The sequence below is a fragment of the Oncorhynchus mykiss genome, chromosome 23 (genome assembly GCF_057628025.1).
Source record: "Oncorhynchus mykiss isolate SJ-2025 chromosome 23, ASM5762802v1, whole genome shotgun sequence".
Taxonomy (NCBI): Eukaryota; Metazoa; Chordata; class Actinopteri; order Salmoniformes; family Salmonidae; genus Oncorhynchus; species Oncorhynchus mykiss.
The window spans coordinates 6541368-6685546 of NC_143044.1; the positions used below are offsets into that span (position 1 = coordinate 6541368).

At 44.5% G+C, this 144179-nt stretch overlaps 2 protein-coding genes and 1 pseudogene across 3 annotated transcripts; all 3 read left to right on the forward strand.

Moving 5' to 3' along the window:
* Window positions 1-3796: 3796 nt before the first annotated feature.
* LOC149972479 (tRNA (32-2'-O)-methyltransferase regulator THADA-like) lies at window positions 3797-113655 on the forward strand. The gene is made up of 13 exons (XM_090218045.1): window positions 3797-4798; window positions 18347-18475; window positions 18759-18913; window positions 19024-19054; window positions 19194-19230; window positions 19433-19623; window positions 19882-19951; window positions 20112-21084; window positions 35324-35422; window positions 38682-38780; window positions 71808-71986; window positions 94275-94607; window positions 113522-113655. Exons 2-8 carry the CDS (start codon window positions 18390-18392, stop codon window positions 20280-20282), a joined length of 741 nt encoding a protein of 246 aa, XP_090074171.1. The 5' UTR covers window positions 3797-4798; window positions 18347-18389; the 3' UTR covers window positions 20283-21084; window positions 35324-35422; window positions 38682-38780; window positions 71808-71986; window positions 94275-94607; window positions 113522-113655.
* Window positions 113535-115097, forward strand: LOC149972480 (tRNA (32-2'-O)-methyltransferase regulator THADA-like; annotated as a pseudogene). Its single transcript, XR_016490924.1, has 2 exons — window positions 113535-113662; window positions 114340-115097. The product of XR_016490924.1 is annotated as a tRNA (32-2'-O)-methyltransferase regulator THADA-like (transcript).
* Window positions 115098-115821: 724 nt separating this feature from the next.
* On the forward strand, window positions 115822-119976 carry LOC110502337 (mRNA decay activator protein ZFP36L2-A). The gene is made up of 2 exons (XM_021580280.3): window positions 115822-116945; window positions 117196-119976. The coding sequence occupies exons 1-2, from the start codon at window positions 116859-116861 to the stop codon at window positions 118369-118371; spliced, it is 1263 nt and encodes a 420-aa protein (XP_021435955.2). The 5' UTR covers window positions 115822-116858; the 3' UTR covers window positions 118372-119976.
* Window positions 119977-144179: the final 24203 nt, after the last annotated feature.

A 144179-nucleotide genomic window follows, 5' to 3' on the forward strand; every position in this document is an offset into this window, starting at 1 on the left:
GTTTGCATCCTATATAGGACAGCCTGGGATGTAAGGCTACTTGGGATCATTCAACAACATACTAGTTCAATTTGTTATAATTCGGTACAACTTGTTACTTAAGACCAACCTTCTCTGCTATTAGCTCTCTGATTTTGATTATCTGTACCCGGAACTTCATGAGCAGGGCTTCCAGGACGAAACACTTCTCCTTCCAGTCCTCCTGCCCTAGGGCCTCCTCTGCCATCACCATGCCCCCTGGCCCTTTCTCTGTGGAACACAGAGAAAGACACATGAAAGACAACGGTAAATAACCAATACACCTCCATTTAGTATTGTAATTCTGATAAAAATGGCAGAATCGTCCTTCTGTTAAAATACTTCCCCCTGTAACTTAAGACTGTAAAAGAGAGGGTGGATGGGATGTCTGTAACAGGTAAGAGATATTCAGTAAGAGATTCAGTCTGGGACAAGGGTGAGAAACATACAGTTGAGACAGACGGATGGACAGACACAGAGTAGCTGTTGTTTTCAAACTAACTATGTTTCCCCTCTGGCACACCTCAAATGTTTCAAGGCTGGGCTGAACTAGTTTGGTAGTAGCCAAACAGTGCAAGCTCTCACAAACATTGATTCAGATGAGATGGACTCCATACATTTTTCTATTATGAAAAACACATGTTAGTGGGATAAACAAGAGAGAGGGAGAGAGAGCGAGAAAAAGAGAGTAAGAGATAGATGGGGAGATACTGGGAGTGGGACAAAGAGAGGGAGAAAGAGGAAGTAACTTTTATACTATAATAATCTCTCATTATAGCATTGGCCTCCACACAAAGGGAGCACAAACATGTGTGGAAGACAATTAAATAGTTTCCACTGGCTGTTTTTGTTGGGTGTATGTTGTGGTCAACAATGACTAAGACCAGAACTTCAGTTCTGTATCAGTCTGATAGAAAAAAACGTAATGTGACAGTGAAAGAAAATGGAAAGATAACATAACAGTTGTTATTTTGTATCAAAGAAGAAAAACAATTGTGTATTACCAACATCTAAACCCTCATGAAAGCCCTTACTGAAAATGTGAAATCCTATTACCTCATAGGCTCTTAAAATAATGCCAAACTATCCTTGGCCTTCACCTGATTCTCGCATGGTAATACTTTCTGATGAGCCTGATAAGCCCATTTCCCAAAATACAGAGCATTCGGAAAGTATTCAGACCCCTTGATTTTTTCCCACATTCTGTTACGTTACAGCCTAAAATGTATTAAATACATTTTTCCCTCATCAATCTATACACAATACCCCATAATGAAGAAGCAAAAACAGGTTTTTAGACATTTTTGCAAATGTATTAAAAATAAAAAACAGAAATACCTTATTTACATAAGTATTCAGACCCTTTCAAAATTGAGCTCGGGGTGAATCCTGTTTCCATTGATCATCCTTGAGATGCTTCGACAACTTGATTGGACTTCACCTGTGGTAAATTCATTTGATTGGACATGATTTGGAAAGGCACACACCTGTCTATATAAGGTCCCACAGCTATGAGGTCAAAGGAATTGTCCGTAAAGCTCAGAGACAGGATTGTGTTGAGGCACAGATCTGGGGAAAGGTACCAAAATAATTCTGCAGCATTGAAGGTCCCCAAGAACACAATGGCCTCCATCATTCTTAAGTTGAAGAAGTTTGGAAGACTCTTCCTAGAGCTGGTTGCTTGGCCAGACTGAACAATCGGGGGAGAAGGGCCTTGGTCAGGGAGGTGACCAAGAACCCGATGGTCACTCTGACAGAGCTCCAGAGTTCCTCTGTGGAGATGGGAGAACCTACCAGAAGGACAACAATCAGGCCTTTATGTTAGAGTGGCCAAACAGAAGCCACTCCGCAGTAAAAGGCACATGACAGCCCGCTTGTCATGTAAAGGATTCTCAGACCATGATAAACAAGATTATCTGGTCTGATGATCTTTGGCCGGACTGCCAAGCGTCATGTATGGAGGAAACCTGGCACCATCCCTACGGTGAAGCATGGTGGTGGCAGTATCATGCTATTGGGGATATTTTTCAGCGGCAGGGACTGAGAGACTAGTCAGGATCAAGGGAAAGATGAAAGGAGCAAAGTACAGAGAGATCCTTGAAAACCTGCTCCAGAGCGCCTAAGACATCAGACTGGGGCGAAGGATCACCTTCAAACAGGAGAATGACCCTAAGCACACAGCCAACACAACGCAGGAGTGGCTTCGGTACAAGTCTCTGAATGTCCTTGAGTGGCACAGCCAGAGCCCGTACTTGAACCCGATCAAACATCTCTGGAGAGACGTGAAAATAGCTGTGCAGCTACACTCCCCATCCAACCTGACAGAGCTAGAGGATCTGCAGAGAAGAATGGGGAAAAACTCACCAAATACAGGTGTGCCAACCCTGTAGCGTCATACCTAAGAAGCCCTGAGGCTGTAATCTCTGTCAAAGGTGCTTCAACAAAGTACTGAGTAAAGGGTCTGAATACCTATGTAAATGTAATATTTCATTGTCTTCATATCTGAATGTGTCTTTACCTATTCTTAAACCATGTGAAGGGATGGCATGATTAATGGTGAACCAATTACTGGTTTCCACAATGTCTGTGCGCCAGTCACTCCCTCCTTTGGCCTTGGGGGATGTGTGTGGTAGTGTCTGGAGTTGACAATTGATTTATGCCATTGGTCGAGTTGGTGTTTTTGTGCTATGAGTACCAGGAACGAGATCGGAATCTCGTCTTAGGGAACAAACTGAACGCTAATTTATAGCGAATGCTATCTGGCTACCGCATACTCCTTTCTCATTTAAAAAGTCTCACCTTTTGACCCATTCTATATATTTATCTGTTGTTCGTGAAGTAGGTTGAAAGGGGTTTATCTTGGCTATAAAAGACCTTTGTACTTTTTTCTTGGGGATTTTTCGACCGATCATCAGAAACGGTGATTCGTCGAAATGCCATTGCTATTGCAAAGCGCTCATTATTAAAGATGTAGTTTAAGTATAACTGACTTGTGCGATAAGTTTGTCTCTCCAAATTTGATAGTAAAGAAATGAACCACCACAGTAGTACACCATTAGTGATGTCACTGCACATACTGAGGTCTTGTGCATAGTTTTCAGTTGGAGACCTAGTGATTACATTGATCAAAAACAGCACTTGAAGAACAACAACATATTTTACTTCAAGTATCATGCAATAAACGTTTGTTGACGTATTAGTATTTTAAAGTTCTCTATGGCAATGTGTTGACTGTGATGACTTTTTACTGATTGTGTACAATCATTGTGCATTGGATTGTCTATTTTATGTGGATTGTAAATTATTGTATTGGATCTATGAAATGGGTCTCCTACAGTAAGTCAAACAACACTAGCAATACCCATTTACAAACGTCAAAAGTGTAAGAATGTTTAAGCGTTTAGACACTCTCATACATTCACAGGTCATGTCAAGTAGCAGCAGCCAGAGGGTGCCCCCTCTGCTGTTTCCTGAAGTCCACGATCATCTCCTTTGTTTTGTTGACGTTGAGCGAGAGGTTGTTTTTCTAACACCACACTCCGAGTGCCCTCACCTCCTCCCTGTAGGCTGTCTCGTCGTTGTTGGTAATCAAGCCCACTACTGTTGTGTCGTCTGCAAACTTGATGATTGAGTTCATGGCGTGCATGGCCACGTAGTCATGGGTGAACAGGGAGTACAGGAGGCTGAGCACGCAATCTTGTGGGGCCACAGTGTTGAGGGTCAATGAAGTAGAAATGTTGTTTCCTAACTTCACCACCTGGGGGTGGCCCGTCAGAAAGTCCAGGACCCAATTGCACAGGGCGGGGTTGAGACCCAGGGCCTCCAGCTGAATGATGAGCTTGGGTACTGTTGAATTCTGAGCTGTAGTCAATGAACAGCATTCTTACATAGGTATTCCTCTTGTCCAGATGGGATAGGGCAGTGTGATGCCGATAGCATCATCTGTGGACCTGTTGGGGCAGGATGAAAACTGAAGTGGTCTAGGGTGGCAGGTAAGGTGGAGGTGATGTGATCCTTGACTAGTCTCTCTGATGACAGAAGTGAGTTCAGTTATTTTTTGACTTCTTGGGTACAGGAACAATGGTGGCCATCTTGAAGCATTTGGGGACAGCAGACTGGGATAGGGAGCGATTGAATATATCCGTAAACACACCAGCCAGCTGGTCTAAGGACGCAGTTAGGGATGCCGTTTGGGCCAGCAGCCTTGCTAGGGTTAAACGTCTTACTCACGTCAGCCACGGAGAAGAGGAGGGGGGGTCGCAATCCTTGTTACCGGGCTGCATCCGTGGCACTGTGTTATCCTCAAAAAGGGAAAAGAATGTGTTTAGTTTGTCTGGAACATACTGAATTGTAATTTGATGCATTTTACCGCCGTATCATACTGCGCTATGATTGGTTAAGACCACCCAGGTGGTGAGGTCATGGTCAGGGGATCATGGTATGAGACACGTGAACATGCCAATTATAGCTAGCTAATAAAGAACTACGTTAATAAATATCCTGTCCTACTGCATTTTATACAAAGCAAGACATGGTGTCAGAGTAAATGGACTAAAAGATGGATTTGGCTGGAGTTCCATCACCTCGAATGGACTGGGAGTCTACAAACTAAACACATTCTTTGCCCTTTTTGAGGATAACACAGTGCCACGGATGCAGCCCGGTACGTTCAAACAGCATGTGGACCTAATGTTCGCGGGTCCTCTGCAGGAAAGGTGCAGCTACCTGCTCCTCTGGAGACATGTACAACCCATGGACACTTACCGAGGCGGAATCAAAGGTACTTAAAACATGCTTCAAAACGATCGTAGAATATGTTGTGCCGAATACCAATACGATTTTCGTAGCTCAGTCACAAACGATTCGCTAGCTCCCTGTACTTTCTCACTGAATTTGTAGGTACAAAAAAAGAAAAAAAAGCTGCGTCTGTTTGTGAAATATTGTGATTATGCAAACAACGATGAGATGGTCAGGGACCGTATTGTATTTGGAATACACTCACTGCGAGTGAGAGAAACTTTTGATGTTGGTTCTGAGCTAACGCTGGACAAAGATATTGACATAGCCAGATCTCATGCGCTAGAACTGGTTCAGATGAAAACCATTTCGTGCGGCATCACATGAACAAGCACTGCACGCAGACATCAAAAGCACACCGTCGGTGCCCAGAGATCGCGCTTCAGAACCGAGAGACTCCAAAATAGAGCGACGCAGATTCAAAACATGTGGATATGAGTGTATGGGAAACAGGGAAATTGCCCAGCTGTCTAAATGTGGAAAATGGAATCACTTTGCAAAAGTGTGCAGAGCTTAACATGGAACAACAGTACACGCAGTGAGGGAAGATGAAATGTCAGAGTCAAATGCTCATGAACTGTTTATTGATTCAGTGACACAGAAAAATCAAATATCAGAGACGGAGCAAGCCATTGCTGACATTGAGATAGCTCTGTGCCTTGTGTTCCTAAAGTTCAAACTAGACCCTGGTGCACTAAAACAGTAAACATTATTCCTCCGAATAAGTACCGCAGCTTAACATCTGAGTGCGAGCTACAAGCCCGCCACTCGCAGACTGACTGGTTATGGTGGTGAACAGCTCCCAGTAAACGGCACATTCAAATACAAGGAAAGTGACATGTTGTTAGATTTTAACGTTGTTGACACTAGAGCACCTGCAGTGCTAGGTCTTAAACCATGTTTAGACATGGGACCTCATCAAGCTAGTGTTATCAGTGACAGCACCAGTAGAGACAGAACATGTAACGGAGGAGTTTGCTTTTACAGGAATAGGACTATTCCCAGGAGAATGTACCACATTCACCTTGGCCCAGACTCAACCCCTGTGGTCTACCCGCTGAGAAAGATTTCCCTTGCTCTCCGCGCCCGTCTAAAGAAAGACTTGGAGAGCATGGAGCAATCTGACATAGTCACCAAGGTTACAGAACAGACAGATTGGGTAAACGCGTTAGCGGTGGTGGAGAAACCACGCACAGGCAAGCTCCGAGTATGTCTCGACCCAAGAGACTTGAACAAGGCTATCAGTCTAAACTAACAAATGTAAAATAATATTTTTCGCTGAGATGGCCAGTCAATTTGAGTAACGAAATTGTGTATTCTACGTAATGATGCAGTTTTACAGTGTTGCCAACTAATTTTCAGGGGAAGTTGCTAGAGGCAGATCGATTTGTTGCTAAATAACGTTGTGATGTCATTGCGGGACGACGTCATTACGTAAACGTAAAACTGCATCATTACGTAGAATACACAATTTCGTTACTCAAATTGACTGGCCATCTCAGCGAAAAATATTATTTTACATTTGTTAGTTTAGATTTGTTTGTTTATCACATTTTTATTTGTAAAAGTAATATAAACACAACATATTTTATATGATCAGATATTTTATTTTTTAAACACAACACATTGAATTATTGAACAATTACACATTATTGAACAATTACATTTGATTTATTTTGTTTTTAACCTACACATTCTGAACAATTATAGTTTTAAGCAGTGTATTGGTAGTTAGTTAACATGCTACCTAACTGATCAGCAATTTATGGGTACAATATATATGCTATCTTATTGAACAAGCAACTTAACTCAAATAATGATGTGTGCTAGGCATCTCTCTCCAGCTTGTTGTGCTGCTTGGCTAGCAAGCTGCTCAATGGTTTCCTCCAGATATTGCCACTGTTCTCGCTCGCACTGCAGTGCACACAGCTACCATCAGCTGTGTCTCTCTGACAGTTCCAGAAAGTCCACTCCTTGCATACGTACTGTAAATATGGTGAATCATAGATTGGCAAGGAAATCCTCATCATCTTCACTGTCCAACTGCATTGTCATGGAGCTGGAACCAGCAGTAGAGGATGGAGTGGCCTTAAAGCTGTACGCTTCTGCGGTGCCAAACTGCTGCAGAACTTCACTTGATAGTTTATGCTGGTAACAGGTATCACCAGTCAGCTTCAGGAGTATGGAGTTGAGTGTGCAGTGACATTCTATTTCCTAACTTTGACTTGACCATACTCATTTGGCTGAACAGCCTTTCAACCTCATTTGAGTGTGGCAAGGAGAGTGCAGCTTTGCACAGTTCTTCAAATTGACTTGACCCGGAAGAATCCGTGTAGTTATTTACTTCACTCCAAAACTCGACTGTATTTTCAGTTGCTTTTACAGGAATAGGACTATTCCCAGGAGAATGTACCACATTCACCTTGGCCCAGACTCAACCCCTGTGGTCTATCAATTGTTTGGGACTGGTACCCCAGTAGCTCAGTTACTTTAATAATTTAAGTGGTGCCTTTATTGTGCTTTAGCATTTCCTTAACACTAACAGGGCCATGTTTCGCAAGGCGTCTAGGTTGTTTGGTAGCCTTGCTTGCAGCTCCTTTCTTAAAGCAACAATGTAGTTGATGCACTGTCTCCAAATTACCTTTTCGTCCTCTGGGGCAAAACTGAGTTGGTACACCGTGCTCTCAAAAAGGTACCCAAGGTATGGTGATGGACTGAGATGTCCATCAATGGCATCCTTCAGGACATCAATTTTTGCCATAGGGTTGACTACTCTGCTGCAAATTGAAGTAAACTTCTTGGGGCTCTGCCCCTTTGTTCTCCATTTCCGCCTGAATGACATGCCCAAAGTAAACTGCCAGTAGCTCAGGCCCTGAAGCTAGGATATGCATATAATTGGTACCATTTGAAAGGAAACACTTTGAAGTTTGTAGAAATTGTAAAATAATGTAGGAGAATATAACATAATAGATATGGTAGGAGAAGATCCAAAGAAAAATCAACCATAATTTTTATTTTTATGAGAGACCATCCTGTTAGAAATGCAAGTGAAAGCTCATATTGTAAAATATGGCTTCCTATGGCTTCCACAGGGTGTCAGCAGTTTATGTTCAAGGTTTCAGGCTTGCAACTTCAAAAATGAATAAGAAATACGTTTTTGTACAAGGACACAGTCTTGGAAATCTGTGTCTTTGCGCACCATGATGAAGTTGCACACCTGCTAAAAGCCTTCTTCTTTTGTACATACTTCTTTCCCAAAATAAATATTATAGTTTGATTACATTTTAGGCTGTCTGAGGCGTAAATAAAAATGTATTTTGACTTGTTGAAACACAGTTTTTAGGGGTAGATTTTCAGATTCCTTTCTCTGTAAGTTGAATGAAAGGATTTCTCAAATCGATGGCGCCAACTAAACTGACTTTTTGGGATATAAAGAAGGATTTTATCTAACCAAACCACACTACATATTATAGCTGAGACCCTTTGGATGACAAATCAGAGGAAGATTTTCAAAAAGTAAGTGAATATTTAGTCTTTATGTGAATGTATGAAACCTGTGCCGGTGGAAAAATATTTTGATGTGGGGCGCCGTCCTTAAACATTCGCAAGGCATGTTTTTGCTGTAATAGCTACTGTAAATCGGGCAGTGCAGTTAGATTAACAATAATTTAAGTTTTCAGCCGATATAAGACACTTATAAGTACCTAAATGTTTAAAATCTTAATAACTATTTGAATTGATTTGAATTACACGCCCTCCAGTTTCACCGGAAGTTTTCGCGCTAGCCGGGACATGATATGTACCAGATTGTCCAAAATGTTGACAGGATCTGTTTGTCAGTTAGACATAGTTGGTCTTGTCCATGCACATGGTGAGGAGCACATCCGCCATGTAGCAATGTTCACTGGCATTGGTCAACTCAAAGTGGAGTTTCGGTTCTTCCCATTGGCTCAATATACGAGTTACCACAGGCTCAATCGATAGCCAACGTGTGACACACGTTGGTGACCTGCAGGGGTTTCTGGCCACAATTTTATTTATTTTTTTCTGATGAATTTAATTTTATTTTAATGGACAAAAAAAATGCTTTTCTTTAAAAAAAAAGACATTTGTTTAAGTGACCTGAAACTTTTGAACTGTAGTGTATGTACACTTAAAAAAAATAAAAAATTCTATGTTTATTTTCCAATTAAAAAATAAAAAAGACAGCAATACAAACAATGACATTCATTGTACTATTGAATGGGATGGCCAATTTAGAGGACAACTTAACTCACACACACACACACACACACAAAATAAAACAAAATCCTATTAGGTGGTACATGTATAAGAAGACAGCATATAGTCATTACAAGCAGTGTAGTTAAGCCAGAAATAAATATTGAGTGGAGTACAGCACAGCACAGAGTAGAAGCAGATCATCAACCCAGTTATGAAGCGGGACTAGACCATTTATCCAGTATCGGCTGCCATATTTTGTAAAACACTGGACTTCTACTGGCGGTATTGTATCGAATCTTTTCCATATGTATTACATTTCCTAAATCCCGTAACCACATTTCAAAGGTAGGTACAGTCTCCAGTTTCCAAAATTGCAATATGAGCCTTTTGGCTAATAGAGTACAAAGAGAGACAGCTTTCCCTTCGTGGTTATTCCCATCAACTGTACCAAACAGAGCGATCAATGGGTCTAGGGCTAGAACTCTATCAAAGGCTTTAGATAAGTAATCAAAAATGAGAGCCCAGTAAGCATGTAACTTAGGACATGTCCAGAATGTGGGTCAACGTCCCCTCATCCTGCTTGCACCTCTCACACAGTGGTGAGGTGTCTGGGAATATTTTATGCAGTTTTACTTTTGAGTAATGTAACCTGTGTATCACCTTAAACTGTACAATGTTGTGTCTGGCATTCACTGAACTGTGGTTTGTATTCCTGAGAGCTTCTACCCAGTCCTCATCTGAGATTTCTGAACCAATTTCTTGTTCCCAAGCCCTTTTAATGGTGTCTGTGGATACCTCTATGTGGGCCTGTAGCACATCATACGGTCTAGAGACCGACCCTTTTGAATGAGCTTGATCCTTGTCAAATCCATCTAATGTAGGACTATTTGGCTTCATGCCATACTGTGGCATATGTGTCTAAGAAATTCCTGATTTGGAGGTATCTGAAAAAATGTGTTGTTGGCATGTTGAACTTTCCCTGTAATTGTTGAAATGAAGCTAACTGACCATCTGTATAGATTACCAATTTGTGAGCCCCTTCTCCCTCCACTGTGAAAACACCATATCATCCAATGCAGGGTGGAAAGCATGATTCAGGCAAATTGGTCTGTCTATGTAAACAGTGGGTATGTTAAGAAAATACCTAATCTGCTTCCAGATCCTAAACGTATGACAAATGACTGGATTAGAGTCATAAGTGTCTTTTTTCACATATAATGGACTATTAACAAGTGCAGGGAGTGAGGACCGTTGACAGGAGGCCTGCTCAATCAAAAGCCATGCAGGCATATCCTTCTGTCTCATCGCAGGTAAGCTTTCCCTCCAGAAAGACACAATGTTCAGATTAGCAGCCCAATAATATAGTTTGAAGTGAGGAAGGCCAAAGCCCCCCTCTATATTGTACTTGCATAAATGCTTCTTTGAAATTCTGGCTGCCTTGTTATCCCATAAAAATGGAGTTACTATTGAATCCAGTTTCTTAAAATAGCTTTGTGGTATGAAATTGGGTAGACATTGGAAGAGGTAAAGAAACCTGGGTAGGACAACCATTTTAATAGCGTTTATACGACCAACCAAGGAGATAGGCAGAGTTTTCCAAAAATCTATATTTTGTTTAAGCTGATATATTTTCATGTCCCAATTCGCTTTCAATAGCTGATCAAGGTCTCTTGTCACTACAATGCCAAGGCTTGTGAACTTGTCCTTCACTGTTCTAAACGGGGTAGATTACAGAAATTGCATATCCACAAGCCGTGATATTGGCATCAACTCACTTTTTTGCCAGTTTATCTTGTAGCCAGAGAAGGAGCCGAATGTGTTTATCAAGTTAAGTAAGGGTGGAATAGACGTTTTAGGCTTGGACAAAAACAAAAGAACATCGTCTGTATATAGGGAAATGTTGTGCTGTGCGTCTTTTATTTTAACAGAAGCTATATCGGCACATGCCCGGGGTCCCATGGCTATAGCGAAGAGAGCAGGCGAAATGGGCACCCCTTGAACAGGTGGAATGACTGCGACATTCCCTGATTGGTTACCACGGACGCCATTGGGTGTGCATAAATAATTCTTATCCAATTAATAAATTCCTTTCCAAACCCGAAATGCTCCAGAACCGACATATACTTCCACTCAATCTGATCAAACGCCTTCACTGCATCAAGAGCTACTACCACTGCCTCAACCTTATGATCATGCATGATACATTACGCTGAAAAGGCGTCTCAAATTTTAGTATATATGTCGGCCCAGGATAAAACCTGTCTGGTCAGGGTGTATGATGTCGGGAATATATTTTTTCAATCGGTTTGCCAATATCTTTGTCAACACCTTGTTTTCTATGGGGAGTAACGACACGGGGCGATAAGACGACATCTCCATGGAATCCCTATCTTTTTTCAAGATCAGTGCTATTGTAGCCTCATACAGTGTTTGCGGGAGTTTGGCATTTTCTTTGGATTGTTTAAACATTCGCAACATAAGTGGAGCTAGACTGGCGCAGTACTTCTTATAGAATTCTATTACATATCCATCGGGCCCAAGGGCCTTGCTGTTTGGAAATTGTGCTATCGCTGTGTTAATTTCCTCCAAAGTTATCCCTGCATCAAGTGCAGCAGCTGCCCCCCTGTCTAGTTTAGGAAGTTCACATTCAGCGAGAAAGCGTTCCATAGTTTGTGAATCAGTAGCATCGCATTTTGATTGGTATAGCTCTGAGTAAAACTGCGCAAAGCATTTATTAATATCCTGCGGATCTGTTACTATTTTCCCCTTGTCTTTTATGAATAGCTCTAGATGCCTGTACATGCCTTAGCTGTCTTGCTAATATTTTGTGGTTTGTCCCCCAGTTCAAAATAACTGTTGCGTTCTAGCAAGTAAAGAGCCCACCCGTTTCGAAAGGATGGTATTGTATTCATATTTTAACTTTGATCTTCTCAAGGACTGTATACGAGGAGTTCGTCCTAAAAACGTTCTCCTGTTCCCCTAACTCTCTTTCAATTTCTCTCAGCCTAGTATTGGCGCGTTACTTCCTCTCTGATGTATAAGAAATAATGTAACCTCTAATCACAGCCTTTAGAGATTCCCAAAGGGTGGAGTCGTCAACATCCCATGTGTCGTTAGTTCTGAGGAAAAAGGCAATCTGCTCCTTCAAATACTGACAAAAAAGCCTCATCTTTCAACAGGTATGCGTCTAAGCACCACGGTCACCTGTCGACATATTGTCGAGTTTCAGCACCATGGACACAGGAGAGTGGTCCGCAATTAGAATAGGGTGATAGGTAACCGACTCAGCCGATGAAATTAGTTTGGAGTCCAACAAAAAATAGTCAATTCTGGAATATGATTTATGAACTGATGAAAATAAAGAATAATCCCTGTCTGCTGGGTGCGTCAGTCTCCAAATATCAACAATGTTAAGATTTGTCATCAATGGATTTAGACAGACACTGGCATTTGATTGTTGAAGTGACCTTGATAGCTGTTTATCTAAAAGAGGATCTAACGTACAGTTAAAGTCCCCTCCCACAATAACACTTGTATCTGAGATATTTGGTATGTCCTTAAATACCCTTTGAAAAAATAATGGATCATCGAAGTTGGGTCCATATAAATTGACCAAGGTTATTGGTTTCGAATTCAGTGTACCAGCCACAATAATATACGGACCATTAGGATCTGAAATCGAGGATGAGTAATCAAAAGGAATGTTTTTCCTTATCAGGATTGCTACCCCTCTTGCTTTTGCATCAAAGTTAGACTGGTATATCTGACCGATCCAACCGACTCGTAGCTTGGCCTGAGCGGAACGTTTAATGTGAGTTTCTTGAAGAAGCACTATGTCAGCACCCTGTGATTTAAGATGAGAGAGAACCTTAGCTCGTTTCACCACATGCCACATTCCACCTGATCTACTCTGTGCTCTGTCACTATGTGGCATTTCTTATTTTTTAGAGCAAATTGTTGCTGTCATACAAAACTCAGAAGAAAAACGTCCCGCCGTGCGGGAGCTTGTCATGCCACCTGTATTAATAAACGTTAACATAAAACACAGACCCCATCGCCCCTCCTCCCGTTCCTTTACTGAGTGACTTCCCCAAACGAAGCACTCCTTAGCTAACACACAAACCTTAGTTCAAGCTGTATGTCTAGACACCCTAACTCGTCGTCTATAGATGCTCTGCATATAAACTAATATTAAATAAAATGTAACTCTCACGTTAGGGGGTGAGTGGCGCTAATACATGATATGCTAAACAATGCTATATTAGCCACAACATCTCACATCATGTAAGTCCCAATTTCTGATCTTCTGATCGAAAAGACAGGCCGGAAATTCGAACACATTCCTGGCCTGTATTTGGCCATTTAGCCGGCTGACACAGCCGTTCTGTATCCTCAGCCAGGGAGCTTGCTTGTCAAGAACAGATCGGCCTCTTTTGGGTTGTCAAACGTACGTGTTGATCCCTCGTCTGTCACCTTAAACCGGGCTGGGAAGAGGAATCCATATCGGATGTTGGCCGCCCTGCATTTGTTGCGTACCTCATCATACTCTTTCCGTTGGTTCCTCACCTCCAAGGTAAGATCTGGGTAGAAAGACACCCTGGCTCCGTTGAAGTTAAGGGGGAACTTTTGACTAGCCAGCTTGAGGATAAGATCCCTGGTCTGGGGATAGTGCAGCCGTACAATGAATGGCCTTGGTGGCCCGCCCTTGGCCGGCTTTGTTACCTGAGATCTGTGTGTGCGGTCGATCAGGATGGCCGTTTTGAAGTGTTCGCTCCCCAGCAATGCCAGTATCAGCTCCGAGACAAATTCAGTGGGTTTCCCTTTCTCAGTGTCCTCCTGGATCCCACATATTCGGATGTTCTGGCATCTTGAATGCGACTCGAGCATTTCCAGTCGGGCTTTCAGGGTTTTGTTGTCATTTTTGAACGTTGTGCACTGTTTCTCTATGTCCTGTAGCCTGGCCTCGTGATCGACTGTCATCTGCTCAACCTCATGCACCCTTCCCTCAGTTGCCTTCCCAGTTTCGGCCAAAGTCCCAATAATCTTGTGAGATATCAGCCAACCTTGTGTCCACCTTCTTGCTTAGTGAGTTTATGGCAGCCAGTATGTCACTTTGAGTAGGATCTGTGGGAAACTCCTGGAAGCTAGCCTCTTCAGCTAACTCCTTGTGGGTCAGCGACGTTGAAATTGGTTCGTTGTCTATCTCATTCAAATTATCTTGTTTAGCGCCCCCATTTTTGGTGCCTTTTCCCTTTGTCATATTTGTTTGAAGATATAGGTTGTGAGAGGTTAAGATAAATACTAATTTCTTTCAAAATAGAGCAGAGCTCTAGCAAAGCACGTCTACTCCATAGCACGCTCTCTAGCGCCCCCGTCTGGCCACAATTAATGGTGGCATACACTGCTTTGTACGCCTCGCACTGTTTTGTGGAAATCGAAAACCAGTTGTAGGTTTCCCTGATTAAATACTCAGCACTCCTAGGGATGGTTTCTTTGTATGCTGCACTGACAGCCAATTGTAAAGAATGGCACACACAGTGGACGAGTACCAAATGGGGCAATGCACATTCCTCCTTTAAAATCTTGTGCACGCACCACAGTCATCACGGATGCATTATTTATTTATTTATTTATTTAACCTTTATTTAACCAGGTAGGCAAGTTGAGAACAAGTTCTCATTTACAATTGCGACCTGGCCAAGATAAAGCAATGCAGTTCGACAGATACAACAACACAGAGTTACACATGGAGTAAAACAAACATACAGTAGAAAAATACGTCTATATACAATGTGAGCAAGTGAGGTCAGATAAGGGAGGTAAAGGCAAAAGGCCATGGTGGCAAAGTAAATACAATATAGCAAGTAAAACACTGGAATGGTTGATTTGCAGTGGAAGGATGTGCAAAGTAGAGATGCAAAAGAGCTAAATAAATAAAATACAGTAGGGAAAGAGGTAGTTGTTTGGCCTAAATTATAGATGGGCTATGTACAGGTGCAGTAATCTGTGAGCTGCTCTGACAGCTGTTGCTTAAAGCTAGTGAGGGAGATAAGTGTTTCCAGTTTCAGAGATTTTTGTAGTTAGTTCCAGTCATTGGCAGCAGAGAACTGGAAGTAAAGGCGGCCAAAGTAGGAATTGTGACCAGTGAGCTGAGATAAGGCGGGGCTTTACCTAGCAAAGACTCCCCAAATACAGGTGTGCCAAGCATGTAGCGTCATACCCAAGAAGACTCAAAGCTGTAATCGCTGCCAAAGGTGCTTCAACAAAGTACTAAGGGTCTGAATACTTATGTATATGTATTTTTTATAAATTTGCTAAAACTTCTGAAATCCTGTTTTTGTTTTGTCATTATGGGATATTGTAAACTATTTAATACATTTTAAAATTAGGTTGTAATGTAAGAAAATGTGCGAAGTCAAGGGGTCTGAATACTTTCCAAATGCACTTTCCAAATGTTTTGTTTTGTTAATACATTTGTTAATACGTTGGAAGATTGCATGATAGTACTCCTAATGATGATTTTTCGCTTGAAAGGCGTTAGCTCTGCTTAGTTTTTTTTCTCCTTCAGGCTGTACACACTTCATCGGTCTCTCATTCACAATTTGACAAGCACTTGATAATGCCTCAAATTTCCCAGCGGCATCCCCTTTGCGTGGCTGCGTTGCACCGTAACAAAATCCAGGCCTTTTGCGGCCAGTGGCCGTTGTGCTAAATATAATAATTATAATTCCCTGAGTGCTGCGTGCGCCAAAGCACCTCTCACTCACATGGCTCTCCATCATGTGATTTGGATATTTCTCACAGGCTACGAGTGAAGACATACACATCGGGGACGCAACTGTGCGCGTCCTTATACAATTCCGAAGTGCATATTGAAGATATGGGAGGAATTGTCCACATTTACTTCTCGTCAGCCAACAAGATGAGAAAGGCTTGTGTTTAGGCTATGCCCATCTACTATCCCCATAGTACAAAAGTTGACCAATTCTGTGCGAGAAATAAATGTTCCAAACATAGTCTGGGACAGTTGTCGGATGCGATAGATCCCAAATGAATACATTAAAAAAGCTGATCAGAAAGTTTAGCGTAAAATGTTGATAATCAATTAGGCTATTTCTTCACATTATAAGCACAGCAATGCGCACATGGCAGTAGGCTATAAGCGCGACTCTTAGGTAATATTGTCATCCATCAGTCTATTCTTGATTTAATCTTGTCTTTACATATACTAAATAATGAGTGAAATTTGTTTTGATTTGGAATGGATCATTATCATGTACCTGTCTCGAAAGAGGAGGGGAAAAAACTACATGTCGTCTATGCACTTAAATTGTCAAAGCTCAAAAACAGAACGGCAGGCAGGGTCAGGGCAGGCAGAATGGTCAAAAACTGGAGAACATGAACTAGAGCAACACAGGAGCACGGGAAAACCGCTGTTAAGCTCAACAAAACAAAACAAACTTGCAACAGACAAACCGAGAACACGGGTATAAATACACTGGGGAACATGGGGGTGGAGACGAGCACAAAGACATGTGAAACAGATCAGGGTGTGACATAAATAGAGAATGGAGGACGTTTTTCCTGTGGTTCATTTTCATGCCAGCCAGGTAGGCTATACTCCTGTTGTAAAGAGAAGCAATGTGCTTAATATTAGGAAAGTTGAGAAGTAAATATAGTAGGCCTAGCCTATAGAAAGCTGATGGGATCTTCCTCTTAAGAGGCATCACACTGATTTCTCAGGCAATTGCATAGCCTATAGAAATGTTGCACAACATGAGCTCATGGGTTGTCATTAAGTGTTTCATTAGATTTTTGTTTACATTTGCATAGTCAGTCATTAGAGGGACAATAGAGTGCTGAGTACCAGGCAGTTAGCAAGTTTGGCAGGCTACTAATAACCATCAGCAGCATCAGAGTTTGGAGAAGCCTAATTACAGTGTCTAAACGGTCACGTGGAATTTGACTGCCTTCATGACTCGAGACCGCCGGTGTGGCGGTAATATGGTCACCACGACACCCCCTAGTCACAAATCCTGTTCCAGGAGAGCTACAGCCAGGGTGTGCAGGCTTTTGTTCCAGCCCAACACCACCACACCTGACTCAACTACTCAACTGTGCTCCCAACAGTATACCTTCTGTAGCTTGATATCTCACGCTAAACCCTGGTTGTTGCGTCACCGGTTTAAATCATGGTGACAAACAGGAAAACTGTAAAAGTGGAGGCTTGTGGTCTTGAGAGGTAAGCAGATGGTCTTGGTGTTAGCGCCTGATTTATTTTTGCCTAAACATCAGACTGTTACCATGGTTACTCCGTGGCTATCAGTCTGAAAGAAGTCACTGTAAAAAAAAGACGCAATAGTCTCTACAAGCCAGAATGTTGAATAAATATATTAGAGTTTACTCTACCGGTTGTACATGCTGTTGGTCCTTTTGGCAGTAGGAGGTGGATATAGGCTCTACACAGGAAAGTGTTGTTTACCCAACTTTTTGCGGCGCCGGTAGGTTCTGTCACTTGTATTTTCAATCTCTTGACTCATTGCATGTGATGCACAATATGTAAACAATAAGAAGCCCGTTTCCTCTCAATCAGCTGGACGATTTTGCCGTTTGGGTCTGTGATTCGGTACAGACCAGCGGAGGTAAAGTCGGGTTAATAACACTACTGGATAGTTTTGCGACATTTTAGGGGAGGGTTGAGCTCGACTGCAGGATTGCGTGCTACGCCACTGCTTATAACTAACTATAAGTTAACTAGTGATTGCCGCTGCGGTCTAAGGCACTGCATCAGTGCTAGAGGCATCACTACAGACCCTGGTTAGCACAATTGGCCCAGCATCGTCAATTTTTAATTTACCTTTTATTTAACTAGGCAAGTCAGTTAAGAACACATTCTTAGTTACAATGACTGCCTACCCTGGCCAAACCCTAACTCAGACAACGCTGGGCCAGTTCTGCGCCACCCTATGGGACTCATCAGATCAAGGTTCATGGTTACAGCAGAGACAATGAATCCCCTCCTGAATCAAGATCCCTGCTGCCTAAATTTGTTTTGTCTGTTTTAACGTTTTGGAAATACCGTATACCCCGGTATGGTACTGGAACGATGGTATGAAAATCTGGTTAACGCCCAACCCTAGCAAACGTGTGAGGTTGATTATAAATGAAAATGTGTGTGGAGGAGGTAATTGGATGACAGTATTGTTGTTTTTTTTGTCCCGTCGTAGAGATATTGTAATCCTTATGTTGCAGTGCAGGTACATCTTATGTTCTCCTGGCTGGTCTAATTGCGTCTGTCTCTCTCCAGGCAGGGTCTCGGGTGGAGGGGCTGAGTGAGGCGGAAACTTCCCATGGGTCTCTCCTCCCAGGACTGTCTGCACACACTGTCCCTCATCTACACCTCCCTGCAGGCCAATAACCTCCTCCGTAGGGCCAGGTACATCTCACCACCTCCTCCTCTCCCTCAGTCTCAAGCCCTGGCACATAAGGTGTGCAGGCTTTTGTTCCAGCCCAGCACAACCACACCTGATTCAACTACTCAACTGCTGATCAACACCTTGATGAGTTGAACAGGTGTTACGGCTGGGTTGGAAGTGGAACCAAAACCTGCACATCCAGGACCAGGGATTGTGACCACAGCTCTGTCTTTCCAGTAGATTAGCAAACATGTTATAGAATTGCTACTCTCTTAATCTACATGTTATCTCTGCAATCTGCAGTGCCCTGAGCTCTGTACCAGACTGGCTGCAGGAGCAGACTCTTGGTTGGCTGTCCGGGTGCCTGTCTGACTGTCTGTCCAATCTCGGCTCAGACCACACCGCATACCCAAATCTGATAGACTCCATCACATCTTGCCTAGGCGGCTTCCCTCTCGGTACATATGGAATCTCCTCACTTAGGCTGTCTCTTGTGTTTGGTATAATTTTCAGAAGATACACTTCATCCACAGTTCATTTATATACCGAATGCTCTATTGCTTTTCAGGTGAAAGGTGTATACAGTCTGCTAACAGAAGGTGAGTGCTTTGTTTTCCTTCAGGTTATTATCAAACCAGCTCAGGATGATGAGCTCAAACACAGAACCGTTTTTCCCGGAGTTCATTGATGCCTTTAGATAATATGCCTCTCCCTCTGTTCTTCTCTCCAGTGTTACAGTTCCCTCCAGAAGGCCTTAAGTGAATATCTCCAACAGGTAAGGCATCCTGTGCTCCTAACTCTTGGTCCTCTGGACCCAAAGGACGGCATGCCTTTGTTCCAGCTCGGTAGTAACATGCATGATTCAACTAATCCAGGACTTAATGAGTTGGGTAAGGGCTAAAACAAAAGTTTTACTTTTGTTTACCGACTGACTGGTGTGTGTATGTCGCCCCCTGCTGTCTTAGTGGTCTAGCTAGCAGATCGCCATGTGGTACAGGCCTAGCTTGTGTCTAGCTGCGGCCAAGGCCTCCATGCTGGTAGTGCAGAGGTCCCAGGAGTCCATCAGCGCCACCCTACAGGCTACCCATCTTTACTGCTCCCTGCAGCTGACCCTTAGTGACCTACTGGACTGCTACACACACACATCCTCACAGATGGTGAGGACTGTGTATGCTACACCAGGGGTGTGTTCACTAGGAAAACAACAGAAACGGGCAGGGACCTACCTGAATTTGTCCAATAGAAACTCTCGTTTTCATTGTAAAATGATTTCCGTTGCAAAACTTTTGCAACTGTTTGCCACGGTTTGCTATGGTCTTAGTCTGAATGAAGACACTCCAGGTTACTCAACATTAGCTCATAAAGTATGAGCACTCAGCTTTTAAGTAATGAGTAGGCTCCCCCCTCACTCTCTTTTTCTCTACAGAATTTGTGCAGTCGGTCCAGAGCATGGTTGGCCAGGTGTGTCATGGGGAGTGGAGATAGTGGCCTCAGGAGTGAGTGACTACACCCCATACACTCAAGTACACTGAATGACTCATTTTGATTGGATTAATTTTCGTTGTTCATTGATAGTAATGGCCATGATGTTGATTTCTGGAACTTTTTTGTCTCTCTCTTTCTGTATGTTTTTTGTCTGTCCATCTGCCTATCCAGGTGGCAGGTCTCCTGCAAGGTTCAGAACAGGTTGGTGAGTGCGCCCCCGTGTGGCTGAGACAAAGCTGTACCGGGCTATATGACAGTGGCCGTCCCGCGGGTTTGTCTCGTTACCTGTGTTACGGGGCCCTGGCTTTGCTGAACTGGAGAATCTTGTTTCTCATGGTCTGAGAGCCCTTTAGGTGCCTTTTGGCAAACTCCAAGTGGGCTGTCATGTGCCTTTTACTGAGGAGTGGTGTGTATTATCGAGCACATAGCCTTGAATCTCCATAGACAAACATTGTCAGTAGACTGGCCTTACTGAAGATCTCAGTGGCACCCTCATAGGATGTCACTTTTCTAACAAGTCAGTTCGTCAAATGTCTGCCCTGCTAGAGCTACCCCGGTCAACTGTAAGTGCTGCTATTGTGAATTGGAAACGTCTAGGAGCAACAATGGCTCCGATGCGAAGTGGTAGGCCACACAAGCTCCGAGAACGGGACTACCAAGCGCAATGCCAATTGTCGACTGGAGGGGTGTAAAGCTCGCTGCCATTGGATTCTGGAGCAGTGGAAACACTTTCTCTGGAGTTATGAATCTCGCTTCACCATCTGGAAGTCCGACAGACAAATCTGGGTTTGGCGGATGCCAGGAGAACGCTCCCTGCCCGACGGCATAGTTCCAACTGTAAAATTCGTTGGAGGAGGAATAATAGTCTGGGGATGTTTTTCATGGTTCGGGCTAGGCGCCTTGGTTCCAGTGAAGGGAAATCTTAACGCTGCAATATGCAATGACATTCTAGATGATTCTGTGCTTCCCACTTTGGGGAAGGCCCTTTTCCCGTTTCAGCATGATAATGCCCCCGTGCACAAAGCGAGGTCCAGATGTGTAGTTGTTGTGTCTGAAGGCAGTGGTCTCCCCTGCTGGTGGCAGCCTCCTCACCTATCTACGGCCGAGCCGACTGTATCACCGCTGCCTTACAGCTCAACACCAGGTGAGTTGGACATGCACATTCACACACACTCACACACGCACACACTCGTGCACACACACACACACACACGTCATAGCCAGTCTTTGGTGTGTATTGTTCATTCTGTGTGTCCAGGTGTTTCACTCTGAAAGGCCAGTGGAGTAGTGTGCTGTCAGAGCTCATCACTGTGTCCTATAGGATGTCTGACTTAGTGTCATTTGTTGTCCAGACCTCCTCCACTGAAGGCCTCATCCCCATGGATACTGACTTAGGTCAGCACGTCTGATTGGTCTAGACTAGAGTGAGGATGCCTCATAACTAGTGCCCAGAGTTGTTCTTAGTAAGGAGAAACTCCTGGCCCTACTTAAGGGTGTGTGTGTGCACGTGCGTCTCCTCAGAGACATCCGCTGGTCTGCAGAGGATCCTGCAGGAGATCCAGCCTCACGACACCAACAACTTTTTAACCAGCACCAGTGAGCTCGTCACACAGCCGTCTGGATAGGAGAACGGACCTGCAGCTCCCACAGACCAACCAGGGCATGACAGCACAGGTCAACACATCTCCCCTCACTGACTCACTGAACTAGTATATATGATATCATAATCTTGTGCTTCTGCTGTGTCTTTGTGTTAGGAGCGGCAGATAGCCTAGAGGTTGCGAGAGTTGGGCCAGGGGTTCGAATCTCTGTGCCGGCAACGTGGAAAAATCTACCCTTCTGCCCTTGAGCAAGGCAGTTAACCCCTAACAACAACTGCTCCCTGGGTGCCGATGACATGGCGTCGATTAAGGCCTTCCCCTGCACCTCTCTGATTCAGAGGGTTTGGGATAAATGCGGAAGATACATTTCGGTTGAATGCATTCAGTTGTACAACTGACCCAGGTATCCACTTTCCCTAAACCTGACACCTCAGAAACAGCAGATGAGTGGTGAAACACTGCCCCCATCAGGACAGAACCAGTATTGTAGCCACTTTTTTATAGCTGCAGTACCAGTTATGTCCTGATGCGGTCAGTGTTTCACCACCGCCTACTGATACTGAAGTGCTATGCACTAGAGTGGATACTACACGACACAGTCCATATAGATGGTTTATCAGTACGGATGCAGAAAGACAGCCATCCAGTCTGCCCCCATTTTACGTATTTATTACTTCTAAACAAAAACACCTTTTGGGGTTCTTATACGCTTCCAATATTGTTTTTGGTTATCGCTTGACCAGTTACTAAGATTGTATTTGTTTGTCAGCTTTGCGAAATACCTATTTTGGACGCAACAATTGTCAACTAGAATGGTACCAGTCATTTACAAAGGCTGTAGCAAAAGCTAGCCAAAGAGCAATTTTACTAGTTGAAGACATTTTTAAGTATAATGTAGTTGATTTGCGATGATGACACAAGCATTTTGTCAAGCAGGACATTCATATGAGCCTTACATTTGAATTCTAATTCAAAAGTAGTGTGAAATGCACTCAAATATGCATTGTATTTGTATTTGGACCATATTTGGTGATCAACAAACTTATTTTGACATAACTCCCATTCACCAGCTCTGTAAGCGTTTTCTGGACGATGGAGAGGTTTAACGTAGGGATACTGGTTCACCACCAACGTGGCGCGCATCGCTCTCGTGCGGCAATGTTTACAAGCACAGTGAAAAAAACGATTTGTTTGGCATGACACATTCTAGAAGGCTTTTTGTAAATAGTGAGTTGTATGCCTATAGATTTGATCATGAGATGGTGTTTAGTGTGAGTTGTAGGTGGTAGTTGCGAGGGCTACAAGGTGACAGCTCAGATGGTGTTGGTGTGCTGCTGGAGCAGAATGAAGGAGGTATCCATGGTGTGTCAGAGCCGCCCTGACACACACTGACCAGGAGCTCATCACAGAGGAGTAGGTGACACACACACACACACACACACACTTAAACATGAACTCAGTGCCCTCACCTTTACCCTTGAATGTAAAAAAAAAAAATTTAAAAAAGATTTAACCAGGTAGGCCAGTTGAGAACAAGTTCTCATTTACAACTGCGACCTGGCCAAGATAGAGCAAAGCAGTACGACACACACAGAGTTACACATGAGACAAACAAACGTACAATCAATAAGTGTATATATACAGTGTGTGCAAATGTAGTAAGATTAGGGAGATAAGGCAATAAATAGGCCATGGTGGCGAAATAATTACAATTTAGCAATTAAACACGAGTGATAGATGTGCAGAAGATGAATGTGAGAGTAGAGATACTGGGGTGCAAAGGAGCAATTTACAGATGGGCTATGTACAGGTGTGATGATCAGTGTGCTGCTATGACAGCTGATGCTTAACTCCAGCTTCAGTGATTTTTGCAATTCGTTCCAGTCATTGGCAGCAGAGAACTGGAAGGAAAGGCGGCCAAATGAGGAGTTGGCTTTGGGGGTGACCAGTGAAATATATCTACGAGTGGGTGCTGCTATGGTGACCAGTGAGCTGAGATAAGGCGGGGCTTTACCTAGCAGAGACTTATAGATGACCTGGAGTCAGTGGGTTTGGTGACGAATATGAAGCAAGGGCCAGCCAATGAGAGCTAGTATATGGGGCTTTGGTGACAAAACGGATGGCACTGTGATAGACAACATCCACTTTTCTGAGTAGAGTGTTGGAGGCTATTTTGTAAATTAAATGGCCGAAGTCTAGGATCGGTAGGATAGTCAGTTTTATGAGGGTATGTTTGGCAGCATGAGTGAAGGATGCTTTGTTGTGAAATAGGAAGCCGATTCTAGATTTAATTTTGGATTAGAGATGCTTAATGTGAGTCTGGAAGGAGAGTTTACAGTCTAACCAGACACCTAGGTATTTTTAGTTGTCCACATATTCTAAGTCAGAACTGTCCAGAGTAGTGATGCTGGACGGGCGGGCGGGTGCAGGCAGTGATTGGTTGAAGAGCATGCATTTCGTTTTGCTTGCGTTTAAGAGCTGGTGGAAGCCACGGAAGGAGAGTTGTATGGCATTGAAGCTCGTCTGGAGGTTTGTTAATACAGTGTCCAAAGAAGGGCCAGAAGTATACAGAATAGTGTCATCTGCATAGAGGTGGATCAGAGACTCACCAGCAGCAAGAGCAACATCATTGATGTATACAGAGAAAAGAGTCGGCCCGAGAATTGAATCCTGTGGCACCCCCATAGAGACTGCCAGAGGTCCGGACAACAGGATCTCCGATTTGACACACTGAACTCTATCAGAGAAGTAGTTGGTGAACCAGGTGAGGCAGTCATTTGAGAAACCAAGGCTGTTAAGTCTGCCAATAAGAATGTGGTGATTTACAGAGTCGAAAGCCTTGGCCAAGTCGATGAATATATGTGCCTACATTTACCATTTGAGTCTTATGTACCATTTCCAAGATTGGCATTTTCGTACATTTTAGAAATATACAGACTCAGCGCTTCAAAATGGTATGTCATACACTAAAGTTTGGGGAAACATGGTTAAGTTGTACATATTTTAAATGTGATAAACTTGTTATTCCACCTTGTAGACGAGCTCATTCAGCATCGTTCACTCCCTCTTAAGCCTTAGTCCCCCCATCTCTTGAAATCTTCTCTTGAAATCTGAGTGATACAGTGCCTTGCGAAAGTATTCGGCCCCCTTGAACTTTGCGACCTTTTGCCACATTTCAGGCTTCAAACATAAAGATATAAAACTGTATTTTTTGTGAAGAATCAACAACAAGTGGGACACAATCATGAAGTGGAACGACATTTATTGGATATTTCAAACTCTTTTAACAAATCAAAAACTGAAAAATTGGGCGTACAAAATTATTCAGCCCCTTTACTTTCAGTGCAGCAAACTCTCCAGAAGTTCAGTGAGGATCTCTGAATGATCCAATGTTGACCTAAATGACTAATGATGATAAATACAGTCCACCTGTGTGTAATCAAGTCTCCGTATAAATGCACCTGCACTGTGATAGTCTCAGAGGTCCTGAGCAAGGCCCTTCTCCCCTGATATCTAACTTTTTTTTCTGGGTGGCCAGCTCTAGGAAGAGTCTTGGCGGTTCCAAACCTCCTTCATTTAAGAATGATAGAGGCCACTGTGTTATTGGGGACCTTCAGTGCTGCATAAATGTTTTGGTACCCCAGATCTGTGCCTCGACACAATCCTGTCTCTGAGCTCTACAGACAATTCCTTCGACCTCATGACTTGGTTTTTGCTCTGACATGTACTGTCAACATTTGGACCTTTTTATATAGACGTGTGCCTTTCCAAATCATGTCCAATCAATTGGACTCCCCTCAAGTTGTAGAAACATCTCAATGGAAACAGAGCTCAATTTCGAATCTCATTGCAAAGGTTCTGAATACTTATGTAAATAAGGTATTTCTGTTTTATTTTTAATACATTTTCAAAAAGTCTAAACCTGTTTACGCTTTGTCATGGGGTATTGTGTGTGTGTGTGTGTAATCGCTTTTAGAATAAGGCTGTAACGTAACAAAATGTGGGAAATTCAAGGGGTCTGAATACTTTCCGAAGGCACTGTAGCTAGCTAAACAAGTTCATGAACCATAATCCCAACCGATATAGTTAAGCAATAATCTTTCTCATACACTCAGCTAGGCAGCCACCATGCATGAAATTATGTAGTTTTAATATGCATGTAAAGCTAGCTAACAGTAGGCTGTAACTAGCAATTCAAACAGATTTTTTGACAAAATAAGATACGATTTTTAACGTTAGCTGGCGTTGGATACCAAGCAACTGATTTTAGCTAGCTAGCTAGGTTAAATGTTGGCTAGCTAACGTTAGCTACCCATTCAGCTAGCTAACAGTAGGCTTTAACTAGCAATGCAAATGACTTTATAACAAAATGAGATATGAATAATGTCTTTACATGAAGCTGACGTTAGACTCTTACCCATATACATGGTTGAATGCTTCACGGCAGACTGGAACTACTTTGGCTAAGTAAAAGGTCCTCTGTCGTGTGCGTTTTTGTCTGCTCAGCTTTTTCGGGACGTTGTGTCATGTCTAGGGTTGTTGTGGTGACCGTATTACCTTCACACCGGCAGTTTTGCGTCGTGGCCGCAGTAAAGTTCTACGTGACCGTTGAGTCGCGGTAATCTCCTCTTATGTACTCTGCGCATGCGTTTGTAGTACTCAACTCGCTAATGTTCATGAGATCACTAATGGTCTGGTGCTCAGAGCTCTATTGTCCCTCTAACCACTCTGACATCAATGTAAATGCATTAAAATTACATTAAAAACAATTAAATGAATGATTATGACGTTTATAAAATCCAAAGCCTACTGCATATTACACGTTTCAGAAAAACATTAACAAAATACTGATTTAAGGTATCTTTGGTACAAAATTGGTCTAACCTAAATTTAACATTCATATTTGGTCTACAATTATAGTGAATTTGTATTTGATTTCGAATATCCTACTAATAGGCCTTTAAAAAAAATTCTATAATAATTAATAGACTGCCACATTACCGTTTAGCTACAGAATCTCACCACAGTGAGTTTCCATCTCTCTGTCATTCCTTTCTCCAGAGCGCAGAGAGGGGGGGCTTTCAACAGTTTAATTCAATATGTTTCATTGTGGAAAGGTTACCATCGATGTTCCCGAACAGATTTCACTTGGTTTCCCAAATTAAATATGGGGTAGCTGCAGGAACAGGGTTGGAGAACCCATGGCATACAGAGTTTGGGCAGAATATTACCTGTTGGGCAGTGAAATTATCGGAGTAGTCTAACCGACATGAGTGGAAGACATTAGTGAAAAACGTACCGAGGGAAAGTGGCCTGTCTGTATTTTTTGTCTTGCCCATTGGATAATGGGCCATTCTAAGTCTAAACTAATTTTACATATTAGTAAAGACAAGATTAAATTGAGAATAGTGTAAAAATATGATCACTTGACGAGAGAACAGCATGTGCAGAGAACAGCAAGGAACAGAGCACAAGTTTTTCTCAAATCGTCAATAGTCGCATCATGGCTCGGGAGAGACGAAGGTCGAAAGTGCCTTTCCAGAACCATGTGTCCTCCGAAACCCCTTCTTAACACAGCGCGCATCCAACCCGGAAGCCAGCCGCACCAATGTGTCGGAGGAAGCACCTGGCGACCTGGTTAGCGCGCACTGCGCCCGGCCCGCCACAGGAGTCGCTAGTGCGTGATGAGACAAGGATATCCCTACCGGCCAAACCCTCCCTAACCCAGATGACGCTGGGCCAATTGTGCGTCGCCCCACGGACCTCCCGGTCGCGGCCGGCTGCGACAGAGCCTGGGCTGGAACCCAGAGTCTGGTGGCACAGCTAGCACTGCAATGCAGTGCCCTAGACCACTGCACTGCGGGAGGCCCATGTTTTAATTTCTAAGACATTCGAAGGCTTGTATCATTCACAACTAAAGTTGCCAAATAACTCAATCTAGCGTAGCCACTTCATATTCGCACACTCGCTCCAGAATGGAAAAAATGTCCTTTCTATTTTATTCAGCTAAATTAAATTATATTATTATTATTATTATTACTATAAAGTTATATGATATAGTGGCATGGAATTTGAGGATATGCTATCTGCTAAATGAACACGCCTACCACATGGTGCATAGCCAGATAACATACAGTAGGCCAACTCATATTCTGTTCTTCTGAAATACATTTTCTCCATATATCATAATGTTTCTTTAGACCTTTAGACCTGAGTAAAATAATAGATTTATTGTGATGGTATATATTAAATTGATTTATTAGACTTTATTAAATTTAGATTTTCCAAAGGCGTGCATCAGCGGCTTGTATGCATGGAGGTCTGGAGATGCTAAATGTGTTTGTTTTATTAACGGTCAATTACCGTGAGACCGGCAGTCTTTTGCATGACAATAGCCGGCTGACAACATTTCATGACAGCCACAGCTCTAGTCATATCGCTCCAGTTCACATTGACTGTGTTCAATATTCCAAGAATCTTCGCACCTGTCGTAAACTGATCAGGGAAACCCCCATTATGTTACAGACAGTAACTTGTGGCATGGCCGACCAATCAGGACTCATCTCTCAGCATGCAGCCCCTCCATAATCTCAGCCAATTAAGGCTAGCCAGAAAGAATCAATTGTTTCTCTGTGAGATTTTACAGATCACCTGCTATCAATCAAATGTATTTATATAGCCCTTCTTACACCAGTTGATGTCACAAAGTGCTGTACAGAAACTCAGCCTAAAACCGCAAGCAATGCCGGTGTAGAAGAAACCTAGAGAGGAACCAGGCTATGAGGGGTGGCCAGTTATTAAGGTACATGAAAGTTCATATGTTCAAAAAAGAAAAGCGTTTCAAATGTCTCTCCTGGGAATTAGGAATGTCCGTCTTACACCTCACTTGAGAGATCCAGAATCATATGTAAACACAACCTCACACTCACTGAATACATGCTTGAACGTAATACCAGTAAAACACACTCCCAGTTAATTGTACGCTGTTGTTAACATCCAGCTACACACATGCCAACCCACTCTGTCCCTCAGTGCTCCCAGCATGCATGTGGGCCTGGAGGTAGTGTTTAGGGATGGCATGTTTACTGTGTGTCTACTGTAGTGAAAAACAACGTGAATATGTGTCACCACGCTGCAACTGTCTTCAATTAGCATCCGCCCTCGCTTAGCGGAAAGCTTTCCTTTTAGGCCGACCCACTGTTTAACGCCCACAATTGCCTTGGTTCCCAACTTGCCTCGCATTCTTTCCAAATCACTTCCATCACCACCGCTCTCTCCCTGAAGAGGTAAACACAAAAAAGTCCCTAGACCCCCCCCCCCCTACCTTCCGCCTGTCCACATAGCAAACACACAGCCTGTTTGGTCTTTAGACACACCCTACCTTACCCTCAGGCCAGCGACTTGTCGTCGCTTCTTGAGCATCTAAACTGCATCTGGTCAATTTAAGCATATAAAAATGACTTCCATAATCAGCTGTTCTGGGTCTGCTCGTCATTTTTTTGTTTTATTAGGATCCATTAGCCGACGCCAGTGGCGACAGTCTTATATGGGTCCGACACATAACGAAAAAAACATTACAGACAAAAGACTATACAATTTAAATAAAGGTAAAACATGAACATGTAGTGTGTTTGCATCTCCGTTACAGAGGCATGTCAGTACATCAAAGGTTGTTGGTCAATTGGCGAGGACTGGCTTGTGGTAATGGCTGGAACGAAATCAGTGAAATTGTATCAAATAGATCAAACACATGGTTTCCGTGTGTTCGATGCCATTCCATTTGCTCTGTTCCAGCCATTATTATGAGCTGTCCTCCCCTCAGCAGCCACCACGGGAGAAGCCTACAAAGTAGGTCACGGGGAGAAGCCTTGTGCCGTGAGGTGTTGCTTTATTTGTTTTGTTTTTTAAACCAGGTTTGCTGTTCAGTTGTGCTATATGATGGCTCTGTATAATACTGTATGTTTCCTTGAATTTGTTCTTTACCTGGGGACTGTGAAAAGACCCCTGTAGGTATGTCTGGTGGGATAATTGTGTGTGCCAGTGCTGTGTGTAAGTTTACTATGCAAACAATTTGGAATTGTTGTTTCAATAATCCAGTCATTCTTTGCCTCAACTCTTAGCCAAGAGGCGACTACGTGATGCTGGCCTTCTAGGCATAGTTGTAAAGAAATGGCCATATCTCAGACTGGCCAATAAAAATAAAAGATTAAGATGGTAAAAAAAAAACACAGACACCGGACAGAGGAACTCTGCCTAGAAGGCCAGCATCCCAGAGACGCCTCCTCACTGTTGTCGTTGATACTGGTGTTTTGCGGGTACTATTTAATGAAGCTGCCAGTTGAGGACTTGAGGCATCTGTTTCTCAAACTAGACACTCTAATGTACTTGTCCTCTTGCTCAGTTGTGCACCGGGGCCTCCCACTCCTCTTTCTATTATTTTTAGAGCCAGCTTGCGCTGTTCTGTGAAGGGAGTAGTACAGTATACATAAAAAAAACTGGTACCAGGAATCTTCAGATGAGTCTTGTGAGGCTTGTAGCCATCCTAGAGCAAAATGGAGATGACCATCGTGTGCATGAGAGTCTCATCTTACCGCAGAGGGTAGTTTGTTGGCCAAATCGTTTGGACGCTACATACGATTTTTGTGAGATGTCTGACAAACACCGCTCTAGCTCTGCCTCCTTTCACCGCAGAGGGTGATATCGCCCTCTGCTGATTTTTTTATTATTTTTTATTATGTTAATACAGTGGGTGTAGAAAGTCACCACCCCCTTTCAAAATGTTCACCTTTTTGTTAACTTACAGCCTTTACTGCTTTATTTACACACAGTAAACCCCAATATCCAAGCAATTGTTTTTTCAAAAAAACTAAACCGATCAATTGTAGTGACTTTGATTAGTTCAGAATAAAAGCCGATGTTCATAGAGGACCTCACTGCTTAGTAGTGCAATTCAAGCAAAGAATCCACTACGGGCGGAAAGGTACTTTCAAAAGATATGATACAAAGTTTTGGAAAGGCACAAGTCAGTGGATGGATATTAAAAGATTTCAAAGGCTTTGTCTATCCATTGGAGCGCAGTTAAGACCATTATTGAGAAGTGAAGGCGTATGGCACCACCCAGACCCTGCACAGATCAGGCCGTCCCTCCAAACTGAATGACTGGGCAAGGAGGAGACTGATCAGAGACTTGTTGGGTTATTGTCCTGTTTACAAAAAAAATAATTGAAAAACCTCTTCTCTTTTTCATTATGGGGTATTGTGTGTAGATTGAGAATGAAAAAAATATTTATTTTAGAATACGGCTGTAACTTAACAAAATGTGGAAAAAGTAAATGGGTCTGAATACTCTATGAAGGCACTGTATGCAGCAACAGCTCCCCCATAGGTATTCCTGTGTCTTCTGTCGATGTTATATCCTTGTATTGCTAATGCTGTATCATAAAATGCATTTTTTTAAGTGAGTCTCAGAAATAGCTAATACACAGTGTGAATATTAGCAAGTCATTGATTTCGTCAACATTTCTAAGGCTACATATATTAATATTTGCTATTTTTAGCCCTGTCCTTAGCTTATCAGAGATGGACAAAATATGGAAAAGAACAAACAAAGTAAGAATTTTTAAAATAATTATTCAGCATTCCAGTTGGTGTGTGTAAGTGGATGTGTGTGCTGTGGAGTTGAAGCTACGAACCCACAGGCTCTCTCATCCCTTCCAGGCTTTTGGGAGGGAGGATGGACAATGAACCTGTCATAGCGGATGTAAGCAATGTCCCCACGCATTCTGTCAGCTTTCATGGCTGGGATAAGTTCTTTCCTCTTCTGGCTCACAGCTTCCGGATAGTCCTTGTTGAAGAAGATGCACGTTCCTCTCAAGTTCTTGGCTCTATCTAGAACAGCTACCTTGTCCTTGAACCTCAGGAACTTGACCACTATTGACCTGGGCCTGTCACCTGGCCCGGTAGTGGGTTGTCTAGTCCTGTGTGTGCGCTCAACGTCAATTTTCGTGTTGTCCATCTTCAGTTTCTCAGTGATCATTTTCCTCACTTTGTCCTCAGACGCCGTCCAGGTCTCATGTGGAGATTCGGCAATTCCAACCACGACAATGTTGCCCTGCCTTGATTGTTCCTGTAGATCATCCAAATTTTTTTCCCTTCATTGTTATCATGGGCTCACATACTAATGTCCTTCCTCTCTCAGTGCCTTAGAGATTGTCGTCATCTTGCTGTTTTTCCTGTTTAAAGTCATTGAGCTGAACCTGGGAGAACAGCAAACTGTGCTTAAGGTCCTAGACCTCTCTGGTCAGATCATAATTGTATTAGTTGACTCCACCAGTGTTTGGACACTACACTTGAAGCAATTTTATTGTTGTAACGGCTGCTTGTACAATTATTTATGTTTGTTTAAAAGATCCTTCACCTGTGATGGAGAGACACCACTGTCCTCAACAGTACTCCTACCAGCTTTAGTCTTTTTGTCACGGTAGCTCTTTCTCTCTACGTCTTTTCTTTTCTCTTGCTCTCGCTCTCTTTCCCTCTTCCTCTTCTCTATGTGGTAATGTTTAAATGTCAGTGCGACGGGTCCAGTTTTGTGTTTGTGGAGTGGTTCTGGTCTTTTCTGCACAGACCAACACTTTCTAACCTACCACAGAGATGGCACGCTCAGTCAATGCTACTACGCGTGTGAGTTTGTTTATTTATGACGGCGCGAGACATCTTTCCAACACGCGTGCCGTCAACCTCCCGTGGCCTTTGCCAGCGCACTCCTTTGCCATGGCGACGTGGCAGATGTTTCTGCTCCTCGTCTGCACCGTAGCAATGTTAATCATTAGTCACGGCGGCTGGCCGATGGTATTTAGTCCTTCGTATTCACGGCACTGCCTGGGCTTCAGATGGTAGACAGATACGGTAAACGGAGCCAGGAGATAAAGCATTTTTATCCTGGGCGGCATTCTGGGATATGTCTCTATCTTAAGAGGGGTTTTGTGTGTGTGTGTGTGATAGACCACTAGTGAGCTGGTGTGAATCCAAGGTCCTCCATGTTTTCACAGCTGTAGTGTTTGTTTGGCCTGGCCTGGAATAGATGGACAGTTTGGTCTACAGTGGAGACAGAGTCTTCAGTCTTGCCTCTGGACATTTGGAGAGGCCTAAGTCTAAGCTAGACTAGAGAAATTAGCTTTAAGATAGGGGGCAGTGTCTTACTGCAGCTCAACTAGGTGCTGTGACTCTCCCTCTCTTTCTCACGCGTTCTCGCTCTCTCTCAGCTTTTTAGGATGGCTGATAGTATCTGTTAATGTGTGGGTCATATTTCCCAAACACATTTATAAAAGGAACAGGAACTAAGGTGAGGAGGAAGCAGTGGTTCTCAACTGGTTTTGCCTCAGGACCCAAATTTTAACCAGGTTGTCTGTCGTGACCCAATATTCACATCGCCAAAATGCAATCTGGAAAAGTATTTTTAATGCTATAGTAAATGTAACAATTATGTACAGAGGCAAAAACATTCCCACCTTTTTTTCATTGTCAATAATTTTGCCCATATTCTTGATGAAGAATGTTAATAAGCTTACTGTTTTGAGCCCACAAAATAAACCACTTAATACTGTAGCTCTGCTAATAGCTCTATGTTGAAGAAATGTAGTTCAGAGATTTAAAATGATTGAATCACTTTCTACCTGGTTTAGTCATATTAAATTCATACTGGGGTATTTTTCATCAAAACGTTCATTTTTTTTCACACGCAACCACGCAGCTGGTCGAGAGCCACCAGTTGAGAATCGTTTGTGTAAACTGTCAAACTCATGCGTCACTTCCTCTTAAAGGACAACTCCGCCACTTTTCAACCTCATATTCATTATCTCGAGTACCAAACCAGTGTCTACGTATGTGGAAATGGCACGTTTCTATGATCTAAAGTTATAAAGATAAGAAGGTTCTAATAAATGCTTCTATGTAACATCACAGGGTAGGATTAAAAGGGAGGCAATTGTTTTGCTCCCCACATCACCGCATATCTCAATAGTGTTTGAAAATGTATTTTTAATGCTATATTTTTTTAGACAAAACATAAATACGTTCATTTCACATGGTTTGGTGCTCGAGATAATGAATATGAGGTGGAAAAGTGTCGGAGTTGTCCTTTACATACATACTCCATGAACTTTAGACCCAACCCTGGGGTGACAAACTCAACAAGTTCATGCCCCATCAACCCATCTGACACTATTGCCCCAACCTTTGTTGCACCCTACTGTATTGCAGTGCATTACCAATTTAACCACTGCAGTACCAACCCGATGACTGTTTCATCGGACCCACTCAGTAACAACCCTGAGTCTAGAGTGCAGCCTGAGGACAGAGCTGACCTCACTGCAGTAAAACCCTAGTGAAAGTTACTCCGGGAGGGCAGTGACCGCTGAGCTGGGCTGTGGCATGTGGAAGAGGAGGAGGGGGGGGGCAGTTATTTAAGGTGTAAGGCGTTTGTGTAATCGTTAAAGTTTCACTCGGGATCCTGGTTGGTGGGGGAACTTAATTTAGACTGGACACTTCCTGTTTGCAATGCTCCCATTTCCCAGAAAAGCGTCTGCAAGCGGAGAGGCTGTTTCCCAAAGTCCTAATTACATAGGGCTGTGTCAGTGACCCACATAGCAGCTTTTCCTCCTGAAAACTGGGTTGGCTGCCGGGCCTTGCGGCCTGGCGTTGTGGCGGGTGTAAGAGCCTTAAGGAGGGAAAGCTGCTGCTGATGCTACTACTGCTACTGTTGTTGTTGTTGATCTGATGCCATTGACTGGAAGCCCAGGGGGATTATGTAACGGGCTAAGAAGAGAGCAGGGCAATCGAGGAAGTAAGACCAGGGAAAATGCTCAACATTGACCTTGTGAATGTGGCATGTACAATGTTGACCGCAGTACACCTTAAGTAAGGGTCAAGATTCAGGGACAGTGCAGAGCAGGAAAAGTCCATAGGTGCTGTAGTGTAGAAGTCACAGACCATTAGCGCATTCAACCCAGAGAAAGAGCTGAATAAATACTATTCATTAAATTAAACTAGGATGGTAAAATATGTGTCAAACTTAACATATTACAGTTGAGATGTGACATTTTTAAATGTATTACTTGAAAAAAAAAAGATTTAAAACCATTTTGACCTGGGGTGATGGGTGCTGGTAGGTTGTCGGTGAGTGTTTTATTTTGTAGTGTGTGTCTGCTTTATAAACCATGTGACAAGGAGAGCAGACTGGAGTCCTTATTCAGGGCAGTGCTGAAAGATGCCTGTCCAAATCTCCGCCTTTTAGAGGGGAAAAGTCCAACCAGGTTGTGTGACGAAACTCAAGAGGGTATGTGGAACTAGAAGTATCCCATTCTCATTCCCACAGAGCTATACCCATCCCTCCGTCCCTCCCTGTGCCCCCTGTGCCACCCCAGTCTGGCACGGCGCCTGGGCACCGCCTGTGGTAGTGATGCCACAGTGTAATGACAGGGCACAAAGGCCTCAGCCAGCCCCACCCTGCTTTACCTCACCTGGAACACCCCCACATGTTGACGAACTACAGAAACACACGTGGGCTGTGTTGATGTTCTAGAAGTTAATTACATCACCCCATGCAATCATATATAGTAACTAATTACTGACAATGAACCCAATTTAATGATATTGAAATCTGTCAATCATTACTATAACTTTTACATGCTTGTTTACCTACCCACTTGTAACTCATCCAGAGGAATTGGACTTATGTTCCCTCTACCCCCACCTCTGTTTCTGTACCCCTCTCACCCATCTCAGTTGAAGTGGGTCAGTCAGCAGCTCCTCCAGTCTTGTCACCGAGGGGCCTTTTAAGCTGGCCTACGTGGGCTTTGTACATATCACCTACATGCTGTACAGGTGAGTGAGTGGAAGGGTGTGTGTGTGTGTGTGTGTGCGCACGCTCTATCCACATCAGTACCAAAGCGGCACACTTGGGAGGCTCAGGCCGCAGCTGGGGAGAAATGTGCTGCTCTGTTTTACAAGGGGTAGTGGACCAAGCTGGCCAGATCAAGCAATCCACTGTGGAGGATGGGCAAAGGGCAAGGCACACACACACACCCACACTGCCATCTCCCACAGCCCAGTGGAACATACCACCCCAGAAACATAACTGAGCTTCAAAAGGCGGGCAGTTAAGCACCCCACAATCAACACCCCATAACCCAGCTCCGTGCATACCATCAGGACTGCTGTTTCCACCCCAACGCTCTCCCTCCAAACACAGGCCCAACACACACACACACACTTGCACACGTATACACTCCCTAGTTCCGACACCAACCCACAAGAACATTCCCCTCATCAAATCATTCAGGCATTTCAATTATTTCTCTATTCAGCATATGTATGCATACGCTTCTCCAAAGCTTTTCAGGTTCAGTGCCTCGCTCTATGGCACAAAATCAGTTTCCTTGACCTGTTAGGAAGTGGAGAATAAAGGGGCTGAGCCCTATCTGAATGACATGCCCAAAGTAAACTGCCTGTAGCTCAGGCCCTGAAGCCAGGATATGCATATAATTGGTACCATTGGAAAGAAAACACTTTGAATTTTGTAGAAATGTAAAAATAATGTAGGAGAATGTAACACAATAGATATGGTAGGCGAAAATTTGATTAACAAGAGTTTAAGCTTTCAGCCGATATAAGACACTTACAGTTGAAGTCAGAAGTTTACATACACCTTAGCCAAATACATTTAAACTCAGTTTTTCACAGTTGCTGACATTTAATCCTAGTAAACATTTCCTGTAGGATCACCACTTTATTTTAAGAATGTGAAATGTCAGAATAATAGTTGAGTGATTTTATTTCAGCTTTTATTTCTTTCATCACATTCCCAGTGGGTCAGAAGTTTACATGCACTCAATTAGTATTTGGTCGCATTGCCTTTAAATTGTTTAATTTGGGTCAAACGTTTTGGGTAGCCTTCCACAAGCTTTCCACAATAAGTTGGGTGAATTTTGGCCCATTCCTCCTGACAGAGCTGGTGTAACTGAGTCAGGTTTGTAGGCCTCCTTGCTCGCACACTCCTTTTTCAGTTCTGCCCACAAGTTTTTTTTTTATTGAGGTCAGGGGTTTGTGATGGCCACTCCAATACCTTGACTTTGTTGTCCTTAAGCCATTTTGCCACAACTTTGGAAGTATGCATGGGTCATTGTCCATTTGGAAGACCCATTTGCGACCAAGCTTTAACTTTTAACTTTAACTGATGTCTTGATGTTGCTTCAATATATAATTTTCCTAACTCATGGTGCCATCTATTTTGTGAAGTGCACAAGTCCCTCCTACAGCAAAGCACCCCAACAACATGATGCTGCCACCCCCGTGCTTCACGGTTGGGATGGTGTTCTTCGGCTTGCAAGCCTCCCCCTTTTTCCTCCAAACATAACAATGGTCATAATGGCCACACAGTTCTATTTTTGTTTCATCAGACCAGAGGACATTTCTCCAAAAAGTACGATCTTTGTCCCCATGTGCAGTTGCAAACTGTAGTCTGGCTTTTTTTATGGCAGTTTTGGAGCAGTAGGTTCTTCCTTGCTGAGCGGCCTTTCAGGTTATGTCGATATAGGACTTGTTTTACTGTGGATATAGATACTTTTGTACCTGTTTCTTCCAGCATCTTCACAAGGTCCTTTGCTGTTGTTCTGGTATTGATTTGCACTTTTCGCACCAAAGGACGTTCATCTCTAGGAGACAGAACGCGTCTCCTTCCTGAGCGGTATGACAGTATGTTTATACTTGCATGCTATTGTTTGTACAGATGAACATGGTAAATGTTCTGAGGTCTTGGCTGATTTCTTTTGATTTTCCCATGATGTCAAGAAAAGAGGCAGTGAGTTTGAAGGTAGGCCTTGAAATACATCCACATGTACACCTCCAATTGACTCAAATGATGTCAATTAGCCTATCTGAAGCTTCTAAAGCCATGACATCATTTTCTGGAGTTTTCCAAGCTGTTTCAAGGCACTGTCAACTTAGTGAATGTACATTTCTGTAAATTTTATGTAAAAATGACTTGTGTCATGCACAAAGTAGATGTCCTAACCGACTTGCCAAAACTATAGTTTGTTAACCTGAAATTTGTGGAGTTGAAAAACAAGTTTGAATGACTCCAACTTAAGTGTATGTAAACTTCTGACTTCAACTGTATATGTACCTAAATGTATAAAATCCATAATATTTATGATTATTTATTTGAATTTCGCGCTCTCTATTTTCCCCCGGAAGTTGTTCTGGCCTAGCCCTAAGAAGTTTTAATTAACAGACATGAGAACTGTTTTGGGAGCAGTTTCTTAAGGTTGTCGTACTGCTAAATTTGTCTGGAACACTTAATACTCTTGTGTCAGAGAGAGGAATTACACGACTACTGTTGAGGATTTAAACTCTGTCAACAACAACAATGTAGTCAGTGTTCATTTTTTTTGTGAGTAGACGTGTTTGTGTGGGTGTATTTTCCAGCTTACTGCCACATACAGGTAACTGCCAAAATAAAGGAAACACCAACAAAGTGTTTTAATAGGGCTTTTGGCCACCTCGAGCCATAACCGCTTCAATGCAGCTTAGCATAGATTCAAGTGTCTGGAACTCTATTGGAGGGATGAGAAATCATTCTTCCATGAGAATTTTCTTAATTTTATGTTTTGTTGATGGTGGTGGAAAACGCTGTCTCAGGCGCCACTCCAGAACCTCCCATAAGTGTTCAATTGGGTTGAGATCCGGTGACTGAGACGGCCATGGCATTTTAACATCGTTCAAACCATTCAGTGACCATTCGTGCTCTGTGGATGGGGACATTGTCATCCTATGAGGGCACAACCATGGTAATCAAAATAATGGCCTGCTTGCATTTTTATAACTGACCCGAAGCATGATGGGATGTTAATTGGTTAATTAACTCAGGAACCACACTTGTGTGGAATCACCTGCTTTCAATATATTTTGTATCCTCCATTTACTCAAATGTTTCCATTATTTTGGCAGTTACATGTATATTTACAATATTCTATTTGTGTGTGTATTCATAAATGTCTTTGACGTCACTACTCACTGTTCAGCCTTGGCTAGTCAGGAGCCTCTCATGAGTGTGACCTCTGACCCCTATGTGTGTGTGTTTTAGGAGCAGAAGCCGGACCCTGCAGCAGCTGCCTGCTCGCTGGCTCACCGAGGTCCTACAGGAGGTGTGCCACGCACCGCAGGCATCCTATTCTTCATCCAGGTGTGTCTGTGTGTGTTTGTTTGGAGAGGAAGTTCTCGGCATGCCTTTAGAACAGTCATGTTGGAAGAACAGAATGTGTCGCCTTCCTTCTCTCTCTAGTAAATACTATATTCGAGAGATGGGTGGGAAACATTAGGGAGATAATGAGGTAGAGGGTGAGGAAGGAGGGTAGTAGGGTCTGAGAGGTAGCAAGGTAATAGAGAGATATTAGGAGAGGGAAAGAGAAGAGAGGAGGCTGATCTCCACACCTTGGCAGGCATGTGCATTCCATTGCTGCGGTGAAATACGAAAATCAAATCAAATAAAATGGTATTAGTCACATGCACAGTGAAATGCTTACTTACGAGCCCCAAACCAATGCAGTTGAATAAAATACAGATAAGAAATAAAAGTAACTAGCAGCAGTAAAATAACAATAGCGAGACTGAATACAGGGAGGTAGCGGTACAGTCAATTTACGGGGGCACCGGTTAGTTGAAATAATGTGTACATGTAGCTAGAGTTATTTTAGTGACTATGCATAGATGACAACAGAGAGTAGCAGCGGTGTAAAGATGTTTAGAGGTCTTATGGCTTGGGGGTAGAAGCTGTTTAGAAGATTCTTGGACCTAGACTTGGTGCTCCGGTACCACTTGCCATGCGGTAGCAGAGAGAACAGTATATAACTAGGGTGGCTGGAGTCTTTGGCAATTTTTAGGGCCTTCTTCTGACACCGCCTGGTATAGAAGTCCTGGATGGCAGGAAGCTTGGCCCCAGGAATGTACTAGGCTGTTCGCACTACCCTCTGTAATGCCTTGCGGTCGGATGCTGAGCAGTTGCCATACCATGCAGTGATGCAACCATGCTCTTGATGGTGCAGCTGTAGAACCTTTTGAGGATCTTGGGGCCCATGCCAAATCTTCTGAGGGGGAATAGGTTTTGTCATGCCCTCTTCACAACTGTCTTGGTGTGCTTAGTTTGTTGGTGATGTGGACACCAAGAAACTTGAAGCTCTCAACCTGCTCCACTGCAGCCCCGTCGATGAGAATGGGGTTCCTCTTTTTCCTGTAGTCCACAATCATCTCCTTTGTCTTGATCACGTTGAGGGAGATGTTGTTGTCCTGGCGCCAGGTCTCTGACCTCCTCCCTATAGGCTGTCTTGTCGGTGATCAGGCCTACCACTGTTGTGTCATCGGCAAACTTAATGATGGTGTTGGAGTCATGCCTGGTCGTGCAGTCATTGGTGAATAGGGCATACAGGAGGGGACTGAGCACGCTCCCCTGTGTTGAGGATCAGTGTGGCGGATGCGTTGTTACCTAGTCTTACCACCTGGGGGCGGCCTGTCAGGAAATCCAGGATCCAGTTGCAGAGGGAGGTGTTTATTCCCAGGGTCCTTAGCTTATTGATGAGCTTTGTGGGCACTGGTGTTGAATACTGAGCTGTAGTCAATGAATAGCATTTTCACATAGGTGTTCCTTTTGTCCAGGTGGGAAAGGGCTGTGTGGAGTGCAATAAAGATGGCATCATCTATGGATCTGTTGGGGTGGTATGCAAATTGGAGTGGGTCTAGGGTTTCTGGGATAATGGTGTTGTGAGCCATGACCAGCCTTTCAAAGCACTTCATGGCTACAGACGTGAGTGCTACGGGTCGTTAGTAATTTATGCATGTTACCTTAGTGTTCTTGGGCACAGGCACTATGGTGGTCTGCTTAAAACATGTTGGTATTACAGACTCGGACAGGGAGAGGTTGAAAATGTGAGTGAAGACACTTGCCAGTTGGTCAGCGCATGCTCGCAGTACACGTCCTGGTAATCCGTCTGGCCCTGTGGCCTTGTGAATGTTGACCTGTTTTTAGGTCTTACTCACATCGGCTGCGGAGAGCGTGATCACACAGTCTTCTGGAACAGCTGGTGCTCTCATGCATGTTTCAGTGTTATTTGCCTCTAAATGAGCATAGAATAAGTTTAGTTCATCTGGTAGGCTTGTGTCACTGGGCAGTTCTCAGCTGTGCTTTCCTTTGTAGTCTAATGGTTTGCCAGCCCTGCCACATCCGGTGAGCATCAGAGCCGGTGTAGTACAATTCAATCTGTATCCTGTATTGAGTCCTGTATTGACGCTTTGCCTGTTTGATGGTTTGTCTGAGGGTATAGCGGGATTTCTTATAAGCTTTGATTGTAAGCTGGAATCAGGAGGATAGAATTATGGTCAGATTTGCCAAATGGAGGGCGAGGGAGAGCTTTGTATGCATCTCTGTGTGTGTGGAGTAAAGGTGGTCCAGTTTTTTTCCCCTCTGGTTGCACATTTAACATGCTGATAGAAATTTGGTTAAACAGATTACAGTTAGCCTGCAAGTCCCCGGCTACTAGGAGCGCTGCCTCTGGGGGAGCATTTTTTTGTTTGCTTATGGCGGAATACAGCTCATTCGATGCTCTCTTAGTGCCAGCCTCGGTCTGTGATGGCATGTAAACAGCTACGAAAAATACAGATAATTCTCTAGGTAGATAGTGTGGTCTACAGCTTATCATGATATACTCTACCTCAGGCGAGCAGTAGCTCGAGACTTCCTTAGATATCGTGCACCAGCTGTTATTTACAAAAATACATAGTCCGCCGCCCCTTGTCTTACCAGACGCCTCTGTTCAATCCTGCCGGTGCAGCGTGTAACCAGCCAGCTGTATGGTGATAGTGTCTTCGTTCAGCCACTACTCCGTGAAGCATAAGATATTACAGTTTTGAATGTCCCGTTGGTAGTTTAGTCTTCCGTGTAGGTCATCAATTTTATTCATTTAAGATGTCACGTTTGCTAGCAGAATGGAAGGAAGTGGGGGGTTATTCGATGGCCTACGAATTCTCAGAAGGCAGTCCGCCCTCTGGCCCCTTCTCCGCCTCCTCTTCACGCAAATCACTGGGATCTGGGTCCGTTCCCGAGAAAGCTGTATATCATTTGCATCGACAAGTTAAGAAAAAAAGGATTCTGCCATTCTGTGGTGAGTAATCGCAGTCCCGATGTCCAGAAGTTATTTTCGGTCATAAGAGACGGTTACGGCAACATTATGTACAAAATAAGTAAAAATAAACGAATTAAAAACACAATCGGTTGGGGACATGTAAAACGTCAGCCTTCTTCTTCGGCGCCATTTAAACATAGGAAAGAGCTGGCTGGTGTGCTGCTGGTCTCCTACTGGCCTGGCTCTGAACTGGGATAGTCGTCACAGGAACCAGCCTGGACCCCCTCGCCTACCCCCCAGCCCCCAGGCCAGACACACAGTGGTCTCTCATCAGCACCCACAGCCAGCCAGCACACCGGCACACTGCTGACGTCACCACGCCAGAAGTGTTTGTACAATGTGTTGTAAAATGTGTTGTGTTACGTAATTGTGTTACGTAATGACAATGTAGTGGCAGTTGTCCAATAGTAATCTTTCCCGTTGTGTCTACGTCCTTACTGTTTATGTATTATTCTATAATGGTGTGTTTACGCAGGCACCCCAATTCTGATACTTTGCCCAATTATGGGCAAAAGAGCTGATCTGATTGGTTAAAAAAACTATTAATGGTTAAAGATCCGAATTTGTCTGCCTGTGTAAACACAGCCTAAGTGACATTTTCCTTGTCTCTTCTCCCTCTTCTGCACTAATGGCAACTTAGTAGAGAATAAGGGGAGAGCGACTGTCTGCCTTCAGTGAAGCCACTGAAGTTCAAGACCGACCACGGTACTGCAGGCATTGTTAGCAAAAAAACAGAATCGGCCATTTATAGTGAATGGAAAAATTTAAATCTTCTAATTCACCAGACATATGTCCTTGAACCGATTATTTTAAAATAGCACACAGAATAAGTTATAAGGATAATTGAGTTGCTAATGGCAGCCTGCAGTATCCCGGTCGGCCTTCAATTTTAATTACTCAGTGAGAGGGGGCAGCACTGAGCTTGCCAACAACGTCACTTCCTGGGGTAGCTCAAACTGCGTATGTTATGTCTCCATGAGACGCCATCTTTGCGCATTTGGCTTGAATGCGCTATTGAGTCTTCATAAAGGGTGTTACGTTATCGATGGCTTTATATATATATATATATATATATATATATTGCCACGCTTAAGGTCCTAAACGATATCATAACCGCCATCGATAAGAGACAATACTGTGCAGCTGTATTCATCGACTTGGCCAAGGCTTTCGACTCTGTAAATCACCACATTCTTATCGGCAGATTCAACAGCCTTGGTTTCTCAAATGACTGCCTCGCCTGGTTCACCAACTACTTCTTCAGTGTGTCAAAACGGAGGGCCTGTTGTCCGGACCTCTGGCAACCTCTATAGGGGTGCCACAGGGTTCAATTCTCGGGCCGACTCTTTTCTCTGTATACATCAATGATGTCGCTCTTGCTGCTGGTGAGTCTCTGATCCACCTCTACGCAGACGACACCATTCTGTATACTTCTGGTCCTTCTTTGGATACTGTGTTAACTGAACTCCAGACGAGCTTCAATGCCATACAACACTCCTTCCGTGGCCTCCAACTGCTCTTAAATGCAAGTAAAACTAAATGCATGCTCTTCACCCGATACCTGCCCACACCTGCCCGCCCATCCAGCATCACTACTCTGGAAGGTTCTGACCTAGAATATGTGGACAACTACAAATACCTAGGTGTCTGGTTAGACTGTAAACCCTCCTTCGACTCACATTAAGCATCTCCAATCCAAAATTAAATCTAGAATCGGCTTCCTATTTCGCATCAAAGCATCCTTCACTCATGCTGCCAAATATACCCTCGTAAAACTGACCATTCTACCGATCCTTGACTTCGGCGATGTCATTTACAAAATAGACTCAAGCAGTCTACTCAGCAGATTGGATGCAGTGTATTACAATGCCATCCGTTTTGTCACCAAAGCCCCATATACTACCCACCACTGCAACCTGTATGATCTTGTTGGCTGGCCCTTCGCTTCATATTCGTTGCCAAACCCACTGGCTCCAGGTCATCTATAAGTCTTTGCTAGGTAAAGCCCCGCCTTATCTCAGCTCACTGGTCACCATAGCGGCACCCACCCGTAGCACGCGCTGCTGCAGGTATATTTCACTGGTCATCCCCAAAGCTAATTCCTCCTGTGGCCGCCTTTTCTTTCAGTTCTCTGCTGCCAATGACTGGAACGAACTGCAAAAATCACTGAATGAAGCTGGAGACTCATATCTCCCTCACTAACTTTAAGCACCAGCTGTCAGAGCAGCTCACAGATTATTATTTTGCCACTATGGCCTATTTAATGCCTTTACCTCCCTTAACCTACCTCATTTTCACACACTGTATACACACTGTAGACTTTTTCCTACTGTATTATTGACTGTATGTTTGTTTATTCCATGTGTAACTCTGTGTTTGTGTCGCACTGCTTTGCTTTATCTTGGCCAGGTCGCAATTGTAAATGAGAACTTGTTCTCAACTGGCCTACCTGGTTAAATAAAAATAAATAAATATGTATATGTGTGTGTCATTGGTAGAGGTCAACCAGTGGGCTGCTATTCACCTATCCAGTTATAGATTAGTGCTGCAGATGAAGGAAAGGACACTTTTCGAGTCGAGACTGTTGACATGCAGGTAGCTGCATCAGCTGCGTTTGGTCTGTACCCATTGTATCTGTCATGTCGCCTGTCCAGGCCCTGTTGTCACCAAAGTCATCCAGCTGTAGCTTGCTGAAGATAACCATGAGAGAGCCGACTGATCTGGCCGTGCCCTCTCCTGACAGAGTCGCCGACCAGACCACTATCCCTTAGATACTCAACACTACTACTTAACACAGTCACCTGAGGCGACACTTACTGGAGGAATCACAAGTTCCAAAGGGGGGGTTGGGAGTGGTTGCAATTGAATTTAGCTTTACCTTTGCTTGTCGTATTGGGATGCTCTCTAGGTGACATTTTAACCCCTTTTGATCCTCTAGATCTAGCACTGGATCCTTACGGGAACCATAGGCTGTGTGTGCTTTCTATGATAGCACATGCAGTATAGTGATGTCCCTCTAGGTTCATGCTCTCAACATCCTGAGGTGCTCTTCACAGAGACACTCATCTGGGGGAGAACATCGCTCCCTTCGTCACGGACGGAATGCACGCAGCAGTCCTGGGTTTCACCTTCCTCGGTCTGGGCTGTGAGTCCTCATCCCTCCATCCTTCCTTCCATCACCCCCCCTCCCCTGTCGTCCCTCTCTTTCTCTCCACTCGTCTGAATCTGTCCTGCAAGACGATAGACCTATGATAGTTGTGCAGTCTCTCTCTTCCTCCCTCCGTCATGCGCTCCTCCTCTTCGTCATCCCTCTCTCTCTCTCTCCCTTCATCTGAATCTATCCTGCAGGAGGATAGTCTTCTGAATGTAATCTCTCCTCCTCCTCCTCTCTGTCTCAGGTGAGTATCTCCTCAACACTAATATTCAACATCGTCATCATGAGGATCTTTGGCATGAAGAAAGGGAAGGACAAACACTCCAAAAAGAACAGGTCTGGAGCCGTCCTCAGTCCCCTAGACGACATCTCTCACTGTTTCCTATAGTAGAGCACCAACATCCCACACCTGCTTGTTCAGCCCCTGTACTTCTCTATAGGGCCTACACTAGCATATGTTAGTGCAAATCTCCCATTGGCCTTTATGCACGGTTTATACACAAGCCAAAGGTGTTTGTGAGTTATGATTTGACCTTTTGAACTCTACCAGGATGTTGTGCTCGGCCCGGTTGGTTCTGTCCTGTACCACCAGGGGGCAGTGAGGCCCCACCAGCCAAGCGCTTCCTCAGCCCCAACCAAAAGTTATCAGCTCTACTACTCTCTCTCTTTGCTTGAAGAGTATGGCAGGAACATACAGTCCAGTGCTACGATTCCCTAAAAGACTTGAGTATGCTCTCACACTTTGCCTTTGCTTGAAGAGTATGGCAGGAACATAGTCTAGTGCTACGATTCCCTAAAAGACTTGAGTATGCTCTCACACTTTGCCTTTGCTTGAAGAGTATGGCAGGAACATAGTCTAGTGCTACAATTCCCTAAAAGACTTGAGTATGCTCTCACACTTTGCCTTTAGAAGGGATGGATGCACTGCACTCTCAAACTCCCCATCTGCTTTCTTTGATTTCTAGTCATCCATAACCCCATTTTTCTCTCTCTCCTCTCTCCTATACCTTTTCTCACTGTGATATCCAGGACTTGGCTATAGAATTATTTTAACAGTTTCTTTTAATCAAGTCTAGTGAATTTGAGCTGCATACCGGTCTACAAATAGGAGTATGCACGTACAGGCGCACACACTTACGCACTAGACAGACTCTTTCACTCTCTCTCACTCACTCACTCCACCCCCCCCCCCCCACACACACACACACACACCTCCACCAGTTGACAGCAAAGCTGCTGTTGTCGCACACTCCCCCAACCCGGCACCACCTTTGCCCTTCAATCACTGTTCCACCGACCTTCACCTCTGACCTGTGTGTCGGTGTTACTGTGAGGGGGTTAGACTTGTCCTTAACAGGACCCCTTGAAGCACTTGACTGGTTGGCGTTCACCCTATAGCCTTCACCCTTCACCCTACTCTGTCATCTCTCCCATCATTCCCCACTCACCGCAAATGTGACCCTTGTCCATACCCACAATGCAGTGCTCTGACGGGGCGCTCGCTCGGCCCTGTCCTGGGTAGCTAATCTCGCACCTGCACAGGACAGCGTTGAGCGAGCGCCCCGTCGGAGCACTGCATTGTGGGTATGGACAGAGGTCACATCTGGAGTGAGTGGGGATTGATGGGAGAGATGATAGTAGGGCAAAGGGTATAGGTTGACTGGAGAGAAGGGGGTAAAAGATTAGAAAAAGTTTGAGGGTAGAGAGACTTGCTGAGGCTTAGAAAAAAGTATTTGATTGTTATACAAAAATTAATCCTATGCTTATAGATGCTGTGTGTGCGATAATGTTATTTTGAGGTCTTAGCTGAACTGACTTTTACCCATGGGGGCAGATGAGTTGATCTGAAGAGATTTTTCTTTCTCCTGATAATGTCCAATCCGAGGTCCTTTTGGCCCGTCCGACAGCACAGTCTGTTTTAGTGTTTTCCTTTTAGTTTAATTTGCCTGTGTGGCAAGAAACCTTTTGATCCCTCTGGACCAGGTCAACTATCTTGTTAATGTTTTGGGGTTTAAAAAAAAAAAAAAATTTGCCATTTGCTTTTTCTTGGTGTTTTAGTCTGTCCCATATTATTAGTGTGTGAGAGACAGAGAGAGACGTGTGTTTGTGTTTCCCCTGCTCGTGTGTTCTGCGTCTGGCTCGTGTTATTACTGTGATTATTTGGTTGTGTGTTCTGGCTAGAGTAAATGCGTTGTGACAGGCTGTCCACTCCAATGTCTGGCTGGATGCTGGTGTGTTTGGTCAGACCGCTGTGTGTGTGTGTTGGGTCGGCTCCCATGGCTCCAGTGGAGGTGAAGTGTATCGGATCCGTCGGGGCCGGCTGACCTCTGACCTGTGTGTTTTTTTGCGTGCGTGTGAAAGCTGTGTTTGTGTGTGCGTGTTAGAATTACTTGTATGAGGTTTGAATCTGACGTTACTGAATCTGTTGTTTTATAGTATGGTTATTTCTTTGTTATTTATTATTGCCGTTCTGCGTCTGGATGTTATTTGGATAACACTGCTCAAAGTTCATGAGAAAAACTTTTGCCCTACAAAACTCCGGCCAACAGCTATAGCTGGAGTTAAGCACCTAGTTCAAACCATGAAGCTGGGAGAGAACATGTGATGCTGGTGCAGGACATGCGGCCTACAAAGTTATAATTATAGGCTAGCGAAGTCGAGTTTTAATTTTAGAATATAATATGGCCTATTTTACATTTGTGTATTTAGTAGTCTGACTCATACAGTGCATTCGGAAAGTATTCAGACCCCTTGACTTTTTCTAATTTTGTTACGTAACAGCCTTATTCCAAAAATTATTAAAACATTTTTACCCTGATCAATCTACACACAAATACCCCATAATGACAAAGCAAAAACATGTTTTTAGAAATTTTTGTAAATGTATTTAAAATTAAAAATGAAATATGACATTTACATAAGTATTCAGACCCTCTACTCAGTACTTGGTTGAAGCACCTTTGGCAGCGATTACAGCCTCGAGTCTTCTTGGGTATGACGCTACAAGCTTGGCACACCTGTATTTGGGGAGTTTCTCCCATTCTTCTCTGCAGATCCTCTCAAGCTCTGTCAGGTTGGATGGGGAGCGTTGCTGCACAGCTATTCTCAGGTCTCTCCAGAGATGTTCAAGTCCGGGCTCTAGCTGGGCCACTCAAGGACATTCAGAGACTTGTCCCGAAACCATTCCTGCATTGTCTTGGCTGTGTGCTTAGGGTCCTTGTCCTGTTGGAAGGTGAACCTTCGCCCCAGGCTGAGGTCCTGAGTGCTCTGGAGCAGGTTTTATCTTTCTCTCAATCCTGACTAGTCTACCAGTCCTTGTCTCTGAAAAACATCCCCACAGCACGATGCTGCCACCACCACCATGCTTCATCATAGGGATGGTGCCAGGTTTCCTCCAGATATGACGCTTGGCATTCAGGCCAAATAGTTCAATCTTGGTTTCATCAGACCAGAGATTCTTGTTTTTCATGGTCAGAGTCCTTTAGGTGCCTTATGGCAAACTCCAAGCGAGCTGTCATGTCCCTATGGTAGTGGCTTCCATCTGGCCACTACCATAAAGGCCTGATTGGTGGTTGTCCATCTGGAAGATTCTCCCATCTCCACAGAGTTACTCTGGAGCTCTGTCAGAGTGACCATCAAGGTTTTTGTTCACTTCCCTGACCTTGGCCCTTCTCCCCTGATTGCTCAATTTGGCCGGTCAGTCAGCTCGGTACAGAGAGATCCTTGATGAAAACCTGCTCCAGAGCGCTTAGGCACTCAGACTGGGGCAAAGGTTCACCTTCCAACAGGACAACGACCCTAAGCACACAGCCAAGACAACATACGAGTGGCTTTGGGACATGTCTCTGAATGTCCTTGAGTGGCCTGGCCAGAGCCCGGACTTGAACCTGATCAAACATCTCTGGAGAGACCTGAAAATAGCTGTGCAGCGACGCTTCCCATCCAACCTGACAGGGCTTGAGAGGATCCGCAGAGAAGAACGGGAGAAACTCCCCAAATACAGGTGAGCGAAGCTTTTAGCTTCATACCCAAGAAGACTTGTGCTTCAACAAAGTACTGAGTAAAGGGTCTGAATACTTATGTAAATGTGATTTTTCGTTTAGGTTTAAATGTTTAAAAAACTGTTTTTGCTTTGTCATTATGGGGTATTGTGTGTAGATTGAGGGAAAACAAATATTTTATCAATTTTAGAACAAGGTGGTAACGTAACAAAATGTGGTAAAAGTCCCTTGTTGGGCAACGTACGTATGAGCTAACCTCTCTATTGTTGCTTCATTCCTTTCTTGCTTTTAACAGTAAAATGACATAAGAACAAAACTAATCTTCAGCATTCTAATGACCTGCTTGAATAATGTAGGACTGGAATAAGATGCAGATGGCTTTCACTTGGCGAAAGTTGAATGGTTATGGGTCTAAACAAATATCTGCAATAGTCTACCACCATCGCACGTTCTCTCTTCTTTCAAACTCCCCGTGAGATCTTTTGGCTGCTCCTATTTAACATTCAGCAAACAAGAGCACGTATCCCTCTTCGAATAGTCTTATTAGCATAAGAAATGCTATTCTTGTCTAGCTTTTCCTGGGACTCCAAGAGTTTTATTTTTTTAAGGAGAGAGGCCTGGTGGGTATTGTGCAGGAGATCGAGGGTATAAGTTATATTTAGCTTACGCATAAGCTTCTAAGGCTAATACTGCATTGAATTTTTGTACCTGAAAGAGGTAGACGAGGACATTGACATTTGAACAGGATTATCTATTTTGGATGGAATTGATGGAGAGACTGAGTGCTCGCGTGCGCACGGATTTAAAGCACCGGTATTTGAGTGATTTAGGCTATTTTAAACCTTTGCAGCAGCAAAAAAAATATATAAATAATGTGAACCCCAAAAGCTAGATGGAGATGTTTAATTTAGACGCACATTGAGTTATTATATTACTGTAGTATAGGCTATGCCTACCTGTCACCAGATTAAAAGTTACCATCATGAGATGATGGCGAGATTGTGAACTGCGTTCCATACTGAGATACGCGCTGTCCCCACTCTAAGCGTTGATGATTCATCTTAATGCAGAGAGAAGGCCGTAGAGAAGCCAGATTTAGACATTGCACATCATTTAACAGTTCCATTTCATGTCATGCTGTTAGTAGAAATGTACAATCATTCACCGGTTTCTCACTGTTATTTATCCCGGGAAGAAGGAGTGGGTTTGGCCTGTGGAAATCTTGGTAACCCGGTTCCCGCTATTCAACCCAGTGTGTACTGTGTGTGTACTGTGTGCGCTTTACTGTGTGTGTGCGTGCGCACTGGTGTGAGTATAGTGGTCAAAGGTGATTTTGTGTGGCATAGCTCAGAGCCCTGTGATGGACAGGTTTGCAGGGGGCTGGGCCGTGTTAGCTGTGTTAAAGCCGTTTGGCCTGGCTGGAAGGCTACGCTAATCCTACGTGAAAGAATACATCTCTTTGTGCGACTGTAACTGCTACCACATTGGTCTAGTCAGTCCCAATCGGGGGACTGTTTTCCGTGTCGCGCTGTGGCGCTGCTTGCCGCCACATGCGCCCTCACCAGACACAACCGACGCACCTCTACCATGACGGCGCCCCGGCTCTAACTCGGACCAGGCCTGGGACGGCTTAGTTAGTAGCGGGGGGGGGGGGGGGGAGGAAGTGGGGTGGGAAGGAGGGAAGGGTGGATGTGTCTCTTTCGGGAAAGAATGTGTCGCAGTCGTGGCTGGAAGCATATGTGAGCTCCGGTCTTCATGTAATTGGTTTACGTTGTTTGGCATTGCAGGCTAGCCTAGCAAACCCTTCCTTCCGTTTCAGGGCACATTATTAGACTTTAGGAGTTCAAAAAATAGGCCTTTATTGGCTTGGGGTAAATGGTGGGGTTTTTGAGTTTGCTCTTGCCAAGGTTGAACAAAGTTTATCCGCACTCGCTACCGCTCCATCCCCCCCCTAAACCCACACACACACAAAGTGACTGAGTCAGACTGGTGTCCACAGTACACAATTTCTTTCCAGACACACTGCTTGCCTTACCTGTTTTGGGGATAAACAAGTGTTGCAGGTTGAAGTGAAGTGTGTTTCTCTCTGAGTTGGTAGTTGGCATGAGCCTCATGAGAAGCCGACCCTGCTGGCCTGCTTCTAATGAGCTCTTTATGGGCCTGTAACGCTTTGATATGGAAGGAAGTGGTTTAGAAGCCAGAACTGCATCTGAGAGGTTGTTTTCTTTATTTCTCCAAGTTCCTCTCTCTCCCTCACCCCCAGTCTCTCTCCACCCCAGTCTCTCTCTCTCTCTCTCTCTCTCTCTCCCCCCCCAGTCTCTCGCTCACGTTTCTCTGCACAAGGAAACTTGAATAATTTATCAAATGGTTTGCAGAGCTGGGTAGGATGCTCTGCTGACGTTACGCTACTGTTTAAATAACAGAGTAGATCTACAGCAGGGGTACGCAACTAGATTCAGCCACGATTTTTGTCCGTGCGGATGGTCAGGGGGGAGCCACCAAAATAATGATGATTTGTACATTTACCACAACTAAGCCCAAAAAGAGTTTTATATTTGAAAATAACTATCATTTCATACCGTGATTACATTGAGACACGATCACATATCAATTCTTCTTCTTTTTTTTTGTTGCAGAATTTCTGGTGATTTTACAGTATTTAAAAAAAAAAAAAAATACTAAAAACCTGCGGGCCAAAACCTGCCTGTTGCCGACCGACGCCTGTGTGTACAGTTCAAAAAGTTGAACTGTACACACATGGGCTACCTGAGTTGAAAGACCGCTGTACTGACTTTCCCAATCCTCATCGCTCTCGCTCTCTGCTTCCACACATAGCCTACAAGCCACTGATGCAGACCTTTTGGAACATCTACATGTTCCATGTAATATAGCCTACGTCTTCACAATAAATCCATCATTTGTTTTAGACAGGTCTAAAGATGCATGATGTGAAGAAAATGTAGTCTATTTCAGAAGAACAGAATAGCATACTCTGAGTTGCCCTTATGTTAGGTCCTGATCTGGCTATGCCAAATGGCTGTGGGCTACACTAGTTAATTTAGCAGACAAGATTTGCATAGAATTACGTGGTATTATTTTATAGTACGAAGAATAAAATTTTACAAAGCTAAATAAAATAGAAAGGATATTTTCTCCAAACGATTTGAGGGAGTGCGTACATGCGGCTATTCTGTGTTGAGAGGTTAACGAAGAAATCGGTACTCCTATGTGCTTAATTTAGAGTTATTAATGTAACATTAGTTGTTCTACAAACGTTGGGCTATGTGTTTTGGTTTTTAATACAATGTAAGGCTGCATGGTACGACTCTGATTTAAAAAATGTTGCTTGAAAGGCATGAGCTCTGCTTTTTTTTTTTGCTCAGGCTGTACACACTTCATCAGTCTCTCATTCACAATTTGACAAGCGCTTGATATAATGCCTCGAATTTCATCCCCTTTGCGGCCATAATGCACCCTAAAAAAATCCATGCCTTTTGAGTCTTGCTCACATGGCTCTCCATCACATGATTGGGTCTTTTGCACAGGCTACAAGTGAAGACCGACACATCAGGGACACAACTGCGCGCGTCCTTGTCCAATTCAGAGATGCATATTGAAGATATTGGAAGAACTGTCCACATTCATTTTTTGTCAGCAAACATGATGAGTAGGCCTGTCAATCTACTATCCCCCATAGTACAAAAGTCGACCTATTCTGTTGCGAGAAAGTTAAATATTCCAAACATAATCTGGTCCAGTTGTGGGATGTGATAGTAATTTGCAATCTATTTGGAAACTATTAGCCTACAAACTATTAGCATAAAAAAAAATGTGTTTACGCAATGTGGCTGACGCAACAGTTCAGAATGTTTAGCTTAAGGTGTTGATTAGCTATTAGGCTATTTCTTCACATAAGCGCAGCAATGCGCGAATGTTCCATTAGCTGAAAACCACATTATCAAAGTGACCGCAGATGCGATTATGCATGTAATGCTTTTATTATAAAGGTGCATATTTATGGTGAAAATGATCTTCCCCAAACTTGAAACTCATGCGCTGCTTATGTGCCAGTTAGGCTCTACACCCGTTGTAAAGTGGATTAATGTGCTTAAATTTAAGAAGTTATTTGGCAGCTTTAGTTATGATACAAACCTTATCAAAACATATAGGCCTATGGGCTAGGCTACATGAAGTGTGCGATTATGATGCGAAAAAGTCGCAACAAAAGGAAGTTTCTTATGCTGGGCATCATTCACGTGATAATATCTAATTCACAAGTGTTGTCACCCATCCGACGATTCTTGATTTAATCTTGATTTAACATATACTAACTAATATATGTGTGAAATTTGTTTTGATTTAGAATAGACCAATATCATGCACCTGTCTCCAAACGGGCGTCTGGAAAAATATACACGTCATCTATGCACTTAAATAGCGAATGGCAGATGCTTTTCCCGTAGTTAATTTTCATGCCAGTCAGGTAGGCTATATTTCTGTTTTAAAGATAAGCAATGTGCCTAATATAAGGAAAGTTGAGAAATAAATATGCCTAATATAAATATGTATGCCTAGCCTATAGAGAGTTGATGGGATCTTCTTTTTAGTATAGGCCATTACTCTGTTTTCTCGCAATATAGCATAGCCTACAGAAACGTTGCGCAACATGAGCTCATGGGCTCTCATGAGGTGTATGATTTAGATTTTCAATGACATTTGCATTGATGTCAGTGATTAGAGGGACAATAGAGTGCAAAGTACCAGGCAGTTAGAAAGTTTGGTCGGCTACTAATGACCATCAGCAAGCTCAAGAGCTTGGAGTAGCCTAATTTCCGTGATTAAACAGTCACATGGAATTTGACTGCCTTCGTGACTTGTGACCGCCGGTGTGACGGTAATACGGTCGCCGCAACAGCCCTGGTTCCACCCCACCATTGGACCGCACAGCAGTCTTCCCTTGGTCACCCCCTTTCCTTTCCTCTTTTCAGCCTCCTCTGGTTTCTCTGGGGCCCTAAATTAAGGCCCCGTTGAGATGGCTTCATTAGGCTCGTTAAGTTCGTTAAGCTCGTTAAAGCTATTGGCCAGACTAATGGCCAGTTTCCTGGATACGGAAGAGGAGGGAGGAGGAATAGACAGACTCCTCCACTCTCTATGGAAGAGTCTTAGTCTTCTTATATCTACCAGTTTCTCTCGTCTCAGTGCCTCCACCTAAAAGCTTTTGGACTCTCGCTCGCTCTCTCACTCATATTCCCTTCTTTGCCTCTCGTAGAAGTCATGTATAGTTTCCCACAAAACTTCAGGGTAATTGTGAGGCTCGTGGATTGAGCTCTCTCTCCTTTCACCATCATACCTCATACAGTATGTGTTGTCGTCCTCTCCCCTTGCTCTCTCTCTTTCCTCATCTCTCCTTCCTTTTTATCCAGCCCCCTTACCTTTCATATCCATCACTCTCTCGGTCTCCCTCTCTATCCCTCTGTCTCTTGTCTTCCTTTACCCAGTCCCTCTCTCTCTTTATAAGGTCTCCCCAGCAGGGCTTCGTATGTAAACAATTCCTCGGCCCTTCAGTGCCACATGACATCACTCATGGCAGGACTTGCCTGCCCGGTGCCGACTGAAATCGGACTCTAAACACATTACGCGGGCCTTAATTAGCTGCCTATTACATTTCCCATCTCACCCATCACCAGTCCAGGCCATTCCAGGGAGGGGGGGGAGGGGGTATTGTTGAATGTAATATTGAAAAGCTTAAGGACCCAGCTGGCAGAGGGTGTCTGGGTTTTGGGCCTTCCATGACAACCTCATAGTCATGGCGACAGGCCTCCCGAAGCACTCCTCTCTTTCTATCTTGCACCTCTCCTCTCTTCTCCTCTCCCCATTCTGAGTCCGGGAAAGGGCTGGGGGTTGTAGAGTTTGAGAGTGAGAAATGTAGAATGAAGACAGTTGAAGGATTATAATGGGAGAGGTAGAGTGTGGTAAAAGGGATTGATATAGGGTTTGAGTGAGAAATAGGTCTTTTAAAAGATTAGGTGAAGCAGAGATGATCGGAGTAAGACTGTCTAGACTGATGGGATGGACTGGGGGGGGGGGCGGGGTATAGTTCTATTCAATAACTATTACTTTACTGTGTATTGTATCTCCCCTGTGTGTATCCTATCCTCTTCTGTATCCTGTCCATATTTCTAAATCCAGAGAACATCTGGCCTGTAATATTTCCCAGGCAAGTCTTCCCTGTCTCGGTCTTCCAGTACCGGGGTGAAGCGACTAAATATGTGTATAAAGGTTGTCTAAACACAGCAGATTTCCTGCACACTCAGCGAGTCACTCCATATGGGTCAGTGATCAGTAAATCATTGCAATGCTGCTTTCTGGCTTATACCGACACCCTCTTTCTTTCTGCCCCCCTTTTTCTAGGGGACCATCTTTCAGTTTACTCTTGCTCTCTTTTTATTTTTATGAACCCCCCTATCCATACTCTGGTTCGCCGGCACCACGCTTTTCTCTCTTGTCAGTCTGCACTATTTTTGAATTCGATGCAAATGATTTGCATGAAGATGAAATCAAATGACTAATTTCAGCCAAAACCAAATCTCACGTCTAGCCAGATCCACTGGATTTGGTTCTGGGACAGGGAGACGTTACATTTTGACTAGTGCGGGTGGCTAGAAAAAAACTAAACAAAGCCCTACTAAAATTCAAAAGATAGCCGCGGCGACTCTTCCAAATAATCAGTAATTCAAAAACCAGCGCCCCGGAATCGTCTTCGTAACGATCACAGCCCGAGAGACATTTTCATGTTTCCGGCTGTCTCGAGAGTCTAAATGTTGTTAAATCAGTGTACCACAACAAGTACAGATGATAGATAACTCTCCCTGTGTGTCTGTTCTAGTGACGGTGGTCAGGTGACTCTGTACCCCAGCCTGTTCCTGTTGCTGCTGGTGTTGGAGCTTCTCTTACCCGTGGACAAGTCCTCTTCCACCCTGGGCTTGGCCCCCTTCATGCCTTTCATCAGATAAGGACACAAACACACACAACAACAACTGATGACATCACTTTGGGACTCTCTCTCAGATTTAACTCTAACTCACATGATGTAGTGTAATTCACTGTCCTCATCCAATGGGGATTTAGCTAGAATCATAGTGTTTGGATCACGTGTTCCATTGATACTGTACACGCAATAACTTATGCACAATTTGTTCCTGGATCAAAAAGGGCTTCGGCGATGTCTCCCGAGTGGTCTAAGGCATTGCATCGCAGTGTTGCGGTGTGAATACAGCCTGGGGTTGGTTCATTATCGGCAGTGACCAGGAGTCCCATAGGGTTGCACACAGTGTCGCCCAGGTTAGGCCGGGGGGGTTTACTTGGCTCTTGGCGCTCTAGAAACTCCTTGTGGCCTACAGACTGACTTCGGTCGTCATTTGAACGGTGTTTCCTCCGACATGTTGGTGCAGCTGGCTTCCTGTTTAAAGCGGGCAGGTGTTAAGAAGCGTGGTTTGGCGGGTCATGTTTCGGAGGACGCATGACTTAACCTTCTCTCCCATTGGCTAGTTGCAGCGACGAGACAAGATCGTAATTACAAAATTGGGGCGAAAAAGGGGGTAAAAAATGTAAAGTGTAGGATGTGGCAATGGGCACGGTCGGCCCGTTGGCGCGGCTGAATTTTTAAGGACATTTTAGAGGCCCCCCATTTTTTGTCATTGTAGAGAAAGTTTTGCAGTTGAAAGAACATTTCCTGCAGTTCTATGCATTTTGCCATGGCTAATACTGTGTTATTTTGCTCAAACATAATAAAATCAATATTGCTCAAGTAATTATATATATATATATATATATATATATATATATATATATATATATATATATATATATTATTTTTACATGCACTGAAAGTGTTTCGTTACACAGCGCCTTCAGAACGTATTCATACCTCTTGACTTATTCCACTTTTGTTACATCCTGAATTCAAAATGTATTGAACATATATATGTTTCTCTCCCATCTCTGCACAATACCCCATAATGAAAGCATTTTTTTGCTAGAAATGTTAGAAAATTTGTGGAAGATTAAATCATTTACATACAGTGCATTCGGAAAGTATTCAGACCCCTTCACTTTTCCACATTTTGTTACATTACAGCCTTATTCTGAAATCTATTAAACATTTTTTTTTTATCAATTTACACACAATATACCCCATAATGACAAAGCAAAAACAGGTTTGGATTATTTTTAGCAAATGTCTTACAAATACAAACCTGAAATATCACATTTTACATAAGTATTCTGTACTTTGTTGAAGCAACTTTGGCAGTGATTACAGATTATTGAGGAGTGGCTTCCTTCTGGCCACTCTACCATAAAGGCCTGATTGGTAGAGTGCTGCAGAGATGGTTGTCCTTCCAGAAGGTTCTCCCATTTCCACAGAGGAACTCTGAAGCTCTGTCAGAGTGACCATCAGGTTCTTGGTCACCTCCCTGACCAAGGCCCTTCTCGCCCTATTGCTCAATTTGGCTGGGCGGCCAGCTCTAGAAAGAGTCTTGGTGATTCCAAACTTATTCCATTTAAGAGTGATGGAGGCCACTGTGTTGTTTTGGTACCCTTCCCCAGATATGTGCCTCGACACAATCCTGTCTCTGAGCTCTACGGACAATTCCTTCGACCTCATGGCTTGGTTTCTGCTCTGACATGCACTGTTAACTGTGGGACCTTATACAGACAGGTGTGTGCCTTTCCAAATCATGTCCAATCAATTGAATTTACCACAGGTGGCCTCCAATCAAGTTGTACAAACATCTCAAGGATTATCAATGGAAACAGGATGCACCTGAGCTCAATTTTGAGTCTCATAGCAAAGGGTCTGAACACGCCCCCCTTTGCTGCTATCACAGCCTCCACTATTCTGGGAAGGCTTTCCACTAGATGTTGGAATATTGCTGCAGGGATTTGCTTTCATTCAGCCACAAGAGCATTAGTGAGGTTGAGCACTGATGTTGGGCAATTAGGCCTGGTTCGCAGTCAGCGTTCCAATAAATTTAAAAGGTGTTCGATGGGGTTGAGGTCAGGATTCTGTGCAGGCTAGTCAAGTGTTTCCACACTGATCTCGACAAATCATTTTTGTATGGACCTTGCTTTGTGAAACAGGAAATGGTCTTCCCCAAACTGTTGCCACAAAGTTGGAAGCACAGAATCGTCTAGAATGTCATTGTATGCTGTAGCATTAAGATGTTATTCACTGGAACTAAGGGGCCTAGCCCGAACCATGAAAAACAGCCCCAGAACATTAATCCTCCTCCACCAAACTTTACAGTTGACACTATGCATTCGGTCAGGTAGCATTCTGCTGGAAACCGCCAAACCCAGATTAGTTTGTCGGACTGCCACATGGTTAAGTGTGGTTCATCACTTCAGAGAATGCGTTTCCACTGCTCCAGAGTCCAATGGCGGCGAGCTTTATACCACTCCAGCCGACGCTTGGTATTGCGCATGGTGATCTTAGGCTTGTGTGCGGCTGCTCAGCCATGGAAAACCATTTCATGAAGCTCCCGACGAACAGTTCTTGTGCTGATGTTACTTCCAGAGGCAGTTTGGAACTCGGTAGTAAGAGTGTTGCAACCAAGGACAGAAATGTTTTACACGATACGCGCTTCAGCGCTCAGCGGTCTTGTTCTGTGAGCTTGTGTGGCCTACCACCTCGCGGCTGAGCCGTTGTTGCTCCTAGATGTTTCCACTTCACAATAACAGCACTTACAGTTGACCGGAGAAGCTCTAGCGGGACAGAAATTTGATGAACTGACTTGTAGGAAAGGTGGCATCCTATGATGGTGCCATGTTGAAAGTCACTGAGCTCTTCAGTAAGGCCATTCTACTGCCAATGTTTGTCTGTGGCGATTACATAGCTGTGTGATCAATTGTATACAACTGTCAGCAACGGGTGTGGCTGAAATAGCCAAATCCACTCATTTGAAGGGGTTTCCACATACTTTTGGTGATGTAGTGTATATATATTTATTTTACACAGTTTGGTCTGTGTAAAACCCTGCTTAGGCGGCCTGCACAGGGATTTCAATGGCTGAAAAATCCCATGGTGGGTCACCCAGTGTATGTTGGCCTGTGTGAATAGTTGTCCAGATTAGATAGTATTATACCTGCTCATTGATTTACCTACATCTAACCAAACAAGCTCAGCAGAAAAATAAACGTCCTCTCACTGTCAACTGCATTTATTTTCAGAAAACTTAACGTATAAATATTTGTATGAACATGACATTCAACAACTGAAACATAAACTGAACAAGTTTCACAGACGTGACTAACATAAATGGAATAATGTGTCCCTGAACAAAGGGGGGGGGGGGGGGGATCAAAAGGAACTGTCAGAATCTGGTGTGGCCATCAGCTGCATTAAGTACTGCATTGCATCTCCTCCTCATGGACTGCACCAGATTTGCCAGTTCTTGCTGTGAGATGTTACCACACTTTTCCACCAAGGCACCTGCAAGTTCCCAGACATTTCTGGGGGGAATGGCCCTAGCCCTCACCCTCCGATCAAACAGGTCCCAGGCGTGCTCAATGGGATTGAGATCTGGGCTCTTCGCTGGCCATGGCAGAACAATGACATTCCTGTCTTGCAGGAAATCACACACAGAACGAGCAGTATGGCTGGTGGCATTGTCATGCTGGAGGGTCATGTCAGGATGAGCCTGCAGGAAGGGCACCACATGAGGGAGGAGGATGTCTTCCCTGTAACGGACATTGTCAAGATTGCCTGTAATGACAACAAGCTCAGTCCGATGATGTGATACACCGCCCCAGACCATGACGGACCCTCCACTTCCAAATCGTTCCCGCTACAAAGTACAGGCCTCGGTGTAACACTCATTTCTTCGACGATAAACACGAATCCGACCATCACCCCTGGTGAGACAAAACTGCGACTGGTCAGTGAAAAGCACTTTTTGCCAGTCCTGTCTGGTCCAGCGACGGTGGGTTTGTGCCCATAGGCAACATTGTTGCCGGTGATGAGGACCTGCCTTACAACAGGCCTAAAAGCTCTGTCTGAGCACTGATGGAGGGATTGTGTGTTCCTGGTGTAACTCGGGCAGTTGTTGTTGCCATCCTGTACCTGTCCTGCAGGTGTGATGTTCGGATGTACCGATCCTGTGCAGGTGTTGTTACATGTGGTCTGCCACTGCGAGGACGATCAGCTGTCAGTCCTGTCTCTCTGTTGCGCTCTCTCAGGCATCCCACAGTACGAACATTGCTATTTATTGCCCTGACCACATCTGCAGTCCTCATGCCTCCTTGCAGCATGCCTAAGGCACGTTCACGCAGATGAGCAGGGACCCAGGGCATCTTTCTTTTGGTGTTCTTCAGAGTCAGTAGAAAGGTCTCTTTAGTGTCCTAAGTTTTTATAACTGTGACCTTAATTGCCTACCGTCTGTAAGCTGTTAGTGCCTTAACGACCGTTCTACAGGTGCATGTTAATTGTTTATGGTTCATTGAACAGGCATGGGAAGCATTATTTTTGGAAGACCAGGTCATGAAAAAAGGCCGTTTCTTTTTTTGCTGAGTTTAGCTTTCCCCAACCGTAACAGTTCCAAGAATATAGTAGACCTAATTTCTGGTCAATAAAGGACAGTATTTAGCCGGGTGTGGAGGCTGTTTGTGTGTGCGTAGGTGTTTTGCGTGTGTGTGTGTGCAAGCGGCAGTTTGTGTGTCTCCATATCTCATGACGTTCCCAGATTCCCACTCCTTTATCTCTACTCCTCCTGCCTCGCTGCGTCGGGAGGGTCCGGGCAGACGCGTGGGAAACTGCGGTTAGGCTCGCACATTCTTCTCACTTCTTGGAGCTGGAAGGAAAGACGGAAAAATATTATTCCAACGTTGCACCTGAAAACAGCCCAGGAGCTGACAGCCACTCCCATTCCCTCGCTCTCCACCCCCCCCCCCCCCCCCCCCCCCGCTGACTCGTACCATCAGCCAGTAAGAGCGGGGGAATCTGATGTCAGATGCACCCTAATGGAACGTTCTGTTCTGACACTATAGGGAAAATGGACTGGCGGAGAGCAACGAACAGAGCAGACACAACAAACACAGTCAACACCACATAACGTCACAATGTCACGTAAACAGCTCCATGAGGATGTACAGAGCAAACGAAGACGACCGTTTACTTTTCAGAGTGTCTGTCTGAAAAAATTACCGTCATTTTTCAGAGTGTCTGTCACTATTCAGTTCAGGTGATTAAGATACCAGGTTGTACATCAAGACTAATCTTCCCGGGTTCCTTCGCAAACACACAACAGACAACGCAATACAATACAAAACATGAAACACAACACACATTTCGATAAGTAGGCATTATAATAAATAATTCATTCAATGAATTTGTTTGTAGATATGCGTGTGCGCATATGGAATACTGTAGGCCTATTTCTTGTCTGGAGCATTCGCTCCCTCTTTCCTATAGGTTGTACTACACCTTGATAAGTGTGGTGGATATTTGGAAACTCATCAGTCATTTAGCAGGCACTGCTAGACCCAACCGGTTGGGTCTCACGCTGTCCCTTATCGCTCTGCTGCTAGCAACCGGTTGGGTCTCACGCTGTCCCCTGTCGCTCTGCTGCTAGCAACCGGTTGGGTCTCACGCTGTCCCTTATGTCTCTGCTGCTAGCAACCGGTTGGGTCTCACGCTGTCCCTTATCGCTCTGCTGCTAGCAACCGGTTGGGTCTCACGCTGTCCCCTATCGCTCTGCTGCTAGCAACCGGTTGGGTCTCACGCTGTCCCTTGTCGCTCTGCTGCTAGCAACCGGTTGGGTCTCACGCTGTTCCTTATCGCTCTGCTGCTAGCAACCGGTTGGGTCTCACGCTGTCCCCTGTCGCTCTGCTGCTAGCAACCGGTTGGGTCTCACGCTGTCCCCTGTCGCTCTGCTGCTAGCAACCGGTTGGGTCTCACGCTGTCCCCTATCGCTCTGCTGCTAGCAACCGGTTGGGTCTCACGCTGTCCCTTATCGCTCTGCTGCTAGCAACCGGTTGGGTCTCACGCTGTCCCCTGTCGCTCTGCTGCTAGCAACCGGTTGGGTCTCACGCTGTCCCCTATCGCTCTGCTGCTAGCAACCGGTTGGGTCTCACGCTGTCCCTTATCGCTCTGCTGCTAGCAACCGGTTGGGTGTCACGCTGTCCCTTATCGCTCTGCTGCTAGCAACCGGTTGGGTCTCACGCTGTCCCTTATCGCTCTGCTGCTAGCAACCGGTTGGGTCTCACGCTGTCCCTTATCGCTCTGCTGCTAGCAACCGGTTGGGTCTCACGCTGTCCCTTATCGCTCTGCTGCTAGCAACCGGTTGGGTCTCACGCTGTCCCTTATCGCTCTGCTGCTAGCAACCGGTTGGGTCTCACGCTGTCCCTTATCGCTCTGCTGCTAGCAACCGGTTGGGTCTCACGCTTTCCCCTGTCGCTCTGCTGCTAGCAACCGGTTGGGTCTCACGCTGTCCCCTATCGCTCTGCTGCTAGCAACCGGTTGGGTCTCACGCTGTCCCCTGTCGCTCTGCTGCTAGCAACCGGTTGGGTCTCACGCTGTCCCTTATGTCTCTGCTGCTAGCAACCGGTTGGGTCTCACGCTGTCCCTTATTCGTCTGCTGCTAGCAACCGGTTGGGTCTCACGCTGTCCCCTGTCGCTCTGCTACTAGCAACCGGTTGGGTCTCACGCTGTCCCTTATGTCTCTGCTGCTAGCAACCGGTTGGGTCTCACGCTGTCCCTTATCGCTCTGCTGCTAGCAACCGGTTGGGTCTCACGCTGTCCCCTGTCGCTCTGCTGCTAGCAACCGGTTGGGTCTCACGCTGTCCCTTATGTCTCTGCTGCTAGCAACCGGTTGGGTCTCACGCTGTCCCCTGTCGTTCTGCTGCTAGCAACCGGTTGGGTCTCACGCTGTCCCCTGTCGCTCTGCTGCTAGCAACCGGTTGGGTCTCACGCTGTCCCTTATCGCTCTGCTGCTAGCAACCGGTTGGGTCTCACGCTGTCCCCTGTCGCTCTGCTGCTAGCAACCGGTTGGGTCTCACGCTGTCCCCTATCGCTCTGCTGCTAGCAACCGGTTGGGTCTCACGCTGTCCCTTATCGCTCTGCTGCTAGCAACCGGTTGGGTCTCACGCTGTCCCCTGTCGCTCTGCTGTTAGCAACCGGTTGGGTCTCACGCTGTCCCTTATGTCTCTGCTGCTAGCAACCGGTTGGGTCTCACGCTGTCCCTTATCGCTCTGCTGCTAGCAACCGGTTGGGTCTCACGCTGTCCCCTGTCGCTCTGCTGCTAGCAACCGGTTGGGTCTCACGCTGTCCCTTGTCGCTCTGCTGCTAGCAACCGGTTGGGTCTCACGCTGTCCCTTGTCGCTCTGCTGCTAGCAACCGGTTGGGTCTCACGCTGTCCCTTATGTCTCTGCTGCTAGCAACCGGTTGGGTCTCACGCTGTCCCTTATTCGTCTGCTGCTAGCAACCGGTTGGGTCTCACGCTGTCCCCTGTCGCTCTGCTACTAGCAACCGGTTGGGTCTCACGCTGTCCCTTATGTCTCTGCTGCTAGCAACCGGTTGGGTCTCACGCTGTCCCTTATCGCTCTGCTGCTAGCAACCGGTTCGGTCTCACGCTGTCCCCTGTCGCTCTGCTGCTAGCAACCGGTTGGGTCTCACCCTGTCCCTTATGTCTCTGCTGCTAGCAACCGGTTGGGTCTCACGCTGTCCCCTGTCGCTCTGCTGCTAGCAACCGGTTGGGTCTCACGCTGTCCCCTGTCGCTCTGCTGCTAGCAACCGGTTGGGTCTCACGCTGTCCCCTGTCGCTCTGCTGCTAGCAACCGGTTGGGTCTCACGCTGTCCCCTATCGCTCTGCTGCTAGCAACCGGTTGGGTCTCACGCTGTCCCTTATCGCTCTGCTGCTAGCAACCGGTTGGGTCTCACGCTGTCCCCTGTCGCTCTGCTGCTAGCAACCGGTTGGGTCTCACGCTGTCCCTTATGTCTCTGCTGCTAGCAACCGGTTGGGTCTCACGCTGTCCCTTATCGCTCTGCTGCTAGCAACCGGTTGGGTCTCACGCTGTCCCCTGTCGCTCTGCTGCTAGCAACCGGTTGGGTCTCACGCTGTCCCCTGTCGCTCTGCTGCTAGCAACCGGTTGGGTCTCACGCTGTCCCTTATGTCTCTGCTGCTAGCAACCGGTTGGGTCTCACGCTGTCCCTTATCGCTCTGCTGCTAGCAACCGGTTGGGTCTCACGCTGTCCCCTGTCGCTCTGCTGCTAGCAACCGGTTGGGTCTCACGCTGTCCCTTGTCGCTCTGCTGCTAGCAACCGGTTGGGTCTCACGCTGTTCCTTATCGCTCTGCTGCTAGCAACCGGTTGGGTCTCACGCTGTCCCCTGTCGCTCTGCTGCTAGCAACCGGTTGGGTCTCACGGTGTCCCTTGTCGCTCTGCTGCTAGCAAACGGTTGGGTCTCACGCTGTCCCTTGCCGCTCTGCTGCTAGCAACCGGTTGGGTCTCACGGTGACTCCGTTTCAGATGGTTCAGCTTTGGCACCTGTGCTGCCTCTGTCGCTTAATTCCACCTTGCCAAGTTAGCATTTATTTCCCCACCACCTCATTTAACCTTTTCAAAGCATTGCCGTACAGGACATCGCCGCTGTCTCATTCTGGAATATTTCCAACTGTTAACGGCGATTACCTGCGGTTGTGCTGGCAAATAATTTGAAAGATGCGTATCTCCTCCTACGAACGGAACAGCATTGTTGCATTAGGTATTTGTTAAGTTTTTGTATTTTTCCCCTTTTATGATTGTTATCGGGACCTGTTCGTGGTTTTCGGTTAGGGATTTATTTTCCTCTAAACGTTAACGGTCCCCCCCCCCCCCCCCCCCCCCCCACTTCCTTAGACTATTAGTAGGCAGGGAGGAGGAGGAGGAGGATGGGAAGGAAGGCTGTGTGTGCTTGTGTGCCTGGGATAGAGGGAGGAGAGGGACCTCTGGCTTTCTCCAATGGCTTTTGAGAAAGAGACAAAGGAGAGACGACAGGAGGGAGTATTCAATTGTGATCTTCCCACACACGTACCGTACACTCCTCAGCAGTTTTACTGTAACAGAATGAGAAAAAGCTAGCTAATGAGTAATGACCTATTAATAACCCCTAAGAGAGCCCAGGCCAAGCTGCTTTACTCTGAGTAGGATCTCATTTTGTTATGTTTTATGGTGTAGCTCTTAAATGATTTAAACAGACATTTTGTGTTTTTTAGGCCCCACATTCCCCCCACCCCCCCTCAATATAATGTATAAATTATGTGCTCAGTCGCCTCTCTGACCCAACTCTCTATGCTGCCTGATGGATAGAGGTAAAGGGATGATGGAGGGGTGTGTGTATGGCTGGTCTGGTCTGTTACTGCGGGGGTTAACTGCTCAAGGTTCAGAGTGCTGGCTGGTTCTTGTCAGTGGAGGTATGCAGCGCACATCCACCCAAATTAAGCCCATATGTTGGGGATGTTAAATATAGCAGGGCCCTGGCTGCTCAGACTCTGGCCTTTTTTTCTTTCTTTCCCTCTCTCTGCTTCTACCCCCCCCCCCCCCCCCCAATCAGGCGCGTGTGGACGTGTCTGGGAGGGAGATAAGTATCTGTCCCCCCCCCCTCTACATCTCTACCTCCAGGACTTATCCCCACTGTGACAGAACAGCTCAGCAGTCCTAATCCACCTTTTCATCTCGATCTCCCTCCATCCTTCTCATCCCCAGCTCCCTTCCTCTGATTCACCTCTCGCTGACAGAGGAATGCGAGAGAGCTATCAGCTCAGCTTTTGCAATGCTTCTCGTCAGTAAGGGTGATGACGATGACCACGACGATGATCGTGATAACTAGACAGATCAGCTGTGTGTTGGGTCGCAGTATTTCCCCCGTGACTCCCTCCATCTGTAGAAGATGAACAGGCTGTCTTCGTTATCTGTCTTTCGCTCTCTCTCTCTCTCTCTCTCGCTCTCTTTTTCTCTGTGCCCTTGGCAGACTGGCACTGCTTCTGACTAACCTGATACCGTTTATCGTTTTTCCACTATCCAGACCAAGCATCTCTGTGCGTGTCTTCCTCCCTCGCTCCCTCCCACCTCCTCTTTCTTTCTCCCTCTGCTCCCGTCCCTCTTCTGGCTATCCCATTTCACCGTAACAGTCATTATTTAACTGTGCCAATTCCTTCCTGACGGACTCCATTACGGCTCAGAGTTGATCTAGTTTAGTGTTAACACGGTAGAGAGACATTCGTTGGGGAGGAAACCAGACCCCAATGAGCCCCAGATGCCCCCTCTAGCCCTCACCTCCTCTGGGCTGGCGGGTAGCGCAGGTCCCTCTCCGTGACCCCCTGGAGACAGCTTCGGACGGCCCTGTTTCTAAAATTACACCCTACAAACTGTCACTTCCTCTCCAAAGAGTTTTAATGAGACAAATTAGCACTGATAGTTAACATATGGGGCTCAAATGGGGCTGGGGGGGTTGATGGGGCAGGGTGGTTGGCCATTAGATGATACTGTGTGTGTGTGTGTGTGTGTGTGGCAGTTCAGAGCAGAGGAATGATAACTGTTTTCTCTGGGCCTCTGTATTCTGTTTGTCTGGGAGTTATAACACAGCAGGTGAAGGACCATTTGTTGAGAGGTTGTGTTCTGTGTCTAAACAGGCTCCCCTTGTCCACATCTTATTATCTCTTCCATTCACTCTCTCTCCCCCTCTCTCGCTCGCTCCCTCTTCTTACACACGGAGTATATAAGGTCATGTTGCCCTCTAGACTATTGGTGTTGGATCATGCCATGTCTTTTTTGTTATTGTGGCTTTGGATGTAAAAAATATTTATCGGCGAGTACACAGTTCTCAATTGTGTTTCATGAATGTCCAAACAAATGGGTTCTTATTTATATGGTGAAACAGGGCCATTGAGAGTGGGCCATTTCAACAGGCAATATTTAATCAAAGACATTTCACTGTTTACATCCCTAAGGGGTGTTTCCTTCTCTGTAAGTAGAGCAGTATCACTGGAACCCCAATTGATTGTGTGTGTGTGCTCGCTCGCGTATCATAGAGAAAGGGCGGAGGAGCAGTTGTGGGTGTTGTAAACATATCTTCCAGGCCAAGCTAAAGCTCCAAGTAGCAGAGCATCTTCATTTTGACATTCCGTTCCTTAATCCGCGGTGATGGATTGACGCTCCTCTGCTGTTGTTGTTCTGGAACAGCCCGCTGGAGTTTCCAGAGCAGAGCGGCATGGCGAGGGCCGCTTGTAAAGCACTCAGCTCCTCTAAGGCCCCGTAAAACACACACACACACACACACACACACACACACACACACACACACACACACACACACACACACACACACACACACACACACACACACACACACACACACACACACGCGAAGGCCCAGGACGCAAACAGACAACGTCACAGCAACTCCCTATCACCTCACCCCTCCTCCCCAACCTCACCCTCAAGTTCCCTTCCCTCACCCCTAACTGTCCTACCCCATAACTATTGCCTTTCCTCCCTCTTCTAGTTTTTCACCCCTGCATCCCTTTCCCAGCCCTCACCTCTTAATTTCCTCTCCCTCCTCAACCCTCCTCCTACCCCAAAGTCTTACCCCCCAATGCCCCAGGCTTGCGGATGAGAATGAAGAGGTTGTGTGTGTAAACATGTTCCATGTGGTGGTCCAGAGTGTTGGCTGGGGAATGATATGCTGAAAAGCCCTAGTGAGCCTGATTTCTCACTATTCAAACAATACGCAGAGGCCATGTCTGTAAGGGCACAAGGCGAGACTCGGATGTAGACACGAAAGGCAGATGGTCAGAGTCTCTGATATTTTATTACAATCCAAGGGGTGGACAGGCAAAATATCAAAACCAGGTCAGAGTCCAGGAGCTACAGAGTGGCAGGCAGGCTCGAGGTCAGGGCAGGCAGTATGGTCAGGCAGGCAGTATGGTCAGGGCAGGCAGAATGGTCAGGGCAGGCAGTATGGTCAGGCAGGCTCGAGGTCAGGGCAGGCATTATGGTCAGGGCAGGCTCGAGGTCAGGGCAGGCAGTATGGTCAGGCAGGCTCGAGGTCAGGGCAGGCAGTATGGTCAGGCATGCAGTATGGTCAGGCAGGCTCGAGGTCAGGGCAGGCAGTATGGTCAGGCAGGCTCGAGGTCAGGGCAGGCAGTATGGTCAGGCAGGCTCGAGGTCAGGGCAGGCAGTATGGTCAGGCAGGCTCGAGGTCAGGGCAGGCAGTATGGTCAGGCAGGCAGGTTCAGAGGAAAAAACAGGAGACCGGGAAAAAACACGCTGGTTGACTTAACAAACAAGATGAACTGGTAAAAGACGAGCAGGGAACACAGGAATAAGTACCCAGGGACTAATAGGAAAACAGGTGACACCTGGAGGTGGGTGGAGACGATCACAAAGACAGGTGAAAACAGATCAGGGCGTGACAATGTCTCTCTGTCTGTCTTAATGTAGATTAACTTTTGTTAGTCAGTTAGTTAGTCTATCAATCGGTCCTCAGTCAGCCAAAAGGCCCTTATTCCCACCTCCCTCAAACATCTCAACCAGATCCAACCCACTCTGCCTCCATGCCAGTTTTGTTGTGACATTAAAGAAGGGACAAACAGACAGTCACTTGTAAACAAGGCTAATTTTAGCAGGTGTTAATAAGGGTGAGTGACCAGTGACCACGTCCCCTTACACCTCCATGTACAGTATAATACAGTAGAGGACTGTTTGTGTAGGTGAAAGGTCATCCTACTTCCCTGCTAACTATTTGAATAGGTGTGCTGTATATTCAGACTCGGATATCAGTCCACTAATTTGTTTGGAGTTTTGGAACAAGTTGTTCTCCTACAATATACTATTCACCCAAACACAGGGATGTGTGTGTGTGTGTGTGTGTGTGTGTGTGTGTGTGTTCTTGTTTTGCTACATTATCAGGACCCCAATGTTCTAACAATTCACCTGAATGTCCTGAAAAGGTAGGAAAATACTAACTTTTTTTTGAAAAGTCAGAACTTTTTTCAGGTCCTGAATTTGTTCAAATGCTATTTTAAGCTTAAGGGTTAGGTTTAGTTTTAGGGGTTAGGGAATATAGGATTTCTAATGGTAAATGTTTTTAAACTCCAAACAGTCCTGAAGTTTCACTAAAACAAAGCTGTGTAGGTGTGCAGGCTTTCATAGGACAAGATGACGCCGACAAACATGGTCGACTGGCTCCTGAGCAACTTTGCAGTATAAAAAAAAAAGAAGTGTTATTTCTCACATTATTAGCTCAGAACACTTCTTGCATTCTGACATACAGCTGGAAAGAACCTTTAGATATTAGAGCAGCTGTAACTCACCAGCATTTTGACCATAAATACGACTTTCCTAAATTGGATCCTTTGTTCGTAACCCCCAAGGCAATTCCACTTATCCCAGAGGCTGTTCCAAGACGCCACCGGCGGAGAGAAGAGATATTTGGAGTCCGACTTTAGTCCAACTCAGGAGGCGTGCACTAGAGGTCGACCGATTATGATTTTTCAACGCCGATACCGATTATTATTATTTATTTTTTTAATACTTTTTTATTTGTAATAATGACAATTACAACAATACTGAATGAACACTTTTATTTTAACTTAATATAATACATCAATAAAATCAATTTAGACTCAAATAAATAATGAAACATGTTCAATTAGGTTTAAATAATGCAAAAACACAGTGTTGGAGAAGAAAGTAAAAGTGCAGTATGTGCCATGTAAAAAAGATAACGTTTCAGTTCCTTGCTCAGAACATGAGAACCTATGAAAGCTGATGGTTCCTGATGGTCTTCAATATTCCCAGGTAAGAAGTTTTAGGTTGTAGTTAGTTATTATAGGACTATTTATCTCAATACCATTTGTATTTCATATACCTTTGACTATTGGATTATTATATGCACTTTAGTATTGCCAGTGTAACAGTATAGTTTCCGTCCCTCTCCTCGCCCCTACCTGGGCTCGAACCAGCAACACATCGAAAACAGACACCCTCGAAGTATCGTTATCCATTGCTCCACAAATGCTGCGGTCCCTTGTTTGCGGATTTGAAAATATTAATGAACTATAATTTCGAAAACAAAACATTTATTATTTCGTGAAATATGGAACCGTTCCTTATTTTATCGAACAGGTGGCATCCCTAAGTCTACAGGTGGCATCCCTAAGTCTAAATATTGCTGTTACATTGTACAACCTTCAATGTTATGTCATAATTATATACAGTTATGGCAAATTAATTACGGTCTTTGTTAGGAATAAATGGTCTTCACACAGTTCGCAACGAGCCAGGTGGCCCAAACTGCTGCAATACCCTGACTCTGCTTGCACGGAACGCAAGAGGAGTGACACAATTTGCCTAGTTTAAAGAAAGTCATGTTAGCAGGCAATATTAACTAAGTATGCAGGTTTAAAAATATATACTTGTGTATTGATTTTAAGAAAGGCATTGATGATTATGGTTAGGTACACATTGGTGCAACGACAGTGCTTTTTTCGCGAATGCGCTTGTTAAATCATCACCCGTTTGGAGAAGTAGGCTGTGATTCGATGAGAAATAAACAGGCACCGCATCGATTATATGCAACGCAGAACACACTAGATAAACTAGTAATATCATCAACCATGTGTAGTTAACTAGTGATTATGTTAAGGTTGATTTGATTTTTATAAGATAAGTTTTATACTAGCTAGCAACTCCTGCAGCAAAGCAACCCCACAACATGATGCTGCCACCTCTGTGCGTCACGGTTGGGATGGTGTTCTTCGGCTTGCAAGCATCCCCTTTTTCCTCCAAACATAGCGAAGGTCATTGGCCAAGCAGTTATATTTTTGTTTCATCAGACCAGAGGACATTTTTCCAAAAAGTACGATCTTTGTTCACATGTGCAATTGCAAACCGTAGTCTGGCTTTTTTTATGGCGGTTTTGGAGCAGTGGCTTCTTCCTTGCTGAGCGGCCTTTCAGGATTTGTTGATATAGGACTCTTTATTTATTTATTTATTTATTTATTTATATATATATATATATATATATATATATATATATATATATATATATTACTGTGGATATAGATATTTTTGTACCTGTTTCCTCCAGCATCTTCACAAGGTCAATCCTGTTCTGGGATTGATTTGCACTTTTCGCACCAAAGTATGTTCATCTCTAGGAGAACGCGTCTCCTTCCTGAGCAGCATGACAGCTGTGTGGTCCCAGGGTGTTTATACTTGCGTACTGTTGTTTTTACAAATTAACGTGGTACTTTCAGGCATTTTGGAAATTGCTCCCAAGGATGAACCAGGCTTGTGGAGGTCTACAATTCTTTTTCTGAGGTCTTGGCTGATTTTCTTTTGATTTTCTCATGATGTCAAGCAAAGAGGCACTGAGTTTGAAGGTAGGCCTTGAAATACATCCACAGGTACACCTACAATTGACTCAAATGATGTCAATTAGCCTATCAGAAGCTCCTAAAGCCATGACATCCTTTTCTGGAATTTTCCAAGCTGTTTAAAGGCACAGTCAACTTAGTGTATGTAAACGTCTGACCCACTGGAATTGTGATACAGAGAATTATAAGTGAAATAATCTGTATGTAAACAATTGTTGGAAAAATGACTTGTCATGCACAAAGTAGATGTCCTTACCGTCTTGCCAAAACTATGGTTTGTTAACAAGAAATGTGTGGAGTGGTTGAGAAATGAGTTTTCGTGACTCAACCTAAGTGTATGTAAACTTCTGAATTCAACTGTGTGTATATGTTATATAATATAACATCTTCTAAATGTGTATGCAACCAATACATTTGTATTTGCTAGAATCCCTCTTCTCTAACCTGCGTTGTCTGTTTGTGTGTTCCAGGTGTGGTTGTTCTGTGGTCTAACAGACCCTTGAGATGGCTGCCCGGTCCCTGGCCCCGTTCGTCATGGTAACCCAAGTCCACCTCCACCCTCCAGACCCTTTTGGAGGACCTGCCTCTGGAACCCGGACCTAGAACCCAGGGACCGGGCAGCCATCACATCCACGGAACCCTATTCCAGGTCTAGAACCCATTCCATTCTCTAATACTGGCAACACACACTGAAAAATAATGAACTGTCTCAACGCACACACATTTGCACGCGTACACACTTTCTGACACAGTATGCACAGTTTCAACACACACTTGCAGACACAGCTCTCAACATATCCTGTCAACACACAGTGCACATCCCATCAACCCCATTATCACACTGTGACAGTCCAGGGTAAATACAGATTTAGTATTGTCAACACACTCTAACAACAAGTGAACACTCACACAGTAATATCAACACATACTAATGAGACATTGCTACAGTCTACTCATAATGGGACAGCTTGGCCCAAATCGGGGGTGTTAGTGTCATGGGGAGGAATTAATAGCTTTGTTTTGTATTTTCCTTCCATGATCTGACAGTTATGATTTGATAGCCAGTATTTAAGACAAGAAACCACTTTGTTTCAGGGAGGTCTGTGGGATAGAGGGAGAGGAATGGGGCGAGAGCGATGGAGACAGGGTGAGAAGGAAAGAGTATACAGTGAGTAGGAGCGAGGGAGCATAAAAAATAAGTAAAGAAAGAGAGGGAGGGAGGGATGGGAGCCAGAAAAGGAGAGATGGGCTCGCAGAGGCTTACGGGTGGCTTTGTGAGAGCAGGGTTTATTTTATTTCCGGTCATGGTGGCCATGTGTGTGGAGTTTTCACAGATGTCCCTCTCTCTCTGGGAGTTGAGGATGACAGGAGAGCCGTGTCTCTGTGGCCAGGGAGGAGAGAGAGAGATCGAGAGGGAGGGAGGGTCGAGGGAGGAGAGAAATAGAGACGACCACTTTGAGAACATACAGGGAGGATAAGATGGGTGTAAGATCCATGTGATGCGTGTATACTCCATGGGGTGTTACAGTAGAGCCAAAGCTTGCAACCGGTGTTTCCTCAAAATAATTTCATTTCCTCAGCCCTCACACTCTCTCCACCTCTGTCTACCATATTAGACAGGGAAGAAGACCCTCTGTTGTCAATCAATCATATTTCTAAAGCACTTTTTACAACAGCAGTTTACAGAGACCCAGCCTAAAACACCAAAGACCTCAAAGAGCAAGCAATGCAGATGTAGAAGCACGGTGGCTATGAAAAAATCCCTAGAAAGGCAGAAACTTGGGAAGAAACCTATAGAGGAAGAAGGACCCGAAGGGTGGGCAGTCCTCTTCTGGCTCTGTCGGGTGAAGATTATAAGAGTACATGGCCATTTAAGGCCAGAGGGAGGGAGTGAGCGAGAAAGAGAGAGGGGCACGTCTGGTGAACAGGTTCCATAACCACAGCAGAAACTGGATCAGCAACATGACCAGGTGGACTGGGGCGGGGACAGCCAGGAGTCGTCAGGGCAGGTAGTTCTGTGGCATGGCCCTAGGGAACATGTTCTCTGGAAGAGGAGAATTAGAGGGAGCATTCCTGAGATCACACAGGACACCAGATAAGACAAGAGAATTATACCAAATGGGACAGACCCACCCTAGCCCCCCAGGACATAGACTATTACAGCATAGATACTGGGGACTGAGACTTGGAGGTCTGGGGACACTGTTGCCAGATCCAAACTTACCCCCAGACAGGGCCAACCAAGCAGGATATAACTCCACCCACTTTGCCAAAGCACAGCCCCCACACCAGGAAAGGGATATCAACAAATCACCAACTTACTACCCTGAGACAAGGCTGAGTATAGCCCACGAAGATCTCCTCCACCGCACGAGCCTCGTGGGGTTGCAAAACCAGACAGGAAGATCACGTCAGTGATTCAACCCACTCAAGTCGAGTATAGCGAATATCCTAGGGAGAGAGGACAGGCAAGTCATAGTATAGTGAGTGTTAGGGATGGGCTTGAGTAGTGAGTGCTGGGGATGGGCTGGAGTAGTGAGTGTCGGGGGGGCTGGAGTAGTGAGTGTCGGGGATGGGCTGGAGTAGTGAGTGTCGGGGATGGGCTGGAGTAGTGAGTGTCGGGGATGGGCTGGAGTAGTGAGTGCCGGGGATGGGCTGGAGTAGTGAGTGCCGGGGATGGGCTGGAGTAGTGAGTGCCGGGGATGGGCTGGAGTAGTGAGTGCCGGGGATGGGCTGGAGTAGTGAGTGCCGGGGATGGGCTGGAGTAGTGAGTGCCGGGGATGGGCTGGAGTAGTGAGTGCCGGGGATGGGCTGGAGTAGTGAGTGCCGGGGATGGGCTGGAGTAGTGAGTGCCGGGGATGGGCTGGAGTAGTGAGTGCCGGGGATGGGCTGGAGTAGTGAGTGCCGGGGATGGGCTGGAGTAGTGAGTGCCGGGGATGGGCTGGAGTAGTGAGTGCCGGGGAGGGGCTGGAGTAGTGAGTGCCGGGGATGGGCTGGAGTAGTGAGTGCCGGGGATGGGCTGGAGTAGTGAGTGCCGGGGATGGGCTGGAGTAGTGAGTGCCGGGGATGGGCTGGAGTAGTGAGTGCCGGGGATGGGCTGGAGTAGTGAGTGCCGGGGATGGGCTGGAGTAGTGAGTGCCGGGGATGGGCTGGAGTAGTGAGTGTCGGGGATGGGCTGGAGTAGTGAGTGTCGGGGATGGGCTGGAGTAGTGAGTGTCGGGGATGGGCTGGAGTAGTGAGTGTCGGGGATGGGCTGGAGTAGTGAGTGTCGGGGATGGGCTGGAGTAGTGAGTGCCGGGGATGGGCTGGAGTAGTGAGTGCCGGGGATGGGCTGGAGTAGTGAGTGCCGGGGATGGGCTGGAGTAGTGAGTGCCGGGGATGGGCTAGAGTAGTGAGTGCCGGGGATGGGCTGGAGTAGTGAGTGCCGGGGATGGGCTGGAGTAGTGAGTGCCGGGGATGGGCTGGAGTAGTGAGTGCCGGGGATGGGCTGGAGTAGTGAGTGCCGGGGATGGGCTGGAGTACTCGATTCAAGGTTTGTATTAGATTGCTTCTTTTTTATTCATGTAGCAGGTTAAATGTGGGGGGGGAGTCTCATTTTCAAAACAACCAGTAGGCTTAATTGGAAAAATGGATAGCATACTGCAAACTTTTTTTTGCTCTCAGCCTCATTTCACACTAACATTGCAAGAACTCAAGATTCTTTGTTGACGAGAGTACTTGAACACAGACATTCTTTCAAATGCCCATCCCTAATGTGTGTGTGTGTGTGTGGTATGTGCATGCATGCCTGTGCGTATAAGGGCCCTTGCATCAGTGTACTTGTTTACTTTAGACGATCCACCACAGATAGACCGGGCAGCGTGTCAGGTCCCGCCCGTTCAATCTGAATACGGAGGGGTGTCTTTCCCCTGATGGACCACAGATAAACGGGAGTGTTTGGAGACGCTGGGTCGAGATCTGGAGGAACTCTTGGCTGGGGGTAGCCAAGAGGGGGAGGGTTGTTGTGGTGAGCCCTGGGTTTTGTACGCAAACGTTCTGGTTGTAAACACTGTAGAGTATAGAGGAGAGACCAAAATAGACAGAGTGTACGTGTGGATTGGAGCATCACCCAGGGCCCACTAGATAGAGGAGATAGTGTGTATGCGCACATCATACTGAGGCCCTGTTTATGCTGAAGTTGATGAGGACAGTGTGTTCAGCTGCAGGGGATGGCTAATGTATGTTAATGTGTTACGGCCACTGTCCGGGAGTCAGTTGGTGTGTGTGTGTGTGTGTGTGTGTGTAACAGGTTGCAGATGTGGCTGTCTCTGCCCTATTGGGAAAAACCATCCTAGCTTTAATTTGCTGATTTTAACTTAGCTTCTGTTGCTATCCAGAATGCCCCTTTTCACATCCATTAACAGGGTGTGTAGACGGTACACATTCCCTGTACACTGACATAGTCTTCCCAGCTCTCTCTCCCACACCCCGAGCTGTGTGACCTTCAGCGTCCCCAGGAGACCATCCCCTGAGCGTCTTGCATCAGCAGACCGAGGTTAGAGTTATTAGAGATGGCTCTTTGGTTAAAGCACCACCAAACACAGTGCTAGCCAACACTGTCCCAGTCCACCCGATAAGTTCTGTTGACACAACCTCCCCGGGCTTCCCCTGGACCGGCCTAACAAGGGAACAGATGGACCAGCACTAACAGAACCCGACGCCCACACCCGACACACACCAGGCCTGTCTATCCAGCATGCATAGCGTTGGTCAGTAGCGTTTTAGGTCACGCGGTGGGGAATTAATCCTTTGTGTATTTCCACAACACAAATCAGGAGTTGTACAGTAGACTTGCTCATGGACACACTTTTTTTCTTTCTTAAGTGTTTGGAGGAAGGGTTCGTGACCTAAACAGCATTGTAGCTGTATGTAAGTGCCAAAATAAAGGAAACGCCAACATAAAGTGTCTTAATAGGGTTTTGGGCCACCACAAGCCAGAACAGCTTCAATGCACCTTGGCATAGATTCTGACAAGTGTCTGAAACTCTATTGGAGGGATGAGATGCTATTCTTTGAGAATTTCCTAAATTTGGTGTTTTGTTGATGGTGGTGGAAAACGCTGTCTCAGGCGCCACTACAGAACCTCCCATAAGTGTTCAATTGGGTTGAGATCTGGTGACTGAGACGGCCGTGGCATATGGTTTACATCGTTTTTGTGCTCATCAAACCATTCCGTGACCACTCGTGCCCTGTGGATGGGGGCATAGCCATGGTAGCCAAAATAAGGGCCTGCCCAGCATTTTTATACATGACCCTAAGCATGATGGGATGTTAATTGCTTAATTAACTCAGTATCCACACCTGTGTGGAAGGACTTGCTTTCAATATACTTTGTATCCCCCATTTATTCAAATGTTTCCATTATTTTAGCAGTTACTTGTATCTGCCACTCTGTTAAGAGCATTGGGCCAGTAACCGAAAGGTCGCTGGTTCGAATCCCCGAGCCGATTAGGTAAAAAAAAAAATCTGTCGACGTGCCCTTGAGCAAGGCACTTTACCCTAACTACTCCTGTAAATCGCTCTGAATAAGAGCGTATGCTAAATGACTAAAATATAAATGTAAAATCTCGATCTGTGTTAACAAACCTCCAAACGAGCTTCAACGCCATACAACACTCCTTCCGTGGCCTCCAACTGCTCTTAAATGCTAGTAAACCTCTTGAACTCAGCCAGGGTCTGTAGAGCGTAGTACTAGTACAGCACAAACAGATCTGGGGACAAGTTTGCGCTAAACAGGGTCTGCAGAGCGTAGTACTAGTACAGCACAAACTGATGTGGGACCAGGCTTAAGTTAGTTAGGGTGAGCAGTACTAGTATAGTATGCGTAATGAAAGAGGACACAGAAGGTCACCACTCCTCCATGTTCTCTCTGGCTCACTGTTCTAATACAACAACCCTAGCTGTTTTCTGTCTGCTCAGATCGTTCACAGAACACACACACACACACACACACACACACACACGCAGACACACACTGGTCATGCTTCTCTCCCTCGTCTGCACAGTGGCAATAACAAGCAAGTCCCTGGGGTGCAGTTGAGCTCCACAACTCCGTGACGGGTAAAGATTGAAGATGTCATTGTTCACACATGCCACAGGGCTTGTGTGTGTGTGTGTGTGTGTGTGTGTGTGTGTGTGTGTGTGTGTAGGACCATGTCTATCAGTAGTTCTGAATTGTTTGCGTGTTTGTATCTTTGGATGCTCATGCTTAGGTGTAAATGTAGCAAAAGTATTTGAGTGTGCTTATTTGTTTGTATTTTTGTGTAAGTGTCTTGTTCAAGGGTTTGTGTGTTGTGCATGTGTGTTTCTGGTGGTTTCTTGCGTTTGGGTGCACTTTTCTGTGTGCCTGTGCGCGTGTACCTGTGCGCGTCTAGCCGTGCGCGTCTAGCCGTGCCCTGTGGTCAGTCCCTGGTCGTGGATGTGGGAGTGACTGCAGCCTGATAACAGCCCTCACACACCACCACTATTTTTACCAGGCTAAATGTGACACACTCACACAACACACACTCAACACCGACTGTAAAACGCCTCGCTCAAAAACAACCCTTACAAAGACGGTTTGATTTGTTTCGTATATAGCTCAAACGTTGCCAAACCGTTCTCATAAGTTTCCCCAAGCGGTAGTGCCCTTCATCAAAACAGCACAGGTCAAAAACCCTGGTCCCCTCCCCCACTGCTCCATCTCCAGACAGGGACACAACAGTGACCTCTCAACCCATTTACCTTCTCCTCCCAGGGTTAAAACGTCTGGACCATGACCCTTTCCTTCTGCTTTGTGGATCTCATCTCAACTGTGGCATCTTTATTTTAGCTCCGTCTTCTCGTCCCGCCTCTGTTTTTTTTGCTCCATGTCACGCTTTTTGGAGGACGGTTTGGGTTCTATAAATATTCCCATTTCCTTCAAGCAAGGCCGGATTAAGCCAGTTGAGACTCCCACTAGGGACTTCCCAGTCTGAATCGTCGAGGGGGCAGGGAACGACGGAGAAGGGAGGGGTGTGGTGGATGCTGTTTGTGAGATCCAGTGGGTGTTGGCTGGGAGGGTGTGGAGGGTGGCTGGTACAGGGGGGGTGAGCAGGGCTCGGTGACCCAGGGCTGGTGCTACGTGGTGGCCCTGGTCGGCTTGGTTTTCCCCCGTTGCCTACCCTGCATGGTGTAATGAATGGCTTCCTCCACTGTGGCCGTAGCTCAGCTAAAGAGTATACTTACTATGGCCCAGAATACACAAGAGAACACGAACTACAGGACCGAGGAGGCTGAGTACACTGCCTCAGAATACACTGCATCTGACCTAGCCTGAGAATATCTGGCCTCCATTATAGCATCTGCAATATCTCCGCTGAATAATATAATAATCATTAGGCCATTTTATAATATGCGTAGAAAGAATATTCTCACATCATTGTGTTTATACCTTTCTTGGTCCCAAACAGCCACTTTGGTAACCGCGCAACTTTTTTCAGACTGTTCATCAGCCAACCTAAACTACTTTACTTTGTTTGTCTACGAACCTCAGCGATTGTTTGCCTAGTCAAACTCACAGCAGTTCACTCCTCAGTAATTCAGATACACACACAGTTATTATTAAACCAGTTGAAACGACACGTGTGTGTGTGTGTGTGTGTGTTGTACCTGCTGCGTTCCTACCAGACGGCCACACAGACCCCAGGCGGCAGGAAGTGACATCAGCAAAGCACTCCAACCACGAATGTAGCTCGCCTCCAGGTAATTTCTCACTCACTCACACTTATGGACGCATACAGTGCCTTCGGAAAGTATTCAGAACCCTAGACTTTTACCATGTTTTGTTGCGCTACAGCCTTATTCGAAAATGTATTAAATTGTTTGTTTTTTCCCGCGTCAATATACACACAATACCCCACAATGACAAAGCAAAAACAGGTTTTTAGATTTTTTTCTGCTAATTTAGATATTTTAAATATATGACATCACATTTACATACTCAGTACTTTGTTGAACCACCTTTGTCAGTTATTACAGCATCAAGTCTTCTTGGGTATGACGCTACAAGCTTGGCACGCCTGTATTAGGGGAGTTTCTCCCATTCTTCTCTGCTGATCTTCTCAAGCTCTGTCAGGTTGGATGGGGAGTGTTGCTGCACAGCTATTTTCAGGCCTCTCCAGAGATGTTCAATCGGGTCAAGTCTGGGCTCTGGCTGGGCCACTGAAGGACATTGAGACTTGTCCCACAGCCACTCCTTCGTTGTCTTCGCTGTGTGCTTAGGGTTATTGTCCTGTTGGCAGGTGAATCTTCGCACCAGTCTGAGGTCCTGTGTTCTCTGGAGTAGTTTTTCATTAAGGATCTCACTGTACTTTGCTCCATTCAATTTAACCCTGGATCCTGACTAGACTCCCAGTCCCTGCCGCTGAAAAACATCCCCACAGCATGATGCTGCCACCACCATGTTTCACCGTAGGGATGGTGCCAGGTTTCCTCCAGACGTTGACGGTTGGCATTCAGGCCAAAGTGTTCAATCTTGGTTTCATCAGACCAGAGAGAATCTTGTTTCTCATGGTCTGAGAGTCTTTAGGTGCCTTTTGGCAATATCTAAGCAGACCGTCATGTGCCTTTTACTGAGAAGTGGCTTCTATCTGACCTCTTTACCATAAAGGCCTGATTGGTGGAGTGCTGCAGAGATGGTTGTCCTTCTGGAAGGTTCTCCCATCTCCAAGGAGGAACTCTGTCAGAGTGACCATCAGGTTCTTGGTCACCACCCTGACCAAGGCCCTTCCCCCAAATACTCAGTTTGGCCGTGCAGCCAGTTTAAATAAGAGTCTTGGTGGTTCTAAACATCTTCCATTTAAGAATGTTGGAGGTCACTGTGTTCTTGGGGACCTTCAATGCTGCAGAACATTTTTGGTACCCTTCCCCAAACCTGTGCCTGTCTCGGAGCTCTACGGTCCATTCCTTCGACCTGACCTCATGGCTTGGTTTTTGCTCTGCCAAGCACTATCAACAGTGGGACCTTTATATAGACAGCTGTCTGCCTTTCAAAATCATGTCCAATCAATTGAATTTACCACAGGTTAAAAGGCACATGTACAAATATCTCAAAGATGATCAATGGAAACAGGATGCACCTGAGCTCAATTTCGAGTTTCGTAGCAAAGGGTATTAATACTAATGTAAATAAGGTACAGTTAAAGTCGGAAGTTTACATACACCTTAGCCAAATACATTTCAATTCAGTTTTTCCTAGTGGGTCAGTAGTTTACAAACACTCAATTAGTATTTGGTAGCATTGCCTTTAAATTGTTTAACTTGGGTTTCGGGTAGCCTTCCACAAGCTTCCCACAACAAGTTGGTTGAATTTTGGCTCATTCCTCCTGACAGAGCTGGTGTATACTTTTTCAGTTCTGCCCACAAATTTTCTATAGGATTGAGGTCAGGGTTTTGTGATGGCCACTCCAATACCTTGACTATGTTGTCCTTTTGCCACAACTTTGGAAGTTTGCTTGGAGTGATTGTCTATTTGGAAGCCCCATTTGCGACCAAGCTTTAACTTCCTGACTGATGTCTTCCTGACTGATAAGATGTTGCTTCAAAATATCCACATGATGTTCCTTCTTCGCGATGCCATCTATTTTGTGAAGTGCAGCAGTCCCTCCTGCAGCAAAGCACCCCCACAACATAATGCTGCCACCCCCTTGCTTCACGGTTGCGATGGTGTTCTTCAGCTTGCAAGCCTCCCCCTTTTTCCTCCAAACATAACGATGGTCATTATAGCCAAACAGTTCTATTTTTGTTTCATCAGACCAGAGGACATTTCCCCAAAAAGTATGATCTCCTTGCTGAGCAGCCTTTCAGGTTATGTCAATATAGGACACGTTGTATTGTGGATATAGATACTTTTGTACCTGTTTCCTCCAGCATCTTCACAAGGTCCTTTGCTGTTTTTCTGGGATTGATTTAAACTTTTCGCACCAAAGTACGTTCATCTCTTAGAGACAGAATGTGTCTCCTTCCTGAGAGATATGGCGGCTGAGTGGTGTTTATACTTGCATACTATTGTTTGTACAACTGAACGTGGTACCTTCAGGCATTTGGAAATTGCTCCCAAGGATCAATCAGACCTGTGGAGGTCTACAGTTTTTTTTCTGAGGTCTTGGCTGATTTCTTCTCATTTTCCCATGATGTCAAGCAAAGAGGCACTGAGTTTGAAGGTAGGCCTTGAAATACATCCACAGGTACACCTCCAATTGACTCAAATGATGTCAATTAGCCTATCAGATGCTTCAAAAAGCCATGACATAATTTTCTGGAATTTTGCAAGCTGTTTAAAGGCACTGTCAACTTAGTGTATGTAAACTTCTGACCACTGGAATTGTGATACAGTGAATTATAAGTGAAATAATCTGTCTGTAAACAATTGTTGGAAAAATTACTTGTGTCATGCGCAAAGTAGATGTCCTAACCGACTTGCCAAAACTATAGTTTGTTAACAAGAAATTTGTGGAGTGGTTGAAAAACGAGTTTGAATGACTCCAACCTAAGTGTGTGTATGCTTCCGACTAAAACTGTATTTCTGTTTTTATGGGGTATTGTGTGTAGATTGCTGAGGATGTTTATTTAATCCATTTTAGAATAAGGCTATAACGTAACAATGTGGAAAAAGTCAAGGGGTCTGAATACTTTCCGAAGCCACTATATATATATATATATACAGTGCCTTGCGAAAGTATTCGGCCCACTTGAACTTTGCGACCTTTTGCCACATTTCAGGCTTCAAACATAAAGATATAAAACTGTATTTTTTTTGTGAAGAATCAACAACATGTGGGACACAATGATGAAGTGGAACGACATTTATTGGATATTAACTTTTTTAACAAATCAAAAACTGAAAAATTGGGCGTGCAAAATTATTCAGCCCCCTTAAGTTAATACTTTGTAGCGACACCTTTTGCTGCAATTACAGCTGTAAGTCGCTTGGGGTATGTCTCTATCAGTTTTGCACATCGAGAGACTGACATTTTTTCCCATTCCTCCTTGCAAAACAGCTCGAGCTCAGTGAGGTTGGATGGAGAGCATTTGTGAACAGCAGTTTTCAGTTCTTTCCACAGATTCTCGATTGGATTCAGGTCTGGACTTTGACTTGGCCATTCTAACACCTGGATATGTTTATTTTTGAACCATTCCATTGTAGATTTTGCTTTATGTTTTGGATCATTGTCTTGTTGGAAGACAAATCTCCATCCCAGTCTCAGGTCTTTGCAGACTCCATCAGGTTTTCTTCCAGAATGGTCCTGTATTTGGCTCCGTCCATCTTCACATCAATTTTAACCATCTTCCCTGTCCCTGCTCAAGAAAAGCAGGCCCAAACCATGATGCTGCCACCACCATGTTTGACAGTGGGTATGGTGTGTTCAGGGTGATGAGCTGTGTTGCTTTTACGCCAAACGTTATGTTTTGCATTGTTGCCAAAAAGTTCAATTTTGGTTTCATCTGACCAAAGCACCTTCTTCCACATGTTTGGTGTGTCTCCCAGGTGGCTTGTGGCAAACTTTAAACAACACTTTTTATGGATATCTTTAAGAAATGGCTTTCTTCTTGCCACTCTTCCATAAAGGCCAGATTTGTGCAATATACAACTGATTGTTGTCCTATGGACAGAGTCTCCCACCTCAGCTGTAGATCTCTGCAGTTCATCCAGAGTGATCATGGGCCTCTTGGCTGCATCTCTGATCAGTGTTCTCCTTGTATGAGCTGAAAGTTTAGAGGGACGGCCAGGTCTTGGTAGATTTGCAGTGGTCTGATACTCCTTCCATTTCAATATTATCGCTTGCACAGTGCTCCTTGGGATGTTTAAAGCTTGGGAAATCTTTTTGTATCCAAATCCGGCTTTAAACTTCTTCACAACAGTGTCTCGGACCTGCCTGGTGTGTTCCTTGTTCTTCATGATGCTCTCTGCGCTTTTAACGGACCTCTGAGACTATCACAGTGCAGGTGCATTTATACAGAGACTTGATTACACACAGGTGGATTGTATTTATCATCATTAGTCATTTAGGTCAACATTGGATCATTCAGAGGTCCTCACTGAACTTCTGGAGAGAGTTTGCTGCACTGAAAGTAAAGGGGCTGAATAATTTTGCACACCCAATTTTTCAGTTTTTGATTTGTTAAAAAAGTTTGAAATATCCAATAAATGTCGTTCCACTTCATGATTGTGTCCCACTTGTTGTTGATTCTTCACAAAAAAGTACAGTTTTATATCTTTATGTTTGAAGCCTGAAATGTGGCAAAAGGTCACAAAGTTCAAGGGGGCCAAATACTTTCGCAAGGCACTGTGTATCTATCTATCTATCTATCTATCTATCTATCTCACACATCCACTCCTGATATTGAAAAGACTCCTTTTTCTTCTGCCCTTCCCTCCTTGGTTTGTTTCCCTCCACGCCCCACACAGGCTTCCATTTCAATGGAACCGACCTCCACCTACCACATACTTTCCTGTCCCAAACCTGGGCCTGTTTTTGCAGTGTCATTATGGGGTGTTGTGTGGGTATTGTATTGTGTGTAGATTGCAGAGTATTTTTTTATATCCATTTTTTAATAAGTCTGTAACGTAGCAAAATATGGAGAATGTCAAGGGGTCTAAATATTTTCAGAATGCAGTGTATATTCCCAAAAGTATGTGGACACCCCTTCATATTAGTGGTTTCGGCTATTTCATTCACACGCGTTGCTGACTGGTGTATACAATTGAGCACTCAGCCATGCATTCTCCATAGACAAACATAGGCAGTAGACTGACCTTACTGAAGAGCTCAGTGACTTTCAACGTGGCACCTTCATAGGATGCCACCTTTCCAACAAGTCAGTTCGTCAAATGTCTGGCCTGCTAGAGCTTCCCCGGTCAACTGTAAGCGTTGTTATTGTGAAGTGGAAACGTCTAGGCGCATCAACGGCTCACCCGTGTAGTGGTAGGCCAGACAAGCTCACAGAACGGGACCGCCGAGTGCTGAAGCGCTTTGCGCATAATAATCACCTGTCCTTGGTTGCAACACTCACTACCGAGTTCAAAACTGCCTCTTGAAGCAACGTCAGCACAAGAACTGTTCGTCAGGAGCTTCATGGAAAAAGTTTCCATGGCCGTGCAGCTGCACACAATCCTAAGATCACCATGTGCATTGCCAAGCGTCAGCTGGAGAGGTGTAAATCTTGCCGACAGTGGAAACGCGTTCTCTGAAGTGATGAATCACACTCACCATGTGGCAGTCTGAAGGACGAGTCGGATGCTGGCGGATGCTAGGAAAAAAACTACCTGCCTGAATGCATAGTGCCAACTGTAAAGTTTGGTAGAGGAGGAATAATGTTCTGGGGCTGTTTTTCATGGTTCGGGCTAGGCCCCTTAGTTCAAGTAAAGGGACAATACATCATACAATAACATTCTTGATGATTCTGTGCTTCCTACTTTGTGGCAATAGTTTGGAAGGCTCTTTACTGTTTCAGACAATGACAATGCACGAAGCGAGGTCCATACAGAAATGTTTTGTCGAGATCGGTGTGGAAGAACCTCATTGAACACCTTTTGGGATGAATTGTAATGCAGACTGCGAGCCAGGCCTAATCACCCAAAATCAGTGCCCGACCTCACTAATGCTCTTGTGGCTGAATGGAAGCAAGTCCCCACAGCAATCTTCCAACATCTAATTTAAAAAGCCTCCCCACAAGAGCGGAGGCTGTTATAGCAGCAAAGGGGGACCAACTCTATATTAATGACCATGATTTTTTAATGAGCTGTTCGGCGAGCAGGTGTCCACATACTTGTGGTCATGTACAGTACCAGTCAAAGGTTTGGACACAGCTACTCATTCATGGGGTTTTCTTTATTTTTACTATATTATACATTGTAGAAAAATAGTGAATACATCCAAACTATGAAATAACACATTTGGAATCATGTAGTAACCAAAAAAGTGTTAAACAAATCAATATATATTTTATATTTGAGATTCTTCAAAGTAGCCACCCTTTGCCTTGATGACAGCTTTGCACACTCTTGGCATTCTCTCAACCAGCTTCATGAGCAATGCTTTTCCAACAGTCTTGAAGGAGTTCCCACATATGCGGAGCACTCGTTGGCTGCTTTTCCTTCTCTGTGGTCCAACTCATCCCAAACCGTCATAACCGCCATCGATAAGAGACATTACTGTGCAGCTGTATTCATCGACTTGGCCAAGGCTTTCGACTCTGTCAATCACCACATTCTTATCGGTAAACTCATCAGCCTTGGTTTCTCAAATGACTGCCTTGCCTGGTTCACCAACTACTTCTTCAGTGTGTCAAATCGGAGGGCCTGTTGTCCGCACCTCTGGCAGTCTCTATGGGGGTGCCACAGGGTTAAATTCTCGGGCCGTCTCTTTTCTCTGTATATATCAATGATGTCGCTCTTGCTGCTTGTGATTCTCTGATCCACCTCTACGCAGACGACAACAATCTGTATACTTCTGGCCCTTCTTTGGACACTGTGTTAACTAACCTCCAGACGAGCTTCAATGCCATACAACTCTCCTTCCTTGACATCCAACTGCTCTTTAAATGCAAGTAAAACTAAATGCTTGCTCAGAGCAGCTCACAGATCGCTGCACCTGTACATAGCCCATCCAAATTCCTCATCCCCAAACTTTTATTTATTATGTATTTATTTTTTGCTCCTTTATACCCCAGTATCTACTTGCACATTCATCTTTTGCACATCTATCACTTGTGTTTAATTGCTAAATTGTAATTATTTCGCCACTATGGCCTATTTATTGCCTTACCTCCCTTATCTTACCTCATTTGCACACACTGTATATAGACTTTTTCTCTATTGTGTTATTGACTGTATGTTTGTTAATTCCATGTTTAACTCGGTGTTGTTTGTGTCGCACAGGTCTTCTGATGCAGCACTCCATCACTCTCCTTCTTGGTGAAATAGCACTTACACAGTCTGGATGTGTGTTGGGTCATTGTCCTGTTGAAAAACAAATGTCCTACTAAGCCGAAACCATCTCAATTGAGTTAAGGTCTGATGATCTCCCAAGTGCCGCCACGGTCTAAGGCATCTCAGTGCTTGAGGCGTCACTACAGACACACTGCTTGACAATCACACAAAGCTCAAACCAGATGAGATTGCCTATTGCTGTGGTAACCATGCTGGTTAAGTGTGCCTTGAATTGTAAATAAGTCACTGACAGTATCACCAGCAACGCACCCCCACACCATCACACCTCGTCCTCCATGCTTCAGGGTGGAAACCACACATGCAGAGATCATCCGTTCACCTGCTGTGTGTCTCACAAGGACATGGTGGTTGGAACCAAACATCTCATTTGGACTCATCAGACCAAAGGACAGATTTCCACCAGATGGTTTTTGCGACTGCACTTGAAAAAAATGTCAGTTCTTGACATTTTCCGGATTGACTGACCTTCAAGTAATGATGGACTGCTGTTTCTCTTTGCTTATTTGAGCTGTTTTTGCCATAATATGGACTTGTTCTTTTACCAAATAGGTATATCTTCTGTATACCACCCCTACCTTGACAGAACATAACTGATTCCACAAATTTACTTTTAACAAGGCACACTTGTTAATTTAAATGCACTCCAGGTGACTACCTCATCAAGCTGGTTGAGAGAATGCGAAAGTGTGCAAAGAGTGAGTGTGCAAAGCTGTCATCAAGGCAAAGGGTGGCTACTTTGAAGAATCTCAAATATGAAATATATTTTGATTTGTTTAACACTTTTTTTGGTTACTACATGATTCCATATGTGTTAGTTCATAGTTTTGATGTCTTCACTATTTTTCTAAAATGTAGATAATAGTACAAATAAAGAAAAACCCTGGAATGAGTAGGTGTGATCAAACTTTTGGCTGGTACTGTATATATCTCGTGAATCTCACACAAATTTGAAAAAATCTAGATATTTTATTTTTAGGCCATATCACCCAGCCATAGTTGGTCTTTTGCCCCAGGTAGAAACAGTTCAAAGGGCAGTCCAAAACGGAGCTCATTTTGAAGTATCCATCACCTAGGCTAACAAGTGAATGCAGTTTGGGCATTGTAAAATAGGAAAAATACTTTGCAAACAACTCTTCTAAGTGCACATAAAGTAGACACCCCAATAATCTACAGTTCTCCACATAGTTGAGATCTAGGACAAACGTGACTTTGCATCAATATCCAATTAAGAAAATTCCATTGATGTCAATATGTAAGTGCACAATATGCACAACGATTGAATTCTAGCCCGAGTCAGTTGTTTACGTCCAACTGTTTAGGCTTGGTGGTCACTGTAGAGTTTCCATATGCTAGTATGAGTCAGCATAAGACTGCTGACTCTCAAGATGTCTGCCTGCTCTCGCAGTGTATTCAATGTTGGTTACAGAGGGAGAGGAGCCCTAAACTAAACACAGCTTGTTTTACCCTCATTTTCATCATCTCCAGCACCATACCAGTGTCTTCATATATGGCTGCTACTCCTAGCGAGTGCATTGTTTGGCCTGCGATCTGAGGGTTTAGGTTCTTCAAGGAAGCCTCAGTGTTGGCACAGCCAGGTTGGGTTGGGCTGAGGCTCATCCCTGGACAAATCTGTTCTCACTAAATCTACACTCTCCCCACCACACACTCCTCTTCCCATGGGGTGTGTGTGTGTGTGTGTGTGTGTGCGTGCGCGCGTTGTTAATATCCGCATCCTAGTGATGAAAATGTGACGTCAACCTCGAACACTGTTCCCATTGTTTTCACACACACGCTTTTCGGCTTTTACAGTGCTGTCGTCACACGTTTGACGAGCACACACGCTCACACGACCACACAAGCAGCTCTAGTGTCTCTTGGATATACACACACTTACATTAATAAATATTTACAAAAGTCTCTCTTCTCTATGGTGACTCACAGACATTACACACACACACACACACACACACACCATGCCGAGTATGGGACTGTGTAGGCCTGATGGCATCCCATGTGACCGCCTGAATAGCGGGTCTATCCTTGGATTCTTCACCCTCTTGTTCACCCTGTTATCTGAGAACTGGTGATCCATTTATTGATCAGATAGTAACCATTATGGATGTGTTGTCCATATAACAATAGTGCTCAGTGCTAAAGTTTACCTTGGTACAGACAATTGACTATTGTGACTTGTCAACAGATGACCATCCATGTATTGACACTGTGTATGTATTGACAGTTTCGTGTATTGACAGTATTGTTACTGTATGTATTGACAATTTCATGTATTGACAGTTGTTACTGTATGTATTGACAATTTCATGTATTGACAGTATCGGCATGTATTGTTTCTGTATGTATGGACAGTATTGTTACTGTATGTATGGACAGTATTGTTACTGTATGTATGGACAGTATCGTTACTGTATGTATGGACAGTATTGTTACTGTATGTATGGACAGTATCGTTACGTTATCTGTGAATAAAGCAGCTATTATGCCTCAAGTCAAGGAACAGTGAAACCTGATTGTTCTGTGTCTTCTCTCCTTCCTCCCGTCATCCTCTTATTCTTTAGTGACCCGGGGGCCGCGTGCGGACGTGCTGGGGGCCACGCTGGCTGCTCCTGTCGGAGGGAAGTAAACCAGACACACAACTGACGTGTTGCACTGCCTTTATTAGGCAAGATGATGGAAAAGTGCTTATTTGATTTGATTTGAGTCCAGGTTGTAGAGTTACCTACATATTTGGATTGGTTTGATATGGGTGGAGGGAGGGACATAAGAAACCCCCGGAGTAAATATATCAGTAAAATTAGGTTTAGTTCAGAAAAACATCCGCAAACTTTTGACCTTTTTTCTGGGGGTGATTTCTATCACCTGGTATATGTTGTGCCATAAAACACTGTCTGGCTTTTCTCTCTGATCTGGAGAGTTAACTTCTGTCACGTAGTGGTGACCTCTCCACTTTCGAAAGAATGTAAGTATGAATTTAGAACTACCTACTGACGTCTGTTGGTAAGGCCTGTCCCACCGTCCTCCATTTGTACTAATTGTTCACGGAAGTGTTGATTGGTCTGTGGCAAGGGTGTTTTAGGGAAGCATTGTGTAAGGTGGGTGCGTGTGTGTGTTTGTTTGTGGGATGGGGGGGGGGGTCTCCACAATGGAAGAATGCGAAACCAAAGGCGAGCCTCTGACAGATGGGGGATTGTGCCTGTGGCCCAGTTAAGGGAGCGAGGGGATGTTGTGTGTGTTTTTGGTTCATGTGCTCAACACATGTCCCGGGAGTGGAAACGTTTACGGCTGTTTTAAAACAAGCCTGCATTCAGCCTGGCCCGCTGGACCCTTGCATAACAAACACACTGCAGCCTCCGCCCAACTCTGCCCCCTCCCTCTGTCCTTCTCTACCTCCCTATTTTCTACCTCACTCTCTCTCTCTGGCTTTCCCATTCCCTATTTTTCCTCACAGAGGGCCAAGGCGTAGGAGTGAGAGCGGGAGCAAATTCCTCAAACGACAGAACTCGTGACAGAAAAATTACAGATTTCTCTACTCTAAATGGTCAAATAAATTTTAAGAGCGGCGGGCACCTGTGGGTTGGGGGTGGAGAAGGTTAACAATCCTCCTTTTTCACTTTTACTGGCATCATCCACTAAGTAGGAACTAGAAATGTATTGGGAAGTTCCTGCGGACATTCCCATCGCTATGTAACCAACCCATCTCTGAGGCAGAGAAAGTGGGAGAGAAGAGGGGGGAGGGGGGAAGGAGGAGAATAGAGGGGGTGGGGGGTTAGGAGGGACTTTTCTCCACATGCGCCTCTTGACGGCAGCCTGTTTGATCCATCCAGACTCGTAAATCCCTCCCCGCTCCTCTGCTCCAACCAAGCCAGTAAAAACAGCAGCAGCACATTTTGGATTTAGGTGCGCACTCTCTCTCGCTCTTTCTCTCTCTCTCTCTCTGAGATCCATCCCCGCTGATTCCATGGCCAGCACTCTTCTCAGATGGGTTATTCACACGACTCAATCTACCTCAGTTAAACAAACACACAGGGTTTTTTTCTGGATTAAAAAAATGCTTAGGTGGTGGGTGTGGCAGGGGGCGTGGCTGTGGTCGGAAAATTGGTATAGCTGAATTTTTGTGATTTAAAAAAACAATGTACGAAAAAAATAACGCATCTTTGTGGTATAGATATATTTTAGCATTTTTAAAGCCAATTTCCTGCAATTCTTTGCGTTTTGCCATGGCTAATGCTGTGTTCAAGCAATAATGCTAATCAATACTGCTAAATCCATTGTTTTTGGAATGATCAATTCTCCCTGACTTTTATTTTGGTGAATGATAGTTCAAAGGTTTATAGTGTAAAAAATATATATAGGTCCATTATCTTTTCGACATACTTTATATCTGGTTTTAGTCGTTTTAAGTTTACACTGAAAGCATTTTTCCATCCCGAATGGGGGAAAAATGATAAATGTTTTTACAGTGTTTGGACTTGCTTTGGCGGCCCGCCCCAAGGATTTCAATGGCAGAAAAATCCCTGACACACACTAAAGTCATTAGCACCCACAGATCTGGACATGATCCCACTGCTGAATCTCATGTATTTATGTTATTAGAGGATTTCTGGAAAGGGATGTGCCCCCCCCAGACAGACAGACAGACACATACTGTCTGGGGGTTTGTTTTTCACAGTTTGGGTAATGACGGGGTAGCATGATGTAAAATTCAGCTGTTTTGTGTGTTGCACTGGTACTAGAACTCAAGAAACTGAAGTATGGACACACAGTGCCTTCAGAAAGTATTCATACCCCTCGACTTATTCCATATTTTGTTGTTAAAGTCTGAATTCAAAATGGATAAAAATAAAAATAAATCACCAATCTACACACAATACCCCATAATGACAAAGTGAGCACATATTTTTTATTTATTTTGCAATTGTATTCAAAATTAAATACTGAAAAATGTAATTTACTGAAGTATTTACACTCCTGAGTCAATACATGTTAGAATCATCTTTTTGGGTAAGTCTCTTAAGAGTTTTGCACATCTGGATTGTACAATATTGCACATTGTTATTTAAAAAATGATTCAAGCTCTGTCAAGTTGGTTGTTGATCATTGCTAGACAGCCATTTTCAAGTCTTGACATAGATTTAAGGAGAGTAACTAGGCCACTCAGGAACATTCAATGTTGTCTTCGTAAGCAACTCCAGTGTATATTTGGCATTAAAGCTCGCCACCATTGGACTCTGGAGCAGTGGAAACACGTTCTCTGGAGTGATGAATCACGCTTCACCGTCTGGCAGGCCGACGGACAAATCTGGGCTTGGCGGATGCCAGGAGAACACTACCTGCCCAAATAGTGCCAACTGTAAAGTTTGACGGAGGAGGAATAATGCTCTGGGGCTGTTTTTCATGGTTCGATCTAGGCCCCTTAGTTCCAGTAGAGGGAAAACAACTACAGAAATCGACATTCTATACAATTCTGTTCTTCCACTGTGGCAACAGTTTGGGGAAGGCCTTTTCCTGTTTCAGCATGACAATGCCCCCGTGCACAAAGCAAGGTCCATACAGAAATAGTTTGTCAAGATCGGTGTGGAAGAAGTTGACCGGCCTGCACAGAGCCCTGACCTCAACCCCATCGAAAACCTTTGGGATGAATTGGAACGCCGGCTGTGAGCCAGGCCTAATCGCCAAACATCAGTGGCCGACTTCACTAAGGCTCTTGTGGCTGAATGGAGGCAAGTCCACGCAGCAATGTTCCAACATCTAGCGGAAAAACTTCCTAGAAAAGTGGAGGCTGTTACAGCAGCAAAGGGTGGACCAACTCCATTAATGCCCATGATTTTGGAATGAGATGTTCGACGAGCAGGTGTCCACATACTTGTGGTCATGTAGTGTGTAATGCTAATATAGTTCTCTAATTCACTCCCGCACACCATCACCCCTTGTCCACATGTTAAACGTTACTTCTTTCTCAGTTTTGCGAGTGCTGGTTTTTGGTTCTTTTAAGATTTTTGTCATTTACATTTTTTGAGGAGGGAGGGGAGAAATGTTGTGTAGTTTGTATGTTTTTGTTATTTTGTGTTATGATTAGTGTTTTTTTTTTTATAAGCTTCGCTGCTAAAATGGATGGGCTATTGAGTCATTTAGAACCCGTGGTCAGTCAGTGTGCTCCTGGTCTGTTTTGAGTTTGGTTGATGGTCGTACTGTGGTCATGGTGACAGTAGGTCTCTGTATGACCGTGTGTGTTTCCTCTGACTACTGTCTGGACCTTATAAACACACACACACACAGAGCTACTGGCTTCTGATATCCATTCTCCTTACACACACACAGCCCGTCTGGCCCAGTGTGGCCAGTAGAAGAACGCCTTTAATTTCCAAACTTAATTTTGTCTCTGTCCCCCCCCCCCCCCCCCCCCCCCTAGATTCTCAGCTATTTTAATAAATGCCGTTATAAAAACAGCTCTGCTCTCTGCCTAATGATGTTTTCTCTCTCTCCATCTCTCAACCGACCTGGTAAGGAAGGACACACACACACACACACACACAGCTGGTATAATGAGTGTCTGGAGCTAGTTGAAAGGGAAGCCAGAGTCAGGAGTTTGGGCTGCTCCCTGTTTGCTCCCATTCACTTCCCTCCAGCTCTGCCAGTAACCAGTGTGAGACTCTGGTGTAACGTCTTGATTGAGCGTGCGTGCACGTGTATGCTTTTACATGGGGGTTTAACTGAGAGGAAAGGCTTGGCAACCCCTTTCCCGAACCCCAACCGACCTATCCCGTCGACATGCAACCCCTTCCCCCAAATCCAGACAGCCCCGCTTTCTCTCGCTTTCTATCCCGTGACATGCTCCCAATCTTCTCCAGTCATCTTCATCCCCCCAGTCCCTCTCCATCCCTTCATCATTACAGTCCTCCCATTATGGCTATTAGGGGCCACTCGTGGCAGCCAATCCCTTTTGAGGATTTGGTTCCACGGTAAACCTAGGCCGTCTCCGGGGGAATGCGATGTTTCCCGCCCCTTTTGTCCCGGCCCATCTTGAGTGGTGCTCAGGGGCCAGATTGAGTTGCACTGTTGTTGTTGCGTCTTTTTGGGGTGGGGGGGACAAATAAGAGGAGAATGGGGAAAAAGAGGATGAGTTGTGTGTGTGTTTGTTAAACTAATTGAGCTGGTCGTCAGAGGCCATGTGAGATGTCTTGGATGGACAGTTTTGGGGCGTTTGTAGTAAGGCTTAGGGGTGGAGGGGGAATGGAGATACAGAATATTTTTTTTTAGATTTTTTTAGATTTTCTTTTTTGATTTTTACCCCTTTTTCTCCCCAATTTCGTGGTATCCAATTGTTGTAGTAGCTACTATCTTGTCTCATTGCTACAACTCCCGTACGGGCTCGGGAGAGACGAAGGCTGAATGTCATGCGTCCTCCGATACACAACCCAACCAGCCGTACTGCTTCTTAACACAGCGCGCATCCAACCCGGAAGCCAGCCGCACCAATGTGTCGGAGGCTACACCGTGCACCTGGCAACCTTGGCTAGCGTGCACTGCGCCCGGCCCGCCACAGGAGTCGCTGGTGCGCGATGAGACAAGGAGATCCCTACCGACCAATCCCTCCCTAACCCGGACGACGCTAGGCCAATTGTGCGTCGCCCCACGGACCTCCCGGTCGCAGCCGGTTACGACAGAGCCTGGGCGGAAACCCAGGGACTCTGATGGCACAGCTGGCGCTGCAGTACAGCGCCCTTAATCACTGCGCCACCCGGGAGGCCCATACAGAATAATATTGAGTTACCAATAACCGGTACACCCCTCACCTGTAGACTAGACCCCAGAGGGTTGGCAGCACCTCCCTTCCCAAGGTGTTTGTCAGTTGTGTGCGTGTGCCAATGAGTGATCTAATATACTCAGTTTCTGTCTCCCTCAAATTCAGAGATAAAGGAGCTGCGTGAGGAGACACTGGCCTTCCTTGTAAACATGTGCACTCAGCGCCAGCGTGGAGAGCCCTACGCTGTGAGGCATGGAGGAGGAGAAAGAGGGAACCACTGCGAAGACCCCTGCTCCTGGGGTGTCTGTTGCAGTACTCACACACTGTGAGCTGGCCCTGGGAGAGATCCTGAGGAGGGAGGGAGGGAGGAAGGAAGGAAAGGAGAGGGATGGAGAAGGTTCGAGAGGCACCCTCTGGCCCCAGGGGACAATCATCTCTACCCTCACTACCCTGGCCCTGCATGAGACCCACCCTCAGTCTCCAGCTTCAGTCTCCAAGGTAACATCCCACTGAAGGCCACTAGGACCAGAGTTTTCCTCTAGTCTGGTAATGTTTTCATGATAAACTCATGATTGTATGGTTATTTGGTAGTTCGTAATTTAGCTGGTGGTTTATTCCAAAACTATTAACAGTCAACCTATTTTCAACGAATGAAACCTTATGTGGGAATCAAACCCACAACTCCACGCACCTCAATTTCATTCAACCTCCACTCTCCCCAGTACCAAACCGAAGACAATTATAGCGAATTGATTACAGGTACAAATCTGTTATTGCGCGAGAGCTTAATAGCACCACGAGGTTACGCCAAGCACACAGCACAGGCAGAGGGAGCCTCAGTGTCTATCTTCCCCCTCGGTCCCTCTGAGGTTTGGTAACTTTCCACTCCACCACCAGGCAGCACCGCTCCTCCATACGGTGGAGTTTTAAGTCAAAGGGCAGCCTGTTTCGGAATCATCTTTCAATTCCTCAGAAACACTGGACAGCCATCCATTACCCAGCGTTCTGCTCTGCCATTCCTATCATTACGCTGTGTTAGAGTTGACAGGACTCATCGCTGCTGGGATGTGTATAATGGTGTCTGAGTGTGTGTCTGCGTGTGTTTGTGCGTGTGTGTGTTTTACTGAGAGCTGTTTTATTGCCCAACCATTAATCTTTAACCTGCCAGCCCGTTAAGCCGTGCATCTCTGCGCCAAGGACACCGTTTCCATGGCGGGCCTCTGCTCCAGTAAAGCATTCTGGGAGAAAACACAGCGTTTGGACTGACTTCCTGTATGGGATGGAGCTGGTGGTCTTTAAGAGAGCAGGGCATTCCAGTTCCTGTGAGCAGTGGTGTAAAAATACTTAAAAGTACTACTTAAGTCGTTTTTGGGGGTATCTGTACTTTACTATTTATATTTTTGACAACCGTTGCTCCACTACATTCCTAAATAATGTACTTTTTAATCCACACATTTTCCCTGACACCCAAAAGTACTTGTTACATTTCGTATGCTTAGCAGGACAGAAATTTTTTCCAATTCACGCACTTATCAACAGAATGTCCCTGGTCATCCCTACTGCCTCTGCTCTGATTTGCTGAGTAAGGTGTGTGTGTGTGTGTGTGTGGAGGATGTGTGTGAGTGTGCGTGCGTGTGTCTGTTTGGGAGAGAGCGCTTGTGTGTGATTCAGTGCAGGGTGAGACGGGAGCTCATTAAAGGGGGTAGTAAAAAGTAAAAGCCATGGAGCAGCAGAGAGACCGATAGAGAGACTAGAGACCAGCTGTGGAGGCATGCTACTTTTAATATCTGTCTGAGACAGCAGCACAGTCACGAGCTGAGGGCCACAGAAGCCGTATAACCTGCTCATGTCCCGTACTCACCACAACACCACACACGCCAGAAAGGGGTTTTCATTTTAAAAGCTGTAATAACAGCGCCACACTGTTAAATAAATAATACTCTAGAGAAATATGCAAAAGGAATGTCAACAGGTGTTTGGGGGGGGGGGGGGAGTTTCTCTACAAGCCAGAATGTTGAATAAAATTATTTTTGAACTTAATTACCGGTTGTCCTTGCGGTAGGTCCTTTTGCAGGTAGGAATGCTAGACAATGTATCCACAGGGAAGTCGAAATAAAGTGCTGGTAGTGTGATTTCTATCACCAGAGGCATGCGCAGAACCATGTAAACATGTGCACGAGCTGGGCAAGTATGCATGGCGTGCATTGATCTTCATCTTGTGCACATGCTCCAGGTGATCGAAATCGGAACGCACTATAGCATCAGCACTTTGAAAAGTTGATTATATTCTACTTTCCTGTGGATATATTGCCTCACATTCCTACCCACAAAAGGACCAACCGCACGGTACCCCGGTAAAGTGAGTTTTATTCAACAAATTGTATTCAACATTCTGGCTTGTAGAGATCGGTAGTGGATCCAAACGCTAATTTATGTCCGATGTTGAATTCAATGAGATTCAACGTCGGGTTTCTAGGCCAAGAGAGACGGATAGATAGAGAGAGAGAGGGAGGGAGGGAGGGAGGGAGGGATGAAAGTAAGAGAGAAACGCAGAGGCACAAGAAATGTGTCTGTGTGTGTCTGTCTGTACGCGCGTCTGTGTGCGCATGTGTGTGTGTCACAGCTGTGTGTCCGTGGTTTGGGTTAGCTGGGAGGATCTGAAAGTCCAGAGGAGTAAAAATACCTCCATTGCAGAGTGGCGACTCACACAGGACAGACACCAGAGCTGTGGGCCTTGCCTCAGCTTGGACACATTTGTTCATGGTCAAGACTAAACTCCTGGTCTGTAATACTTCACCTCTGTATTAGGGACTGGCATTTCAAAGAATGTCTATGTTCAAGTACTCTCATGAAAATCATTTTGAGTACGTGAGTACTCTCTTGTTAGTGTGAAACGCGGCTGAAGGAAAACAAGTTTGCAGTATGCTATCGCTTGTTTCAATTACAGGTTGTTTTGATGCACAACTGAGACGGAACATGTTGCATTTTCACCGAATTTGACATACGCCAAATAATTAAAAGTTAGACATTTTGTCAGTGTTTATGTTAAATGGGCGCATGTGTAAATTTGCGTACTTGTATTCCGTTATTAGTAATCGAATACAAACCTTGAGTTGAGTACCTGTGCCCATCCCTACTCTGTACAGTATGTGTGTGGAATTCTTAATGTGGTGGTATATTACCTCATGTGGTGCTACTTTATTTCTCACCCTTTTCCTGCAATTCTACAAGTTTTGCCATGGGGCAGAGATAAAATTGTGCAGTTTTAAAGCAAATTTCCAGTTATTCTACGCATTTTACCATGAGGCTGAGAGAAAAATGTACCGTTTTAAAACAAATGTTCTGCAAATCTATACTTTGCCACGGAGCTAAGAGAAAATTTGCAGTTTTAAAATTAATTTCCTGCAACATTTTGTCATGACTTATGCTTTCTGGGTGACTCAAACATTAAAGCAAAATCGATGGGGGCCCAATGCAATGACAGAAATACTCCTGAAAGCATAATTTGGGGGATTTTAGGTTTTCTCTGTCTAGTTTTTTATTTTGGTGTATTTTTTTTCTTCTCAAAGTTGGTTATTTAAAAATGTTTAGGTCCATTATCTGTTCTACATACTTTATATCTGGTTTTAGTCATTTAAGTTTACACTGAAAATGTTTTTCTACCCCAATGTATTTTTTTTTATTTGAATAAATATACACTGCTCAAAAAAATAAAGGGAACACTTAACCAACACAATGTAACTCCAAGTCAATCACACTTCTGTGAAATCAAACTGTCCACTTAGGAAGCAACACTGATTAACAATACATTTCACATGCTGTTGTGCAGATGGAATAGACAACAGGTGGAAATTATAGGCAATTAGCAAGACGACTCCAATAAAGGAGTGGTTCTGCAGGTGGTGACCACAGACCACTTCTCAGTTGCTATGCTTCCTGGCTGATGTTTTGGTCACTTTTGAATGCTGGCAGTGCTTTCACTCTAGTGGTAGCATGAGACGGAGTCTACAACCCACACAAGTGGCTCAGGTAGTGCAAAACGTCCAGGATGGCACATCAATGCGAGCTGTGGCAAGAAGGTTTGCTGTGCTGTCAGCGTAGTGTCCAGAGCATGGAGGCGCTACCAGGAGACAGCCAAGTACATCAAGAGATGTGGAGGAGGCCGTAGGAGGGCAACAACCCAGCAGCAGGACCGCTACCTCCGCCTTTGTGCAAGGAGGAGCAGGAGGAGCACTGTCAGAGCCCTGCCAAATGACCTCCAGCAGGCCACAAATGTGCATGCGTCTGCTCAAACGGTCAGAAACAGACTCCATGAGGGTGGTATGAGGGCCCGACGTCCACAGGTGGGGGTTGTGCTTACAGCCCAACACTGTGCAGGACGTTTGGCATTTGCCAGAGAACACCAAGATTGGCAAATTCGCCACTGGCGCCCTGTGCTCTTCACAGATTAAAGCAGGTTCACACTGAGCACATGTGACAGTCTGGAGATGCCGTGGAGAACGTTCTGCTGCCTGCAACATCCTCCAGCATGACCGGTTTGGCGGTGGGTCAGTCATGGTGTGGGGTGGCATTTCTTTGGGGGGGCCGCACAGCCCTCCATGTGCTCGCCAGAGGTAGCCTGACTGCCATTAGGTACCGAGATGAGATCCTCAGACCCCTTGTGAGACCATATGCTGGTGCAGTTGGCACTGGGTTCCTCCTAATGCAAGACAATGCTAGACCTCATGTGGCTGTAGTGTGTCAGCAGTTCCTTCAAGAGGAAGGCATTGATGCTATGGACTGCCCCACCCGTTCCCCAGACCTGAATCCAATTGAGCACATCTGGGACATCATGTCTCGCTCCATCCACCAACGCCACGTTGCACCACAGACTGTCCAGGAGTTGGCGGATGCTTTAGTCCAGGTCTGGGAGGAGATCCCTCAGGAGACCATCCGCCACCTCATCAGGAGCATGCCCAGGCGTTGTAGGGAGGTCATACACACTACTGAGCCTCATTTGGACTTGTTTTAAGGACATTACATCAAAGTTGGATCAGCCTGTAGTGTGGTTTTCCACTTTAATTTTGAGTGTGACTCCAAATCCAGACCTCCATGGGTTGATAAATTTGATTTCCATTGATAATTTTTGTGATTTTGTTGTCAGCACATTCAACTATGTAAAGAAAAAAGTATTTAATAAGAATATTTCATTCATTCAGATCTAGGATGTGTTATTTTAGTGTTCCCTTTATTTTTTTGAACAGTGTATATAAATATTTTTTTACTGTTTGGACATAGGCTGCCTGAAAAAAACACAAGCGGCCTGCCCGAGAGTATTCTATCCAGAAAAATACTATACTTTCTCTTGTCCCATCACCCTAAGATTCCATTAGTATCAATGAACTTGAACTTCCTGAACTTCTCCCAGTCCAGCCTGGAAGTCATTGGTGTATAGATGTACAACCATTGTTAAGTAAGCAAGTCACACTCTGTTCCAGCTGTATGTTATGGGGACAGAGGTAAATGTAAGGAGGGGAGATACAGTACCAGAACTGTGGATGTTCACTTTATGTGAACTTACAGGAGTTGTTTGCAAAGTATTTTACAATGCCCAAACTGCATTCACTTGTTAGCCTAGGTGTGGATACTTTAAATGAGCTCTGTTTTGGACTGCCCTTTGAACTGTTTCTACCTGGGGCAAAAGACTCACTCTAGGGCTGGGCGATATGGCCTAAAAACAATATCTAGATTTTTTTTCAAACTTATGACCAGATATATAGAAAATATATATTGTTTATACATAAACAGTACCAGTAAAAAGTTTTAGAACACTTACTCATCCAAGGCGTTTTCTTTATTTGTACTATTTTCCACATTGTAGAATAATAGTGAAGACTTCAAAACTATGAAATAACAGATATGGAATCATGTAGTAACCAAAAAAAGTGTTAAACAAATCTAAATATATTTTATATATGAGATTCTTCAAAGTAGCCACCATTTGCTTGATGACAGCTTTGCACACTCTTGACATTCTCTCATCCAGCTTCATGAGGTAGCCACCTGGAATGTGTTTAAATTAACAGGTATGGCTTGTTAAAAGTTAATTTGTGGAATATCTATCCTTCTTAATGTCTTTGAGCCAATCAGTTGTTGTGACAAGGTAGGGTTGGTATACAGAAGATAGCCCTATTTGGTAAAAGTCCAAGTCCATATTATGGCAAGAACAGCTCAAATAAGCAAAAAGAAATGACAGACCATCATTACTTTAAGACATGAAGGTCAGTCAACCTGGAAAATGTCAAGAACTTTGAAAGGTTCTTCAAGTGCAGTCGCAAAAACTATCAAGCTCTATGATGAAACTAAGTTCATTAGAGTTACCAGCCTCCTAAATTGCAGCCCAAATAAATGCTTCACAGAGGTCAAGTAACAGACACATCTCAACATCAACTGGTTAGAGGAGACTCCGTGAATCAGGCCTTCATGGTCGAATTGCTGCAAAGAAACCACTACTAAAGGACACCAATAATAAGAAGAGACTTGCTTGGGCCAAGAAACACGAGCAATGGACATTAGACCGGTGGAAATCTGTCCTTTTGGTCTGAAGAGTACAAATTTGAGATTTTTTTTTCCACCCGCCATGTCTCTGTGAGATGCACAGTAGATGAACGGATGATCTCTGCATGTGTGGTTCCCACCTTGATGCATGGAGGTGTGGTGGTGTGGGGGTGCCTTTGCTGGTGACACTGTTGGTGACTTATTTACAATTCAAGGCACACAGCATTCTGCAGCGATACGCCATCCCATCTGGTTTGTGCTTAGTGTGACTATAATTTTTTTTTCAGCAGGACAATTACCCAAAACACACCTCCCAGGCTGTGTAAGGGCTATTTGACCAAGAAGGACAGTGATGGAGTACTGCATCAAATGACCTGGCCTCCACAATCACCTGGGATGAATTGGACCGCAGAGTGAAGGAAAAGCAGCCAACAAGTGCTCAGCATATGTGGGAACTCCTTCAAGACTGTTGAAAAAACATTCCAGGTGAAGCTGGTTGAGAGAATGCCAAGAGTGAAAAGTTGCTGGCATCAAGGAAAAGGGTGGCTACTTTGAAAGATCTCAAATATATATTGATTTGTTTAACACTTTTTTAGTTACTACATGATTCCATATGTGTTATTTCCACGTTTTTATGTCTTCACTATTATTCTATAATTTAACAATGTAAAAAATTAAGAAAAAACTGAGTAGGTGTTTCCAAACTTTTGACTGGTACTGGAACTTTAAGAGTGATCTCAAAATGGCCACCGGTAATGGTACCCTGTCCTCCATTGAAACCCTGCTGCCAAAACAGCCCTAAGCCGTCTGTGATTTATGTACAGGCATTAATGGAAAGGTGGGAGTACAGTAGGTGAGGCGTAGCCTCCCTCCTTTTCTCTCTCCGTCCGTCTATGAAAGAACCCACATACCTGTGGCTGTGAGGCCGTCACTCCTGTATTCAGAGAACCGTGGATGAAGGAGATAGATTTACCCAGCAGTCTCACTTCACTCTAGGCCCCATGTTAGTTGCCCAACTGCCCAGCACCTGGCGACAGTTGTGGAGAGCTGGCCGACTGTGTGTCTGTGTGTGTAGGGGCCCCAATACACACACCACTGTATTAACAATGAGTGAATGAGAGTGGAGAGTAAGGATTGGATTACAAAGACTTTCCTCTCAGGAAAAATACACACAATCTGTGTGAGCAGGATCCCTTTTCCTTTTGTGGAGGCTTTTCAAGGTTAGGATTAGAGTTGTGTAACAGACGGTTGGGTTCCTGCCATAGTCTCCATGTGGTGTAATGGCATGTTAGCTCTGTTTTACACACATCTTAATTGAATGGTGTTGTGTAGTAGGGGTCCATTTTATTTGTGCGGTGTGTTACTGCAGTTTTGAGGTGTGTGTGTGTGTGTGTGTGTGTGTGTGTGTTGTACTGTGCTGCCCTGATCCTGGCCTCTAGACTGGTGGTACATGCTGTCTACCATGCTCTGCTGTAACATAAATGTGTGTGTGTTTGTGTCTCTCTGATCAGGGTGTGGGTGCAGTAGTGTGTCTGGGGCCAGGGGCGCAACTTTTCTTTCAGAAGTGAGGGGGGACATAACCGGGCGGGGGGGGGTCCTCCACCATCATTTTTTGGGGCATCTAAAGCCCATTTCTTGCATTTCTACACCATCCAATATGACCCATGGCCCTTCTAGACATCTTTATTTAGAACAACAAAAAATAACATTCATCAAGCTAGGTACGAGATCATTATTAAATATGTTGAGTGGTTGATAAGACTGAACTCGATCAAATGTAATTCAAAAACCTTTATTGTGTTGCACCTTAGCCAATAGCTGAACAAATGAAAAAGTCTTTATAAAATAAAGTAGAACTACTTTTGATTATTTTAAGACATCCTCTGTCAAATTTAAGTCAAACTGCCCAGCCAGCCCAAGCTGCCTGCACGCCCGACACCATCCAGTCTAGTCAGTAACTCAACTCTCTGCCAACACTATTTCCTTCCCAACTTCTTTTTTTTCCCCCTTAGGGAAAGGTTTGGAAACAAAAGTACAGGCCTAATAGTACTGTAAAGCTCATTTTACTTGCACACAATATAGCTGGGTCATTCGTCCTGCCCCTAGGTGTCCACCACCCTGCAGTGCCCCAACTTAAACACACCCCACTCCGCTTTAGGATCTTAGTGAAACGTTCATTATTGGTTTTGGGTGTGTTAGGCCAAGGCCAGAGTGACAACCCACAGGACGGCAGACCCCCTGGCCCAGGACTGAGCAGCCCAGCAGCTAGGGATTGCCTAAATGGGTATCGCCCCTGACTTGGGCAGGTTTTCAATACAAAAGCTGAAGAACTTACTCACATCCAGGTACTTTCTGCTGGAGTTGTAGGAAAATTCATGGGAAACAGAAAGGAAAAAAGGGTTTCAATACAGACTCCACATAAGTGTATTCCACATAAGGCATCCAGACCTTATGAAAATTGACTAGCATAACCTTAATATTGTAATAAATCAAATCCTAGTTACATACCTTGACATTTTCTGCCATCCATTGTGACACTGTTGGAGGATAACCAACCTTCCAATTAATTGCAATGCATTCCTTAGCCGATATAAATGCTTGGTTACACAGTCTCTTCTGATGGAAGTCTCCACTATCAACATTTCCAAGAAAACAAAAACAAGGAGAAGGAAAATTCAAAATTCAGCCAGCCTTCACAAAGACCGTGACATAGGCCAATACAGTGCATTCGGAATGTATTCAGACCCTTGAACTTTTTCCACATTTTGTTACATTACTGCCTTAATCTAAAATTAAGATTGAAATGTTTTTGTTTCCTCGTCAATCTACACACAATACCCCATAGTGACAAAGCAAAAACAGTTTTTGACATTATTGCAAATAATAAAAAACGGAAATATGACATTTTACATAAGTATTCAGACCCTTTACTCAGTACTTTGTTGAAGCACCTTTTGGCAGAGATTACAGCCTCGAGTCTTCTTGGGTATGACGCTACAAGCTTGGCACACCTGTATTTGGGAGTTTCTCCCATTCTTCTCTGCAGATCCTCTCAAGCTCTGTCAGGTTGGATGGGGAGCATCGCTGTACAACTATTTTCAAGTCTCTCCAGAGATGTTCAAGTCAGGGCTCTGGCTGGGCCACTCAAGGACATTCAGAGACTTGTCCCGAAGCCATTCCTGCATTGTCTTGGCTGTGTGCTTAGGGTCCTTGTCCTGTTGGAAGGTGAACCTTCGCCCCAGTCTGAGGTCCTGCTACTTAAAAATATCCTCACAGCATGATGCTGACAGGTTTGGTGACAGGTTTCCTTCAGACATAACACTTGGCATTCAGGCCAAAGAGTTCAACCTTGGTTTCATAAGACCAGCGAATCTTGTTTCTCATAGTCCAAGTCCTTTAGGTGCCAATTGGCAAACTCCAAGCGGGCTTTCATTTGCCTTTTACTGAGGAGTGGCTTCCATCTGGCCACTCTACCATAAAGGCTCTGTCAGAGTGACCATCGGGTTCTTGGTCACCTCCCTGACCAAGGTCATTCTTCCCTGATTGCCCAGTTTGGCCGGGCGGCCAGTTCTAGGAAGAGTCTTGGTGGTTCCAAACTTCTTCCATTTAAGAATGATGGAGGCCACTGTGTTCTTGGGGACCTTCGATGCTGCAGAATATTTTTGGTACCCTTCCCCAGACCTGTGCCTCTACACAATCCTGTCTCGGAGCTCTACGGACAATTAATTTGACCTGATGGCTTGGTTTTTGCTCTGACATCAACTGAGGGACCTTGGGATATAGACAGGTGTGTGCCGACTTTACCACAGGTGGACTCCAGTCAAGTTGTAGAAACATCTCAAGGATGATGAATGGAAACAGGATGCACCTGAGCTCAGTTTCTAGTCTCATAGCAAAGGGTCTGGAGACTTATTTAAGTAAGGTATTTCTGTTTTGTATTTTTTTATAAGTTATCAAACATGCCTAAAAAGCTGTTTTTGCTTTGTCATTGTGGGGTATTGTGTGTAGATTTATGAGGAAAATGTTTTATTTAATCCATTTTAGAATAAGGCTGTAATGTAACAAAATGTGGAAAAAGTCCAGGTGTCTGAATACTTTCTGAATGCACTGTCTGTCCCCTTTTTTGTCTTTTACATCTCCAGCAGAGGAATGCCATTTCTGAGTGCATGCTATTCAGTTTCACTGGGATATGGTACGTTCTGTGGGTGGTCTTCAACTGTAGTAATTTATGTCTGAGATTATATGAACATGACTGGGAATTCAAACATATCTGTACCCATTCATCATCAATATCTTATACCAGGTCTTCTTCACATTTGAGTTTTTTCATGTTGTGTCATCGGGAAAATGCAGTCTTTAAAGCACCTGGCTTGTCCAGTGTTTGCTGCACAGAGAGAGAGAAAGTGTTGATTCTGCACTAATTCACCTCAGGTCCGTCACAGACTTGTCTTTCATGGCTGCCTGACCCTGCCGAGAGACCTGTCGACATATGTTATGCTTACATGAAGCATGACAAAGAATAACTTGGTGTACAGTATATTTATACATTTATTTTATCCAAGAATAGAATCAATGGTTCAACAATTAAAATTCCCATTATTCCCAGATCCCAGACTGTAGCTTTACGCTTAAACTGCTGTACTATAGCTACTATAGGTCTCCCCATCAAGTCAAGATGTAACTTTGTATCATTCACTGATATGGTTAATATACTGTAAAATTCACCTGAGCTCCGTAGACTGGTCTTCCCTGGCTGTCTGACCCTGCTGGGACACCGGTCACCATTTGATCCTGTTAAGACATGGTGAGCCTAGTGTTGTGTTCTGACTGACTGTGCACCATGACAGTGAAGCCCGCAGAGCTATTTATTAGCTACTGTGTCCGTGTGAAAAGTAAGGAATTAGCCTGGGAAACTGACAGATCAATAAGGTTACATTATTACAATGACTCTAATGAAAACTCGCATTGCACAGGAAAAAAAAAACGTCTGAATATCGGCCTTCAATCATTTGGCCACTGGTTTCATCTTTTGATTCAGGTCTAGTGTGATTGAGGCCAAAAAAAAAATTGCATGCTAGATATTTTGAGAGAGAGCTGGCCAAAAGTTGGCCAGCTCTCTCTCTAACGGTACATCAACTGCTGAAAGCTATCCAAGTTCATTTACTTCTGTTAAAACAGAACAAAACAAAGGCTACAAAACATTTCCATACAAACAACCACCATTAGATAATAATAGCCACCTCATATCACTATCTGACAGATAGCTGGAGGCTAGAGCTGAACTGGCTGTGGTAGCTACTAGCTAGCTAATTCGCCTCAGTCGAGAGGGTAAGAAACAGTAGCTAGCTAACTATGACGGAGAAGTCCGTCACTGGCCGCGGGCAGCATTTTGGTAAGCGAACGCGCCCACACACACTCACTCATCTCCCCCTCCCTGCTCCGTTTTCAGCTAAATTAACTTGTGTGTTGACCCACATTGCTAACTTAGGGATCTCGCTTCATACATCACACACATTATTCTTACCTCCCTTCAGTAACAGTTTGCTATGGTATAAGGAATATACAGAAAAGCTTTCGTTTTTAAACGTGCCGCTTTCAAAAAGAACAAGAATACAATTCGTTGTCTATAGGCCTAGAGTAATCTCAATCACAGCTTTATGATAGATTGAAAAAAAAAAAAATGAAAAGAGGCAGATGGGGCAAATATTATCCAGTTGCAAAAGACAGTAGACTTTGATTCTATCCAGCCAATGATTTCTAACCAAAATCACTATGGCAAGGCACCCTGTTCCTCGTTAGTCGACTGTCACTTTGCTCTGTCATGTGCGCAGACACAAGACAGACACACACAAACCTGTTCCATGCTGAAGCACCATCAAAGGAATTTAGAAAATATTTTCCTGCACTTAGCCTCTGTCCAGGCTTTCAACAACTATATTTTGTCATGATTCATCCAGTTGGAGCATGCAAGTAAAATAAAAAAATAAAACATGTATTTAAAAAAATAGGTTGGCCAATAGGGGGCGATACTATCATATATCACAACGTTTTATGAGTACATACTCACGATAACACAAGTTGACATCGCCTAACCCTAGTGGATATGATGTGAATACTTAATATAAAGTTACCCCGTAACCTATCTATCTATGTTTTTCTATTGCCGTCTCTGCCACAGTGCCAAGCGCATACCCGTGTTGGAGGTGGGGAGGGCCACTGACGTAGTTTCTCGCTAGGATTGGGGAGTGTTCCTGGAATGAGGGGGTGCTAAATCTAGTTTGGCAGGGGGTTACCCTAGGGCTGGATATCATTTGAGTTGTGTGTGTGTGTGTGTGTGTGTGTGGCTAGGAAGCTTTTGATCTTTGTTTTCCAAAATTATTTTGTGACTCAGGTCTTGGGACATTGATGGACTCTCAAACTAACACACACACGGAAATATTAAGAGTGTGACTTTCTCTCCTCAAGAAACACCCTTCCTCTATTTTCCCAGCTTCTTCTCCCGGTGAAAACACAGGAACCACCCTTATTTTCCCTGCGTCTGCCTCCACTGATAGCATCACCTCATTGCTCTCTAATCTAAAGAACATCCGTGTCTATACATCCATGTGTACGTTGGGGCAGAGCAGGGGCAGATACCATGTCAGTTCACCATCAGATATGATAGAACCAGATGACTAAAACTAAGATACTTTTTCTACAACAGGATGGGAATACAATGAACATAATTGCTGTGTGTGTGTGTACGCACGTCCCTGTCTTTTTCTCCCTACTCACCACACTCGTCATTGCCTGAGAGTTCAACCCTGATGTGGGGGCGTCCAGAATTCTTCATGGACTACAGATCGTACGTTGGTCTGCTGTCCAAAGGGACACAGTGTATTGGTCGTCCTATTTGAAGTGATTTGTATGTTTTGATATTGACAGCAACAGAGTTGTCCAGGGCACGTTTACGACCTGAAGTTGCAGGCTAAAGTAGTGGAGGTGTTAATCCATGGCCATGTAATGACAGCTCTCTGCCTCTGATATGGAAGTGAATCAGTGATGTCTAGTGAGGTGTCCTCTTCACCTCAGGAGTTATCTTCAACCTCTACTTCATATCCACCTACTCCTTATTTCAACATAGGAGTGGTGTGTGGAGGGAGAGGGAAGAGTGCTTGAGTTAAGTACAGTTGGGTGTACTTAAAATGTTGTATAGTAGATAGTCCTTTGACTTTGAAAGTGTGTTATATTTTCAATGACCAATTAAACCCAAAGAGCACCATTTATCCAATAGATCCCCCCCAAATGACTCTGCTGTTTAGGTTGAAGTCAAAACCTCTTCACCTCACCACCCCTTAACACTTTCACATGCTCAGACAGAGGTGGGACAATAGGCTACATAATGTGATTAGAGGGACACGACTCTACTGGGCTCCCAAGTGGCGCAGCGGTCTATCGCACTGCATCTCAGTGCTAGAGGTGTCACAGCCCGGGATCGAACCTGGGTCTGTAGTATCACAACCAGCCATGATCGTGAGTCCCATAGGGCGTCACACAATTGGCCCAGCATCGTCCGGGTTAGGGGAGGGTTTGGCCGGGGTGTAAAATAGGAATTTGTAAAAAAATAAAAAATTAAATACTGGGTTGGAGGGAAAGGAAAGATGGGGACAGGGGGCTACTTGATCTGGGTTACCAACATGATTATGGCTGTTTTAAGGGCACATTTTGCAGACAAACTCCATACAAAACATAGAGGACAAAGGACAAGAGTCCTTTTGTAATTGAGTCCTAACCACATGACCTGACCAGAAAACACTCCCCATACCCCTAGTAATATTAATTATGTAAGTTAATTATGGTAATTATGACTGTGGTTATGAATGTTATTAAAGTACACATGGTTAGCAGGTAGTTAGTTACAGTTGAAGTTGGAAGTTTACATGCACCTTAGCCAAAAACATTTAAACTCAGTTTTTCACAATTCTTGACATTTAATCCTAGTAAAAAGTCCCTGTCTTAGGTCAGTTAGGATCACCATTTTATTTTAAGAATGTGAAATGTCAGAATAATAGTAGAGATAATGATTTATTTCAGCTTTTATTTCTTTCATCCCATTCCCAGTGGGTCAGAAGTTTACATACACTTAATTAGTATTTGGTAGCATTGCCTTTTAAATTGTTTAACTTGGGTCAAACGTTTCGGGTAGCCTTCCACAGGCTTCCCACAATAAGTTGGTTGAATTTTGACCCATTCCTCTTGACAGAGCTGGTGTAACTGAGTCAGGTTTGTAGGCCTCCTTGCTCGCTCACACTTTTTCAGTTCTGCCCACAAATTCTCTATAGGATTGAGGTCAGGGCTTTGTGATGGCCACTCCAATACCTTGACTTTGTTGTCCTTAAGCCATTTTGGAGGACCCATTTGCGACTAAGCTTTAACTTCCTGACTGATGTCTTGAGATGTTGCTTCAATATATCAACAACATTTTCCTGCCTCGTGATGCCATCTATTTTGTGAAGTGCACCAAACTCTCCTGCAGCAAAGCACAACATAATGCTGCCACCCCCGTGCTTCACGGTTGGGATGGTGTTCTTCGGCTTGCAAGCCTCCCCCTTTTTCCTCCTAACATAACAATGGTCATTATGGCCACACAGTTCTATTTTTGTTTCATCAGACCAGAGGACATTTCTCCAAAAAGTACCCTCTTTGTCCACATGTGCAGTTGCAAACCGTAGTCTGGGTTTTTTATGGCAGTTTTGGAGCAGTGACTTCTTCCTTGCTGAGCTGCCTTTCAGGTTATGTCGATTATAGGACTTGTTTTACTGTGGAAATAGATACTTTTGTACCTGTTTCCTCCAGCATCTTCACAAGTTCCTTTACCGTTGTTCTGGGATTGATGGTCACTTTTCACACCAATGTACGTTCATCTCTAGGAGACAGAACGGTTCTCCTAGACGGCTGCGTGGTCCCATGGTGTTTATACTTGCATACTATTGTTTGTACAGATGAACGTGGTACCTTCAGGCATTTGGAAATTGCTCCCAAGGATGAACCAGACTTGTGGAGGTATATAATTATTTATTCTGAGGTCTTGGCTGATTTCTTTTGATTTTCCCATGATGTCAAGCAAAGAGGCACTGAGTTTTGAGGTAGGCCTTGAAATACATGCACAGGTAAACCTCCAATTGACTCAAACGATGTCAAATAGCCTATTAGAAGCTTCTAAAGCCATGACATCATTTAAACTTTTCCAAGCTGTTTAAAGGCACAGTCAACTTAGTGTATGTAAACGTCTGACCCACTGGAATTGTGATACAGTGAATTATAAGTGAAATAATCTGTCTGTAAACAATTGTTGGAAAAATCACTTGTGTCAAGCACAAAGTAGATGTCCTAACCGACTTGCCAAAACTATAGTTTCTTAACAAGACATTTGTGGAGGGGTTGAAAAGCGACTTTTAATGACTCCCACCTAAGTGTGTGTATGCTTCCGAATTCAACTGTACCTGTTAGCTCAGTGGCATTGACCTGTCAACTTCCTAGTTCAGATGTGAAGTGTGATTCTCTGCAGACTGAATAGCATCAAAAGTAGTGGACTTATAGGCAGGTTGGCTGGCAACATAAATATTTGTCATTTAGCAGATGCTCTTATCCAAAACGACTGAGAGTAGTAAGTGCATACATTTTCATACTGTTCCCCCGTGAGAATCGAACCGACAACCCTGGCATTGCAAGCGCCGAGCTCTACCAACTGAGCCACACGGGATCACGTCACGGACATCCTGAAATGATGCGTCCGCATCAATGTGGCCTCTCTTTGTTCTGATTCGGAACGGTCACATAGCTAGCAACAATGACAAGAAGCAGCCATGTGGGGAATCGGAGGTGGCTCGTTTCAGCCAGTTTTATCTTGTTAGCGAGCTAACAAACAACTAACAATGTATTTGCAAGACAGGTGCTCATTGTGCAAATGTGTTTGTTTTCTATAAACCTATGGAGACTAAATAAAGTTGACATGTTGTCAACAATCTAAACCAACCCCGTCAGTTTTGTTGCTAAACAACCAACCCGTCTATGGGATTTTCTGACCTGTCTGTTTATCTAGGCCATTCTCAATGAACCGTCAACCATCATTTGTCAATGAACCGTCACTGAATCCACAATGTCTCAGCCCATGTCAATATTAACTTCGATATTATGTAATGTGTGTGTGTGTTTCTCTGTCCATTCATTTACAGTAAATCAAAGGGCAGGATGATCGGAGGATATCCTGATGTAGCAAAAGATCGTTCACTTATAAACCAGGTTAGTCCTGTTTTAACTGGGGATCATCCAATCGTTAAACCTGGGTTGGTAGTGTATGAATGTAGCATGCAACTAAAAGTCTCCTTTTGGCATGGAATCCCCTATCCGTCAGAGCCGAGGCCCAGATTAGTATGCTAACAATGACTGAAGAAAAAGCATATAGAGAAAGTGATCCTCTGTAGAAAATCACCTATGTTTAGGACAAGAGCTAAAATCACTCCTCAGTGTTAGTTCCTCTAGTCTAGTCTGGAGATGGACAGCTAGAGTCCCACCAGGGCCCAAGCTTTGGCATAAAAATGTTGGCAGAGGCTGAAGGAGAGGTTACTGTAGCTGTTCCTGGTCTAAGTACAGTCTTTGTGGCTCCCTCTGGAGAATGACCTAGGTGGCCATTGACAGCTGCCATTATTGAAGGTTGACTTCACTTTAACCTTCCTGAACCAGCTTTTATATGTTTATGATTACAGATTTTTTTGTGATAGTTGTTATTGAGTACTACAGTACAGGCTATTGGTATCAGAAGCTAAAGCCTTGATCTCACACTCTGGTTCTTGCGGAGCCATAACAGGAAGTTGGGGCTGTAAAGTGTGTTTTCATTTGACACCCCTCTCTCTCACACTCTCTCTCACACACACACACACACACACACACACACACACACACACACACACACACACACACACTCCTCACGTGTGAACCAAGATTTTAACCATTTGAATCCCAGCACTCAAAACAGATTTGTTTCTCTGAGCTGTGGAGAGAGAAAGGTTAAGCAGAGCAGGGCCTTATTAAAAAGGCAGGTGGAGGGCAGGGGCTGGTGTGGTCCCCAGGTTAGGGGCTCAGGTGAGGTAAAACTGGCAATAGAGGTACTGCGGCCCCATATCCCTCTGATGTGGGTAACTGAGCAGAGGTGGCTGAACACACAGCATGATGGCACCAGGGGGAGAGGGAGGGAGGTCCACCAATCTCTCTTATTTCACCACTATCATTACAGCCCGCCTCCCCCAAAATCCTCCTCTGTCATTGGGACACCCAACACCCGCCAGCTGCAGAAGCTAAGTCCTAGATTTGCCGAACACCGAAAGCTCCCTCCTCTCTCTTTCCTTACTTAAAAAGTGTTTTAATTAGTTCCAGCCCAAGACTCCCACCACATATTGATTTCGGGAATTAAGCGTCCTCCTTTCCCGTCATAAGCTGTCTCCGTGTCATAGCGAAACGCCCTTCATATGTACGGCACAGAGCTTAATGGCTGCGAAATGATACAGAAATTAAGCGGATGAGACAAATTCACCCCAAAATACCTATGACGTGACAGAAGGGCAGGACTTGGAACAGGCTTCACTTGGCTTCTGCAGTTATTTATTGGATGATGTCATTGATCTTCGCTGAAATGCAGCTGTAGCTCATACAATCGCCTACAGTACCTTTCCTCATGTCATGGCCGAGTGAATACGTTTTAGCTGAGCAGGTTATTATGAGATCCATAATCGTAGGAGTCCTTTTACTTTTGTAGAGTGCCTACTCCTGGATTACTCTCCACTCCAGTCCTGTTCCTTTACTATCCACCCTGTTCCAACAGGCTCACTATGTGCCAGCGGTAATAGTAGTAGTAGTAGAACAGTCACCCCTTCGCCAGCCCCATTCACCAATAGGAAGATGTTGGCACCGGCCTGTCATCTCTCCGATTTTTAAAATGTTCAGATAAACACTGTTACTCACATAAACGACACTCTTACACACACACACACACACACACACACACACAGTAATAGCAGGGGAAAGACGATCCACTGAGAGGAGTGGATGTTGTGTACTGTAAGCCGAGGAGCGACGAGGGGAAATTGCGTTAGTGAAGTGTGAAACCTCCCCAAAGTCCATAGATTAAAGAGCGGCTAGAGTTCCCTATTATGTCTTAATGTTTAGGGCTGGTTGTGTTTTGAAGCACGCTGGCCCGAGTCCAGCGGTAAAGCCGGTCTCTTCCCCTCTGGGATGAATGGCTGGGGTGACATCAGAGCCGGGCCAACCCAGAGAGGGGCGGCACAGCCCTTTGGTTCGAGAGAGGAACATGCCACTCTGACTCGACCCACTAAATCTCTGATAATACTGTACAATCAACAACGTCTTAGGTTCGGAGTGGGTTTCCCTGAATCTCAAGAACTTGGTTTTACACCCCCTCTTAGAAGGGACAACCAATCCTCCTTAATGGCCAGGATTTCCAGCACGGCAGTAGGAGTGGGGTTGGTGCTGTTGATGCTGTCTGGGGATGTTGATGGGGTTAAGTGCCTCCCCCCATGGTGGTAGTGTTTTAACTGCTATGTTAGAATAACTTTTGAAGTCCCTTGTGTTATCTCTGGGTATCAACTGTACAGGGCATGGTCAAGGGATAACAACACAAAAAATATACACACACATACACCGTTTCAGAGAGCTTTGAAGTCAATACATGGACAACTGGAGTCGTTCAGTCTAGGGCCTGTTGCTATATGAGTGTTAATCCTGTCATGTCCTCTCGCCACTTCAGGAGTCTTTCCTCTCACTCATACACTCTTTCCCAGCTCAACCAAGTGTGTGTGTGTGTGTGTGTCCTTCCTTACCAGGTCGGTTGCCTGATGTGGCTGTCTCTTGCTCCTGCTCTCCTTCGCCATCTCCCGGCAGCCACTCTGTCAGGGTGAGGATGCCCATTGGCACCTGCCCCCACAGCTGGCACAGCAACCCTACAGCCATGTCCAGGGCCACAGGTGGGCACACAGAGACACACACCACATCTAGGGACAGAGCCAACAACGGGAGGTTGGCTCACATACCTATTTCTACATTCTGAGGATCTAGAGAGAAAAGCGGGGTAGGAGTTAAAACCAATTCCATTTAGTCTCCTCAGGAAGTGAACTGAAATTGTAAGTGAATATAGATGGAATTGACCCCGATCCTGGAGAGACTGCAAGTATGGTTGGGAGAGCAGGGGAGTCTTTAGGGGAAACAGGCACCAGAAAGAGAAACACTGTTATAGTACAGTAGCACTGATGAAGATATAATGTGGATGTAAGACCCATAGAACACCAAATAAGGAGTGGGAGAGACAGAAAAAGCCGTTCTCAATCTGTTGTCCGACACGGGCTCAATGTGAAGCTTATACAAAACCCATTCTTGGAAAGAACACTATAACTCGTGTACACACACACACACACACACACACACACACACACACCTTCTGAAGAGTTGGGATTTGACTGGATAAGATGGGATGGAATGGGGTGATATTTATGCCCTTTGTCAGAGTATTTGCTTGTTCATCATCCCTCTACTACCAAAATCTGAATGGCAGAAAAGCATAAAATGAACTTAATTCAATCTGATTCCTATTCATGACCCTCTTCCACCTTCCATTCTAACACATTCGTTGTCGTATTCCATTCAGTCTCATCACTGCTCAGGATGAGGAGGTGTTCCTGTTTGAGGAGGGAGATCTGAACCTGTGGGCCGAGCCTGTCCAGTGGATGCAGCTGCTACACAGATACCTGGGTGTCCTCTTCAAAGCCCCAGAGCTGAAGGCTCTGAACCAGAACCAGGCAGAGCTCCTCAGTCTGTCAGCCCAGGAAGATGCCATGTCCCTGGCCACCCATCAGGCTCTGGAGGGCCTCCCAGCCCTGGCCCAGTTCTCCTGCACCATAGAGCATGCCCGGCTGGCTTGCAGCAGGAGAGGCCCACACTGGCTACGGGTTTTAGACTCCCAAGAAACATTCTGAATTTAACACTTATGCAAGCAATATACACATTTTTCTTGACTAAAATGGTTTGTTTTTATCAGCGACAGATGTATGGGTTTTAGAAGGGAATGTAAAGTGTTTAAGTTTTGAGTTTTGTCTGTGTTTTTCAAAGTAAAGATGCCTAATTCATGTCTCGCGATTCTTGAAAACAACCACAGGGCGGTATGTGTATGTATTTGTTTTTAATCTAATATGTATTAGCACGTTTTCCTAACCTTCGCATAGGTTTTTCTGCCTCCTTGGTTTCCTAGGTTACGTAATTAGGAGGGCAACACAATGGTCCACTGTCCTGTGTTAGCGACTGCCCAGACAGCTGGGCAGTCTTGCGCTGTAGTATGGCAATGTTCCCTGTAAAAATGATGTAATGTTCTGGAACTCTTGAACATCCCCCAATAAAAACAGCACTGTGTGATGAGTTTTTTTTTTTGTTTTTTTGGCGGATGAGGACATGTTCAAGGGATTTCTCAAAGTTTGAGGCTTGCCCATCTGTCCTTGACGTTAGACTGTCGTTTTATCATAAACGCTCATTTAGGCAGAGTTACAGCCCCAGCTCTAATTTAAGGGTTTGTAGTAGTAGATTCCAACCCGTTATGTCATTTGTTTTCGGCTGTTGCTATTTGGTTTTTTTATATCCAACTCTCAGCAGCTAAACCACTCACTCAGTGGGACTATTGAATGATGCAGAAGACAGCCGAATCGTATTACTCCTTTTAATTATTTTTTTTTACTATTTCCAGATTTGGTACATTTGGAAATATAACTGGTGTCGCAAAAACCTACAATTTATGGTGATACGTTTTCTACAGAATTGTAAAAAACTTCTACAAAAATATATACCTATCTCCCTTGTGGGGCCCTAATATAGCCCTGCTCCTCACTGCTAATTATGCCATCTTTGTATGTGGCTGTGAACTTTTGTTGGGCTCCATTTTCATAGTTTTCGGGTGGTGTGAGCTTTTGTTACATCACACCGTCGAATAGGCTGTTTTAAACGAATACAACAAGTACGTTAAGTATTTCAAATATATTTTTGAACCTCAGCAGGTGGCGCTCAAGTCAGTCATTTTGGGCTTTGCTCTTAGGGGGGCAGTGTCGCACTGCTTTTTACAGATTCACATTCCTTTAGTCAACTCAGTGCAGTATTCTGAGATTGTGTGCCGCTGAGCCACAGTGTAATAGATGGTTGAACGCTCTTCGTATAACAAGAAATAATTGGAAATAATTCCGTGCCGACTCATTATTTCACTTTTGTTTTCTATCCATGTGACTTTGTGTCATTTCAATTAGCCATCCTATATGTAAATGCACCGTGATGCACATACATTTGATTGCTGGGAGGCCAATCAACTCTATTCTTATGTCACTCCAACCCCACTTGTAACTAACCGGATACAGTTTTACCAACCAGCTAACGTTAATTATTAAAAACCGGTACCATAAATTAGGGTTGGAGTGAAAACCTATAGGACTGTAGCTCTCCGGGAACAGGTTTGGAGAGCCCTTAACTAGGACATAATTTCGTTGTGTGTGGATTATGCAATCACTAACAAACCTAAACAGAAAAAAATATTTCACTCTGGTTTCTAAAACCATTTTCCCGACACTTGCGTTCCTACTCACGCACCTGCGAGAGAGAAGGGAGACGCAGTGTTCTCCAGTTTGTATAGTTGCTTAAACGTGTACAAAGATAAATTACTTTTTCGAGCAACTCCTACTGTACGCTATTGCTTGATTCAACAACCTGGCCCCTCATTCAAAACGGGACCAACTTTCACAAATTGCGTGATAGAATTTTGGAGAAGAACTACATTTCGAGGTGGAGTATAATAATTCGAGGCCAACCAGTGACTGGGAGACGTTCGAATACGGGGGCGTGATCCACAAAACATTGTTCCAACTTCAGAAAGCTCCACCCTCCAGCCACTGCGAAGCGTTTATATTCCTGTGCAGAGGAGAGGTAGTTAGTGAAGCACTCTAGTTCAGCGCTTCTCGAGGGAAGAATCTACAACCCAATTACAAGGAACTTACTTTCCACAACTTATTTCATCTCCGCCACTGGAATTGCACATTTCGATTTTTCAAGAACTTTCAAATCGCTCTAAAAAAGAAACAGTCGTGGCACGAGCTACAACAGTTGCCTCGTGCGTTGAAGGATCCTGGTTGGTCCTCCATGAGAGATCTACTGCGACAAACATCCGAGAAAGAGATGTCTGCAACCATGTTGTCCGCTTTGTACGACATCGACATGCTTTACAAGGTAAGGTATATTTCCCCATTGTAGATGGACAGTCTTGTTCTTTTAACAGGTCTGATCGCTTGAGCATGCCTTTTCATTTTCAGTACAACTAGCTTCGTGACCTAAGCAATAACTTGTTGCTCGCGTGAGCCCGCCATAGTTTTTCATTGTTACTAAGTTTGCACTCAGAACTTATCAGAATTTAACATGCATTTGGCCAAAGCCGTGTTAGTTTAAATGCATTGCTTATGTTTGTCTTCTCTCTCAACAGCAAGATAAAACCATGAACATGAACGCTATGAATCACATCAATAGCATGCTGGATAATAAAGCGGTGGGGGCTCCAGTGACACCTACACAAAGTTCCAACAGCTTTTCTTTCACGCCGGGATTTTTCCGTAGAAACTCGACCAGCAACATGGAAGCAATGATCAACAGCAACAAGTACTCCGTCAACTCCTACAGTAATTTGAAGGAGAACACGAGCAGTAGCACTGCCATTATGAACAAGGAGAACAAGTTCCGTGACAGGGCATACAGCGAGAACAGTGACCGCAGCCTGCAGATCCTACAGCAGAAGCCGGGCTCTCAGATCAACTCCACGCGCTACAAGACCGAACTCTGCAGGCCCTTCGAGGAGAACGGAGCATGCAAATATGGAGAGAAGTGCCAGTTTGCTCACGGCTACCACGAGCTGAGAAATTTGTCTCGCCACCCCAAGTACAAAACCGAGCCCTGTCGCACTTTCCACACTATTGGCTTCTGCCCCTACGGTCCCCGCTGTCATTTTATCCACAATGCTGATGAGCGCAGACCTGCTCCAATCAACGCCAACATGCAGGGGGAACCCAAGTCGGGTCGGGAGCTCTGTGGCTATGGTCAAAGGGATGTTGTTCCGCAGCAAGGTGGGCACAACCGGGACAGACCAAAGCTTCACCACAGCCAGAGTTTTTCTGGCTTTTCCAGCCACCATGGACTTGAGTCGCCACTGCTCGAGAGCCCCACATCGCGCACCCCACCACCCCCCTCTTCTTGCTCTCCCAACTATTATGAGGACATGCTGTCTCCCAACTCCATGTCTTGTGTGAACAGTGCATTCAATTTCCCTGGGCAGGACCTGAAAGCCTTACTTGCTCCCCTTGCCATGCATACTCAGAACGGCTATGCCAACAACCAGTTCAACACCTACTACGGAAACATTCAAGCTAACGTGTGCCCCCCTTCTCCCCCTTCATACAACATGAGCCACTTGCAGTCCCTGCGCCGCCTCAACGAGTCGCCGGTGTTCGACTCCCCTCCCAGCCCGCCCGACTCCCTCTCAGACCTGGAGAGCTATGCGAGCGGGTCCCTCAGCTCTTCTGGGAGTCTCAGCGGCTCCGAGTCCCCAAGTTTGGATGCTGGGAAACGTCTGCCAATCTTCAGCAGGCTGTCGATTTCAGATGACTAAACATCCTATCATGTTATTTTCAATGGCTGAAAATGATCCTTGACATGGCATTAGTTGTTCCTTTTTGTAATGGTATAGCTGTATAAAAGTAGATATCAACAGAAGGCATTCCATCAGCGACTTATTTGAGCTGCAATTAATGGCAGTATTTTTGGTCTATCGGGCAAGCCACGCTTCCCTGGGATAGATGTGTACAAAACTTGACACTGTAAAGTGGTTTCAGATTTCCTCCATCCTGCCAAGAATATGCCTTGACACAATGTAACGTCTATTTTTCAAAGTATGTGTTCCTTTATGAACGTTTAAACTTCCATTCCAGGACTTTAATCTGTTTCACAGCACCACAACAGTGGGTTGTTGCTTAGTTTGAGAAGCACTCACGTTCGGTTTGTTTGGGGAAATCACTGATGGTTGAATCATTTTTTTTAGCTGTTTTGAGTGATTTACATAGCAGTGTGTAACTGGCTATGAACTATTTAACTTATTTATTATCTTGTGAAAAGTATAGGCTATACATCATTGGTAATTTGTGTCCATACTGTATTTATCAAGTATGATGAAGCAATAGATCTATATTCTTTTATGTTTAAATTATGATGGCCATTATTAATCTGCATAAAGTGGAGTGTGTTCTTTTCACAGTAATATATATTTTGTTTTTGGTTTCCATTTTGTAACTTCACTTATTTTTATTGTAAATGAGTAAAAAAGATCTTAATTTAAGAGGACATGTGATATTTATTTCATTAATTTTGTTTACGTTTATTAAAACAAGTTTGCGTGATTGCTGTTTGTTCAGAGTTTGCTTGTAAGAGCTGTGGAAGCCGTTTTGAGTCCCTATCTAGATGTTTCTGTAGAATGTATAAATGATGTGGTTTTGCAGACCGTCCAAACCTGAGCTAGCCTTAAGTTTTTTTTTTTTTTTGTGATTTTTTTATTTTTTATATATAGATCAGACTTCAGTGACAAAGAACCCAAGTAAATAAATTAACCAAAAAAGTATTTGTTTTCTTCTGTTTGTACGAGGTCACACTGATTCCAGCCACGTGCTAAAGAATGTAGCAATCCCTTGTGCCCCAGTATTATTGTGTAGTGCCTACGGAGTTCACCATCTTTACATGCCTTAACATTAACCAAATAAAGTATTTTTCCTACATGTATCTTTTACACAAGTTGAATTGAATGTAGTGCTGGAGCTGAATGACTTTTGCAGGTGGTTACCACTTTTCTAAGACACCTTGGGAAGACTATACCTTATTTTTTTTTTTTGAAATTCCCTGTTTCTCTACACTTATTTAGATTGACTAGTCAAACAATCTCAAAGGAAGAGAGAAAGAAAAAAAAAAAAAAGCAGTCTTCAGAATTTTCTGGATGGGGAAGTGATTGAACGTTTGTACATAGTAAGTACAGGGGTTGCACACTGTGCCTGTTGACTACTTTATCAGAAGTAAAGCTTTTTGAATGTAATTTAAAAACGGACAAAAAGACAGTTGTAGTAATTTTTGGGGGCGGGGATAGTCGGTTCACTACAAATTGAGTGTAAGACTTTGTACTGTACATTTTTTTTTTTTTGGTAGTTCTCCCAATAAAATCATTTTGGAAAAATAGTCTTGTGCTGCTTGGTTTTATCTTTTACATAAAGAATGATGCAAGTGTGTTGGCATTTCCAGGAAGACCCTTCCCCAGTAGAGTCATTCATAGAAATTATAATTCTAAACCTATGTTTTCAACAATGCCCCCTTTCATCACTAAGGGACCGATACTGCCTCCTGAAAACGCAGTGTTCAGCTCTGCTCTGCCATGTTCTTAAAGCTAGAATCCTTGGCACCCTGCCTCTGATTTGGTAAAAAGCTGATGGATGGGCCTGGAGAAATGTAACCACTTAAATTCATAGATGCCTGTGGATGAAAGGACTTGGCCACCTATATCAAAATTATAGTTTTGAATCTATATAGCTGTAGTGTTGGTTTACGTTTCCGTTGTTCGCAAGCATTGGAGTAAAACAAATATATATTTTGGGTTCGGATGGGGAACAAGAGTTGAACTAAACTCTTGAGGCATAAGTTATTCATGAATCAATGGGTATACATAAACCATTTATGATTCCGAAAAATGTATGTATCAACTAAGGATTCCAGCTTTAACACATTCACTAAGTGCTAAATACAAATCACCTCTTTCCCATTAACTCTTCCCCCGTCATTTGAGGGAAAGACTGGAACCATTTTAGTGTGAATGCACCCCCATCTCTGGCATACCTGTACAGAGTGGCTGGTCTCCAAGGCCTGCTCTGTGACTTTATGCTGCCCTTACAAAGGCAGCCCAATTCTAATCTTTTGCCAAATTCTTGGCAAGAAAGCCGATCTGATTGGTCAAAACACCAATTAGTGGGGGGGGGGAAATAAGATTTGTAATGCCTGTGTAAACACAGCCTACTTGTCTTGGCTAGGGGCCAGTGGGGCTTTGTGTTGACTGTAGAGTAGACCTTCCACACTTTAAGACTCCACAGTACAGCCCAATCCCACGCTAGTGGGAGGTAAGGTTGAGGAACGTACTACCTTTACGTGAATTTGGTTTTATTACCCTTACAGATCTAGGAACAAATCTGAATTGTGAGTGGGTAGGGTGTGGTGTGTATTAGGAAATAAAGCAGTCTCCATGCATACTACACTAATGGGGTGCCAAGAAGTTGAAGTCACATATGACATCAACTTCCTACATCCCCACATGGTATGTTTTATCTGTGAATGGATGAGAGTAGCCATACCCTCTGTTGTGATTGGTCTTGAAATAAAATATGCAAAGGCCTCAGTCTCCCTACTCAGAAATGATTTCCTTTAACTACATATTCATAACGCATTCATTACACATGCATAAGCATTTCATGAACCTGTTATAACAGGTCCCAACTGCATTATTCAAAGGTTATTTAAACGTATCCATAGCATTACTATAGCACGTCCATGTCATGCTATGCTCGTCTTTAGGTATGTTATTAGATCAAATCAAATTGATTTATATAGCCCTTTGTACATCAGCTGATATCTCAAAGTGCTGTACAGAAACCCAGTCTAAAACCCCAAACAGCAAGCAATGCAGGTGTAGAAGCACGGTGGCTAGGAAAAACTCCCTAGAAAGGCCAAAACCTAGAGAGGAACCAGGCTATGAGGGGTGGCCAGTCCTCTTCTGGCTGTGCCGGGTGGAGATATGCATCATCACAATGACAGTTGAATGAAATCATTATGGATGTTCTCAAAAGTGTGCTTCTGTCATACAAGTGTTATTGAATATGCCAAAAGGCCAAAGGCTAGGTTTTGAAAATGTTGCTGTATAGCCTGACCAACCCCATTTCCCCTACTGGCTTGGGGCGGCAGGTAGCCTAGTGGTTAGAGCGTTGGAGTTGTCACCAAAAGGTTGCAAAATCAAATCCCCGAGCTGACAAGGTCAAAATCTGTCTTTCTGCTCCTGAACAAGGCAGTATAGTTATGCTATGGATACGTTGAATTAACCTTGAATAATGCAGTTGGGACCTGCTATAACTAGGCCATCATTGAAAATAAGAATTTGTTCTTAACTTTGTGTGGTAAAATGATGCATCTATTAAGATACCTAAATATGAGCTATATATATGCACTATATATTTGGTATGGATATATTTTACCAAACAACCTTTAATTATGTGGTTGGGACCTGTTATAACACGTACTTGAAATGCTTATAGATGTGTAATGTAGTCAAAGGAAATCATTACCGTGATTGTTGTTAACCCATTTAAAATGTATTGCAGCAATAATTGTTTTGTTTTTCCAGGAGCCTCTCAAGGAACTCGCCACTCTTCTCCACGTTCTAGTCTGTGAAGTTCTCAGAACCCACAAAGTCATTCAAAAAATAAAGCCCTAGAAGCCATGTAGAGCAGAAGGTTCACGCCAAGATAAGGGAAGGTGATAAGGATGAGCAAATATTTACAGTGTCCTCAGGATTTCATAATGAAGTATTTATCAAGATGTGTTTATCAAGAGGAGAGCCAAAGGGCCCACAATGCAGGACGCCTGTGCCAAGTAGGATTCGCATACCTGTGTGTACCTGTTATGGTTTTTGTTTGTATATAAGTGTGTGTGTGTGTGTGTGTGTGTGTGTGTGTGTGTGTGTGTGTGTGTGTGTGTGTGTGTGTGTGTGTGTGTGTGTGTGTGTGTGTGTGTGTGCGTGCGTGCGTGCGTGCGTGCGTGCGTGCGTGTGTGTCTTGCCGGTTAATGGTTCTGGAGCTCTTACAATGACAGGAAATATTCAGAGTTCTGATTAGGGCAGGAAGAGCCCACTTCCTCACCACCACCCATTTCCACCTTTTCTCTCCCCTGCTGTTTTTGTCCTTACTTTCCTCTACTGACCTGTCCAGTAGGATGGCTGCTTCTAGAGGTTACTATTTGAGCAACAGTGCATTGCTTGAGGGCAGCTTGGCTTGCCCTGACATTGTTTTTGTCATGCTCAGTAAGGCGTGAGCAACATCATGACTATTACCATGCAACTCTTAATAAAAAATAAAAAACAGGGAGGGACTACCTGAATTTGTCCAATAAGTCATCCATGTTTTAGTTTTCGTTTCCGTTGCAAAATGTTTTGCTACGTGTGCCCTAATGAATACCCAGGTGTGGGATGTCGAGAAAAAGAATGGTGCTGGTTGAGTTAGTGTACAACTTGAGGGAAAGGGTCACATTTCTCCTGGCGCGCTGGGCACTCCACGTTCCTTTCCCCTTGCAGTCTGCCTGACGATAAATATTTACAGAGCATCAGCGAGAGGTTAGTGTTTACTGGGGATGGGCGACGCTCAGCTAGAGTGCTGACGACATCCATAGATGCCAAGAGTAAACCAGGGCAGCATGTGTCAGTTTAAATACTTCCCCATGCCCCTCCACAGTTTACTAACGCATGGCCCTTTTCAAAAGTAGTGAACTAAATAGGGAATAAGGGTCATTTGGGACAAAGCCCCAGAGTAAAAAAAAAACATTAATCAACAGTTATGGATGGGGGACAGGCACGTGGCTGGACTATGGTCTCTAGGCCTGGGGTAAGCATGGGCGTTGACCCCATCGGGAGGCGAAGACGATGGGATTGCTGTGTTTGTTTACCTCGGTCTGCCTTGTGTACAGGCTGAGGCTCTGACATCACATCGTTGCAGGTGGAACATTCTCATTAAATCTTTCTCTTTAGAATGTAACTAGTGTGCCATTTCAGTCTCCAGTCCCTTTTCCTAAGTACTCCTACATCAGTATTCACTTTTATAAAATGACTAGATAGGTGTAGTATTATGTTATTATCTCCTTGTGGTACATCCAACATATTGCTGTAGCCCTTTCCTGCAGTCACCTGACCAAATCGCCCTCTAGTGGTCTCATGGGTGGAATGTTATTAATATTTTTCATAATTAATAAACATTATTTAAAATAAACCTGCCAAACGGTTTTGTTATATTTCAGTCTTCTGCAATGTATGTAAAGTGTAATATTAGGATGCAAACGTAAATACATTTAAACACTGTGTCTGACATGGTGCAGATGTCTTGTGACCATGTGTGAGGTGTAGAAAGTAGAAACAAATGTTTCCATGTTCTATTTATGCCGCCTTCACACATGTACAATTAACAGCCAAACATGATGGGTGTGTGTGTGTGTGTGTGTGTGTGTGTGTGTGTGAGAGAGAGAGTATCACACAGAGAAGGGAGGGTCAAAGTCTGGCTTGGGCATTTGGGGAAGCTCTGAAATGTGACATGGCCTATCCATTTCAGTGAAGCTTTACTTGGATTGGGTGTGACTCACGCATGATTGACATCTGAGAGCATGGTGATAGGGAGGTGTCAGTGAGCTGAGAGGGTGGTCTATTAAAAAAAAGCCACTGTTAGTGTAAATACAGGATCCACTTATGTTCATTATGTGGTCTTGTACACATCCTTAGGCCCCATAGTATTGAAATAGTGAGCCACACACCTGATTTGATTTTAGAATTGAACCTGAGTGTGGTGTCAGGAAAATAACCTCACACTCAACGTCAACAAAACTAAGGAGATGATTGTGGACTTCAGGAAACAGCAGAGGGAACACCCCCCTATCCACATCGATGGAACAGTAGTGGAGAGGGTAGCAAGTTTTAAGTTCCTCGGCATACACATCACAGACAAACTGAATTGGTCCACTCACACAGACAGCATTGTGAAGAAGGCGCAGCAGCGCCTCTTCAACCTCAGGAGGCTGAAGAAATTTGGCTTGTCACCAAAAGCACTCACAAACTTCTACAGATGCACAATCGAGAGCATCCTGTCGGGCTGTATCACCGCCTGGTACGGCAACTGCTCCGCCCTCAACCGTAAGGCTCTCCAGAGGGTAGTGAGGTCTGCACAACGCATCACCGGGGGCAAACTACCTGCCCTCCAGGACACCTACACCACCCGATGTCACAGGAAGGCCATAAAGATCATCAAGGACATCAACCACCCGAGCCACTGCCTGCTCACCCCGCTATCATCCAGAAGGCGAGGTCAGTACAGGTGCATCAAAGCTGGGACCGAGAGACTGAAAAACAGCTTCTATCTCAAGGCCATCAGACTGTTAAACAGCCACCACTAACATTGAGTGGCTGCTGCCAACACACTGACACTGACTCAACTCCAGCCACTTTAATAATGGGAATTGATGGGAAATGATGTAAATATATCACTAGCCACTTTAAACAATGCTACCTTATATAATGTTACTTACCCTACATTATTCATCTCATATGCATACGTATATACTGTACTCTATATCATCGACTGTATTCTTATGTCATACATGTATCACTAGCCACTTTAACTATGCCACTTTGTTTACATACTCATCTCATATGTATATACTGTACTCGATACCATCTACTGTATCTTGCCTATGCTGCTCTGTACCATCACTCATTCATATATCCTTATGTACATATTCTTTATCCCCTTACACTGTGTACAAGACAGTAGTTTTGGAATTGTTAGTTAGATTACTTGTTATTACTGCATTGTCGGAACTAGAAGCACAAGCATTTCGCTACACTCGCATTAACATCTGCTAACCATGTGTATGTGACAAATAAAATTTGATTTGATTTGATTTATTTAACTAGGAAAGTCAGTTAAGAAAAAAATCTTATTTAAAATGATAGTCTATCGGGGAACAGTGGGTTAACTGCCTAGTTCGGGGGCAAAACGACAGATCTTAACCTTGTCAGCTGGGGGATTCAATCTTGCAACCTTTCGGTTACTGGCCCTAACGCTCTAACCACTCGGCTACCTGCCACCGCCGGACGTTGGCAATGCATGCAGTTTCACAATTTTAATGAATGAACCCTCACTATGGTGGCTGTGGATTGAGCACACAGAGTCTCACACACTGTAGAATTATGGAATAGTACCTTAAGTGGGAGCGGTACTTCAAAACAACACATATCATATTGCGGTGTATCTGACAATAAAACATCTCATTTATGGTTGTTTATTTTACTTGAAAATATGTCATGTTTCTTTGAGGTAGTTCTTGGCAGGTTTGAAGTCCATGACTCCTTTCACTTATGATATTACAGAGTAAACAGTTTGGAGCATGGAACAGAAATCCTTGAGGTGTGTGTGCGTATGTATGTGTGTGTCTGTGAGTGTGTGCGTGTTTGTGTTTATGCATGTGTGTGTGTATTTGTGTGTGTGTCTGTATATATATATATATATATATATATATATATGTGTGTGTGTGTTTGTCCACCACTGAGTAATTACGTATAATCATCCAACATGTTTATACTACACAAATAGCGTAGCTATGCAGAGTTGCCGTGGTGTACTGTAGGAGAGTGTCTTCGTGAAGAAGTGTGTCCTCTCAGTGATTACCCAGGCGAGGCTGTGTGGAATTGTCATGCAGTTGGAAAGTTGTTTTTTTCTATGAAAGCTACAGAGAGCCAGTTCCGTTAAAACAGTGTGAGAAAGCCTTTGAGGTTTGACCTGAATCTGGGAAGAAGTTAAAGAGGTCAAAGGTCGTCTGCAGACGAATGTTGTTGGGGAGACTGACTAACTGCTCGGGAGAGAGAAGGCTGGGTTTGGCTCTGGTGTTGGTGCTCTTACTCACGTCCATATTTCATATCACTGGGTTTTCAAACAAAGGCTGTTTTGATACAATCTCCTTACCGAGGAGAGGAAATAACTGTTTGTACACGCTGATGATGTTTCTACTTCTTCCTAATTCCTTTGGTCTGTCTCATTACTCTACCTAACCACATATACAGTGGGGCAAAAACGTATTTAGTCAGCCACCAATTGGGCAAGTTCTCCCACTTAAAAAGATGAGAGAGGCCTGTAATTTTCATCATAGGTACACTTCAACTATGACAGACAAAATGAGAAAAATAAATCCAGAAAATCACATTGTAGGATTTTTTATGAATGTATTTGCAAATTATGGTGGAAAATAAGTATTTGGTCAATAACAAAAGTGTTTCTCAATACTTTGTTATATACCCTTTGCTGGCAATGACAGAGGTCAAACATTTTCTGTAAGTCTTCACAAGGTTTTCACTAGTTGCTGGTATTTTGGCCCATTCCTCCATGCAGATCTCCTCTAGAGCAGTGATGCTTTGGGGCTGTTGCTGGGCAACACGGACTTTCAACTCCCTCCAAAGATTTTCTATGGGGTTGAGATCTGGAGACTGGCTAGGACACTCCAGGACCTTGAAATGCTTCTTACGAAGCCACTCCTTCGTTGCCCGGGCTATGTGATTGGGATCATTGTCATGTTGAAAGACCCAGCCACATTTCATCTTCAATGCCCTTGCTGATGGAAGGAGGTTTTCACTCAAAATCTCACGATACATGGCCCCATTCATTCTTTCCTTTACACGGATCAGTCGTCCTGGTCCCTTTGCAGAAACACAGCCCCAAAGCATGATGTTTCCACCCCCATGCTTCACAGTAGGTATGGTGTTCTTTGGATACAACTCAGCATTCTTTGTCCTCCAAACACGATGAGTTGAGTTTTTACGTTTTCAGACGGGCCTGGACATGTACTGGCTTAAGCAGGGGGACACGTCTGGCACTGCAGGATTTGAGTCCCTGGCGGCGTAGTGTGTTACTGATGGTAGGCTTTGTTACTTTGGTCCCAGCTCTCTGTAGGTCATTCACTAGGTCACCCTGTGTGGTTCTGGAATTTTTGCTCACCGTTCTTGTGATCCTTTTGACCCCACGGGGTGAGATCTGGCGTGGAACCCCAGATCGAGGGAGATTATCAGTGTGTCTTCCATTTCCTAATAATTGCTCCCACAGTTGATTTCTTCAAACCAAGCTGCTTACCCATTGCAGATTCAGTCTTCACAGCCTGGTGCAGGTCTACAATTTTGTTTCTGGTGTCCTTTGACAGCTCTTTGGTCTTGGCCATAGTGGAGTTTGGAGTGTGACTGTTTGAGGTTGTGGACAGGTGTCTTTTATAATGATAACAAGTTCAAACAGGTGCCATTAATACAGGTAACGAGTGGAGGACAGAGGAGCCTCTTAAAGAAGAAGTTACAGGTCTGTGAGAGCCAGAAATCTTACTTGTTTGTAGGTGACCAAATACTTATTTTCCATCATAATTTGCAAATAAATTCATTACAAATCCTACAATGTGATTTTCTGGATTTTTTTTCTCATTTTGTCTGTCGTAGTTGAAGTGTACCTATAAAATTACAAGCCTCTCTCATCTTTTTAAGTGGGAGAACTTGCACAATTGGTGGCTGACTAAATACTTTTTTGCCCCACTGTATAGGCTAGTTGTGTTAGGATAGTGATACCACATTATGTGTATCATCCACATCCTCCTAACTAAGATATCTCTTTTGAGTGTTCTGGTGCGCTATGGCTGCCTTGCATCACCCAAATGAGTGATAAACATTGGTAGTGGAGTGGTGAGTTACCCCATACAATGTAAAGCGTGTTGTGTTTTGAGAAAATCCTCATCCGAATGCTGGGGTGTCACCATTCTGCCTTTACCATACCATCAACCTGACTGTTGTAATCCGAGTCATGTTTTGGACTGTCTATCACACACATCGTGTTACTACACAGATATTACCGGTATTATGTTCGTATTCTTATCCTATGTTCATATTCTTATCTTTTATTATTTCCTATTGTTGTGGCATTTGTCGAGAAGGAACCTGCAAGTAAGCATTCAATTGGACAATGTATTCCAATGCGTATCCCGTACATACAACAAATAAATAAATTACATGACCATGCCTCTGGCTGGGAAATCAGGCCTAGTTCCCATGTGTGTGGTACAGAGAGTCTCTTCCCCTACATGGAGCCCTTTGCCCTTGGCAGTGCAACTCATCTAAGGCCTACTGCAGCGCCTCCATCAATAAGGCCTTTAAGGGTCAGTGGCCCAAGGGCCGAGTCCAGGCACAGACCACCTTTATTCCCCCCCCCCCCCCCCCCCCCCCCCCCCCCCCGCGCTCAGGCTGCTCATTCATGGGAGCAGTGTGGGAGAGCACACACACTCCATGGCACACACACACTCTGAGCGGCCTCTGTGTGCTTACACACACACACACGTCCTGGGGGCTGAGCAAATAAACGCCCCATCTATGGACTCGAACCCAGCCCACCTTTAGCTGGCTGCACACTCAATGAGTACACACATACATACACTCGCATGCACACACACACACACACACACACACACACACACACACACACACACACACACACACACACACACACACACACACACAAACCACACACACAGTATACTGTACTATACTGTCAATAAAGATAAATAACTCACAGTAATTTGTAGTGCTGTAGCTAAACCATAATCCCAAAACATTTACATGACTCTAAATATGCCATGCCACTTCTATATCAGACAGTTTATGACATGTCTAGCTATGTTCAATGGGTGTGTGCCAGTGTGCTTTCTCATCAATGGAAGGTCAGAGTGTATTTACCCTTTAGTAAAAGATGTGTGGACAGAGTGTGATCTGTGGTGGCTCAAAGTGGGTCAAATACACAGGAGCTCCGTGGCCCGCTAACACACCCATATTTTATCTATTACATTACATCACTTCTGGAGAATAACTGCTTGTCTGTTTCGCCTTGGGAGCAGACTGAAAAGCAGACTTATTCAATGATTAACTTAGGGATTACTGGGAAATGTTTTCGAGCCATTGTTTTGCGCCGGGTCACCAGACTAAGAGAGGGGTTGGTGAATGTTTGTTTTACGTTGTGTTAATGTTAGACTGTGATTCACAGATGCATTGATCTGAGTCAGAGGATCTCTCGTGCTCTGTGTCAGAGTACAGTGCATTATCTATTTACCTAGCATACCTACTGTATGCTTGGCAGACTGTTTTTAGTGTCTATAACCCCTTTACTTACTGAAGGTAATGGCCTTATTCAGCTAGGAGTCACATGTCTTGATGGTTCAAAGGAGACACTGTAAGACATTTCAACAATGACGGAACTTCTCCCATTTCTAACCATAGAGTTCCATTTCAGTTAAAGGCCAAAAAGCATATTTACCATGCCCCCTCAGGATAGCTCCCCTTCCCTCGTTTTCAAAGTGGTTCTGTCCTAAATTACCCCTGATTGATTCCCCCTTCTTCCGCAGTGGTCTGGTCCAAAGGGACACCTGAGGCTCTGACAGAAACGAGAGGTTGAAACTTCTCTCTCGATAAGTTCCAACCTGTCAGTAAATGTTTTTCTAATGGCACGTTACATGGCTGTTGAGCCCCAGCGATGTGCTTCAGACTATTTCCATTTTAAGGCTTTTTTTTCTCTGCTATTCAGTTTGGTTGTTTATGAGAGAAGCGTTAGATAAACTGTTTATGAAAATGCTCCAGCTTTTTATTTCTGGAAAAGTATATGGTAAACGGTGGAGCGTTTTGGCCGGTTTCGGTCATTCATTCCTGTCAGAAATCTCAGATATAGAGTCATATTCATGGGAGTTGTTTCCGTGGCTGTGGCTTTACAGTGTGTTTTATTCTCCTGGAGAAGGGGGGGTCCTTGTTTGGGAAGAGGCCTGGTTGTCAGCACTCTGGGCTCCAATAATATGTATGACGTGTGAACAAGTTCACTGTGTGAGTCATGAGGACGAGTAGTGAACTCACCATCTCACTTATCTTCACCCTCTCGAACTGACTGCTAAAGTCATCAGCCTCTCCCTGTGTCCCCATTTCATTATCCTATTCATTATCCATTATCCTTTCTCTTGCAATGTGGACTCTCTCTCTCGGCCTCTCTTTCTCGCTCCTCTCCGCTCTGTGTGTCTCACGCCCTCTCTCCCTTATTCTCTATTTCTATTTCTCGATCTCTTCTCGTGCCTTCTCTTGGGCTTCCAAGTGGCGCAGCGGTTTAAGCACTGCATCTCAGTGATTCAGGCCGTCACTACAGATAACCCTGGTTTGAATCCAGGCTGTATCACAACCGGCCGTGATTGGGAGTCCCATAGGGTGGCGCACAATTGGCCCAGTGTCGTCCAGGTTTGGCTGGTGTAGGTCGTCATTGTAAATAAGAATTTATTCTTGACTGTCTCTCTCTCTCTCTATGTCTCTCTCCCGCTGTCTCTCTCTGCCTCTATCGCTCGTTCTCTTGTGGCATTTAGAGCGATGATCTTGCCTCATGATGTACAACCACCTTCAGCATTGCCATGACAAATCTGAGTGGTGTGGTAACCTGGTTACTTGTTGAGGGAGTTCCCGTCCTTATCCCTGTCAATATTTCACCTGCAGCAGCTAGGCCCTTGACGTTGCGACACTGACCTACTTTTCTCCGCGGCGGAGAAAGAGATAGCAGCTAGGGCCTGGTGTGATCCCCCAGACAGGTGTTCTACTGGGACTGGTCACGTTGACGTGTTCTAGAACCCTCTATCAGACCTAATGAGAGCATAGGCAAACATTACACAATATCTATCTGACAAGGCACTCTGAAAAACACTAAGGCTCCACACAATTGTTATTTCTTTCCGGCCGTCATTGTGAATAAGAATTGGTTCTTAACTGTCTAAATAAAGGTAAAAAACAAAACAACGAAAAAGCACACAAGCCCTCACTGCATCATTTCTGATGATTGAATTTGAAGATATGAAATTACTATGTACTGGGTACAAATACACTCCTAACTTTTTTGTAATCAGTTCAGTTTTTTGTAATCAGTTTTTGTTTATTTAGTCGGGTTGCAAATATATTATACTTTATCTGTCAATAATGAACAACAGGATCATATCTCAGTAGATGCAGCTGCTGTCACTTTCCCATGGATGGATTAGAGCTAATCTAATCTCAAGACTGACAAACCCGTTACTATCTTGCCTCTAGTTGTAGGCTTAGTTATCTAAACACAACACAGCAACATACAAATACCAATAGTCTTGCACATGGCCAACACGGACTGTGAAGGACTCGGACTGGGTGTTAAAGTACTTATGTCAATTCCTCCCCTAACTCCTGTGTGTACTCAGTGAAATCTCTGGGCCATCACATTAAACAAAGTGTGTTTGTACGTACCTCGACCACTGAGGCTCTTTTTTTTACATTCCTTCTGATGACACACACGCGTCGCGCGCACACACACACACGCACAAACCCATGAACACACACACACGCGCAAACACACACACACGCACAAACCCATGAACACACACACACACACACACACACATGCTAGCTGTAAAAGGCCTCCGTATGATATGACTGGCTTACAGGCATCATGTTTGAGTATGATGTGTGATTTGCCAGAAGTCAAGGCTCTAATTCAGCCAGTTCCATTAGGATATTTATCTGATCCATGCAGTCTCTCTATGAGTATCCCGTGTGTTCATGAATCATGTGTGTGTGTGTGTGTGCGTGTGTGTGTGTGATATTTAAGTGTGTGTAGGAGTAGAGAACATAAGCCAGTGAGTCAGTGATAAATGACAGCCTGTGGCGTCAGGGCCCAGTGTGTGTGTGTGTGTATCATCAGGCTGTATCTTCCCCCCTCCCCCGGTCACCTGAGGGCCAGGTAGGGAACAAGAACAGCTGGAAGCCCCTGGAAACATCTGCATGCAGACACGCCCCCGCCACTGACCCCCGCCGTATTGTCTAATTCCCCCGCCACAACTGTTTTTTCAGATTATTATTAAGTGACGTATTTGTGTAGTTGCTCAGTTCGTGCCTTTACCTGAGGGACAGCTTATAGGTATCCACTGAGCAGATGAATATTCACGGGGGACGCTAAGGGTCTGATAACACATGGTAGGCCTACAAAATAGCTTCCTACACTTAGTTTCTACACTGTTCAGTGAACTAATCCATGAAAATCAGGAGGGAGATATGCATATCCTAAACGTATTTATACCGGCGCTTTTCCCCCCTTTTCTTTATCAGTGAACTACTGTAATCTATGTCCCTAACGTTGTGATGTCATCTCCAATCTCTTAATATTAAGAAATCTAGTCATCAATGTCCTCGGGACACTGGGTTCCACCATCACATAAAGGGGACATCGCTCTCTCTCCACCTGTCTGTGGAGATTTTCACGTGACGGAGTCCCAATGCTCATGGACAATGAACCTTTTCCCTGGGGGGCGCCCAGTGCTGTCAGAGCCAGCGATTGTTCTCTGCGTTTTATTTTGGTTAGCGCAGCTTTTGGGAAGGAAGTATGCAGCACGGAGCCAGCAGAGAGAGAGAGATAGAGAGCCTTTGTTTGTGTCTGAGAGCTGCTCTGCCCAGAAGGACCCATCCTGTTTACTCACCGGGTGACACTGTATCCCCCTGTCCACCGCTACCAATGGGACGATCCGGATTAAGTGTTCTCCTCCTGCAGTGGAACAAATGGCTGTTACAGAGAACTCTCTCTCTCTCTCTCTCTCTCTCTCTCTCTCTCTCTCTCTCTCTCTCCCCCCCCCCCCCCCCCATTGCATGCAGCTCCTGACCTGATTTGACTAATTTAAACATAACCAGTTCTAACAAAGCATCCACAGAACCTCATGTTTACTTAGCTCAATTATTTTTGACCTGTGTGTGTGTTTGGCTTTTTCTGTAAACATGTTTGGCTTTTGCTTGGCTATTTCGGTAGTTTTGTTCAAAGTGTGTGTGTTGCAGGCAGAATGTGTCTTCTGGCTTTTCATCCTGTGGTTTTCCTTCTTTGCCCTCAGGGCTTGCCTCAGCCCAAACATGTCTGGCTGCGAGAAAACTGATTGCACCAACATTGTTTCAACAATTAAAAAAAATAATAATCTGATGACTAAACAAGGGAAACTGATTAGATTTGCAGAAAGTAATTATTTCTTTCACCCAAATTTGAACTTAAATCCCATGACATGGTGATTTTGTTGTTGCTGATTTCACATGGAATTCACGTTGATTTCACATTGAATTCACGTTAGTTGAAATCTCAACCAACTGTTTTGTAAATGTAAATGTAAATCAAAACAAGACATTGAACTTAAGTCTGTGCCCAGTGGGAGCCTTAAACAAGCCTCAATGATGGGTATTGTGGAGGAGCTGGACAATATATTGTTGTTGACCTATTATGTCACAGTGCCCCTGATGAGCAGTGTGAAATACTGATGTGAGAGTATGACTATGGTGATTGCTGACTTTGACTCGCCCAGCAGTATGTCTTATCAGAGTGAATCATTAGCCTTGCCACTGATACAGTGTCTGGTAGCCGTCGTAAAATAATGATTTGATACAGGATAAACATCAGCAGTGGGAACAAACAGGTCTCTAATGTGGAGTGACAGGACACACAATCATAACCTTACAGACATACTAACACACTTACACACACAGAGAAAGACTCACACACACACACACACACACACACACACACACACACACACACACACACACACACACACACACACACACACACACACACACACACACACTCCAGTAATTCCAGTGGCATCAGAGAGGCATGCAGCATGTGGTATATCAGAAGGTTCAGAAACGTGGTCTGAGAGGAGGAGACCACTCAAAACACCTGGTGCACCCTGGGTAAACACCATTACTTTAGCCAGTCAGCCACCACCTCCTGTACCCCATCCAGACCCCAGATCTCTGCCAGGGCCTCTGACACCTGATAGGGGTCACTTCAAATCAAACTTTATTTGTCACATGCGCCAAATACAACAAGTGTAGACCTTACAGTGAACTGCTTACTTACAAGCTCTTAACAAACACTGCAGTTCAAGAGGAGTTAAGAAAATATTTAAAATCATAACAAAATAATAATAATAATAAAATATATAAAAAGATAGATTACCACTTCAGTCCCCCCCACGGTGTCCCCTCCTGTCACCCCGAGGACCCTGAGTGGTGTTGTGGCTTGCCAAAGTGGCATTACAGAGGTGAGTGAGTTCATCCGACAGAGAGAGAGAGAGAGAGAGAAAGAGAGCAGGCAGGCGGAGTGTTGCGACCACAGAGGAATTCCTCCTCTTAGCCACAGGGCCACAGCTGATCACTGCACATGGCAATTTGCTCACCTCAAGATACACACATACGTTTCATTTCCCCCCTCTCTGCCCTCAGCAGGCAGGAAACATGGACAAACATTGAGGAACAGCTTAAGACAACAGAGCTGTTGGCCTCACTGGGAGTAAACATTGTGTGGGCAGAGACAGAGACAGACAGAAACAGAGGCAGAGAGAGAGAGACAAAAAGGGAGACAGAGGTAGAGACAGAGACAGAGACACAGGCAGACACAGAGACAGAGTCAGAGACAGCGAGAGGGGACAGGAGCACGTTTTATTTTGATACGTTTTAATGTCACATGCACAGGTACAGTGAAATGCCTTTCTTGCCAACTCAAAGCCCAACAACCCAATAATCAATAACAATGTATTACTAAAAACACGAAATACACAATAAAGTAAATAAGTAAGCATACTATATACAGGAAATATTTAAAAAGTCCGTTCCAATACCATATTCACATGTGCAGGGATACTGGAGTGATGGAGGTAGATATGTCTAGGGGTAAGGTGACTAGGTAACAGGATATAAGATGAACAGAGTAGCAGCAGCTTGCATGTGAGTGGGTGTGTGGGTGTGTAGAGTCAGTATAAATGTATGTACACATGATGTGTGAGTGAGACAATGATGGAGTGAGTGTTTGTGTGCGTGTTGGAGTGACAGTGTGTGTTTGTGTGAAGGGCCACGTGAGTCTGCAGAGAGACAGTGCAAATACTGAAATAAAAGGTCAATAAAGATACAAGGTGAACTCGGTCTGTGTATTATTCATATTTTTTTTTGGACCCCTTTTTCATGGTATCCAAATTGGTAGTTACAGTCTTGTCTCATCGCTGCAACTCCCGTACGGACTCGGGAGAGGCGAAGGTCGAGAGCCGTGTGTCCTCCAAAACACAACCCAACCAAGTTGCACTGCTTCTTGACACGATTCCCACTTAACCCGGAAGCCAGCCGCACCAATGTGTTGGAGGAAACACCGTACACCTGGCGACAGTGTCAGCGTGCATGTGCCCAGCCCGCCACAGGAGTCGCTAGAGCACGATGGGACAAGGACATCCCTGCCAGGCCAAACCCTCCCCTAACCCGGGCGCCGCTGGGCCAATCGTGTGCCGCCTCATGGGTCTCCCGATCACGGCCGGCTGCGACACAGCCTGGACTCGAACCAGGATCTCTAGTGGCACAGCTAGCCTTACACCACCCCGCTACTCGGGAGGCCGTAGCTATTTTGTTAGCTGTTTATCCGTCGTATTGCTTGGGGACAGAAGTTGTTCAAGGGCCTGTTGGTGTCAGAATTATATATATAATATAATGCTATAATGCTATCTAGAGTGACTATATCCTAATGGAGCTTGTTAGGGCATGAAGAAGATTAGGCAATGTATAATCATACTTGCAGCTCGGGTGAGAACTAAAGATCCCTGAAGCATTGAACATTAGTATAACGTTATCGTCTGCGTTCTAAGGGTTGCTATGCTGCAACCTAATCAACTAGAAAGCTGTGTTACGTAACGTCTGTCATACGACAGGTCGTGTTATTCATTTGTAATAGATTCCCATTGGAGAAAGAGCTCTCTCTACTGTCAATGAGGTGACGTTGCTCTGTTGAATAAAGAGGGGTTGAACATCACACCAGATCGCTTCTGCATGAACACCAAGCACATGATCTACGCCACACGACTTACACAGAGCAAACACGAAACTGGGCAACTGTGAAGAGCCCTTTCTCTCTCTCTCTCTCTCTCACACGCACACGCACACGCACACACACACACACACACACACACACACACACACACACACACTCTCTTTTTATTGCATGCAGCTCCTGACCTGATTTGACTAATTTAAACATAACCAGTTCTAGCAAAGCTACCACAGAACCTCATGTTTACTTAGCTCAAGGTTCTTGGTTTCATGGAGGATTGTGTTCTGGACTCCACAACCTCCCCTTCTACTCTTTTGACCTTTGTGCGTTTGGCTTTTTCAGGACACATGTTTGGCTTTTGTTTCGCTATTTTCGTAGTTTTGTTAAAAGTCTGTGTTTTTGGCAGAACCTTTGGTTTGACTGTGTCTTTGTGGTTTTCCTTTGTTGCCCTCAGGGCTTGCCTCAGTCCACTACACCGTCCTTACTCCCTTGAATCAACCCAGGGGAGAGAGACAGACAGAAAAACAGCTCTGGCTGCGTGAAGAGAAGGCCTTAAACAAGCCTCAATGATGGGTATTGTGGAGGAGCTGGACAATATATTGTTGTTGACCTATTATGTCACAGTGCCCCTGATGAGCAGTGTGAAATACTGATGTGAGAGTATGACTATGGTGATTGCTGACTTTGACTCGCCCAGCAGTATGTCTTATCAGAGTGAATCATTAGCCTTGCCACTGATACAGTGTCTGGTAGCCGTTGTAAAATAATGATTTGCTGCACTGATACAGTCTCTCTCTCTCTCTCTCTCTCTCTCTCTCTCTCTCTCTCTCTCTCTCTCTCTCTCTCTCTCTCTCTCTCTCTCTCTCTCTCTCTCTCTCTCTCTCTCTCTCTCTCAATTCAATTCAAGGGCCTTTATTGGCATGGGAAACACATGTTTACATTTCCAAAGACAGTGGAATGGATAAAGAAAAGTGAAATAAAACAATGAAAAGTGAACAGTAAATATTACGCTCACACAAGTTCCAAAAGAGACATTTCAAATGTCATATTATTTCAATAATATAGCGTGGTAACGATGTCCAAATAGTTAAAGTACAAAAGGGAAAATAAATAAACATAAATATGGGTTGTATTTACAATGGTGTAAATACTTGTTGCTGTGATGGCACACTGTGGTATTTCACCCAATAGACATGGGAGTTTATCAAAATTGGATTTGTTTCTCGAATTCTTTGTGGGTCTGTGTAATCTGAGGGAAATATGTGTCTCTAATATGATCATACATTTGGCAGGAGGTTAGGAAGTTCAGTTTCCACCTCATTTTGTGGGAAGTGTGCATACAGCCTGTCTTCACTTGAAAGCCAGGTCTGTCTGTGGCGACCTTTCTCAATAGCAAGGCTATGCTCACTGAGTCTGTACATAGTCAAAGCGTTCCTTAATTTTGAGTCAGCCACAGTGGTCAGGTATTCTGTCACTGTGTACTCTCTGTTGAGGGCCAACTGATTCAGAGGGGTTGGGTTAAATACAGAAGACTCATTTCAGTTGAATATTTAGTTAGACAACTGACTAGGTTTCCCCCTTTCCCCTTTCCCCAAATTGCATTCTAGTTTGCTCTCTCTCTCTTCTCTCTCTCTATCATAAGTCCTTTGCTCTCTTCTGTTGAAGAGCAAGTCAACAGACAATCAAATCAAATCAAAGTTTATTTGTCACGTGCGCCGAGTACAACAGGTATAGGTAGACCTTACACTGAAATGCTTACTTACAGACTCGAACCAATAGTGCAAAAAAGGTAGTGGGTGAACAATAGGTAGGTAAATAAATAAAACAACAGTAAAAAGACAGATTATATACAGTAGCGAGGCTACATACAGACACCGGTTAGTCAGGCTGATTGAGATAATATGTACATATAGATATGGTTAAAGTGACTATGCATATATGATGAACAGAGTAGTAGCGTAAAAGGAGGGGTATGCAAATAGTCCGGGTAGCCATTTGATGACCTATTCAGGAGTCTTATGGCATGGGGGTAAAAACTCTCTCTCAGTCTCTCTCAGTTGTGACAACCCTGTGTCAGGGTTGAGAGAGGGGGGGGGGGGGGGGCGGTTGAATGTTGAGAAGGAGGGAGAGAGAGGGAGAGAGAGAGAGAGAGAGAGAGATTGAGAGAAAGGGAGGGAAAACCCCTGGCTGGCGAAGGCAGAGGGGAAACTCCAGCAGCCCTGTTTCATTATTATAATCTGCATTTTAATTAGTTATTGAGAAGGATGATGTCAATCATCAATTATTGTACACGTTGGAATAATGTAGGAAAATTGTAATGCAGGAAAATATGAAACTAACGCTGTAGGAAAAGATGTAATGATTTAGAAATGTCTCTGGGAATGAGGTTAGTGTAGGAGTTAGGCCCACCGATTTTAAGAGAGGCTTAGTTTGTGTTTTAAACTTGTTAGACTTTTAGCCTCCTGGTCTCTTACACACAGACTCCCTGCGCTATTCCAAAGGAGGACAGACAATCATTAGAGTCATTGTAGATGTAATCAGCAGACGTACTATATACAGTGGGGCAAAAAAGTATTTAGTCAGCCACCAATTGTGCAAGTTCTCCCACTTAAAAAAATGAGAGACGCCTGTAATTTTCATCATAGGTACACTTCAACTATGACAGACAAAACGAGGAAAAGAAATCCAGAAAATCACATTGTAGGATTTTTAATGAATTTATTTGCAAATTATGGTGGAAAATAAGTATTTGGTCAATAACAAAAGTTTATCTCAATACTTTGTTATATACCCTGTGTTGGCAATGACAGAGGTCAAACGTTTTCTGTAAGTCTTCACAAGGTTTTCACACACTGTTGCTGGTATTTTGGCCCATTCCTACATGCAGATCTCCTCTAGAGCAGTGATGCTTTGGGGCTGTTGCTGGGCAACACGGACTTTCAACTCCCTCCAAAGATTTTCTATGGGGTTGAGATCTGGAGACTGGCTAGGCCACTCCAGCACCTTGAAATGCTTCTTACGAAGCCACTCCTTCGTTGCCTGGGCGGTTTGTTTGGGATCATTACCATGCTGAAAGACCCAGCCACGTTTCATCGTCAATGCCCTTGCTGATGGAAGGAGGTTTTCACTCAAAATCTCACGATACATGGCCCCATTCATTCTTTCCTTTACACGGATCAGTCGTCCTGGTCTCTTTGCAGAAACACAGCCCCAAAGCATGATGTTTCCACCCCCATGCTTCACAGTAGGTATGGTGTTCTTTGGATGCAACTCAGCATTCTTTGTCCTCCAAATACGACGAGTTGAGTTTTTACCAAAAAAAAAGAAGTTAAAAGTATAAAAAAAGTATAAAAAGTTATATTTTGGTTTCATCTGAACATACGACATTCTCCCAATCTTCTTTTGGATCATCCAAATGTTCTCTAGCAAACTTCAGACGGGCCTGGACATGTACTGGCTTAAGCAGGGGGACACGTCTGGCACTGCAGGATTTGAGTCCCTGGTTGGCGTAGTGTGTTACTGATGGTCATTCACTAGGTCCCCCCGTGTGGTTCTGGGATTTTTGCTCACCGTTCTTGTGATAATTTTGACCCCACGGGGTGAGATCTTGCGTGGAGCCCCAGATCAAGGGAGATTATCAGTGGTCTTGCATGTCTTCCATTTCCTAATAATTGCTCCCACAGTTGATTTCTTCAAACCAAGCTGCTTACCCATTGCAGATTCAGTCTTCACAGCCTGGTGCAGGTCTACAATTTTGTTTCTGGTGTCCTTTGACAGCTCTTTGGTCTTGGCCATAGTGGAGTTTGGAATGTGACTGTTTGAGGTTGTAGACAGGTGTCTTTTATACTGATAACAAGTTCAAACAGGTGCCATTAATACAGGTAACGAGTGGAGGACAGAGGAGCCTCTTAAAGAAGAAGTTACAGGTCTGTGAGAGCCAGAAATATTGCTTGTTTGTAGGTGACCAAATACTTATTTTCCACCATAATTTGCAAATAAATTCATAAAAAATCCTACAATATGATTTTCTGGATTTTTTTTCTCATTTTGTCTGTCATAGTTGAAGTGTACCTATAATGAAAATTACAGGCCTCTCTCATCTTTTTAAGTGGGAGAACTTGCACAATTGGTGGCTGACTAAATACTTTTTTGCCCCAATATCTCCAGTGCAGTCATATACAGTGTGTCTGCTCACTGTCCATATACACTACCGTTCAAAAGTCTGGCCATTTTTTATCTGGAGCATCAGCATTTGTGGGTTGGATTACAGGCTCAAAATGGCCAGAAACAAAGACTCTTTCTCCTGAAACTTCTATTCTTGTTCTGAGAAATGAAGGCTATTCCATGCGAGAAATTGCCAAGAAACTGAAGATCTCGTACAACGCTGTGTACTACTCCCTTCACAGAACAGTGAAAACGGTCCCTAACCAAAATAGAAAGAGGAGTGGGAGGCCCTGGTGCACAACTGAGCAAGAGGACAAGTACATTATAGTGTCTAGTTTGAGAAACAGACACCTCACAAGTCCTCAACTGGCAGCTTCATTAAATAGTACCAGCAAAACACCAGTCTCAACGTCAGTAGTGAAGAGGCGACTCCAGGATGCTGGCCTTCTAGGCAGAGTTGCAAAGAAAAAGCCATATCTCAGACTGGCTAATAAAAATAAAAGATTAAGATGGGCAAAAGAACACAGGCACTGGACAGAAGAATTCTTAACTCAGGAACTCTGAACTCACAGGAGTGATGGTTACTGATAATGGGCCTCTGTGCGCTTATCTAGATATTCCATTAAAAATCTGACCGTTTCCAGCTACAATAGTCATTTACAACATTAACAATGTCTACACTGTATTTCTGCTCAATTTTATGATAATTTAATGGACCAAAAATGTGCTTTTCTTTCAAAAACAAGGACATTTCTAAGTGACCCCAAACTTTTGAACGGTAGTGTAGTTCTATGACATGTGTGTGCGCATGTATGTGTGTACGTGTATAAGTGTTTGTGTGTTTGTGTATGTGTTTGCCATTTCCTGAAGCTGCAACGTGTGTCTTAAGTCATTGAGGAGTTACCACCCTTCCTGTGCTCTCTGACCTCATCAGCCATGACACTCATTACACACACTCAGCCAGCGGTAACTTTATAAACTTTGACCCTTGGCCCATAACCTGACCGGGGCTTGACCGTTGGTCTTTCCTGTATCTGTGGCAGCATCACAATAAGTGCTCTGTGATGTTTTTTTTTTGTGTGTGTGAAATTATATTTTACAATAGGAAGAGGCCAGAGGGAATCAGCTCAGTGGTGGTTGTATACGTGTGTGTGAGAGAAATAGAAGGAGAAATTGTGTTGGCAAACCATTTCCCACTATTTCCTCATCATAATGTGTTAACCAGACGTTCCTTGCGTGTATTTTCTGACAGGGCATGACGTGAAAGGGATATTCATATGCGTGCCTGTTTGGGCTGCATTAGCATGTTACACAGACTGAAACTGTCCAGGAGGGAGTTGATGTGATTAACCCTTTCAGCTCTGAATCATCTCAGCCTGTACTGTGGGGAGTACATCACACGCCCCGCACAGCTGCAGACAACCACAGAGTCACCTCGTAACTTGCACAGCTTGGGCTTTCTCAGAAAGGCCTGTCTGGAGTTCAGTGATCGACAACAAGAAGGCTACTTTTTAGCCCACAGTATTCCTCTCAGTATCAGTCGACTACACAGTGTTAGTCTGGGTCTATCTGTCCCTGTCTGACACTCTCATCCAACACTCCCCTGACTCAATCTTTTCAGTTATTCATGTCTGTTACATAAATATTATGTTTGTTCCACCACATTATTTATGCTCATGTTTCTGGGTAATTGAAAACGTCTTATTTGGAAGTGGACAGAATGGAGACACAACAAGCTGGTGTTGGTTCAGGTTTTTGTTTCTATATGATTAGATTTCTCTGGTTCTATAACTTGTGTGTTTATGTGTGTGCGTGTGCGTGTGTGTGTGTGTGTGTGTGTTTTTACACTGTTATAACTTCATTGAGGGTGTTCCCTTGGAATCGAAGCCTATGACCTGCCCTGGCTACAGAGGCCCATTTGGGACATAAAACTCATTCCTTGGGGGAATAACTGAGTCTGTTTGTATTTGTGGTCAGATCAGTCCCAGACTATAAACCAGACTTGGGAACATCTCCGCCCTCAGGGCTGAAGGTTATGAGACTACCCCGGCTATGTGATTTAACAGGGAGGGAGGATGGCTGTCTAACGGTCCCCGATTACATCCAGTGCGTATCTGTATGGTGTCCATGTTAGGACAGCGTCAGTCTCAGCAAAATGTGTGTCAAATCAAATCAAATCAAACTGTATTTGTCACATGTGCCGAATAGGACAAGTGTAGACTTTACCATGAAATGCCGACTTACAAGCCCTTAACCAACAGTGCAGTTCAAGGAGAAGAAAATATTTACCAAGTAGACAAAAATTAGAAGTAATAACAAAAAAGTAACACAATAAGAATAACAATAACGAGGGTATACACAGGGGGCACCGGCACCGAGTCAGTGTGCAGAGGTGCAGGCTAGTTGAGGTAATCTATACATGTAGGTGGGAGCGAAGTGACTATGCATAGGTAACAAACAAACAGCGAGTAGCAGCAGTGTTCTTCTGTGTGTGGAGTAAAGGTGGTCTAGGATTTTTTTCCCCTGGTTGCACATGTGACATGCTGGTAAAAATGTGATAAAACTGATTTAAGTTTGCCTGCATTAAAGTGCCCTGCCACTAAGAGTGCCGCTTCTGGGTGAGCATTTTCTTCTTTGCTTATGGCCTTATAGAGTTGGCTGACAGCGGTCTTAGTGCCAGCTTTGCTTTGTGGTGGTAAATAGACGGCTATGAATAATACATATGAGAACTCTCTTGGTAGCTAGTGTGGTCTACAGCTTATCATAAGGTACTCTACCTCAGGCGAGCAATACCTCGAGACGTGTTTAACATTAGACTTCACGCACCAGCTGTTATTGACAAAAAGACACACACCCCCACGTCTCATCTTACCAGAGGTAGCGTCTCTGTTCTGCTGGTACATGGAAATTCCCGCTAGCTCTATATTGTCCGTATCTTGTCCGTGTCTCAGTGAAACACAAGATGTTTTTTTAATGTCCCGTTGGTAGGATAATCTTAATTGTAGGTCAGCCATTTTATTTTCCAATGATTGCACGTTAGCAAAAATAATGGAAGGCAATGGGAGTTTACTCACTCGCCTCCGGATTCTCAGAAGGGTGCCCGATCTGCGGCGTCTTTTCCGGCATCTTTTCTTCATGCAAAAGGCGTGAATCTGGGCCTGTTCCAGTGAAAGGAGGATATCCTTCTCGTCGGACTCGTTGTGTCAGTCTAATCAGGAGTTCTCAGTCTCAGCAGGAGTTCATTAGACTGAGGCTATCGTAACATGGGACACTGTATTCCTGACCAACCGCATGTTTGTCAGGAACGTAGCGGGAACTTTATCCTTCCTGATCACACCTAATAGTCACAGTTTATGCGCTGTTCACCTCCATAAACAGCCTGTCATGCTTTTCATCAAATGTTGGACAGGACATCTCAAACTTCAATCAAAAAACTCATTGGCAAAATGAGAGCAACATAGCCATTCCTATTTGTGTAGAAAGTGATGTGCTGAAGATAGGTCATGGACTCTGGCCTATA

Bases quoted from the DNA above. Each gene is read 5' to 3' on its own strand.
- LOC110502337 (XM_021580280.3), top strand. From the start codon at position 116,859: ATGAGAGATCTACTGCGACAAACATCCGAGAAAGAGATGTCTGCAACC. The intron at 116,946-117,195 runs GTAAGGTATATT...CTCTCTCAACAG, and splicing joins ACATCGACATGCTTTACAAG to CAAGATAAAACCATGAACAT.
- LOC149972479 (XM_090218045.1), top strand. From the start codon at position 18,390: ATGGGTCTCTCCTCCCAGGACTGTCTGCACACACTGTCCCTCATCTAC. The intron at 18,914-19,023 runs GTACATATGGAA...ATTGCTTTTCAG, and splicing joins CCTAGGCGGCTTCCCTCTCG to GTGAAAGGTGTATACAGTCT. The intron at 19,231-19,432 runs GTAAGGCATCCT...TGGTCTAGCTAG, and splicing joins TAAGTGAATATCTCCAACAG to CAGATCGCCATGTGGTACAG.